The 144,179-nt window shown below is 37.1% G+C and overlaps 7 protein-coding genes across 12 annotated transcripts; 5 read left to right on the forward strand and 2 right to left on the reverse strand.

Annotated features, from left to right (window-relative positions):
* The first annotated feature begins 4,862 nt into the window (after nt 1-4,862).
* On the forward strand, nt 4,863-13,590 carry OLR1 (oxidized low density lipoprotein receptor 1). The gene is made up of 6 exons (XM_057703412.1): nt 4,863-4,972; nt 6,821-6,922; nt 8,410-8,655; nt 12,478-12,617; nt 12,923-13,038; nt 13,337-13,590. Exons 1-6 carry the CDS (start codon nt 4,897-4,899, stop codon nt 13,479-13,481), a joined length of 825 nt encoding a protein of 274 aa, XP_057559395.1. The 5' UTR covers nt 4,863-4,896; the 3' UTR covers nt 13,482-13,590.
* A 17,368-nt stretch (nt 13,591-30,958) lies between these two features.
* CLEC7A (C-type lectin domain containing 7A) lies at nt 30,959-43,113 on the forward strand. The gene is made up of 6 exons (XM_057702360.1): nt 30,959-31,061; nt 33,178-33,276; nt 34,330-34,467; nt 35,569-35,720; nt 37,086-37,204; nt 42,299-43,113. The coding sequence occupies exons 1-6, from the start codon at nt 30,959-30,961 to the stop codon at nt 42,429-42,431; spliced, it is 744 nt and encodes a 247-aa protein (XP_057558343.1). The 3' UTR covers nt 42,432-43,113.
* A 3,831-nt stretch (nt 43,114-46,944) lies between these two features.
* Nucleotides 46,945-69,117, forward strand: CLEC1A (C-type lectin domain family 1 member A). 4 transcript variants are annotated; one of them, XR_009048581.1, is made up of 7 exons: nt 46,945-47,164; nt 57,222-57,320; nt 58,681-58,857; nt 62,212-62,363; nt 64,850-64,968; nt 65,901-66,150; nt 69,065-69,117. XR_009048581.1 is itself a non-coding variant. In XM_057704284.1 (7 exons), the coding sequence occupies exons 2-7, from the start codon at nt 53,544-53,546 to the stop codon at nt 66,058-66,060; spliced, it is 726 nt and encodes a 241-aa protein (XP_057560267.1). In that variant the 5' UTR covers nt 47,131-47,164; nt 53,499-53,543; the 3' UTR covers nt 66,061-66,266. The 4 variants fall into 4 exon arrangements, 2 of the variants coding, with proteins under 2 accessions (XP_057560266.1, XP_057560267.1); XR_009048580.1 differs by having other exon boundaries at nt 65,901-66,160; nt 69,065-69,106; XM_057704284.1 differs by lacking the exon at nt 69,065-69,117 and adding an exon at nt 53,499-53,562 and having other exon boundaries at nt 47,131-47,164; nt 65,901-66,266.
* Nucleotides 69,118-70,254: 1,137 nt separating this feature from the next.
* Nucleotides 70,255-83,374, reverse strand: CLEC9A (C-type lectin domain containing 9A). Its single transcript, XM_057704285.1, has 6 exons — nt 83,228-83,374; nt 81,658-81,738; nt 77,007-77,153; nt 72,835-72,986; nt 71,556-71,677; nt 70,255-70,910 (listed from the first exon to the last, which is right to left on the reverse strand). Exons 1-6 carry the CDS (start codon nt 83,316-83,318, stop codon nt 70,778-70,780), a joined length of 726 nt encoding a protein of 241 aa, XP_057560268.1. The 5' UTR covers nt 83,319-83,374; the 3' UTR covers nt 70,255-70,777.
* Nucleotides 83,375-87,548: 4,174 nt separating this feature from the next.
* On the reverse strand, nt 87,549-94,421 carry CLEC1B (C-type lectin domain family 1 member B). 2 transcript variants are annotated; one of them, XM_057702674.1, is made up of 6 exons: nt 94,283-94,421; nt 93,591-93,689; nt 92,297-92,410; nt 91,986-92,137; nt 89,540-89,646; nt 87,549-87,765 (listed from the first exon to the last, which is right to left on the reverse strand). In XM_057702674.1, the coding sequence occupies exons 1-6, from the start codon at nt 94,344-94,346 to the stop codon at nt 87,621-87,623; spliced, it is 681 nt and encodes a 226-aa protein (XP_057558657.1). In that variant the 5' UTR covers nt 94,347-94,421; the 3' UTR covers nt 87,549-87,620. The 2 variants fall into 2 exon arrangements, with proteins under 2 accessions (XP_057558657.1, XP_057558658.1); XM_057702675.1 differs by lacking the exon at nt 93,591-93,689.
* Nucleotides 94,422-111,765: 17,344 nt separating this feature from the next.
* On the forward strand, nt 111,766-118,152 carry CLEC12B (C-type lectin domain family 12 member B). Its single transcript, XM_057703244.1, has 6 exons — nt 111,766-111,856; nt 113,558-113,656; nt 115,186-115,404; nt 115,929-116,083; nt 116,287-116,402; nt 118,002-118,152. Exons 1-6 carry the CDS (start codon nt 111,766-111,768, stop codon nt 118,150-118,152), a joined length of 831 nt encoding a protein of 276 aa, XP_057559227.1.
* A 7,619-nt stretch (nt 118,153-125,771) lies between these two features.
* Nucleotides 125,772-136,477, forward strand: CLEC12A (C-type lectin domain family 12 member A). Of its 2 annotated transcripts, XM_057703233.1 has the most exons (6): nt 125,772-125,917; nt 128,549-128,647; nt 131,335-131,523; nt 132,445-132,596; nt 133,901-134,007; nt 136,198-136,477. In XM_057703233.1, the coding sequence occupies exons 1-6, from the start codon at nt 125,827-125,829 to the stop codon at nt 136,364-136,366; spliced, it is 807 nt and encodes a 268-aa protein (XP_057559216.1). In that variant the 5' UTR covers nt 125,772-125,826; the 3' UTR covers nt 136,367-136,477. The 2 variants fall into 2 exon arrangements, with proteins under 2 accessions (XP_057559216.1, XP_057559217.1); XM_057703234.1 differs by lacking the exon at nt 128,549-128,647.
* Nucleotides 136,478-144,179: the final 7,702 nt, after the last annotated feature.

A 144,179-nucleotide genomic window follows, 5' to 3' on the forward strand; every position in this document is an offset into this window, starting at 1 on the left:
TAGTGTCTCTATGAACCATGATTGTAGCCTAAGATTTTTTGGCTGCATCATGTGGCATGTGGGATCTCAGTTCCCAGACCAGGGATAGAATCTGTATCCCCTGCAGTGGGAGCACAGAGTCTTACCCACTGGACCGCTAGGGAAGTCCCAGTTTTTTATTGTTTTTTTTTTTAAAGCAGCCTAACTATTGAGTGGCAACCTCAGAAGCACTGAAAGTCAGTGATAGGATTAGATTTAAGGAAATTCACAAAATAGGAGGATTAAGATTATTATAGAATTATTAGCTTTTTGTACCAGGTAACACATTACCACAAATTATGTAAGCAGCAATGTAAAATGACACACATTTATTATCTCACAGTATCTGTGGGTCAGAAGTGTGGGCACAGCTTAGTTGGGTCCTCTGCTTAGGGTCTCACAAGGCTGCCATAAAGGTGTCTGCTGAGTTGTATTTTCATCTAAAGGCTTAACTGGGGAAGGACTCATTTCTACGCTCCCCTAGGCAGAGTTCATTTCTCTGTGGCTATAGGATTTATGTAAGTTGATTCTTTAAATACAGGTTGAGGGGCGGGGGGGAGGGCAGAGAGAGAGAGAGGAAGTGCAGGGAGAGATCCGTACCTTACTGAGATAGGTACTATGCCTTACATAACCACATATAGGTGATCATGTGCATTACATCACCTTTGCTGCACTCCAAGCCACAGATCCCACCCATCCTCAAGAGAAGGAGATTTCACAAGCAGGGATAATGAGAACCACTTAAGGTCTGTCCAGCTATCTGTCACATAAAGATTGTAGAAATTATCCCCAAGAATCTTTCAAAAAAAATAATAAAAATAAACAGGAGAAATCCAAGTGTCCCTCAGCAGATGAATGAATAAAGAAAATGTGGTATACCTATGCAGTGGTATATTATTCAGCCTTAAAAGGGAAGGAAATTCTGACACATACTACAACATGGATGAACCTTAAAGGCATTATGCTAAGTGAAATAAGTTAGACACAAAAGGACAAATATGCTTCGCCTGGTATGAGGCACCTAGAGTAGTCAAATTCATAGAGGCAGAAAGAAGGATGGTGGTTTCTAGGAACTGGGAGGAGGAAGGAATGGGAAGTTGTATTAGTCAGGGTTTTCAATGGAAATGAAAACAGTAGAATTTGTATATATTCAAAGAGATTTATTTTATTCGTAAGGAATTGATTTCTTCAATTATGAAGGCTGGCAAATCCAAATCTGTAGTAAGGGCTGGCAGGCTCAAGACCTAGGAGAGCTAATGGTGCAGTTCCAGTCCAAAGGTCATCTTCTTTGGAGAATTTTTTCCTTTTCTGGAGGAAGGGCAGTCTTTGATTCTGTTCAGACTTTCAACTGGTTGGATGAAGCCCACTCACATGGGGAGAAATCTGCTTTACTCTACTGATTAAAATGAGGAGGGTTGGATGAATTGGGAGATTAAGATTGACATATATACACTACCATGTGTAACACAGAGAGCTAACACAGGGAGCTCATCTCAGGTGCTCTGTGATGACCTAGATAGGTGGGATGGGGGTGGGGTGAGAGGGAGGTCCAAGAGGGAGAGGATATACATATACATACATTTGATTCACTGCGCTGTACAGCAGAAACCAACACAACATTGTAAAGCAATTATACTCCAATAAAAAAATTAAAAGATGTGGAAGAATTGGAACTCTCATACATTACTAAGGGAAATAAAAAATGATTCAACCTCAAAAAAATAAAATAAAATAAAATAATAAAATAAAATGGCAATCTTTCCAAAAACACCCCTGCAGAAACACTCAGAAGAATGTTCCACCCAATATTTGGGCATGCTGTGAACCAGTCGAGTTGACACATAAAATCAACCATCATAGGAGTTATTGTTTAGTGGATACAAAGTTTCAATTGGAGAAGATGAAAAGCGTTCTGGAGATGGATAGTGGTGATGGTTGCACAACAATGTGAATGTGTTTAATGCCATGAAACTGCACACCTAAAAATGGCTAAAATGATTAAAAAATTTTATATTATCTAAGTTTTGTCACAATAAAAAAAAAAGAGAGAGAGGACACCACACATTTCTAACAGGCTTGAATAGCAAAAGTCAAAAAATGGCCGTCTTGAGGGGCTAGATCACCCAGAAGACGGTGACTGATCTAGTTTTCACACTGTCCATGTTGTGGCACCTCTGTGTGAGCTTCTGGTTGGAGGGACATCAAGAAAAGATTTGAGGGTGACCCCGGTATGGGTATCCTTTACCTCACACTGCGTTTAAAGTCTTCTGTGAAGGGGATGTTCTCTGCCTTAGTGATCTGAAGAGTTTCTCACTGAATCCTTTGAAAGAGAATCACACTGCATTTATAATATCACTTAGAAGAAGTCACCTATGTCTTTTATGATCTGGTATAACTGAAACAAACAGTGAACTGAGTTCTTGTCTAGCATCAGATAGAAAAGAGATACTCAGTAAACCACTTAAATTTGGGAGGCTTTAGTTCCACTTTCTCAAAATAAAAGAATTGAGATAGATTTTCCTTAAATTTCTTTGTAGTTTAAAGATCCAGTTTATGCTGATAATGTCTTCATAGTTAAGAAGCTCAAGTGTTAACTGTCAACTGTGGAATATTAGTACAATTTATATTGGATGCCAGGGTGGTAGAAAAGAATGAGATTTCCTTAATAGAAGGGGCTCTATCCTTACTTTTAAAGGGCTTACAATTTAGCTGGAGAAATGGAATAATATTAATGAAATTGACAATCAATACAGTGCATGTTAGAGTATACAAAATGAGGGGAGAAAAAGAAATTAATGATGGCAATCTGACCTGTAGGTGTTAAGCTGAGAAGATTTTTTAAAGAAAAAAAAAGAGTTGTTTTTGAAGGAAGTACTGGATTTGTAGAGCTCCCCACCAAGTCCTGGACTGCTTAGGGAGACTCCTGTGAGTGTTGACCGAAAGGACAACGGATGTTATGCTCTCCTGGGTCTCATGGGTGAAGTATGGAGGTGAATATCAGAAATCTGAGAGGTCTAGCTCAATCTGAAGCCTTCTATAAAGAATGTATTTCTTTCCTGTTCTGTGTGTTTATTTGGGTCTTTTAACTATATACTCACATGCATCCTTCTGAGATGCTTCTTCCCATAAAAAGCTATGAGGATGTGATGGGCTCACAAGAAATATGTGTCACATCCATTTCTCAACAAGGGTACCTATGTGTCTCATCTCAATCCACTAGAATATTGATGGCACCCGAAATAGCTTCAGCACTGCGGGAAATGATAAGGTGTCCACCTCACTGTGATGTCATTTCAGTATTTGTTAATCGTCATTAAAATAATTTCCTGAGATTCTATTGATGTGAAAGTCCCTTTGCAAATTCAGTAATGTATCTAATCTTACTTCCTGGCCCTCACAATCAAGGGAGGTGGGGTGGGGCTTGAGGGATGCAGGTAAGTAACAGTGATTTGTTACAAGCTGATTGGACTGGGATATATTTGCTACTTGCTGAGCTTTCCTTTGTGAACAGTCTCAAGAGTAGCACTTTAAATGATAGATAAACTATTTTCAATTTGGTCTCAGATACCCTGTACAGAAAAATGGAATAAAAAATTTAAGGAGGAGGAGAGAAGTAGAATCCTAATTAGGCTTTCATACTGGTGAAAAATTATTATTGGTGAAAACCATTCATTTTCCTAATAGTTTCCTAGATTTTGTTTATTTATATATATTATATATATATTTTTTCAATCTTCTTTTATGTCTTCTCTTCTTTTTATTTTTCTTCTGGTATAGCTTAAAGCAAATATTATCTATCATATCATATTTGCCCATAAATACCTCAAAAGATATCTATAATGGATAAGGATTTTTCTTTTAAAGCATGTATAATTTTAATGAGACATTTCTGGTTAGGAGGTTGTGAGGGAAAAATAGGTGAGAAGTCTATCAGTGAATACAGATAATATTTTTATTGGGATCCCATAAAAGACTTTATGACTCAAGGCAAACATATATAAAATGTATTTTTTGATGAGAAGTTCAACTGTGCTGTGTTACTACTGCTAATAATAACTACCATTTATTGAGTTGTTATGTTTGAAGTACAAAGCTTAGCATTTTCACTCACTATCTCATTTGAATTCCTATAGCAACATTATAAATATTATCAAGTGGACATTATAATGTCCTAATTTATAGCCAAACACATTCCCCAAGATTATAGATCAAGGGAATAGGAAAGGAAGGATTTGAAACTAGCTCCATCTGGCTGCAAAGTTCTCTCTGCTGCTATGTTATACTGCCACTGTATGAAATAGAACTCCTAAGTTCTAAAATTACCTAGGTTATCATGGCTAGAGAGATGAGCTCTATGTGATTAACCCCCAAATTCCTAAGTCTATAGCTGATGAAAAAAAGTCAAATTAAAAAGGAAATTGTGAGACTTATGAAAGACCCAGCACAGAGACAGTCTGCTACAGTGAAATAAACAAATGTGGGTATTGACATCAAGTAACCTGGTCTAATGCACACTCTTCCACAAATTTCCTGTGAATTAACCTTTTAAATTTCAGTTTCCATATCTGAAGCGTGGGTACAAATTCGTCTCCTCTAATGCTCATGGAAAATACAGTTTTCCTTTCATATATTTCTTAGTGAAATATCCTGAACCACTATCAGAATCACCACTTTCTCCTCCTGCAATAGACATAACCCAAGAATTTGCATCAGCCAACTTCCCAATATGAAGCAAATCCTCTCCTTCCTCCTACTAATGACTGAGTCATTCTACTAGATATCAGTAGCTACTTAAACACTCCAGCAGGAGCTCACACATTCTTACTTTGTAGAAGTCCTTGACTGCTTCACTCTCTCATTCTTGGAATACATTTGGAAATGACTTTTGATGACCTCAAGAGAAAGAGTATGAAGGACCAACTTGATCAGAAGCCAAATGGAGAGGAAGCTAAAGGTACTAAGGGTGATAAATATGTACAGGGATAGAATTACCTTAGGCATGTAAACTAACTGAATATAGGATTAGAAGACTACAACACCTGAGTATGGCAAAATACTAAAGAGTTAATAGCATTTACTTAAATGGAAAATAAGTCAGATATAACGATGATAAGAAAGAGGATGATGAGAAAGTAGCCTGGTGTGAATGATGATGTAGTAGAGGGTGATAACTAACTTTTATTGAACATCTGCTATAGGCTGTTTTCTATCATATGTATGTGCATTGTTTCTCTAAATCTTCACACCTTGAGATTAGGACTACTATTACCTCCTTTTTACAGAGGACTAACTGGGGACAGGAGGATTAACTAAATTACCCAGTTTTTTTTGTGGCAAGTGGTAGAGCTAGGATTGATTTGTAATATGGAATAAATATTGACCAGAGAGAAATGTTGATTGAAAGACTTGCTCAGATATTTGCCTCCAAGCCTCGGATTGGGCAATTATTTGCAAGACACATAACTAACTTCAGCTTCTATTCTGCTAACTTGACACACACATTTCTAGGAATTTAACAATTTTGGAATCAGAGAATGAACCATATTCCTTCCTGTCAAAATTTCTATTTTGTTTGGATCACGTGTAGAGTCTCATAGGAGTGCTTTTGACACATGAGGACTATGTGAATATATATGACCATTGGTTGGTTTGGATCATTGTATATTCACACTGGAACTTTAGTGATGTGATGTTCCAAGTCATGTAGTTACTGACAACTGGATTAAAGACCGATGTTTGGTTCTTTTTTTTTTTTTTTTTTTGGCACACGGGCTTAGTTGCTCCGAGGCATGTGGGATCTTCCTGGAGCAGGGATCGAACCCGTATCCCCCGCATTGGCAGGCGGATTCTCAACCACTGCGCCACCTAGGAAGCCCGCGATGTTCGGTTCTTAACATCTGTGTGATCTTAAGCAAGTCACTTGAATTGTCAGTTTCCTTATTTGCATATAGAGGATGACATTATCAGTGCCCTATTTGTTTATCTTACAAGGTGAGGAGTCCAAATCCATTTTATGATGTGTTTTCCTGCTGAATGAGTAATATCTGTGCTTTTTAAGAGGCAGATCTCATAATAATATATTCACACACCTGTGAGTTACATGATTTATTTGTTTTTATAATAATGGTGAACTTTTCTCTTGTAACAAGAGGACCACATCTGGTGTGAGTGTAGGGCATGATGTTAATATGAATCAAGTGAATATTGAGATTTCATTCCTAATTTTCTTTGGTCAATAACCCCAGTTCCAAATAAAAATTGAATAGCACAAAATTGTGTATTAGTTCTTTGAGGCTTTCTCAGTTGGTTAACTGACTAAAGGCTTATTTGCTTGATGTCTGATATTTGCTTATGGTGTGTTACTTATAACTCTGTGTGTGTGTGTGCGCATGCGCGCACATGCAGGATGTGATCATATACATGATCTATATTAAAAACGTCAGGTTCTCTGCCCTGTGCACAAAGTTGATCTAACCAGGCTGGACTGAGAGTTTCTTGACGACTCATTCTGGGGAGAGTAGACAAAGTATAAGCTTTAGAATCAGATACTTAGAGTCAAATATCTGGTATTGAATCCTGGGTCCTAAATTTTGTTAGTTGTGTGACTATGGGTAAATTACTTAAATTCTTTAACTGTACATATTTCTCATCTATAAATGTGAATAATGAATTATTTGCAAAGCCATTGGGAAGACTAGAGGTAAGTAATGCCAAGCACCAGGTACAGACAGTCACCAAAGAATTGTTTGATCACTTGCCTCCATCATTTTTGTCTCTCTGAGTCTATCCTCTGTCACTCTAGGTCTTCATTTTCATTCTTCTCGGAAGTGGTACCCAGCTGCTGTGACTCTAGGGATCCTTTGTCTGGGATTACTGGTGACTGTTGTATTGCTGGTAATACAATGTAAGTGCTGAAGCAGGGAAAGGAGGGAGAAAAAAATGAGAATTTAGAAACATGATTTATTAGTTGGTTTCATAATAACTATAAACAGCCTTGATTTAGATACATTTTAGGCAATCTGTTCTTAGAGTGAGTGGGAAGAGGAATGGGTATACTGTGCCCTCCCTTCAAACAGATTGAGGCATGGGATGAAGATTATGAATAGTAGGTTTTTGTTTAGTTTTGTTTTCATAACTTCACAGATAGAGTCTGTTTAAATCCCAGAATAATGAGGAAGAAAATAATTTGAAGTTACTAATCCACCAGATCACCCGAGGGACCCAAAAGTAAAAGAAACTTCATTTGGTTCATGTTGAGTTTTAATAGAAATGATTAGCTACCAATTTAAAGTTAAGAACCCAGAAACAGTCTTTGTAAATAAAACAAAACAAAACATTCTTCAAATTTATAATATGGCCATTTAGTAAAGAGGGGATGTCAAGAGGAAAAGAAATGAAAAGGAAGATAGAGGTGGCTACAAAAGAAAGAAAATGATGCCATCATCTGTCTAATCCATCTGTGTATTTAGGCCATAGATCTGAGTTATTTTGGCTTCTAGAATTCTAGAATCCAGATTATTAAGGTCTTTGAAGTGCTAATTTGTTTCTCTGTTGTTGTTTAGGTCACAAGTCACTTCTTTTTTCAATCTATGAATACTTTCAATCTATAAAGCCTTTCCTAATGATTTGGGAGAAGAGCCCTTGACTCAGTGGTGGTCATGGGAAGAGTCTTCCTCTGAGGCTCTGACCACTTTAGCAACAGGGTCAAATCTGGCTTTCAAGCCAAGAGGTCTACTTTGTGCTATACCATCACTCTTCTAGAACTGAGACATTGGACCCCTAACATTTGTTGCCTGCTTGATTTCACAACTTCCCTTACATCTCCACACTTCCTAAAAATAAATACATAAAAAAATAACAAACTAAAACTGAAAAATTCCTCTTGTGACAGCAGCTTAAAATAATTCCATGGGAGGGATTTCTCAAAAACAGGGCGTCATTGTTTTTAAGTAAAATCAGGAAGTGTGGAAGGGTAGAGAAAGGGCAGAGGAATTAAAACACAAATAGAGTAAATGATTAATGACAATTCCTACTAATAGTCACTGAGTCTGGTCTGTGTGTGATTATCTTGGGTTGTCTATATTTTATTTTTGCCACTCATATAAGACTTATCTTGTGATTCCTTTTAACTTGTGTGTAACTCTCAATAACAAGTAAAATCCTGTGTTTTTTTTAAATCACAAGTACTTGTGACAGTTCCTGACATTAAAAAAATATTGCATGAATATCAAATAATTTCCAAATCTGTAATTCCTGAGTAAATTTGGGTCATTTTGTGGCAGTTTGTTGTCAAAACAAATGGTTTGATTAAGTTCTTTGATTTCCTCAAAATCCAGTGGAAGAACTTTTACTGGGGATTGGAAATGGAGTCTTAATTCAGTTCTGCTTTAGTATCCCAGGTGTCTGATCTCCTAAAGCAACAGCAAGCAAACCTTACTCACCAGGAAGATATCTTGGAGGGACAGATTTTAGCCCAGCACCGGGCAGAAAATGCTTCCCAGGAGTCACAAAGAGAACTCAAAGAAATGATAGAAACCCTTGCCCAGAAGCTGGATGAAAAATCCAAGAAACTAATGGAACTTCATCGCCAGAACCTGAATCTCCAAGAAGATCTGAAAAAAGCAGCAAACTATTCAGGTATGAGGGAGGGAGGGGGGGAGGCAGGGGTGAAGAGAAACAGTGGAAGTTTCTCTGCAAATCTTAACCTTTTTTGGAAATATCTCTAGGCACAAAATTGGCATATTGATATATTTATCATTTTTCGTTCATAGTGTTCTACACCAGAAAGTTCTCTCTTTTTGTTATGCTCGCCCTATCCCATGCCAAGTTCTTGAGCTAATCTGATTCAATTAACCACACTTTTTTGGTGGATTTAAGTAGTCATTCCTCACAAGAGCCTTCTGTTTCTTTTTAAAATTCTAGTTTTGAGATTTTTCTGGAAGAGCCCTCCCACATTTACCCTATACATAGATTCTTACCTCTTTCCATTCTGATGTATCGTAATCATTGATTTCCTTTCCTAAGGGGTCTCCTTTGTCCTGGGGACCCTTTCCTCTTCATTAGCTTTATTCTATGGGACTGTTTTGTAAAGTGTACTACATCAGTGTAAATCAAATCAACAGAGGTGGGCTGGCTTGTAAGTTTTAGGTAGATACTTCAAATTAGACAAAATTGTGAGGGGCCAGAAAGTCAAAGTACATGAGAAGAATAAAGTTGATCTTAGCTACTAAGTGAACTCAGAATCTAGGAGGCAGGTTGAAATAGTAGCATCTGTAACAAGGAGATGATAATGTGAACTTTGATAATTACCAAAGAAGTGATCTGTACTTTTTACTATTCCAATTAGTATAGTTTTCCTTCAGGGTGTAATTAAATCAGGTATGTGCTTTTAGTCATGGGGAGAATTCCAAAGTGTGAAACAGAGTCACTTTCAGTGGTACATTGCTTTCTTGGAGGTGTGCGAGAGTACCCTATTGGCATTAGTAACTAACTGCCACTAGTAAACAGAGATTTCTCCAGCTTCTTGCTTGTACAGCTCACTTGTAATTTTGGTGAATAAAGATTATATAGTAACAGTTTATAGGTACCCATCCATTTATTTTATAGATGAAAAGATGGAGACCCATGTTAAGTCAAATGATGGTAATGATAAGTAGTTTTGTATAAAGTTTTGCAGTTTATAAATCCTTTCAGTATGTACAGGGTTATTTCAATTTCCAAAATTAGCAGGAATATTTTGACAAGATGATTTTTTAGCAAGTGTCAAACATACTGAATCTCTTTAAGGAAAGAGTTGCTGAGGAAATAAAACCTTCTCAAAGAAGGCTTAAAGGATGGAGGCTAATATATCAAGGAGGGATGTTTATATAAGTAGACTTAGCTACATACCAAAAATGGTTTATTTCACAGGTGGGGCTGCAAAATAATCTTGTTTTTATCAGTTGTACGGGATTAAAATTACGTCAGGACTGTTCAGAACCATCTCCCAGAGATGCCAAGGGTGGACAACTAATAAAAAATAATAGGTGGTATGTCTTTCGCTGGCAGATATACCAGGTAACGTGTTTCATTTCTTGGCAGTGTCAGATAAAGGCCAATTAGTGGAGATGTCAAATAAAGCACTGCTTTTCACCAAGCAGCTTTGAGAAGATTCTCAAAAACATTAGTAATAAAGTACTATGCAGAAAAAATATGCCAGTTTTCTCAAGCTTGAGACAACTTTTATCTTTCTTACTAACAAGTCTGTGGTCATCAGCGTATACATGAAGAGGGCAAGACGCTAAGAAATTAGCATTGCTTGAGATCGGCTAACTAGAAAGATGCAGGATTTCAAAGTAACAGAGTTACATTTTAGCAGCGGAATTAGTGGTGTTTCTCAACGTTGGTGTACAAAGTTATCACCTAAGGACCTTGTTAAAAGTGGCAAGTTCCAGATTTATCCCAAAACCCTGTATCAAAATGTCTTGAGGGGCACCAAGAAATATTTCCGCAGTTAATTCAAACTCAGGAGTTTGAGAGGTAGTGTGATACAGTGATTTAACACACAGATGCTAGCATTAGAGTACCCATGTTCAAATTCCCATTTTCTCTATCTTTCAAATGAAGAAAATGAGTGGAACCTATCTCATACACACTGTTGTTCTGAGGATTAAATGAGCCAATACATAAAAATTACTTCCAGCCCTTTTTGGCATGTTGGTTAGCACAGTGGTTATTGTGTTTGTTAAATAAAAAATAATAATTAAAGGAAATACAGGTGGTTTGAATACCACATTTTGTGATTCATCTTCTTCACTTTCTCATGGCTTGGAAAACCTACCTAGACTTCTCTTTTAGTTCAAGAAAACCAATATTCTCTTTCCTTGACATAGTAAGACAGGACCAGGCAAATTAAGAAGTAGGAAGGCTGCATTCTTTGCTCTCACCCTAGCCCTTCCTCATTCACTTTCTCCTCTCTCAGTGCCCTTCTACATTGTCCTCTCTAATAAAGCCTAAATTATCTGATGGATTTATACCACAATGAAAATTGAGATTAAAATGTTGCCTTTCTCAAGGATTTGAGATTTTTTAAATTTTGGTCACAGTGTAGAACAAAGGGCTTTGTTCCTCAGTAAACAGACTCCAAGTGTTAATAACACACAGAAGAGATGATGATGAAGAGGAGGAGAAGGAGGAGGAGGGGGAGCAGATGGGGAGGAGTTGGGGGAGGACTCGGGAATTGTTTAAAATAGCTGTAAAACACATATTTTGCCTATCGCCTAGCCCTAAGTTGAGTTTTTTGGACTCCCTGGGAACTTTCTGCTGGAAACTTTCCCTGCTTCCTGAAATCTTATTTAAATTGAGATGCTCTCTTTGTATCAATATACTGTTCTCCCTAGGACAGCTCTGTCCAAAAGAAATAAGGTGTGTGCCACATACACAACATTCAATTTTCTAGTAATCACAGTAAACATGAAAAATAAACAGATACAATTAATTTTAGTTATATATTTCATTTAACGCAATATACTTGAAATAGTATTTCGACACTAATCAGTATAAATATTATTAAACGGATATTTTATATTCTTTTCTTCATAGTAAGCTTTCAAAATCAGGTGTGTATTTCACACTCACAGCACATCATCTCAATGCAGACTAGCCATAATTCAAGTACTCAAGAGCCACCTAGGGCTACATGTCCAGAATCAGGAGGCACAGTATCTAAGCCCAAATCCATCATTCAAAGACATGAAGTTTTTAAATAAATATGCATATCTTTTTAGTAGCAGAGTAGCTATTACATATTCATCCCCAACTCTCACTTCCATAATTCCAAACATAATTAAGAAAAATAGATCAGACTCTAAAATTACACCCCAGCTCAAGCCTTGCTTTTTAACGGCCTTCCTTTTTAATTTAGTTGTTTAAAATCAGAATGCTTCATTTTTTTTTCTTCATAAAATGGAGCAATAGGGAGTCCCCTGGTGGCTCAGTGGTTAGGAATCCGCCTGCCAATACAAGGGACATGGGTTCAATTCCTGGTCCAGGAAAGTCCCACATGCGGCAGCACAACTAAGTCCATGTACCACAACTACTGAGCCTATGCTCTAGAGCCTGCAAGCCACAACTACTGAAGCCCATGTGTGTAGAGCCTGTGCTCCGCAGCAAGAGAAGCCACCACAATGAGAAGCCTGCACGCCGCAAAGAAGACTAGCCCCCACTTGCCACAACTAGAGAAGCCCGCATGCAGCAATGAAGACCCAACACAGCCAAAAATAAATAAAATGAATAAATTTATTTTTTTTTAATGGAGCAATAAAGAATCTAGGCTATTTAGATACTTGTAGAGTCTGGGTGTAATTCTAATTAAGAAGAGATGGTAGCATGTGAGGGTCCTGAGAAGTGAATTGCTTTAAGAATTGTGGAAATATTTTTACTCAGGCATAACTCACTGATTAGGTATATTATGCTTACTAGGTCCTTGTCCCCAAGACTGGCTCTGGCATGAAGAAAACTGTTACCGATTTTCCTCTGGCCCACTTAACTGGGAAAAAAGCCAGGAGAACTGCTTGTCTTTGGATGCCCACTTGCTGAAGATTAGTAGCACAGATGATCTGGTGAGTTTTTAATGGATGTGTGTTGGGCTGGAGTATTGGCTTACAGGGAAATAGATCAGGTTTAGGCCCTCGGTAGAGGCGCACTTGTTAGAGAATCAGAATATGTATCTGTTTCCTAGCCTCCTCTGGCCACTGGTTACATATGTGACCTTGGGAGGACAGGTTACAAAGTATTTCTAGGCTCCAGTAGACATTTCTGTAAAGCCATTCATCTAAGATCTCTTTGGGTTCTTTCATTTTGTGAATCTAATCTAAAAAGTGCATATCAACTTCTTTCATCAACTCAGAAATTTTACTCCCCGTAGGAATTCATCCAGCAAACTACAGCACATTCCAGTTTCCCATTCTGGATGGGGTTGTCTCTGAGGAAACCCAGCTACTCATGGCTCTGGGAGGATGGTTCGCCTTTGATGCCCCACTTGTAAGTTTCTTATTCTTCTTGATGCCCCACTTGTAAGTTTCCTATTTCCTTGCTGAGCCTACTAGTGAAGTCACTGCTGCATTCCACACCATGTCCTCTTCCTGCTGGGAAGAAGCTTAGGGAATTTCTGAATCTCTCTCCCCTGTTCTCTCTCACAGGGTCTTGCCCATTTACCCACTCAGACCTTCTCTTAAGTTTTCCTTCTCACATTTATTACTGACTTGAAGCTTTAAGACAAGGCTAAGTGCCTGACACAAGGTGGCAGTAAATCTAAATTTGTTTTTCTCCGTGCCTGCAGGTTTAGACTCCAGGGAGCTGTTTCCCAGAAGTATCCTTCAGGCACTTGTGCATATATACAAAGGGGAACTGTTTTTGCTGAAAACTGCATTTTAACTGCATTCAGTATATGCCAGAAGAAGGCGAATCTATTGAGGGTACAGTGAATGTGAAGGCTCTGGAAGAAAAGGAGAAGACCTTTGAATTTTCTTCTGAAAATTAAGCTATACTTTGTCACTTAGGTGCAAACCATAAAAGCCCTGAGAACTGCCTGTCACTAGCTGAAGTACAGAACTTCTTAGCAGTGACTGGGGCCCAGCTTCCTGACACCCTGATAATGAAAGTTTTAACTCTTTATGTATATATATATTTTTTCACCTAGCTTGTCCCAAACCTCCCGCCAGCCTTCAGTGAAGTCTGTTTTCCTGTTTCTATTGTTGTTTCTAAGAACTTGTTGCCTAATTCAAGGTCACAAAACTTTTCTGCTATGTTTTCTTCTAGACATTTTATAATTTCAGATTTTACATGGAAATCTATAACTTATTTTGGGTTACTTTGTAAGTCACGTATGCCTCTATGGAAGTTCTTTTTATTTTCCTTTTTGCATGTGGATATTCAATTGTTTTTGCAATATTTGCTGAAAAGACTATTCTTTCTTCACTACATTGCCTTTGCACTTTTGTCAACAATTATCCATACATGTCTGGGTCTATTTTTGAACTCTCTATTCTGTTCCGTTGATCTACTTGTATATTCCTTATTTATAACACCGTGATGATATTTGGAATTCTGTAGTTTTAGAATATATCTTGAAATCACATGGTGGTTGCTCTTCAATGGTGTTTGCATTTCCATCTTAATTTTTGAATCTGCTTGTCAATTTCTAAAAAGGAAACTTTTTGAAATTTTGAATATGATTGCACTGAATCTATAGATAAATTGGGGGAAATTGAATTCTTTAAACTTTGATGTGTTCAACTCATGAAAAAGGTATACCTCTCTATTCACTTAGGTATTCCTTATTTTCTTTATGCAATGTTTTGTCATTTTCTCTGTATAAATGTTTTGCATATTTTGTTAGATTATCATCATGTATTTCACATTTTTTATGCTACTGTAGACATATTGTTATCATTTGTAATTTTTAGTTCCAGTATCCTTTGCTAGTATGTAGAATTATAATAGTTTTTTTAACTTTATATCCTGAAACTGTGATAAGCTCACTTATTTGTTCTAGTAAGTTTGTATGTTTGTATATGTGTGGATTTCCTTGGATTTTCTACATACATAATGATGTGACCTACAAATAAAAATATTTTTATTTTTTCCTTTCTGGATGATTTTTATTTCTGTTCCTTGCCTGATTTCATAGACTAGAACCTCCAGTACAAAATTGAATAAAAATGGCTAGAGTGCATATTCTTATTTTGTTCTTGGTCTTGGGAATAAGTCAGGGTTATACCATTAAGTAAGGTGTTAAGTATATATTTTTCATAGATGAACTTTATCCGTTTGAGGAATTTTCCTTTCGTTCCTAGAATACTGAGAGGTTTTATCAGGAATGGGTATTGATTTGTCTAATACTTTTCCTATATCTGTTGAGATGATCATATAGTTTTTATTTGCTCTTTTTAGTTTTTTAAGCCAACTTTCAGTTCTTGTGATGTATTATCATTTTAATATATCACTGGGTTATATCTGCTAAAATTTGGCTTATGATTTTTGCCACTATGTTTATGAAGCGTACTTATATGTAATTTTCATTTTTTGTAAAAGCGTTGTCTGGTTTAGGTTTCATATAAGTACCCCTTTAAGCCAATTTTCTGGAAGATTCTGAGTAGAATTGGTACAATTCGTTTATTCAATATTTGATGCAATTTGCCATTGAAGTCATCTGGGCATGGAGTTTTCGTTTTATAAAATTTTTAATCACTTACTGTTAAAGGGTCAGTTTCTTTAATAGATGCAGTGCTATTCAAATGATTTATTCTCCCCCCCTCCTCAATTTCCCAATTCATCCCACACCCTCAAATGATTTATTCTTGAATGAGCTTTGGTGGTTGGTGTCTTTCAAGGAATTTGTCCATTTCATCTAAGTTGTTTAATTTTTTTTGACCTAACGTTTTTCTATTTTCTTATAATTTTAATATTTCTAGAGTCTGTGGTGATGTTACTTCTTTTATTCCTGACAGTGTTAATTTATAGAACCAAAAATCAGTTTGGCTCTATAATGTTTGCTCTGAAATCTATTTGAATGAAATTAACAGAGGCACTCCTTTTTCTCTGATTAATGCAAATATATCTTTTTCCATTCTTTTACTTTTAACCTATCTTTTGTCTTTTTACTTAGAGTGTGTTTCTTTTAGGTGGCAAATGGTTGTGTTGCTATTTTATATAATTTGACAATGTCTGTCTTTTATTTGTGTGTTTAAACCATTACATTTAATGTGATACTGATGTAATTAGATTTGTCTATCATCTTGATATTTCCTTTCTCTCTGTTTCAACTCATCTTTGTTGCCTTTTCTTCTTTCCTTGCCTTCTCTTGTCTTAATTAAATATTGCTTACTATCCCATGTTATCTTCCTGTTGGCTTATTAGCTATTACTGTTTGTTTTGTTATTTTTGTAGTTGTTTCAGGATTTATATACACATCACGACTTATTGCCGTCTACCTTGGAGTGATATACAACTTCATGTCTAGGAAGAGTCTAGGAACAGAACCTTAGAATAGCATACTTCCATTTCTTTTCTCCCAGCCTTCATGCTCATGTTGCCATGCATTTAATTTTTCTGTCTGTTATAAACACCAAAATGCATAGTTATCATTTTTGCTTAAATAGTAAGTCATCTTTTAAAGACATTTAGACAATAAGCAAAAAATTCACACATATTTACCCATGTTGTTACCATTTGGGGTGCGCTTCATCCTTTTTTCAGACCCACATTACCATCATGTGATGTTTTTATTTTTCTTAAAGGACTTTATTATTTTCTGTAGTGAAGATCTCCTTGTGAGGAAATCTTTCTTCTTTCCATCAAGTTTGAAAAATTTTAAGCTGCTAGGCTATTACCTCTTTAAATATTTTTTCTGCCCTGCCTCCCCTCCCCCTCCACCCCACCCTCTTCCTCTCCCCGGGGGCGCTCTCTCTCACACACACACACAGAAACACACACACACACACACACTGTTCAGGGACTCCAATATTGGGCTACCACAGTGCCCTAATGCTTCTTTCTTTCCTGCTCTCTTCCCTCCCTCCCCGGCCTTGTTCCTTCCTTTCCTTTTAAAATTATTATCTTTCTGTGTTTCACTTTTGATAGTTTCTATTGTTACATCATCAAGTCCATGAATCTCTTCTACTGACTGTCTGTCATTCATATCACACGGCGTATTTTTCTTCCACACTTTGTAGTTCTCATCTCTAGACGTATGCTTGAAAAACAAATCCTCCGTGTCTCTATGTAGCTTTTTAAATCTACGAATATATGAAGAACATATTAACAATTTTAATGTCTGTGCCTTCTCATTCTAAACTCTAAGTTGTTTTCTATAATTTTATTTTGTTATTGGAGCAAAGTTGACCCTTGAATGATGTGGGGGCTAGGGGCACCAGCCCCTCGTGCAAAGGGAGATCCTTGTATGCCTTTCTAGTCAGCCCTCTGCATCCTCTGTTCCAAATGTGGATTGTGCAGGACTGTAGTATGGATTTAGTTATAAAAATCCATGTATTTATGGTTCCACACATTTCAAACACGTGTTTTTCAAGGATCTACTGTATAATTGACTTATGATATTACATTAGGTCCATGCTAGGTATTTTTCGTTCCTATAAATATTCCTGAGTTTTATTGTGAGAGCAATTTAAGTTACATAGAAAGAGGGTGATGCTCCTGGGTATTGCTTTTATGATTACCAGGCAGTACCAAAGAAGTTCTCAGTCTGGGGTTAATTATTCTCCATTATGAAGGAAATATTTTCTGAGTATCCTACCCAATGCTCCATGAGCTATGATCTTATCCAGTCTTGCTATTGGGAAAGGGCACTGTTCTCAGCCCCGTGTGAACTTGGGCATTATTGCCTTTGTTTATTTATTTATTTATTTATTATAAATTTATTTATTTATTGGCTGCATTTGGTCTTTGTTGCTCCCAGCGAGCATTGTGTAGTTGCGGAGAGTGGGGGCTGCTCTTTGTTGCAGTGCCTGGGCTTCTCATTGTGGTGGCTTCTTTTGTTGCTGAGCATGGGCTCTAGGCACATGGGCTTCAGTAAACTGCGGAGCATGGGCCCAGTAGTTGTGGCTCACAGGCTTTAGAGAACAGGCTCAGTAGTTGTGGCACATGGGCTTAGTTGCTCTGCGGCATGCGGGATCTTCCCAGACCAGGGATTGAAACTGTGTCCCCTGCATTGGCAGGCAGATCCCTAACCACTGTGCTACCAGGGAAGCCCTTCCTTTGTTTATTTTTGCTGCTTCTTTCTCCAATCCCTCTGGTTACTCCCTCACACTCATGCTCGGATCTGCAGGAGATTCTCTGCAGGTCCCTGGGGTTCTCTCCCTGTGCAGCTCTCCTTTCTCTTGTACTTTCCCTTAAACTTTTGCTGCCCTTGTCTTTCTCAATTCAGGAGTTTCCCAATAATCTCCCCAGTTCTCCTTCACCGTGTGTGGCCTGCAAATTCCATAAACCCTGTAAACTGGGGCAATCCTGACACTCAGCTTGTTCGTTTCCGTCTCTCATAGATTATTGTCCTTCTTTGTTGTTTGATATCCAATGTTGTGAAAACTGCTAATTCATGCATTTTGTCTGTTTTTGTTTGTTTGTTTGTATCTATCAGGTTGGAAGGTAAATCTTGTTATGGACTGAAAAAGAAAAATTGCACAATATGAGCGCTGTGAGTTAAGTTTTATTGGGGCAAAATAAGGATTGTAGCCTGGGAGACAGCATTTCAGATAGCTCTGAGAAACTGCTCCAAAGAGGGAGGGGGGAAGGTCCGTGCTATATATGACTTTAGTGAAGGGGGACGTGCAGGCAGGCACACATTTTGGCAGAGTTTGCGGCTGGTCATGAGGAGCAGATGTCACTGTTAATGATTTTAGTGCTTTTCTAGATATCAGAAGATGCAAGAATTAGGCTTATAAAATCTTGTCCTGAAAATATCTAACCATCAAAAGACCTGTTCTGCCCATTTTTCCCAGAACACTGAGAGCCTCATTCCTGATCTCCGCCCTGGACTCCTTTCAAGGGGTGCAGAAGGTCAGCAGCTGCAGTGGCTCATAATTTAAGCCTCGTGGAGGTAGATGGCAAGTGCCCACTTGTCGTTGGCACAGTCCTTGTTACTCCATTTGGCTTTAAGCAAATCTCCAAGGGAAGAATTTTGTAATTAGAGACTTTAGTTTCTCTTTCTGTTGGAACTACTGATATCTCTGAACAGAAACATGTTGAACTGAAAGGATCCCTGGGGGGAAAAGACTCTAGTCAAGACTGGAAGATCAATTTCTTGCCTCTGTGTCTGGTATAGAAATTTCAAAGTTGATGACAGAGCTATGATCTTTAGCTGAACTGAGAGTGCCGATGAGTCATTGTTCAGTCACTTTTACTATGTCTGTCTCCAGTTCTTCCAGACGTTGGCACCTTGTCCTCCTAAACCTTAGATTTGGAGGGAATTGCCCGAATCTGATTTATCTTGGGGATATATCAGTTTATATACTGCTTCTTGATCCCAAACACATAAATGTTCTTATCCTTGTTATTATTTAAATAAGGGCAACAACTACAACCTTCGCCTGTAGCCTATTTATGTATGTCCCAAAAGCTAAGACATTTTTTACATTTTTAAAGCATTATTAAAACAAATATGCAGCAGAGACTGTAAGTGATCCAAAGAGTCTGAAATATTTATTCTCTCATTCTTTGCTGAAAAAGTTTGCTGACCCCTGATGTAAATAACCTACTGTTTAGGCTATGTTTATTTCTCATTAAAGGAATGCACTCTGAATTCAGACTGAGTTCAAATCCCAGGTTTTACATCTTGTTCTCTAAGGAAAGTTACTTAACATCTTTATTAGCTAGATTTCCTTAACTGAAAGGTAGGAATAACACTAGCAGCTCATAGATTCTAATGTCATATCTAGCAGTTCATAAATATGTGAGGATTTATGGGATAATGTTTATATAATAATTCATGTAGTGCCTAGGATTTGGTTAGAGTTCAAGAAATGTTAACTATTTATACTATTAGTTCATTTTTTCCCTGTCTTTATAGGGCCCTACAAGTCTTTCTGTTTTGGGTAGTAGGTTCTTAATCTCATACAGCAAATTGACCAAATAACTTCTTAGATTAGGTTTAGTGGTTTTTATAAACATTGCTTAGAATTCTTTTTGTTGTTGTTGTTGTTGAAATAGTGTCCTGTGAAATGTCTTCTGACTTGGCACTTGTTTCTTGAACCATAAAGAGTACTTCTCAGCATTTCTTCAGTTTCTTCTTTGTAGAGGTTTTCTGAGTTTATTAGGGCTTGCAGGGCATTTGGGTCAATGGGAATAGATGGTATATAAGTGAATATTTTTTCAAATGTTGAATTACCTTAGAGTATTTCACAGAGTTAGGCTGTGCTGGTTTGGAAAGATAAGCAGAATACACATGTTTTCCTGAATCTATTGTTCAAGTTTTTAATTCTTAGCAAGTAAAATGAGCAAATTTAATATATCTGATCTTTATACCCTAATGTCAACACAAACGTACCTTCTTTGCACCTATATTTACTTCCAAAATCCCCTCCATGATCATTTTCATCCTGGTGAAGTGCAAGGTATTAACCTGTGAAGGATGCCATGAACCAGAAAATTAAGGAACCACTCATTTCCTGAGAGCAAATTTTAAAAAAGAGAGAGAAGTACGTGGTCTTAAACATTTGCACAGTTGGGAAAACTCAGAATTTTAAGTAGGACTATTAGGCATTTGACTTGTACCTGGACCATAAGAAAATCTCGGTGGCTTTGAAAATTGTTAAATTGGCCATTTGTAGAACCCATTTAAATGTAATGGTCCACATTATACTCCAGTGAACAGTCACGTGCCTCAGCTCTTCCTTAGTTCTTTACTCCATTAAGAACACAGCTGACAGATGATTTATGCCTACTCTTAGAGAATATAAATAATTTTAGTAAAGCATCCTATAAGACTGACAGCAGAAATTTACCTGAATATATTCATAAACATCAGATCATCTGTATTTGCTAAACTCTTTTCTGGCATATGCTTCTATAGCACTAGGTCTTTTACTTATTTACAACAAACCTCAAATATTAAGAAAAATTAAACAACTTTTCTCAATATTATGCCCATCTTATTAAGCATGGGGGTTATATACTGGAAATGATATAGGATGCCTAATATATAATTTAAAAATACCTGCTTATATACCTCAGTGACCTAAATTTCAAAATAAATAGTACCAGAATATTTTGCCTTCTCCAAGTTATTCTAATTTGCTGTGACAAAGAGATGTGGATTAGAAATTTTTCTCACTTTTCTGGGGGTGCATTCACTCAGAAACTCTCACTCAAATGTCTTCTTTCTTTAGTGCTAATAAAGTAGGCAATAATGAATATATAGAGAGCCTATTCTCAGGGTGCTCACAGTCTACTGTGTAGGAAGAAAACAAATTAAAAATAGCTAACATATACAATTTTATCCATTCATATAACACGTGAAGTGCTACTCTAGATGCTGGGAATTTGTAGTGAACAAGACACTTTTCTTGCCCTGCAGGAACTTAAAATGCTTGGGCAGACATTGAAAAGTAAGTGTGCTTAGTATTTATTGCAGGAATTCAATGGCTACTCACAACAGAATAACTCCCAACAACCACAACTTCTTAGGAACAAATATAGATGCCTTTAAACAGAATGAAAGTCACATTTTTACTATGAGTCAGTTGCAGCCTTCAGAAATTCTTCAGTTTTACTCACAGGGGAATAAAAACATTAACTTCCTCTAACTTGCCTTGAAATTCCTAATACAAAACAGTAGATGGCGCCATCTCCTCATTCACGCCTGCCTGATTTTGCTAAATCTTTTTGAATTCATATTGACTCAGCTCTGATCACACACCACAGGGAATCTATTTTCATTTTTTTAGTTATCTTGTACCTTTCTTATTCACTATTCAAGGACACCAACCGAGATTAAAGACCCATCATCATTTTGCTGGTGAGGAAACAAGCAGAGAAAATTAAGCACCGCATCTAAAGTCACTCAGTTAATCCAGTGACAGAATCGGGAGCAAGGAGGCAACGTGATTCATTCATTAGCTAGAACATGGATTTTGAATTTAGAAGTTCTGCCAATAACTTGGAGATTTTTTGCCCCTCTGCAATTCAATTGCCTTATCTCAGGTTGTTTCCTCTTTAAAAAAAATGAAAGGAATATACGAGGTGAATAGCTTCCAGACATTTTATGGATTCAATTGCTTTTTTTTCTAAATAAAATTATGTGTTAAATTCCCAAATATAAAGCAAGTAAAATCAGGGATGCTCTGGTTGTATTGATACGGGAGCAGTCTAGACACTTTCCTGTTTGGACTGTATTGCATTACATTTTGCTATATTTTTCTACCTATTAAAGATGACACTTGGTAGTGCAGTGGTTAAGAATCCACCTGCTAATTCAGGGGACACAGGTTCGAGCCCTGGTCCGGGAGGATCCCACATGCCTCGGAGCAACTAAGCCCGTGTGTCACAACTACTGAGCCTGTGCTCTAAAGCCCGTGAGCCATAACTACTGAAGCCCGAGTGCCTAGAGCCTGTGATCCACAAGAGGAGCCACTGAAATGAGAAGCCCGTGCACCGCAACAAAGAGTGGCTCCCACTCGCCACAACTAGAGAAAGCCCGTGTGCAGCAACGAAGACCCAATGCAGCCAAAAAGTAAAAATAAATGAATAAAATAAATAAATTTATAAAAAAATAAAGATGATACTGAGTTTAAAGGTATAGGAAAATAAGAAAGTATAGTCAACATATTTGAAAACATGAATAGCCAATACAGTAACAAAAGCAAATGCAACGGATAAAGAAGAGACATTGTGGGTGGAAAAAAGCCACAGGTAACCTAAAACACAGACACAAACATACATACAAGAAACACATCCCACTTGAAAATAACACCCACCATTCTTTGTTTTCCCCTGCCCTCCAAAGGCAATTTAAAGACAACTTGGTTGTGACTTGGGACTAGAAATTGGAATTACAAATAGTTTAGCTCTTAGTTCATAAGAAGTATAATTATTTGTGTTCTTGCCTATTTCCCCCAATAGATAGGACTGTTAAGACACTGGTCAAGACACTGGACACAGAATACCTATAGAGAAAGAATGCTTGTCCTTTTGGGGTTTATAAGCTGAACCAGACAATAGCATTAGGTAATTTTAGGTTATAATATATGAAGGCACTTATATATATTTTGTATGTGTATAAGTATTTTTAAAGTATTTTTGTTTACTTCTCATAATCTTTTATACATATATTGACTGATAACCTACAATGAATCAGAAACTAGTCTAGGTTCTTGGGAGGTATGTGTGAATGAGACAAGCAAGATTCCTAACTCACGGGACTTACAAACATGTGGACATGGTGAGTCTAATCACAAACAGATGCAATATAGACCAATAGTGTGTACTTCGAAGAAAAAAAGAAGAGCTGTATGATGCGATTCAGTGTGATGGGTAGGTGCTCTAGTTGTATTCTGCTTCAGACTGAATGATCAGGGAAGACTTCCGAGAAAGAGTGATATTTGCACTGAGAACTGATTATCAAGAAAAAACCCACCATGCAAAGCTCAGAAGGCAAAGCATATTAGCCAAAGTTCCTGAGATGGGAACAAAATGATGTGTTTGTGTGATCCAAAAGAAGAATATTATATGATCTCACTTATAAGTGGAATCTAAAAAACAGTACAAATGAACTTATTTACAAAATGGAAACAGACTCACAGACATAGAAAAATAATTTATGGTTACCAAAGGGAAAGGGGTCAAGGAGGGACGAATTGGGAGTATGGGATTCACAGATGCACACTACCATATATAAAATTGATTGTAAATTGTTACAAGACTTTACTCTAAAGCACAGGGAGCTACGTTAAATATCTTGTAATAAACTGTGATACAAAAGAATTTTAAAAATGAATATAAACATATATATTTAGATAGATAGATATAGATATAGATATAGATAAAGATATAGATATCCGAACCAGTTTGCTCTATACCTGAAACTAACACAATATTGTAAATCAATTCTACTTAAATTAAAAAATAAAATAAAAGAAGGCCAGAGTGTCAAGACACTGGATAGTAATGGGGAGGTGGCTACAAAATGAAGTTAGAAAGCTAGTCAGATATCAGATTATTTAGATCCTTATAGGACAGATTAGATAAAACCAATGAGTGTTCAGTGGGCAATAAGGGGGTGGTGAATTGTCTGTAGAGAATTAAAATAATGATAACATTTACTAGAAGTCAGTTTGCTTCTTATAATCACCATGTACAAGCAATACTAACAATGTCAGTGATAAAATATTCCCTAAAAATATCTTTTACTGCCCAACAATTCTGGTGGTGACAGTTGAATTTTAAAAGTCTCTGTTTATCTATTTATCTACACAGTCAGTTCTTGTTATTCATGGTAGTTCCGTTCTTTGGAGACACAGAGAACGCTGAACAACCTTTGCTTCTAGAGGAAATGCAAAGTTAGTTTCCTCTGAGGGTCTGGTCACAACATTTTAATCAACAGATTGTTATATAACCTTGGTTTATACATGTTTCTATTTAGAGACATTTTTATGTATTTACGTATGTATGTATGTATTTTTGGCTGTGTTGGGTCCTCATTGCTGTGTGAGGCAGACTCTCTCTAGTTGCAATGAGCGGGGGCTACTCTTTGTTTATGTGCATGAGCTTCTCATTGCGGTGGTTGCGGTGGTTTCTCTTGTTGCAGAGCACACACTCTGGGTGCGAGGGCTACAGTAGTTGTGGCATGTGGGCTCAGCAGCTGTGGCACACAGACTTAGTTGCTCCGAGACATGTGGGATCTTCCCCGACCAGGGCTCAAATCTGCATTGGCAGGTGGATTCTTAACCACTGCGCCACCAGGGAAGCCCGACTCATTTGTTAACATATGTTGCTGATTCATGAACAAATGAAGTCATGGCCAGCAGCACTATAACTTGTGCCTGAATAGAGCTTCTCTAACACACATATTTTCTCTATAAGGTGCATCACAGCCTTCTTGAGGGTAGGAACACTAGACAGAACTTCAGCTTTATGCTTGAGGGTATTCAAAACAGGGAAATAACCAACAAAAAGTGAAAAAATGAGAACAATATAGCCCTAAACAGACCACGAAAAAGACACTCATTTATAGTAGGAGAGCAGGAACACGAAGGCAGAGTATTGCCTGTTCAGACTCATCTGGGGTCATACAGGTTGGGTGAATCAAGTTTTTTACTACTTAGCACATGCCTATGAATCGTCATGAGTATTGATTTAAGAATGACAAATAGATTTTAACAAGTAGGTAGATTTGCAATTCTAGAATCCATGAATACTAAAGATTGGCTGTATCTACATAAATACAAATAAATATACATTTATATTTCACGTAGCAGGTTTGTGTCACTTTTCCTTTAGTAAACATTGCATTTTAGTAAACATTCACCGAACTCCCAGTTATACTGACATATGTGGTTTGGGAACATGTTGGAAAGGTTTGCAATTGCTCAGTTTCACTCAAAGCACCACTTGGTTTGCATTATTTGTAATTACCCATTTTGGAACATTTCTGGACTTAAAGGGTAGATTGGAAATAAACATTCACAGGATTGCACAGTGATTATAAAGTCAAAGAAACAGAACTTGAGTTATTTCTGTTGTCATTCTGCATGACTGTTTGTAATTATTATTTGTACCTATAAAATTTTTCAACCTGCAGAGACATTCAAAAGCTTCTATATCTGATCCTGAAGAAACAAAGGCAAGGGCAATCTTGCAATTTCTGGAATAATTGTAAAGTAGTATATTTCTAAATCTTTGCCACACATATGCAATGTGTAAATCATTTCCCTATTTGCATATCTGTCACTTTGGTGAAAGAAACTTTTCAAAATTAAAATAAAAAGTGGTCTTAAATCAATTATGAGCAAAGACATATTGATGTGTCTGGGAACACAGTCTAGTCAACATGAACATGTGAAAAGCATTAATTTTGATAATACCATTGACAAATTTGGAAAAGGTAAAGGTTCAAAACAGAAGTTGTAATATTGTCATTACTGTGAAATACCTATATATAGGTATAAATTTCTTCTCCCTTTCCAAAAGCAGTGTTAATAAAATCGAAAAGGTTTTACCCATATAATTAAAAGTAGTTTGCATAATAATATTTATTTTAATTTTAATGTACATATTTATATGCACATTTTTATTTCTACTGACATGATTTTGTATACAAAGTTCAATAAAAAATATTCATTGCCTACATTTGTTTTCTGGCCATTATTATTATTATTATTCACTCCATTTCATGATTATTAAAAATTATTTTGTTATATAGAAGACAGGGAAGCAAAAAATAGTAACAATAAATGACCTGTTCAAAAACTATTGGGTATGCTACTGCTCAAGGAACTCAAGGATTAGTGAGGAAAACAGTTATAAGTATCTAACAGTAAGGAAATGACACATCAATATCACTTCCTCCTTGAGGAGACAGGGAAATTTCAAATATAAGTGCCTTATGAGAAAATGTTTGTATACCCTATACACACTTCCTCAGAGGTTATGTGTGGAATGTGAACAGTGTAACAAACTGAAACCATGAAACCGTAAACAGATTCAGAAAAGAGAAGGTAGACTGGGAAAAGATGGTGAAGGGCACACTTTCACTGTGAAGGATTTCTTGATTATAGAGCGAGCCTTTCGTTTAATTAAAAATTTTAGGGACTCCATGTCCTGGCTATTGTAAATAGTGCTGCAATGAACATTATGGTACATGTTTCTTTTGGGATTATGGTTTTCTCTGGGTATATGCCCAGCAGTGGGATTACTGGATCATATGGTAGTTCTATTTGTAGTTTTTTAAGGACCCTCCAAACTGTTTTCCATAGTGGCTGTACCAACTTATATTCCCACCAACAGTGCAGGAGAGTTCCCTTTTCTCCACACCCTCTCCAACATTTGTTGTTTCTAGATTTTTTGATGACGGCCATTCTGACCGGTGTGAGGTATGTCATTTGTAGAGAGCGTAGAGTTAACCCAGGAAAGAGTGCTGTGAATAAAGCTAAGTGATTTTTGTGATTTGCCCAAACTGGGGCGTACTTAAACAATTTAAGTAATTTTTTTGGTCTTTATCCTCCAGATAAAATGTGAAATCAGTTAGAATGGGGATTGGGCCTCATGCTTCTTTGTATCTAGCCTCCTGAGAATATAGTAAATGTTTGGTCCCTGTTTAATTGCTTAGTGGATGGATGGAGGAAGAAAGGGAAGAAAGACCCAAGTTAGCATTCAAACTAGAGGTGAAATTTGAGGATATTTTTTAAAAATTTATGAACATTAAATTTCATACTGAATTAAATTAGTTATTTAAAATGTTGCTATCTCCTGAAGACTTACATTTTCTTCTTCTACAATGGTTCGTAAGTGAATTCTGTTTGTTTTTAATAATCTTGTTTCTATTCTTTTTTCTACTTCACCCAAAACTCTGCCTCTGTGTTTCTGTTTGGCCCTGGTGAACAGAGGCTGAGTTTCAGCAATACCAAAATAGATACTTATTTGGTAAGGATATTCTTTTTGAGATTTAATTCTGGGAGCAAACGCTACCATTAACAGTTTACCATATGTAGAAATAAGAGCATGGTCAGGCTAATTCAGCTGTACTGATTAAATGCAGTTTTTTGGTTTTTTTAAATTTATTTTTATTTATTTGTTTGTTTGTTTTGGGCTGTGTTGGGTCTTCAGTGCTGCACTCGGGCTTTTTCTAGTTGCGGTGAGCAGGAGCTTCTCACTGCAGTGGCTTCTCTTGTTGCAGAGTATGGGTTCTTGGCACGCAGGCTTCAGTAGTTGTGGTGCACAGGCTTTGTTGCTCTGTGGCATGTGAGATCTTCCCGGACCAGGGCTCAAACGCGTGTGCCTTGAATTGGCAGGCGGATTCTTAATCACTGTGCCACCAGGGAAGTCCCTGAATGCAGGTTTTTAAGGTGTTTTATTGGTGCAATATTCAATCTGACTCGATTCAATTAATTGTATTTTTAGTTTATAAAATGTGTTTTCACATCTAAGAAATTTTCTCAGATTTTTCATTTTTCTTTGAAGAAAAAGCGTGCTGTACAAGTCCAATTTTTCATCAAATCTTACTGAGAGTGTGAATTAGATAATTGTTATCTGCTGGGTTTTGTTTGTTTGTTTATTGGTTAGGTTGGTTTGCTTTTCATCTGTTTCTTACATTAATGTTTAACCAGGAATATTTTTTTCAGAAACTGCACACTGTCTCTTCCCACCCCCTCCTGCCTTTTTTTTTTTTTAATGTGCTGCACCTTACAGCTTGCAGCATCTTACTTCCCCCATGACCAGGGATAGAATTCGTGCCCCCACCCCCACGTGGTGAAAGCGTTGAGTCATAGCCACTGGGCTGCCAGGGAATTCCCCTCCTGCCTTTTAAAATGCTGAGGGATTATTTTTTCCTAGTTTGTCAGTGATTTGTGTAATCACTGTTTAATTGTTTCAGTCCCAGACAGAAGAGAAGTCTAAAGTTTACATTTATGGAAAATCTTCTTTGACAACTTAGAGAGCCAATTGTTTTTGTAGGATTGTGATCAAATAGAGGATGGCAGTCATAGAAAATAATAGTTATTACATGAAGTTTCTCCCATTGTGTGTGTGTGTGTGAGGGGTCTGAATCAACAGTAAAAAGCTTTTTATTACTGCCTAGAAGGTTCTCCCCTCATTCCTGTTCTCTAGTTCTACTTAGTTGACTGACCTTTCTTCTTTGAGCCAATTTATTCACTCTGAGAAAAAATTCCTTGCTTTCCAGCTCTCCTCTGCTTTCCCAAGGGCTGCATTATGGAACTGGATGCCTGATGGAGGCTGAGATTAGATCCTCACCACTACTTTACAATGTGTCTATGAAAAGTTGGCAAAACTTTTGTGGCAGGCTAAGTAAGAGGGACATTTTTTTTCCCATTGACCTTCTTCCATTTTGATATGTATTGATGAGAACTGTAGAATTCTTGAAATAAACCAGCTCCATCCAAACTTTTGCCCTAGGAGATTTGACAAACTCTAACATGGCTTCTAGCAGTTTAAGGCTGTGACCTGGAATGATCCCAGGTCCCTTTAAAATGCCTGCCTGGGACTTCCCTGGTTGCACAGTGGTTAAGAATCCGCCTGTCAACGCAGGGGACATGGGCTCAATCCCTGGTCCGGGAAGATCTCACATGCCGCAGAGCAACTAAGCCCATGCGCCACAACTACTAAGCTTGCACTCTAAGCCCGCAAGCCACAACTATTAAGGCCATGTGCCACAACCACTGAAGCCCATGCGCCTAGAGCCTGTGCTCGGCAACAAGAGAAGCCACCACAATGAGAAGCCCGCACACCACAATGAGGAGCAGCCCTCGCTCACCAAAACTAGAGAAAGCCCATGTGCTGTGACAAAGACCCAATGCAGCCAATAAATAAAGAAATATTAAAAAATAAATAAAAAATAAAATGCCTGACTGAGAAAGCTCAATGTTTCCAGAAGAACATATTGTTTGTTCCCGTCAAAACTTGGTGATAAACAGACTCCTGAATCCCACCGTTGAGCAGTTACTTTAGAAAGCCTGCATTTAAAACCCTCTGTCTGCCCTTTGAGATGTAAAGCTATCACCTAAAACTTCCATCAAGGTCCTGATAGCCATCTCTGAAAGTGAACATTAAGGGAGTTAGGGAGATAACTCACCCTCCCTGAGGCCCCTTGGGAGGGTCAGGGCCTAACTTCACTGCCTTACTTCAACCTACACCACCATCTCCTGTCAAAAAAGATGGAGAAGTTTATTTCTCTTCTGGAGAAACACCAATTAACAAATCTGAACGATCTAGTCACATGAATTAACCCTCTTAATACCATTCAGTGCCTTTCCCTTAGCACACCCCAGCCTTTAAAAAGTCTCTAGTGTTTTGTTTTGGGGGAGTTGAGTTCAGTTTATGCTGGGCCTTCTCTGTTATAATCATATTTCTGAAGGACATCTGTCCTCACTGTTTTAATGAGTGCCTGTTTTTATCTCTGACAACAGCCAGATGTCACTTTCATTCTGCTTGCTTCGAAGTCTTGTGAACAGATGGGTACCTTGCTAGTTTCTAGCAATGATAAGGGTTTTCCATATCTCATTAACTTGGCCATTACTATGGAAATTAGAAAAGAAGAAATATTAAGCATTTACCATGATATTTATTTCAGTCCTAGAATTCTCTGTAAGCTGTTATTTGTGATATAAGCGTATGGAATGGGGAAGGAGGCAGTGCAGCATAACAGAAAAGATCATGAGTTTTGCAGTAAGAGTAGACTTTGGTTTGATTCCTTGCTTCAATGTTTTTATTAGCTTCTTAAAACTGAGCAAGAGAGTGACGTTTCTATGTCCCAATTTTGTCATTTGAAAAGAGGACTAAACAACGAGGTCCTACAGTCTAGCACAGGGAACTATATTCAATATCTTGTAATAAACCATAATGGAAAAGAATATGAAAAATATATATCGGAATCACTTTGCTGTATACCAGAAACTAACATAACATTGTAAATCAACTATACTTAAAAAAAACAAAAAAAAAAAAGGACAAATAGTGTCTACCTCATAGACTTGTTGGAAAACTGAGATTGTATAAGAAAACATGTGCAATGGAGAGTACTTAGTTCATAATCATTTTTGAATAAATAACTTTCTGCTTTGTATTATAAATCTTCAACAAGCCCCAAAGAGATTTGTTTCCTCTCTCTGCTGTTACAACAGTGTACTTCCTTACGGCATTCTTCATGTACCTATCTGTGGGTTTCCTCTATTACTCAATGAGCTTCTTCACAGGTATCATTTATCCTTTTATCCCCACCTCCTGTCAATTGAAAAGATGGGCATTTGATACATGTTTACTGAAAGAGCAAATATGTGAATAAATGAATGAATGAATAGTTGTAACTAGGTATTGGTGAACTCAAGGGACCAAAATTGTTTTAAATTTACATAGGCCAAGTCAATTAATGATGTCCAATTGGGTTGTGAGAATAGTGAAAGCAGCATAAGACATTGATGGTTTCATTGTTTTATGTTTGGTCTGAAACAGAGATCTACCTATTGGGCTACCTTATAATTTTCTTGAGTCATCAGTCTCAGAAACAGGATCTAAAGGTACCAATGGGAAATTACCACAGCGTATTTTTCATTTCCTGCTTTTGGGTATCTGGTTGGACTACTTCAGCTCAACTTGTTAAAGCCTAGTAAATGCCTCCCCCACATGACTTGACTCATAGATCCTCTTTTGTCCATGGGCAGTTGTCTTAGGAGAAGAGAAGAAAGAGCTCTCAGATGCTGCATCAATCCAGGAACTCAATAGAACAATGGAATACCGTTCTTCAGTAGAAAATTTGGATGAAGATGGATATACTCAATTAGACTTCAGCTCTCGCAACATCATCAGGAGATCGGTGGTCTCAGAGAAAGGTATATATTTTTTTTTCTTTCTGACTTCAGCTTTCACATTCTCATCAACTAAAACTGGAAGTGGAAAAAATTGGAGAGACTTGCGATTTGTCAGGCTTTTATTAATATATTTTTAAAGGTTTTCAGAAGTCACTGAAGATAATTTGAATGTGCACCAAGACTTTTCTCTTGCTAACCATTCAGTGACTAATCATTAGTACAGTTGGCTCTTGAACAACACGGGTTTGAACTGCACAGGTCCACTTATATATGTATGTTTTTCAAAAGTAAATACCACAGTACTACACACTCTGCAGTTGGTTGAATCCATGGATGGTGAACTGTGGATATGGAAAAACTGCAGACACAGAGGGCCAACTGTATGTTAAATGGGGATTTTTGATTTTGGCAAGTGTCGGTGCCCCTAACCCTTGTGTTGTTTCAAGGGTCTACTGTGTTTAATTTCATTATTATGATGATAGAAAAAAACTCACAATTTCTCTGTTCTGCAGAGACAGAGACTTCAAAAGTAAGGAGTTGGTAATAAGTATGATAGAATGAAAAGATGAGGGAATTTCAATAGGAGTGACTTGTTTGTTTGATAGAAAAGAGTAAATTATAGAACAAAAGTCAAGGAAACACGGAAGTGTGTATGAACAACATCAGGATATTGGAGATAAGAAAGAGAAGAATGAAAAGATGGAAAAAACAACTTATGATTTTGTGGAAAAGGCCAAAAGGAACAGAAGTCACAGTGTTTAGAATCACGAGTCTGATTTTGTGTGTGTGTGTGTAAATAAGATTGATGTGGAATTTTTTTAAAACAAAAGAGAGTTCTTTGTATACCAGTGAAGAAATATATATGTGTTAGATAAAAAGATCCCATTAGGCTTCCTAGGTGGTGCAGTGGTTAAGAATCCGCCTGCCAGTGCAGGGGACATGGGTTCTATCCCTGCTCCAGGAAGATCCCACATGCCGTGGAGCAACTAAGCCCGTGTGCCACAACTATTGAGCCTGCGCTTTAGAGCCCGTGAGCCACAACTATTGAGCCCATGTTCTGCAACTACTGATGCCCATGCACCTAGAGCCCGTGCTCCACAACAAGAGAAGCCACGGCAATGAGGCGCCTGCGCACCACAATGAAGAGTAGGCCCTGCTCACCGCAACCAGAAGAAAGCCCGCACACAGCAACAAAGACCCAACACAGCCAATAAAATTAATTAATTAAAAAAAAAAAAACTACTCAGATTAAAAAAAAAAAAAGAGATCCCATTATCAGAACATGAGTCTTAGACATAATGTAAAAGAGGTGAAATCTGGAGAAGGGCATTAAAAGATTTCTCTCTTCACTGAATGAGCAGTTTAATCTCGATGATTCCCCTATTGATGATTCTCTGAAGTGTTCTTATTGCTTTTCTCAGTATTGATGTGGTGATATTAATATAAAGTGAGTTTCCTGTTATCAAGAAAGAGATTATTCACAGGTTTTGACAGCAGAATTTGCTCTCTTCTGCTTTCTGGTCATTCCCATTGCACAATTATTTTCCTCATGTCACTTATGCAATTCTTTCTTGGGTAACCTGTTGGGGAAGAGTGGAAAAACTAGATGATGCAAGAGATAAGGAGGCATGTATGTGTTTATAGGTGTGTGTGGACGAACTGTGAATTACCTATAATGTGCTAGTAGTCCTGAAGCTAGGTGCTTTTACATGTGTTAACTTAATGCCCACAGTAATCCTTCGATGTATTATTACCCTAATTTTTCACAAAGAGAAATGGAAAAACAGAGGAAGTAATTTGCCCAAGGACATGCAAGAAGTAAGTGAAAGGGGAAGATTACCCTTAGTAACCAGTGTTATTTCTGCTACATTAAGCTGTCTCTTCTAAGAATGGGTAGGATTTCAGACATCCTGGTAATGTCACGACCTATAGACATCAATGTGGAGCTGAAATTAGGAGTGCATAGATATCAAGTTTCAGAACCTGAAGAGGTATGCTAAAGGAAGAGAAAAATTCAGATTAACCCTAGATGAGTAGATTATCTGGGTATGAGATTTTGATGAACTGTAGAATTGACGTGCTCTGCGATCTGCCATCCAATTTCTTTACTCAGTCTCTCTTCCCTTTGGTTCCTCAGGACTTTGTGCTACATTCCCTCGTTGGCGTACCATTGCTGTGACTTTGGGAATTTTATGCTTCATAGTGCTCGTGATAAGTGTGGTCCTGGGTACCATGGGTGAGTATTGGTGGGAAAGATTAACAGCAAACATTTAATAAGCATTTATAATGTCCCAGGCACTTTTTAAAGAGTGTAACATAATCTAACTGAATCTGCATACTGACCCTTTGAATTGGTGCTATTATTTTTCTCATTTTATTTCTAGGGTCATAAACTAGTTAATGGTAGGACCATGATTAGAAATTTAGGCGATCTGTCTTAAAAACTCATACTCTTAACTGCACATTCTTCTTGAATATCTGGTTTCAAAGCTATGGAATTAATTATGGATAAATTAATGAAAAGAAACCAGCAGAGGTGAAGAAGAACATACAATTGGAGCTTATCTTTCTAATGAAATAAATTCTCTAAAGAGACTATAAGCTATTTTTTATGTCTCATGATTTAAGGAAATTGTTTTATACCTGATCTTTAATCTAAACTCCTTTGGATAACATCAGGAAATACCAGAGGCACTTATCAAACACTAAGTAGTTATTTTGTGATGGATGAATAAATTTCCTTAGGTTTTTATCACTCATGCATTCAAAACTGAATAAAGTATTACTGTGCCTTCAAAGAGGCTATATGAAAGATTTCTTAACTAGTCAAGTGTTTATTGAGTATGTTCAGTGTTATAGGTACCAGGCAGGTTCTCAAGGAGCTCTCATTTTTAAATAATAAAAGAAAGATAGAAGATTTATTACTATTTCAAATCTATCATGGTACCAATTGACTGTATTCCATTTGCCTCTTACTTTCCCCCTCATGCTCCTTCTCTATCTGCTTCACTTTTCTCTTTTGTATTAAACATTCTTCATGGAAGTTATTTCTTTTTTCCACATATTTAATATATCATCTATTCTATCTATCTATCTATCTATCTATCTATCTATCTATCTATCTATCATCTAACCTTACCTCTCCATCAGCAATGTCTTACCTATTTATTGCTAATCAAGGATGTATCTCTTTATATTTCGACAGAAATATGGGTTTGAGGATTTTAATTCTCAAACATAGTAAAATGACTTTTTCTTCTGTCATTACTATTGTTCTTGCTATGTGAAGCTATTTGGAGATCCAGTTCAGGGAGCAACCAGCTGAAGAATAACAACTTTCCATCCAGAAATAAAGAGAACCACAGTCAACCCACACAATCATCTTTAGAAGATAATGTGGATCCTACCAAGGCTTTCACGACCACAGGCAAGGGCAGAGTTAAAGGATTAATAAAATCCGTGATTCAGAAGGGTTCATTATTGGTGCTAAGGCTTGGAGCAGGGGATGAAGAAAGTACTTTTACATGCAGTGATTGTGCATTCAAGGAAAGCCCACAGCAGTATTATCTCAATAAAACAAGTACCCTGTCATATGTAAAATAAAGTGGTATCATAAATACCTTATGAATTTAGTTGAATCTCCAGCTTAGTTGGATTTTTTTTTTTCAAATCAGTAACTAATTTATCATAGACTATGTATTTAGGCTTATAGGAGATTGTATAACTTGACGTGAAAGGACAAAATGTGTTCTCATCCTTTAGGGAATTGACATTTTAAAGTGATATAATTAAAATAGGAAAGAGGACATCAGAAAAGAAAAAGGGATAGGAAAAGGAAAGAAGGGAAAGTGTTGCTAAGAATTAAAAGGCTGTATTAAATACGTACAGAAGAAATAAACCTAATACATGTTTCTGAAAACCCTGGTTAAATTTGTTTTTCTTTAATCATGCAAGTTCATTGACTCAATTACAATTTTATAAACACTAAATTTCAATTTCTAATTGCATCATTATTGACTATGACAATATCTTGACTTCAATTTTCCATCTCTGGACACATACCTCCTCACTATTTGTATCACATTTACTCTGTCGTGTGAATGATTGCTCTTATACTTTTCTTATTTGGAAAACTGCATTCTGAAATGGATCTCACACCTGTAAAATAAGTTAACATGAAATTACTGTTGACCTCGATAATTGATTTTGAATTGATTTATAAGTTATCATAGAAAAAAGGAGTTCTGGGCTGACTTTAAAGGAATGAAGACAAGTCAAGAAGGAAAGGAGGGTTAACTGTGTAAAACACTATTCATGGTGACTCAATTCATTTTTTAACTGTAAATCAATAGAGGATTTAATGTGGTCTCTTCTGTAAAATCATACCCATATAGTTTGAGTAGAAAATGAAATATGTTAATGGCAATTCATTGATTATTTATTAAGTATCCATAGGATGAGAGGTACTTGCATTGAAAGGGGGAAGTGGTATCGTATGAACCTCATTGTATTCATCTTTTATTTCCAGGAACTCTTTCTAGCTCTTGTCCTCGTAATTGGATCACACATCAGAATAGCTGTTATCTATTTAGCACATCATTAGATTCCTGGGATACAAGTAAAAGACGATGCTTTCAACTGGGTTCTAATCTCCTGAAGATAGACAGCTCAGAAGAGTTGGTAAGTGTAGATTTAAGTTATAACTACCTGTGGTCTGTATTGAGCAGAAAAATAGAGGTAGCTTCCAGGTAATGATGATCTTTCCTAAGAGAGTCATTTTACACGTTCTCCATAATTACAATAATAACATGCTTTAAGTGAGTAAAGTGCAAAATGTATGCTTTTCTTTTTAATTAACTAATTAAAATATGAGCACATTTTACTTTAAAATAAATCCTTTAAACACAATTCCAAGTTGACTGTGATAATGAGGTCACTACTCATTTTTGTGGGTTTGGATTTCAGTTTGTAAATGTGGTGGAGTAAAATAGAAAATTCTTCCCCTTATCATTATATTATCAAGAAAAACAGCAGCTATGATAATATACATTTATAAATCATTTACTCCTTGTAAGATATTGGGAAAGGCAAAGAGGTTTGAAAAGTAAACTTGTTTCAGCAATGCTCAAAAAATTTGTAAGAAGATAGAAACAACTCAATAGCTGTTGAAAGTAAAATATCTCATGCTGGCGACAAATGCCATAGAAATTCAGAGAGAGGTCCCCACTGACATGAAAATTTCACAGAAAAAGTGCAACTTGCGATGCATATTGAACGAAGGCGAGAACTCGGATGGGCTATGAGAAGGGGTTAATAGTCAGGAAACGTTCTACACTACAAATCTAAACAATCTATAACTGCTATATTTACTTTTACTACTCTCAATATTTTTGTTTCTATCCTTTCTTAACCAACAATTGTAGTTCACATAAATATTAATGGAGGTAGATGTATGACCCAAAAAGAGCATGGGACAAGTCTGTCTGGCTTTTAGACATTCCAGGAATTGCCACTGTTGTGCTGTACTTGTCAACAATTCACATATGATCATTGACCCCCAGATTACTTATGTATAACGTATGCAGCGGGACTAAACCATTTTATAATTGTTTTCTAACTCTGAGAAGCATTTCTTGACAAAGGTCATATATCACTTTATATTTTCAATGAAAATTGTGGAGAAGATAGTGGCCTGTCATCCATGAACGTTGCCTGGGGACTCTGATGCCTTTGGGTTTTTTCAGGTAGGTTGAATGCAGGCAGAACAGTTTTGACATTAAGGATGTATTCTTTATTGGAAAATTAAACAATAATGACTCTGAAGAAATGAGATGTGCCTTTTGAGATACTCAATGGTATTCAAGAATTGGCACTTCTGTCTGGGTTGTGCCAGTATACGTGTGTATCCTCCACCAAGGTGACTCAATCTCTGTCTCTTAAAAATCTCTGAGTTTCTCTCTGCGTCTTCTCTTTGTCTGTCTCTATCCTCTCTGTCTATCGCTCTCTCTCTTCTTGACTCGTATTGGTATTTATGTTTCCTTACAGGAATTTATATCAAGGCAACTGTCTTCCCAACCTGACCATTCATTTTGGATAGGGCTTTCTCGCCGTCAGACTGAAGAACCATGGCTCTGGGACGACGTCTCGATGTTGTCACCTAACTTGTAAGTATCTGGAGAGAAAGCTTCATTTCCTTCCTCCGAGAGGTGAGAGCATGTCAGGCAGTTAAGAGTCTCATCTGTTGGCCATAATAAGAAAGAGAGAGAGAAAGATACATAGTGATGGGGAGAGAGACAGTGAGCCAGGACTAAAAGAAGACAAGAGACAAAAAGAGCTCAGTGGCCATCTCAAGCTATGAACACAAGTACTCCCTCAGCTTTTTTACCAGGAGGGCATGTGTCTGAAGCTGCCTAGGAAGAAGCAATCACTGTGACTCAGTGTAAAATTGTGGTTAAGAGCAGGGCTTTGAAGTCAGTTCTCAGCTTGAGTCAGTGATGGGCCCACTCACTGTATGAAACTGGATGAATTCCTCAATCTATCTGTGCCCTTCTTTCCACATCTGTAAATGAGACTAAAAATAGTACCTACCTCTTAGGATTTTGAGATAAAAATAAAATCACTTAGCACAGTGTCTCGCACATAGTAAATGTGGTATACATGCTATTATTATTAATTTTAAAAGCAACCACATTTCATATTTCATAAAGACATTTTAGACATATTTCTCATTTATGATTATAAAGTCTTCCTTATGGTATGTGTATGCACTAGTAGTACACACACAATGAAGAAGGATTTACATATGGAGATTTATTATGAGGAATAAGCTCACATGTGATTATAAAGACTGAGAAATCCCACAGTCTGCTGTCTGCAAGCTGGAAACCTGGGAAGGCCTGTAATATAATTCAGTCCAAGTATGAAGGGCTTAAAACCAGGGGAGCCATTGGCATAAAACCCGGTGCCAGGACAGGAGAAGGTGAGATGAGATGAGATGTCTCCACTCACACAGTCAGGCAGGAAGAAAGGAACAAATTTCTGCTTCTGCCTTTTTGTTCTCTTCAGGCCCTCAGTGACCTAGATGATGCCCATCCACATTGCGGGGGGGAGGGAGGAGGGAGGCAGTCTAGTTTATTGAATCTAGTTAACTGATTCAAATGACATATTCAAAGATAATGTTTGATCTGGCTGTGGCCAGCGAAGTTGACACATGAAATTAAGTATCACAAAGTGTTGAAGTCTTCCTCACTGCAGTTGTCCTTCATTTTCTTTTTCATATCGACAGAATATGAAATTATATTCCTCTTTTCAGTTTCTGTTATTGGTGTGTGTATGTGTAGTTGTGTGCATGTGTGTACACGCGGGTGCCCATGCTTGTTTCTTTCTTTTTTTTTTTTCATCAATCTTATTGGGTGTAGTTTTCAAAGAAAGAGCTTTTGGCTTTGTTGGTTCTTTCTCCCTCTGTGTCTTTTTTTCTCTCTTTTTTCATTAATTTTGGTTTTCACCTTTATTATTTCCTTCCATTCAGTTTCTTTGAGTTGAATTTGCTATTTTTTCTCTGACTTCTTGTATGGACTCATGAAATTCATCCTTTATTTTTCCTCAAGTATATACATTTAAAGCTATAATTTTAGTGTATTTTCATTTTCATTCAATTCAAAATACTTTCTAATTTTCATTGTGTGTTTTTCTTTGAGCTATGTGTTACTTAGAAATGTATTTCTTAATTTAGAAATATCTGTGTTTTTATAGTTATCCTTCTGTTTTAGGTTTTAGCTTAATTCCGTTGTGGTCAGAGAACATACTCAGTGTGATTGCAGTTCTCTAGTTTTTGGGTTTTTTGGTTTGTTTGTTTGTTTGTTTTGGCCACATCGTGCAGCACAGCTTTCAGGATCTTAGTTCCCCAACCAGGGATTGAACCCAGGCCCTCAGCAGTGAAAGCACAGAGTCCTAACCACTGGGCAACTAGGAAATTCACAGTTCTCTGGTTTTTATCTGCTTCGTTTTCCCATACTGAGAGAATTATAATAAAATCATCCACTGTAATTCTACTCATGATTCTGTAAACATTTTAGTTTGATGTGTTGAAGCCATATTATTAGGCACATATACACTTAGAATTGTTATATCTTACAGGCTCATTCAATGTACTTTTTCTTTTCTTTCTTTCTTCTTTTTTGAAACTTTTTTTTATTGTTCCACCTTTTCTTATATTAATTTACAATTTACTTTTTAACTAATTTTAGTAGTTACTCTAGAGATTTCAACATATATTCTTTTCTATCAAAGTCTAATATTAATTGGCCTTTTCATGTTTTTCCTGGGCAATATAAAATATAAGAATATTTCTTTACTCTGTGTACTCCCTCCTCAATTTACATGCTATTATTTTTGTGTACTTTCATGCTGGCCCATATTTTCCCACGTTTTAATATCTCTAAAATTGGCATATGTCTTACAACTGCTGGCCTTTTATAATCACTGTCATCCTGCACTAGAATTGAGCTCTGTCAAAGCATAGCATTTGTTTCTGCCAAAGAGGAGCACCACAAATCTGAGACTACTTAAATTAAACCCCCTACTTGGAGTTTTGTGTATATATAGAAAAACTCTATTAGTAGCAGTTTGTGGTTCAATATCATAGGGGGTATAATTTTTCCTCCCACCTTCCACCTGGTGGCAAGATTGAGAAATACACTTTTCATTGTTATTCTTTTCTGTTTGGCAGTTTTATTTTTCATTTACTCTTGCACCAAAATAGTCCTTTGTTTCCCAGCTTCTGCAGGGTTTTCTGTTAATTCCCATCCTGAATGCATTTATTTCAAAATATTAAAATTAAATAATGGTACACCAACAATGGATGACATCATGCATTAAAAAAAAATGTAACCCTAGAAAACGATATAGATTTATGCAGTCAGTTTAATTAGATTTTCCCACATATCTATAGTTTTCATTGCTTCTTATTCCTCTCTGCCTCTGCTACCTTTCATTTTGAATTTTCTTAAATCTGAAGAATCCTCTTTAATATTTCCTTTAGAGTTGAAGTTTTAAGGTTGAATTCTCTGTGCTTGTCTAAAACTGTCTTTATTTCAACTTTTCTAAAATATGTTTTGAGTATAAAATTAGAAATTTATAGGCTGTCTTCTCTTAGGCATTCAAAGGTATTATTATGTTTTCTATCTTTACTGTTTTTTTTTTGAAAGGTCAGATATTTGAAAGTAATGTGTTTTTTAAATCTGATGTCTTTTTTCAGCTTTGAAAAGTTTTCAGCCACACTTGCTTCAAATGTTGCTTCCTCCCAGACTTTCTTCCCTTCTTTTGGAAGTCTAGTTAAATGTATTATAGACTCTTTCACAACATCCTATGTGTCTCATTTGCTTTGTTCTATGTTTTTATCCTTTTTATTTATATATTTACTTCTCATACATCTTTCAGTTCATTATTTTTTTTCTCATCTGTGGCTAATCTGCTGTTAAAAGCTTCAATTAAGTTTCTAATTTTGCTTAGTGAATCTTTCAGTTTTATAATTTCAACCTGGATCTGTCTCAAATCTACCCAGTCACTATTTGTAATTCTTAGCTTTCTTCCAACATTCTCAATATTGTCTTTTAACTCCTAGAATACTGTATGGTTGTTTTAACATTTGTATTTGATAATACCAGTGTTTTATACTCATGCGTATCTATTACCTTTTTCTTCTATTTTTTTATTCACGTTGATTTGTTTTCTTATATGCCTGATTATTTTTGATAGTGTGGTTAACATTGTATCTTAAATGTTTGTAGAATTACTTTGAAGTTTACCGAGTGGCTTTTTGTTTGCTTCTAGCAGGCACCACTAGGTGTGAATATTACAAACTGCTGAATATGATCTCATTTTGTTATTTCACTTTCACTGGTCCAAGCACAGTGAATTTATTAACAAACAATCTTGACAAAAATATGTCCTACTTTTCTATAGCACTTGTTTGTCTTGACTTTTCTTTTGCTATTTAAAAAAACATGACTGGGACCTAGAGACTGTCATACACAGAGTGAAGTAAGACAGGAAGACAAAAACAAATATCATATATTAACATATATATGTGGAATCTAGAAAACTGGTACAGATGAACCGGTTTGCAAGGCAGAAATAGAGACACAGATGTAGAGAACAAACGTATGGACACCAAGGGGGGAAGGCTGGGGGAGATGGTGGAATGAATTGGGAGATTGAGGTTGACATATATATACTAATATGCATAAAATAGATAATAAAAAATTTATTTTTGGAAAAAAATTTTAAATAAAATTAAAAAATAAAAAAAATGACTATTGGACTCTCTGAAGTCATAAGAGTAGGTCCAAATTAACACTTTGATATGTAACTGCTCATTGGTGACAGTAATTTAATCTGGTTCTGTACATGCTCCAAAATCTCTTAGATGTCAAAAATTATTTTGGAGAAGAGCACTGGTCAGAATTCTCCCTGAGGCTGGATCAAAGTTGGTTTACGTCAATAGCCTAGTTATTTCAATAGAAAAATTCTCTCAATCCTCCAACTCCAGGGCCAAGAAGAGAAAGATGTACAGGATGAAGAGTACCAGACCATAGCTTTTACACTGAGGCTCAGTGATGCCCTTTGAGTTTGACTAAGCAACTAGCACTAATGCTTTAGTAGACTAAAGTGCCAATAGATCAGAGCCATGCTTCTATTTACCCATGGTAATTCTCATAATTGTCTATCATTATATTGCAATACAATGCAAACTTAAGGATGCATTAAAAATATAGGGTTATTTGAACTGCCTTTAAATGGCCTTGATATCAATGATTCTTCACTTAGTTCTAAATAACTTTTAGCAAGAACTCTTCAACTTGGTCTACTCACTAAATATACCTAATAATAATTTTGCTAAACTGTTGCTTTATTTGATAAATATATTTCTGGATAAAAAGTTGAAAGAGAAGTAAAGAACTGTCTATAAAACGTTAAATGGTTTTTCTTTTTTGTCAGAAGTTTTATTTAATTTTGTGCAACTAGTAGTATTTCTTAAAAATTTTTGAGTCATTTTTATGCCTTAGTAATGAAGATTATTTTGTTACCATTTGGAAACAAATAGAACCTAAATTCAAGTTTCCTTTTTCAATGATATGTACACTTCAGAAACTCTTTCAGCAACATCCTTACCAATTTATTTCAGCATTGTGGAGAGAGTAGACAGTATTCCTTACATTTGTTCTATATAATTATCTTATCGTGTTCTATTTTAACAGGTTTCAAATCAGAAGCACAGCTACCGAAAAAGGCTCATCTCACAATTGTGTATGGATTCATGCGTCAGTCATTTACGACCAGCTTTGCAGTGTGCCTTCATACAGTATTTGTGAGAAGAAGCTGTCAGTATAACGTTGGGGGCATCACTGTGGAGGAGCAGAGAGAAGCGTGTAAGATAGTAAGGAGGGTATAAAACCAAAGAGAAAAGAGAGCTATATGAGGTCAAAATAAATGCTGAAATATCAAGAGAGCTCAGCCAACTTTAATTTTAGCTGAGAAACAGGACGGAGAGGCTGTGATTTCTACTCACCAACTCTCTCAGGTGGTCAGTATTGTATTCCAGTTATTAAAGCCCTAGAAATGGAGTCAGGGCAGCCAACCTTAAATTTTCATTCGGCCATTGACTTGGTATTTACCTGGGATCAGCCACAAGTTCTTGTTGTTTCAAGATCTCAGTTCTGACTGTACCAGAGTTGTCTTTTTGTCCTTAAAAAGTGCCACTGGAGTTCATGTGGTGTGTTTCCATGATTTATTCCTCCACTTTTACAGTGTATCAGACATGGGTGGAAATATGTTTTGAATAGCTAAATGAAGAAAAGAAAAAAAAAACTTTACTAAAATCAGAGCCATTTTGTTATTTTATTCATAAACATGCTCATGATTATGATGAAGAGCATCATAAAAAATCGTCAGTTCCATCTTCTCTTTTCTCAAATAATGGAGAGAATGTGTCTGCCGTATCTCTGACTGACAGAATCTTGTGTAATGTGAAATTGCAGGGAATCCACTTTTATAAGAAAGCTTTCTCCTTTTTAAATACTATCAACCAAAAAAAGATCTGATAATGAATATGAAAAGTAACCTGTCCTATGACAGAGGTATTAACATTTTATAATGCAAAACATACTTTATTACTTTTTATGATTACTGTTTTGCCATTTTCACCAATTCCTCAGTAATTACTGTAAAACGGTATTATTGGAACATAACTCAGTTTCCTCCTATGATGATTTGTCCCTTTCTTATTTTCTTTTAAACGTTCCCATTGGTGCTATTTATATTTCCAGTGGAGATTCACATATTACTGGAGAGACATTTACAATCTTCTTGTGTTTATTAATATGTGAACAGGAACTGTGTCAAGTTCACTGGATTTTTCACTTTAAAAATGGTTAATGTTATGCGAATTTCATTTCAATAAAAAATACTAATTAAAGAAACTTTTGCTTTTAAATTATGTGCCATGTGTAATTAACACTATCACTATTTGCCAAAAATGATGGTAAATTTGGCAGTGGGCAGGAGGTAGGATAGTAGGTAGTTTCATGTTGAAGAATAAATTTTGGATCTTAAATATTTAAAAATCTGAGAGAAGATAGAAATTTTTGGTGAAGTTGACTATTGTCTTTGAATACACTAACTTGTGTTGTCACTATCTGAAAAGAAATGTGGCAGGACAAAGGTAATTCAGGTTGAGAGTTAAATTAAGGCATAAAGTGGGATTCTGAAGAGATGTCATGTGTTTTAATTTTGTTTTTGGTTTAATTGGTTCTCCTACATCCTCAGAATGGAGTGGATGAATTGAAGAAATCATGATAATCAAGGAAAATAATTCTGTATGCTGAATGTCCAGCTGCACTTGCCTACAACAGACAGGCTAGGCAACAATAGCCTATAACTTAAAGATAAAAGCATGACTTTAACAGAAGTGATGGTGTAAAGTCAGAATGCTCTAGTTCAAGGCACACCATACCTCAATGTTTTGTTTTGTTTTATCCCAAAGGAAATTCTTTATTGTAAACAAGATATAAAAGTACAACAAAAGAAATATGTGCAAATGGTAAATCACAAGGATTTTTTTTATTCAAAGAAAATTCTTTTTTGTTTTCCAAGGGTCCAAAGTTTTGATGGCAGAAATCTACACCCAATACAGAGAAAAATATTAAATGGAAAGACACAGTGACATTGTTCACTATACATACCTCACTTGTTAATACACGCGTATACCACAGCTATCGTGGAACCATGCATGGGAATGAACAGAAAACATTCACACTTTTCCAAGAGACAGAAAAGGGACAATAGCTACCAGTTGACCTTATGTCTAAAGGGTAAATTCAAGATGAGTCATGATCATGCTAGAGGAAACACTTACCAATTCAAGGGCCACCATCTCTTCTTGCCTGAGTTATTGCAATAATTTTCTGAGTTATTGCAATAATTTTCAAAGTAGTCTCCCAGTATCTACACTTGTCTTTCTATAACCCATTTTCAAACATAGCAGAGTGATTCCATTAAGTTTAAAACAAATCATGGGACTTCCCTGGTGGCACAGTAGTTAAGAATCTGCCTGCCATTGCAGGGGACACAGGTTCAACCTCTGGTCCAGGAAGATCCCACATGCCTCAGAGGAACTAAGCCCGCAAGCCACAACTACTGAGCCTGTACTCGAGAGCCTGCAAGCCACAACTACTGAGCCCATGTGCCACAACTACTGAAGCCTGAACGCCTAGAGCCTGTGCTCTGCAACAAGAGAAGCCACCACAACGAGAAGCACCACACTCGCCACTACCAGAGAAAGCCCAAGCGCAGCAACAAAGACCCAATGCAGCCAAAATAAATAAATAAATAAAATTTAAGAAAAAACGATAAAATAAATCATGCCAGCTCTCCACTAAAAGTCTCCTTGACTTCCCACATATTTGAGTAAAAAAAATAAATCGAAACAAAAACCAAAGATCTTTACAATTGTCTATTGACCAAGACAATTGCTGGCCAATTTACTTCTTCGAGCTAAGCTGCTTTTCTCCTCATCACTCATTCCATTTAGGAAGATGGTTTCTGTATTGTTTCTCAGGCACAGCTGGCATGCTTGTATCTTGGAGCCTTTGAGCTCTCCGGTCCCTTTACCTGAACTGTTCTTACCCTAGATACCTGTAGGACCTACTCTTTTACATTTTTCAAGTCTCTGCACAGGTATCACATGTTAATGAAGCTGACTCTCACTACCTTATTTAAAATTACCAGCCTATCTTCCCATACATCCTTACTCTCCCTCACCTTCTGTATATTTCCATAGCTATTATCATAGTATAATATATTCTGCTACTTATTATCTATTTGTATATCATCTACCTTCCTCCATACAATGTTGGCTCTAAAAGGACAGAGTTTTTTTTCCACTGATGTATCTCAGAATCTGAGAATAGTACCTATGATAAAGTAGGTATCTAAAGAATATTTTTGTTATGGTTGAAAAAATAAATATTTAAGGACAAGTAATAAAAATGTTAATGTAGGTTGTTTGGTAAAAATTACCAAGGATCTACCTGAATAACTAAAGTTTGAGGAATAATTCCAATTGCTATTTCATTAGAATCATAATCATCAGTACCTCTTAAACTGTAACACCTCAGCTGTGACAATTTCTCATATCCTATCTTCTTCCTTCATTTTCATATGTGCTTCACTTACCTCTCTCCCTTGCAATTTTTACTGCCTTCTCTACTGTAACATTTTCTAATACATCAGTCCAATGCAAATGAGCAAATAATTTTTGATTTCCTACTTTTTACAGGGTGTTATGCAAGAGAAGGGTCTCTTTAGATCTGTTTAATTTAAAATAACCTGATGAACAATACACAGCTTGAGACACATAGTGAATTCACAATATATGTTTCCTGATCCATCCTTCCTAGGGCCTGGCTGCCCAAGCATCTTCCACACTCCTTTGTGTTTATTATGCATGATTTAACCAAGTTCTCCTCCAAAATTCAGAGAAGCATTGGTAGAATAATATAATTCTATTGTACTTATTTGGGAAAAATTCTTCGAGTATTATCTAAAGCAATCTTCTGATTTCCCTCTCAGCTTAGGAAATTTAGGCAAAAAATTGCTAGCTGGCTTTCTAAAGTCATAGGTAGTAATAATCCTAAAATTCCTTACTTCCAGTAAAATATGTGATTGTTCATGATCATTGTGTACCAAATGTGTTATATACAAAATGTTAAATTGAGTCCACGTACTGTACGAAGAAAGATCATTGAAATGACTACAAGAGAGCATTTTTAAAGCTAATTCCTTCCCTAACCAGCTTTGTGTCTTTAGAGCATTCATTCCATCTAGCTGGGCTTCAATCTCCCTTTTTGTAAAACAAAAGAGTAGAATCAATTAGACATCCCCCAGAGGACTCTCAGGCTGACATACACACTATACATCACAGTGTATATGATGCTTTACGCTATGCCCTTGGAGAATGGAAGAAGCTGGTCCTATAGTCTCTTCTTTTTTCACAAATGCACAGAGAGGTTAAACTTAATCTGAGTGACACTGAGTGTATGATGGCTAAGAACCAGGTGAGGTCCTTCTAACTGGGATCATTGCTCTGCAGAGTCTAAAGGAACCTTCTGCAATTGTAAATTCTTGCCATTTTTTACACTGTAGTTACACAGGAAGTACTAACAAATAAACAAAAGAGAGCTGACAAGGGCAACCCCTTGGGTAATTGTTCAGAGATCGCCCAAATAGAAAACACATGCTATTTCCCCTCTGCCTGACCAATTTGGCAATCAGAATCCAAGTTCACAGGAGAGGGGTTGGGCCTCTGCAGGCAGGAACTGAAGTCAGAGGCTTCCCCTACTACTTGCTGAGAGAGAAGAACATTAGGAATGCCTTTCAGTGCCTCAGTTTCTGAGCTGCCTCACTTGGGGAAATCCAACCGCAGCTCACGGTCACCCCTGAAGGAATCCGGATGCAGGCCAAGTACAGCAGCACGCGGGACATGCTGGATGGTGATGGGGACACCACGATGAGCCTGCATTCTCGAGCCTCTACTACAACCCAGCGGCCAGAGCCTGGCCACACAGGTACCCTGTCTCCCGTAGTCCAAATTGGCCAGACCCTTGAGAAATGCATGAGATGAGCCACCTTTCCTAGGAATGTAGAAAGTGGAAGAAAGAGAGAAAATGATTTTGTGATTTACAACAATTTGTAATCATGCCCTTTCTACAACTTGCATGCCACATATATGAAAAATTAGACTTGGTATATGCACAGAGGTTTTTCTATGATTCTGTCTCTAGCAGTCCGGTTTGCAGTTGAGGGTGTGTTGCTTTTATCAAGTATGTGTAACACACAGATGGGAGACTGTATGTACAATGAGAGCAATGTCTCTTCCCCTTCCTGCTTCCCAGGAAGGCCAGATCTGATGCTGTTTTTCCAGCAGCTGAGATCTGATCTGGAAATTTAGATTTATAAAGGCTAGCTTTTGCTAGTTTTCAACTCCTGGCTTTAGAGGAGGGTTCCAAGGAGACACAACAACCCTGATGTTTTGTTACAATAATTCTGCATCTTGACGTTGTGAGGCCTTGGGAGAGTCATGACAACATTAAGAGTCTGTTTATCATCTGTGAAGTGAGAGAGGATTAAATCAAATGCCTTCTAAGGTCCCTTCACCTCTGAAATTCCATGACTTGGTGTTGTAAATAGTGGCCCCAGATATAACTGTATCTTATCCCATTCACTTTTGTTCTATTGACTCTGAGAATATTATTGAGATGATTGCATTAAATTATGAAAGTATTTAATTTTAGTTATATCTTATGTTTCTATTTCTAGTAATTCACCCTTTGACATATATATTACACACATATATTATACATGTGTAATATGTATATATATATTTTTTCCAGTCCATATAAGATACAATTCACATACATAAAGAAGGATTTTTATTTCCTAGGAAACTCAGACAATCCAAGGCAGATATGTGACTTAATTTCTAATAAAAAGACCTCAAAGTGTAATAGAGACAGGACTAGGTTCTAATACCAGAGGAGCCACTTACTGTGTGATATTGGACAAGTTACTTAAGTATCCTGGGGCCTCAGCTTCCTCATTTATAAAGTGTAAACGATGGTAAATGTATACAGAGCTTTTTATGCGCCTGATATTGTTCTAAGCATTTATACATATTAATTCATATCAACTTGAACTAATGTTAAATAGAAGCAGCAAAACCTCTCTTATCAGGTGGCTATAAGCACTAAGGTTGATAGCTAGGTAAAGTACTTGGTACCTTGCAGACACATCAAAAAATGTGAGTTTCTTCTCAATAGTTCATCCCTTGATAATTCTTAAAGTGGTCTGTTTAAAATTTTTGTGTATGTCTGCATCAGAGAGAGATTCATGTACTGCCTATATCTTCATATGTCCTAACTTTTTGACCATATCCAGATTTTCTCCACCTTTTAAATTCTGGACACACCCTTTTCCCCGTTCTCTTCCTTTTCTCCTTTATCAAATAACCTTTAGGTTTTCTTCCTTTTCCTGACTAAATTTTTCTATTCACTTTCTATTCGTTGAATAACCCTCGAGTTGAGACCCACGAATGTGGCAGCTTTTTAAAATTTTTATGTACTTATTTATTTTTACTAAATTATCTAGTAAGCTGTGAGGAGATCCTGGGGATTTTCAGCCTCCTTGGTGTGAAGCAAAGTGATAACTTTGGGATGTCAGTTTCTGTAGTTACCAGATATGTGTAATAGGATATGGTATGTTTTCCTCCAGCAAATCCTGTAAGGAGTCAGCTGTGGTTTCAAGTGGCTGTGTACAACTTCATTTTCACCTTTGACTAGAGAGGGCAACTCTCACAAGGTTTAGTGATCAGCCTAATAAGGAACATGCTGTACAAATCAGTTCTGCTGAGGTTGGAGGATGGAGAGGGGCTTGGAGCAGGATGAAACACTAGCTGCAACATCTCGCAAACTTTTTGTAAGAATGCAAATGGAAACAGTAGGAATAGAGGTTATAAAAAAGTGTCTTGGAGGCAAATGCCTGAAAATAGTTACCTTACCCTACATATCTGACATTTTGTTTCCGTCTTGTGATAATGCAAGTATTTAGAGGAGTGTCCCTATAGAAGTCTAATTATTTATTAGAAAAACAGATCTGATATCATTTTGCTGCTAAAAATAACAGCAGCAACCATTCTGGGAATTTTTTGGCAATGCAGAAAATTCAGACTCAACAGCTATGACTGGAAAATTTTAATATTTTCTTTAGCATTAATAAATGATAAAATTCACTTATTTTCTACTTTTCAATTTTTAATTTTTCAAACTAAAATTTATGTTTTTGTTTAAAAGAATGCCAAATAATTCAGAGAATAGAAAGTAAAATGAAAGATAACACCCTCAGATCTCCTTTCCCTACATTTATGCTTGAGGTTGTGATATGCCAGCCATGTTGCAAAGTGCTGAGGATACAATGTCAAATATGACATTATCCCTGCATTTGAGGAAACTTAGAGTCTAATACAGTTGTCAACTGAGCAGTAAGTGTGATAAAGTGCTGTGATGGGGCATGAGCTTGGTACAAGGGAGAGCTTGGTCTTTTCTGTCTGGTAGGGGTAGAGATCAGGAAAGTTTTGCGAGAGAGAGTGACCATTGAGTGGACTTGAGTTTAAGATGTTTCCCATGATATGGGAGCAGAAATGGGAGGATTTAAGTGGCCGTGGGCACTACAGGCAGGCAGTCATATAAGAGGAAAGCCATGGCGGTTTTATGTACCTGTTTTTCAGAGAACATTAACGAATATGTTATGGCTGAGGGGTAGAGTTGGAGGGGGAAGCTTGACCAGGGGTAAGTCTGGAATGTTATGGAAGACCTATTATGTCATACAGAGGTATTCTGATTCTATTCAGTAGGTGAAATGAGTGGGATTTAAACAGGGAATAACATGCTCAATTTTGTGTTTTTAGAGGATGGTCTAGGCTGCATGAGGAGGATAGATTGAAGGAGTGTGAAACTGGATGAGCTAATACCCAGACTGTGCATTCGTCTAAGGATGAGATGAGAAGAACCTGAACTGAAGTGGTGTGGGAATGAGGAAGAGGAATCAGACATGAAAGAGATCAAGGAGGGAGAGTTTAAAGAATTGATGAATAGTTACAGGGGGGGAAGGCAAGGAGAGGGAGAGCATAGGCTGATGAGTTTCCATCTGATGACATGTAGATGGTGCCACCATGAACTGAACTAAAAACTACAAGAGGAATAGGAAATATGATGGATTCAGTTTGAGTTTGAGATGTTTATAAGAGAAGGCACATGCAGTGAAGTTGCCCGAAAGCACTTGTATGTATAGTGTGTGGGTCAGAGGTAAGGATTCTGAGCTACATATGCATGTGAGAATTGTTGGCATTTAGGTAGGAATTAAACTTTCTGAGTGAGATCACTGAGGAATGTAAAATGAAAATGAAAACAAAACAAGACAAAACACAGGAGAAGAGTGCCAAGGAGAGAATCTTAGGGAATACAATTGAAGGGCAGGCTGAGAAACAGACTCCAAAGGGAGCTACTAAGGATGGGTGGTAGAGAGTGATGATGTGGAGCAGGAGAGAAAGGCTTCTAAGAAGCCAAGAGACGATAACTTCAAGAGAAATGGACAAGTCAATGGTAATGTATAGCGAATTTTAAAAATAATAAACAGTCAATATGGTAGAGAGTGCAAGTATGAGGAAGGAAAAAAAACAATTTATTGTTTTATAAATAAGAAGGAAAATAGATTGTTGGTCATTTTCCATAGCAGGGATTTGAAAGGAACTATTAGTTAAGTAGGAAAATAAATAAGTAATTTTCTTTCCTTTTCATTTTTTTTTTCTTTCTGTCTTCTTTTTTGAGGAACCTAGGGGTAAAGAGAAAAGATAAAGTGTGAGAGCTGAGGTGTCTTGTGGGGTTGCATGAGTGCTTTTTAAAAAGCACTGTATTTTTTTTTTTTTAAGGTATGGGAGATCCTAACTCAATTGTAGCTTGAAAAGAGGTGCAACTACGGCACTTCATAATAATAATATACTGAGGAGAGAGAGAATGAAATAACTGTTGGGCTAAATTTCCTGCTTAAATGTAATCCTATCAAAAAATATGAAAATCTATTTGTGTTTAAGGAAAACAAAACAAAACAAACCTTTAATGATAAATTCAAGTTCTACTTTCCCCCCTACTCATATTAATTATAACTGTCTCAAATTTTTCCTAGATTTTTAGCTTCATGTCCTCAACCACAGCACAAACCCTTCATATTGACACATGCAGACTACTATATATAAAACAGATAACTAATAAGGACCTACTGTATAGCACAGGGAACTCCACTCAATACTCTGTAATGCCCTATATGGGAAAAGAATCTTGAAAAAAAGTGGATATATGTATATGTATAACTGATTCACTTTGCTGTACACCTGAAACTAACACAACATTGTAAATCAACGCAGACTCCAATAAAAATTAAAAAAAAAAATGTCATGGCGTAAATCACATCTAATTGACTCAACAAATCTTTAATTCATCCCTACTAAATGCCACACATTCTGGTAGCGCTGGGGAGACTCTATTTTTAGGTGCTTGGAGAAGAGGAAGGAATAATCTGAATCACTAATGTATTGCTATTGAACATACGTAAGAGGCCGCAGAAGCAAAGAGGAATGAATAAGTTACTGACTGTGTTTACTCATGTGGGTATTTTTGAACGAGGTGACATTAGACTTAGTCTGCAAGTCTGAGTCCAGGTTTTCCAGGAAGAGCAACTCAGGCACTGGGTGACCTTTCCAGGGTGAGGACCACACATGCAAAGATAAAAGCACAGAGATAAGAACTAGCTTGGTGCAGTGTATTCATGGGTAGAAGAACAGAGGGAAGATGTGAGGTGTTGATTTTGGATTGGAATTTAGATCAGGATAAGATAATTTGGGGAATCATCAGCAGAATCAAACAGGAAGGCAAGGTAAACTGTTGGTCTGAAGAATGGGTAGTCCTCAAAGGGGGGGGATGATTGGTTTTGGGGCAGCTGAAGCTAAAAAGTAGAACGGGATTCTACCATGGAGGGCCTTTTATAGCATACTGAGGAACATTTTCTCCTTAAGGGAGAGAGTAAATTTAGTAAGTTCCCCTTGGTGGTAAAGTGGAGAATGTATGATTTAAGGTGGCTATTACTAGCCTATTCACAATATTGAAGTGAAAAGTTGCACGTGGTAAAATGCCAGTGTTTCTATAATTCCATACGGAACGGCCATATATAGGCAAATATTATGAGATTTGTTGGGAGGGTTGGAAAATGATGTAAAACAATCAGCTCTGGAATGAGAGTGCTTGGATAGCACATCTGGCTCCATCACTTACTAGCTGTGCAACCCTAAGCAAATTAAGCAGCTCCTGGGCACTGCAGTTTTCTTACCCAAATAAAGGTTAAAAATAGTGCCCTCTTGAATAATTATTGGGAGATTCAGATGAAATACTACAACCTATATAACACACTCAGGAAGCATTACTATCAGTAGCTGTGTGTCCTTGCGTAAGCAGCTAAGCTCTCTAGGACTCAGTTGCCTTCCTGTAATTGGAATTATAATAGTATCTACCTCATAAGGTATTTGTAAAAACCCCTGGGATAATTCATATACAGCAGTTATCTCAGTAACTCAAGGAATGTTAAAAATTATCATTAATAGTAATCTTACTTTGGAATTATGTTTTGGAAACAAAACTCCTTGAATGGATATACAATGCACTCGTAAATTTTGCTCAAAAAGAAAAAAAAAATGACTTTCTAATCGCTGTGAATTAGAAACAACATTCTAGAAATATGCTTATGTGTTTTTAGAAGTATAGTCTTTTGAAATGATAGGAGGAATAACACTCATTTACTTTTGCAGAGAATGAAAATAGCAAATATTTGAAATTGACAAAAATTGAAAGCTGTATTTTCAGGAACACTGAAAACGACTCTCAAGCCACAGAACCTCCAACCTTCTCCCATGAGGTTTACTATGTGCCACATACAAGGATTAAGGAAACAAAGTTGCTAAAAAGACAATATTTAAACGTAAAAAATATATCCAGAAGTCAGGTATATAATCAGCAATGTCTCATAATTGAAAAATATTCACTCAGTAATCTAAAGGATGTCACTTCTGAAATATCGTCACCTTGCCACCTGTTTAGCCCTATGTCTCTGTGAGGCTGGTTCACAGGGAAGGGTGCAAAGTGGGTGCTAAATTTGACAATTTAATCCTTGCTCTGCCACTAGTTTGCAATGTGGCTTTGCAAATTGTTTCAATTCTTTGTGTCTTTTCAAGCTTTTACGGTGCTTTGTATTTCAGAGGCATACTAATAGCCTACATTTGGTAATGTTTGTTTCATTTCTTAGAGGCCCTGGGAGTGGAGGTGTACAAAGTGTTCCCTCTGATGCCTGATGAAGGGCAGCTGGTCAAGTATGACAACTCTCTTTATCCACAAACTTTCGTATAACTACAAAGGGTAGTTTTGTATTCAAAATTGACCTTAGCACTGTAGTGTTTTATAGTATAGTTATAGTAAGAGGATATAGGAAAGGGTTTTCTTTTCTATATATATCTTATTATTCCTAAGGATGTTTGTATCATTCCTTGGCCTGTCCACACCTTTTTCTAAACATGCCTCAGGAGACAGCATAGGGGTTTTCTTCCAAAAATTAAAACCACAATAAAGCCAAGCCAAATTGAAGTACCTCCCAGGAAGCTTATTTTTCTTATTTTAGGGTGGGAGTGGTCCCTAGAGAGAGAGAACTCATTATGATCAGGGCACTTGGAATAAAACTCAGGAACAATAAACCCACAGTTAGGGAAAAAAACAACAACAACAACAAAACACCTAGAGGGAAAAATAGCTTCAAAGAAAAAGAAAAAGTAAAACTTTCAACACCATAGTCTTTCCACTGTGGAAGCCTGGTTTCCTAGGATATGGTCCTACCTGCTGTAGAAACTCCATAGGGTTGTGTTTCTCTGGGTCTTTAGTTAAAACAGGAAGAGACTGTGAATACTGAAGCATTGAAACAAGGAGGGAAGGAGATAGGGAGCAAGGAAGAGGGAGAGAGTGGAGAGTCAGAGTAAAAACATTTCCAAATGATCAGGTGAAGATAATTTCTTAGAAGGGAAATTTTAAAATTTTATTTCCTTTAGCAGAAGATACACCACACTTCTTTCTTATTCCGTTCTAGAGGCAGCCTTAGGAAGGACTCTGTATGTATTCTTCGCATGGATATAATTATTCTTAAATAATGTTCTAAACCTTAAATTCCATCCCCTCATTTCACAGCAAAGATTCACTCTTGTTGATCCTTTGGGCAGCAAATTAACATCTCCCTTGCCCCCCATATTATACAAGGAAAAGTGGGTTTCTGGAGGTATACATGATTTGGTTGATTTACATGGTTCTTCTCCTTTACTTTCTTCTTACTTCTAATTTTGACTGAGGAAATATTAATCATAAAAGAAGGGACAGGATCTTTTAAAATGTTGTGCCTTTGAGATGTGTATTAATACAATAGGTTTCAGCAGGAGTAGATGAGTATATAGCAGAGATAGTTATATACAATAAACACATTCATTCATTCAATTTTAATTGAGCTTAGTTCAACTGATGTGCTAGTGACTAAACAGACAATAATCTTTCCCAAGAAGGGCTTACTTTCTCCTGGGGTAATATGGACATACCCTCCCCCTGCCCTCCCCCCAGTAAGCAAGATATATAATATATTTGATGGTAGTAATAGATAATGGAGAAAAATAAAGCTACCATGGTGGGGGGTCTGCATATGTACTTGCCTCTGGAGTCTAGAAACATCCACCTGGTTAATTTTCTTGGGCTATATGTAACGTTAAAGAGACATAGGGTTTTGGAGAGGATGTTTAGCTTAAGCTATATTCTGCTCTGTGATCCTTATTCTTTTATGTTCTGCTGATTTGAGATACTCTTAAGGACAATGCCCTGAGAAGCTAGCAATTTCCAGAAAGATTTAGACCAAATCAGATAGGCCAGCTAATTGAAGGAAATAGGGGAGAAAGCAAATCTCTGTTATATCTGTTTATGATTCAGAATCTCACATAAGTCAACGTATAGAAACCAGTTTGACTAGGAGATAAATTTAGCTGAGTCTGCCCTCTGCTGACAGAAATATTACTGACAAGTCAATAGTTTTTTTAAAAAAAATCAATCTGTAAAGTTTAATTTTAGATAATGCTCTGTGTCTCTGTAAAAATTAGTTAGGTAATATTAATTTTTCATAATTTCATTTTCTATTCATTCACTCATTCAAATATGTATTCAGTCCTTATATGCCAGGCACTATTTTCAGTGCTGGAAATACACTGTGAACAAGATGGTCAAGATCAGTTTCCGTGGAATGTACATTCAAGGGGAGGTGATAGACAAAAACAAAGAAGAGCCATGGAAATATTACTTAATAATCTTATTTTTTAAAAACATGCATAATGGGGTGATGTGCTAGAGGTGGACTTCCAAGGACGTCTTACAACGACGCACCATTTAAGTGGAAAGCTGGGTAACGGGAAGTAGGCTACAAATAACCCATCTGAAGATTGATTAATGCGGGGGTATAGGCAGAGCTAATGCAAAGGCACTAAGACAGGGACACAGTTGTTTGGATGAAGGATAAACAGAAGGTCACTGTGACTAGAGCATCTGCATGAGAGAAGAATAGTTCAGGAATGGATGAGACACCTAGGTAGGGTCCAGATGAAAAAGATTCCTGTGGAATGTTATTCTAAGTGCAATAAAACTATTGGCAGTTTTTAAGTTGGAAAGTACCATAATAGGATGTCCACTTTTCAAAAAAAGCCATCTGGGTCCTTAGGAAACATGATGTGGATTTTATTCTAAAAATAATGCACACCATTGAAAGTTTTTATGAAGGATATTATTATAAAGAGCAAATAAGATTCACATTTTGAAATGTATCCAAGTCTGTGTCCTGATTTTTACTTATTTTCCCTGTTAGATTGTAAGTCTCAAAGGATAGTGATCATATTTTCTACTAGTTATCATTCCCCATTTGGAAATAATGTTTAGCACAAATCTCTACCTGAAATTTATCACGCAGAGGACTTTGCTAAAGAGGAAATGAATTTATGTGTCTTTAATCTTTCTGTTTTCGAACCTGACTTGAATACCCAATGAAGTGAAACTCACGGGTCACGAAGAGACCAGGGTTTGCTTGAGAGTTTTTTCCCTTTATTTTATTTTAATCACAATGCTAGAGGATACCTGCAGCTGATTATGGGTCTTCCTGGTCAGATATTGCTGGTTATTCAGATTGATAGCCGACCTCACTAGGTGATGGGCCTACTCTTGACTCAGCAGAGCCTCTGTAACTGCCACAAGGCAAACTTGTGGGGTGTGGGCAAAGGAAGGGTGATGGCTACAGCTTTTTTTTTTTTTTTAAACTTAATGGGTACAAAGTTGAGATCTCTCAGATCCATCCTTGAGAAACTGGTGATCACGTTGTTTTCATGATCTATTTTTGGAGCTATAAAATCAAATGAACGAGCAAGCAAAATCCTTACAAAAGAGGGACTTTTGACAAAAAAATCCCCCAAAGAAACAGTAAAATAATCCTTTCTCATTACTGAGAGGCAATTTGCTTTTCAAAAGAACCAGACGGAAGGGGGCCTTTTGCAAAAAGTAACAACAAATTAATTCCACATCTTCTCTGATGATGTGAAAAATTGTTCTTTGTGAAGGTATTTTCATGAGAGTCTTTCAGAACTCTAGTTTTGACAAAAAGAAGATTATACAAATAGCCGTATGGAGATGCTGGTAATGTGTAACTTCATTCAGTGCAAAGTAGGACTGGGTGGATGGGGAGGGTAGGAGTGGGTGGGGTATGTAAAAGAATCTAGCTGTGATAAGTGAGGCTTGGCTTGGAGCCTTGCGACAGTTTCCCAGGACTGAGGGGATGTTATCTAGCCCCGGAATACTATTGTCCTGCAAATTTTTCTTCTTCCCAGAACCACCTCCTCTCACTTGCTTTCTGCTGACATAGATCCAAGAGGAAGAAAAAGTGAATCCCTGTCTTTTCTTTTGTTCCTTGCAGAGCACCGCGGTCCCTCTTCTGCTTGGCGTCCAGTGGCCCTGGTCCTGCTGACTGTGTGTTTGGTGCTGCTGATTGGCCTGGCAGCTCTGGGGCTTGTGTGTAAGTCTGCGCTCTGACTTGGGGGGAGGATCCTGGTTCCAAGGTTTGTCTAGGATGAGAAATGCTTGTTGTGATTTTTTTTTTTAACTTTGATGCTGGAGTCTGTGAATAAGTCCTTATTCTAACGCAACTCTGTGAGTATAGTGAAAGAAACATTAAAATACAATAATCAGTTACCAGCCAGACTTTTACATTCTGTTCAATATAAGAAAACTTTTGTTGTTTGTTTACCTATCAATATTTAACATCAGCAATATTTAGTGAATGCATACTTCAGCCCTCTTCCATTCCACAAAAGACAGTGGTTTTTGCTTTTAGCATTCATGGCTCAGTGGGCTAATCAGAGGAAACGATTTCATTTATATCCCACCCCCTCAATATACAGAGAACATTGCAGGTCTTAATCACTATAATATTTTTCAAAAAGTCCAGGAAGTTATAGAATCAGTTTGCAATAGCTTGTGAAAATCTACTAAGGAAGAATTCAGGCATAAAAGTCTTTAAATTTCAAACTAGGAAGGACAGAGTAAACAACTTAAAAAGGAAGTGGGAAAATTGGTTTCAACAGATGGGACCCTACAGCAATACGTCCTGAACAGTTGAAGGTGGTTCAAGGTAAAATATCACATAGAAAAGCAGTTTTCAATGTCAAAAATTGTATTTTTATAGGAAATTTTAGAACTTGTTTGTAATCTTAAATTTTAAAATTAAAAAAAAATGTATCTTAGTGTTTCTACCCTGGCTCCCAAAGTTTTACTTCATTTTGATATAACTATTATTTTGCAAACAGCATTCTTTTTAGTGGTATAAAGCAACTCTCATGATTCATGAAGAATTTTTCTACTTAGATATAGAAATTTGGAGTTTAAAACCAAGTGTTGAAATTTTCTAGTCAAGTGATATTGAGAAAGTTACTTATTCTCACTGAGCCCAATTGCAAAGCTATAAAAATATAGAAATGATAATATGACTATTTCAATGACTGAATGGGATAACAATATATGGTACATTGTCAATACTCAATACAATGATCAATAGATAAATGGATTTATGATTTTAGGTTGAGTAATGGTTTGACAGTGTACACAAAAAGATGTATTAAGCAGTAAATATGGTTAAGGAGTTTATCCCTGAAGTCAAGAATTGTTATTTTGACTCCATATTTTCAGACAGGGAAACAGAAATTAATTTGCCCAAGGCAATGCAATTTATTGTATACCAGAGTCCAAACCTGAGTGTAGGCAATACGCTCAGAGCCTGGGATCTTAAACAACATACTGTTTTGTCTTCCCCAGATGTACAAAATACAAATAGAAGTGAAGAAATAAGCTGTCCAGTCTGACTTGGTAACTTGGGTTAGTTTTTCAGTTCTACCAGCTCTCCAACACTCAGCAAGACAACATTTCTCAAAAGGAGGAAAGATTGGGGAATCTCTCCCGACAGCTGCAATCTCTACAAACCCAGAACAGGAAGCTTGCAGAAACTCTGCATCACGTGGCTGAAAAACTCTGTCGTGAGCTCTATAACAAAACTGGAGGTGAGTCCTGCTCCCTGAGCTCCCCGCTGCTCTCGGGATATCTGTCCATATAGGGCTGATTCTCCCATCAGTGTACTTGGGAACAAGGTTCCCAGGTTGTTGGGAAACTTAATAAAGAGTTTGGACATCCAGGTCATCCCGCTATTGGGATCATGTAGTTCAGCTATGTTTGTGCTACAGAACATGAAGGGATTCAGCAAATTCAGACAGTATAAATAATATATACAATTAACTCTGAATAACCAAAATAACACTACAAGTAAATAAAATACGGGGTTATTTCTCAATTTACCTTGGTACATATATACCTGAAAGTAGTATATATTTCATAATCCTTCCTGATTAAGAAGTTAATAAACTCATAATAGGGATCAAGTTAAAAAGACAGATGAATGAATCAAATTCTAATTACTTTAATGTAGTATGACTTGTCTGTGTACCCAAAATCTGCATTTTAATAAGGACCACCTATGATGATAATGCCAGTGTTGGATGAACTGTACTTTGGTAGATGGTACTGGACAAGCCTAGAAGCATCACCTCAGTCCTGTACCTTCTTTTCCTTCTATCCTTTTGGGTTTCATAATACCCAACTCTATACAAGTCCATCTTCTTTTCTGTTCTCCTTATTATGCATGCATAGCAAGCAACATACATTTCCACTTCCCCACTTTTTATTTTTCTTTCAGAGATTCTAAGTAAGGTGGAGGCTCCTAGTCTTCCAAATATGCACTCTAAGCAGGCAGTTTGATTGCGTGGCTACCCAGTAAATAACATCAATATGCACACTTCCACTTCTCTGAGTGCTTCTTTCCTACTTGACTAATGATCTTGCTGGTCACAATTTTCTTTCTTTTCTTTATTCCTTTATCGAGGAATAATTGACAAATATAATTATATATATTTCAAGTGTACTGCATGATGAGTTGATATACACATACATTATGCAGTGATTATCAAGATCAAGATAATTAACACACCTACTGCATCACATAGGTTTTTTATTTGTTTGTTTTTTGCATCTTAAGTTTCTGATGACACAGTGTACATTCTTACATCCTTTTCTTTGTTGGGAGCCATATTCCCAAAAGATATCCAACTTTCTCTGAAACCAGTGGTCTCTGGAGTTTACATCTAGCTGTATAAAAGAAAGTTATACAAATAAACTATATTTAGTTTAAGTATAAAATCTATGTGCAGATGCATTAATGATGTTCCTTATTCTCATGAAAATATTTGTATGTTCTTGATTTGATGTTTGTTCTCAGTTTTATTTTGCTGCGCTCCATTTTTTATTCTTCTTTCCCATTATCCACCCATCCACCCTCCATCCATCCACCCATCCATCCATCCATCCATCTATCCATCCACTCAGCTAGTATTTATTAAGTGCCTGCTGATGCATACCATACAAAGCACACATGGATTTCTGTCCTCATGGACCTCTCATTCTATTGGGGGTGGTGGTAATAAATAGTTTTTAAAACATAAAATATGATGATCAGCTTCTCCTAGTTTGCTCAAAATTTTTCAGTTTCAGTACTGAAAATCCTGCATTCTGGGAAACCCTAGGTTCCAGGCATACAAGAAAGGTTGGCATATATGTGTTTGAGAGGGTAATCAATCCTGTGGGAAATAAGGGAGGTCAGAGATTCAGGGATGGTGTTGCTAATTTAAATCAGGATACCATAAATCCTTAATTAAGATGATGATGATGATGTACGAGCAAAGACTTGAAGAGTTGAGGGCGTTAGCCATGTAGACATATGGAGAAAGATTAAGCCAGGTAGGGGAAACAGGAAGTGCAACAGCTCTAAAATGTGAATGTATCTACATATTCAAGGAATTTTAAGGAAGCTGTGTGCCACAGAGTGAGGAAGTGGAAGACTAAGAGGAGGTGTGGTAGAGATTATTCATGACATTAAGGGATATTATAAGGAGTTTACTTTCTATTTTGCCCTAAAGGAAGATTCATTATAGAATTTTGAGCAGAAGAAGTACATGTCTGACATGAGTTTTTAAAGGCTTATTCTGCAAATATATTGAATATAGACTGAGAGAAGGAAGGATAGAAACAGAGAGATCACATAAGAGATAGCTGGTGCAATAATCCAGGAGAGAGATGATGGTGTCTCAAGCTAGGATATTATCAGTGGGGATGAAGGCATGGTGGAATAAAATGGAGCGTGAGGGAAATAAAGGGGACACAGATAACTCCAGAGCTCTGGGGCAAAGCAACTAGAAGCCTAAAGATGAAATCAAGTGAAATGCGGAAGAATTCTTTGGTTGTGAGGGGGGAGATTAGGAACCAGCAATGCTGTTTTGAGCATGTTGACTTTGAAATATCACTTAGATATCCATATGGAAATGTGAATAGGCAGTTTGATATATAAGAAATAAGGTCTGGGCCAGAGATATCACCTGACTCACAAAGAAAATCTCCCAAATTGTTTATTCATTTAAAACCTCATTTTACCTTATGAAATATTTCCAATAGAAAAATACAACAATAGTATAATATCCATTTGTGTACTGACCACTCAGATTTTAACATGTTAACATTTTGACTCTGGATTGCTTTTAAAATAAAGACATTTTTGTGGAATGACTGAGTTCCCAACTGACCGTACACCCACAAGGGACAGGTTCCCAACTCTCAAAGGCCCGAGGCCACGTACCCACATAGATTTTAAACCATGGCTCTCAGGGCCTAGTTCCTATATTTACAATCACGACCCACTCAGTCCATCTCACCCTTGACCTGTGCACTTATTTCTCTAACTTTGATGCCCGTGTTAATTTTTGACACATGGAGTTTTGCCTTTCTAATTCATGCTTGGCTTAGTATTTATGTGATTTTTTTTCTAAAATTTTATTTCCTTGGTTTTGAATGAGAAAATAATCCAGATCTTATTGCTATATTTTTCATGAAAAAAATCCTTTTACTAGTATATAAGTGGATTTTGAGGAAGAAAATTATAGAAACGTCAACGGATTCTCAAATCCAATGCATATTGAGTTTTTGAACAGATGAAAAGTTCTTTATGAAATTGAATATCCTCTCTGTATGCTGAATTACACAGGCAAGGAATGCTGAAGTTCCAATCATTCATTACTAGATTCCATTGTCCGTGAATCAGGTAGTGTATGTTTTAATTCCCATTGTATACAAAATTATAATTCCTGGCGTGTAGTGGGTGTTCAGTAAACATTTGTAATTATCATTGGGCAATTAAATATCTAAGAGAGAGGGCATCAATTCTTTCTTGGGTCATCAAATATTATGTGATTTCAAGAGATGAAAGACAGTGGTGCTGGGTAGAAAATAACATTAAGTTTTGGTTTCTTTTCAAGAACACAGATGCAGCCCTTGCCCAGAAAGATGGAAGTGGCATGGGGACAAATGCTATCAATTCTATAAAGAAAGCAAGAGTTGGCAGGGCTGTGAATATTTCTGCATTGCTGAGAACTCGACCATGTTGAAGATAAACACACAGAAAGTGCTGGTAAGATCCTAAGCCTTGGTCAGTGTTTGAAGTATTCTCAGAAAGAGGTCTTTAAAAGATTCTAAGGAGTCAAAGTCCATAGATTCTCCCATTTATTGCAATCAAGGCCTAAGTCTTATTCCTACTGCTTTGAATGTCCCCTGAGGTCATTATTTGTGGAATGACCTCCACAAATATCCACACCTTAGAAACATGAGAGAAGCCCCTTCAAATTCCCCATCAGCCAGCAATCAAATGAAGAGTGTCTTAATTTCTTAACATCTTTTGGTTTGAGTAGGAAGGGAACAATATTGATGCCACATCAGAGAGATGAAAATAGCACTTCCTATCTTTCCATGTGAAAGGAACAAAACTTTTGATTGAAAACTTTTAATTAAATCACTGCCATAATCTGCCAATAAATATCTTGTCTTCCAGAAGTTTTCACCCTAGCATAGACTGGTCAAGGCAAATCTGAAAATAAAATTGGCATATGTTAAGTACATGCAATTAAAATTCACTGTTAAAATGGCATGATTGTTCCCTTTTCTCTTACATTTATTATTGCTTTTGGAGTTAATTCCTCAAGCAGTATGACCATAATTTATTTATTATTGTTTTAGCAGAGACCTAGGCACAGAGTAGTTTATCAACAGTTATATAATTGAAATTAATACCCTGCTAACTATGCAAACTCTTAACATCTTTCTAGTTACCTCTTAATTCCTATCCACTTCCTGAACTCTGTGATGAATGAAACTCTGCAGTCTCTCTCAAACCTCTAAAAAGATATTTTCCACCCTTTGACTAAGCCAGTGTATTCTGGCATAAACCCTCCTAATTTTTCTTATTCTCTGTTTCCTCCACCTCCAGCACACACTGAGGATTCAGATATACGACTGAAATATACTACACACAGTGGTTGGAAATATTATTATGAAAGCTATATAGCAATTTTCTCTCATGCATCTCATATATTTGTATATATTTGTCACTTTCATAGGATTTATTTATAGAACTTTTAATGTGAAGGGGCCACCATTCAGCTGGAACCAATATTTTCAACACAGTTTCTTTGATATGCCTATTCTATGACTATTGCTTAGTGATAGTTTCATTTATATTTCCAATAATCTTTTATCGAACCAATACATGCCATTAATTATCTGAGGGATTGAGGATGTGAAAATGAATAATACAAAGTGTATGTCCTTAAGGAACTCATAGTATTGTGGAAAAAAGACAGATGTAACAATGGATAATTATAATAGATGTAGATAATTTCCGTGTTCAAGAGTGAGATTAGATAGAAGGAAATAAATAACTTTAAACATTTTTCAATGTGGATAGCAGAAAAGGAATTACATATATGTAAATACAGAAAAATGTATATGCATATATATGAAACATTTCTCTTTCTTCCCTTCTTAGTCCAAGATGTAAATCATCCTCATAAATTTTTCTTTTACCCCACTTTGCATTAAAGTATATTCATTATTCTTTTCTCCTTCCTAATCAGTCCTTTTCACATGTACTCTTTTTTTTAAGAACTTTTATTGAGATAGTTAACATATAATAAACTACATATATTTAAAGTGTACAATTTGGTATTTTTTTTCTTATTAGTAATGTATATATCACAATCCAAACTCCCAATTCATTCCCCCTCGCATGTACTCTTGAAGATTATTTCCCATTCTTGCACTTTTCCTTCCAGATTCTTCCATTTTCCAGAATCACTCCATATCTCTGTCTCCCATATTTTTTATATCAATCTTGTTTAATCCTGTGACCTGAAAATAATGGGTCATTTATAAATCTTGGTTGATGTGATTCTCGGTTTCAGAATGTCAGTATACATTCTATGCTTATGAAGACAAAATAATTTTTTAACTTGGACAAATTAACTGACCTCAGCATGGACGCTATTTTTCTCTTTTCTTTTTCTTCTTTTTTTAAAAGCATTTATTTATTTATTTAGCTACATTGGGTCTTTTTTTTTTACTTTTTATTTTTTTAATTAATTAACTAATTAATAAATTTTATTGGCTGTGTTGGGTCTTTTTTGCTGTGCGCGGGCTTTCTTTTAGTTGCAGTGAGTGGGGGCTACTCTTTGCTGTGGTGCACGGGCTACTCTTTGCCGTGGCTTCTCTTGTTGTGGAGCACGGGCTCTAGGCACGTGGGCTTCAGTAGTTGCAGCACATGGGCTCAATAGTTGTGGCTCATGGTCTCTAAAACTCAGGCTCAATAGTTGTGGCACACTGGCTTAGTTGCTCCGTGGCATGTGGGATCTTCCTGGAGCAGGGATCGAACCCGTGTCCCCTGCATTGGCAGGCACTGTGCCACCTAAGAAGCCCCCCACTATTTTTCTTAAATATACTATCATCTATGAGGGCAAGACTCATGTGTTGTTCTTGTATTAAAAATGCAGGCCAGCCCTACACATCTCTGTATGTATGTGTTATAACATCTCTCATGCTAAAGGTTTTCTTGTGTGCCTTTCACAGGAGTTTGCCATGCCTCAGAGCTACTCTGAGTTTTTCTACTCTTATTGGACAGGGCTATCCCGCAACGGCAGTGGCAAGGCCTGGCTGTGGATGGACGGAGCCCCTTACTCCTCTGAGCTGTAAGCCCTCAGAGTGTTTCATGGGAAAGGCATTTCATAGAGAGGTTTTGCTTGAGTGACAAGAATCCAATAATTTGGTTAAGCAAGCAAGAACATCTGCTTTGTGCTGGATGCTGTGTTTGTAGGAGGACATCCAAAGGTGTATAAAACATAGTGCTTACTCTCTGAATGGCTTATAAACCAGTGAGAGAGACAGACTGGGATTCTCTGACACACACAGAGAGAGAGGGAGGTCTCTGTTATGGATGAATAAACTGAAGCCCAGGTCGTAATGGTGACCTGCCTAAGGTCATACAACTCTACAGCTTATCAATACCCATAGATAGTGTAAGATCTCAGATTTCTTGGTTTTCTGTGCAGTGAAATTGAGAGCACATCTTTCAAAATACAGTCACTGCGAATAGATTTACTCATAATATAAACAGTAATATTATCAAAAATTAGTTTTACTCATATGAGCATTTAGATAGACATATGCATGGTATATTCTTTGAGATAGGTAAATGTAATATTTTTATCAAAATACAATTTAAATCCATGTTTGAGCAGACACCTTTCTATACACTTATATAGGATTTATTTTACCAGGAGATTGTACATGTTCAATGTGATTGTTTTTATTTTACAGTTAAACCAAGTCACAGGGAAGGTAGATAATTTTTCAGATGGCAGTAAAATTGTATAAGTTGGATTATAATGTGCATTTTAATTTTAGTTAGAAATAGTTTTTGTTGTCTTGGGTGACCTGATGCTTCTAAGAATGGGTTTGAAAATTGAGGGGCAGAGAGGAGAGAGGCTGGTGATCGCATCTTTCCAGTAAACTCATCCTGAGTGTTTATTCTATAATTTTATCAAGCTTAGGACACTCCCTATGTACTTTCTGTATTTTAGAAATAAATTATGATAACATGAACTTTTTTTTCTTTTTTGAGGTTTGAGATTATAGTAGATTTCACCAGCCTACGAAGCAGGGACTGTGTGACCATCCTCAACGGAAAGGCTTTCTCCAAGGACTGCAGGGAGCTGAGGAGATGTGCGTGTGAAAGAGCCGCAGCCACGGTGAAGCTGCAGAGGCTCCAAGAGCCTCTCTGAGCCAGACATGGAGGCGAATGGTTCTCCAGCTACAACTACAACTGCAGGCTCCCTTCAGAGAAATGGAAGATTCTGTTCTGCAGAGCAAAAGTCAGTCTCTGTACGTGAACCCGGCCTAGTGTGGTTTCCGTTCCTATTGCCTTCCATTTAATCCCTGTTTATACCTTCCAGGTACTGAAAAATTTAATAATAATAAATGTAAATAACAGAACGTGTTGGTGATTTTAGAGTGGACTTGTGATTTGGGGAAACATTCAGCGTAAAGGTGTTCTTCAAAACATGAGAGCCATCAGTGTTGTGGTGGTGTGTGCCTTATTGAGAGTTTGTGGGGACTCTACAAGAGTACTATTTCATTATTTGAGAAAAATAAGAAGTCTTGGAGAGGCATGCTGCCTTCAAGAGGATGGTTTTAACATTTTAAATTTTTGGAGGCAGGCTTATGTCCTCAACGCATGGCTAAAAAAGAGTCAACCGAATTGCGATAGGGTGAGTTATCCGCTCAGGTCATGGCAAGTGAAAGAAGCACTCTGACATCTGCATACACCGCTGGCTTCTTGTGCAGGTGTCCCTTGCTGAGGATGACAGTTTGCATACACATATCAGAAATCATTGTAAATAAGACCATCACAACCACTGACTTCATTGGCTTAGAGATAAATCAATTTTAGGGGTTTAACCCTGGAAAGGATAATCTATTATCATTCTTTGTTTTTCAACAGTGGAAACTGGGATGCTTCAGTATTATTTTCAGTAAACATTTATCTCATGGTGAAATGACATTAAATTAGCAAATGCATGATAAAGAGAAGACGTTTGTGTTTATTCCCCTAAGACCGTGTTGCTTATCAATTGTTGCTTGCAGATTTCTTCCTTCAGAATTTTCTCTTCGATTTTCTGTTGATTAGCTAGGAAATTTCTTCAGTGTTGAACAAATTTTACATTGATTTATTGTGTCGTGCAAAAAGAACTGCATTTGTGGCCATACAATGAGAGTTTTAGATCCGTTATTGTAATTTATTATCGGCAAATTCCTTTATTTCACGAACCTTATTACATTAGACATAAAGTGGACATATTTACAATATCCTCAGGGTGTTACTGTTAGCTGAAATGAGGTACATGTGGAATTAGTTTCATAATCTACATTGCAATGTAAAATGTAAGGGATATTAAAAGTATGTAAAAAGGCAGAGAAGGAATTCAGTTTTTAAAAATAGGAGAGTGAAAGGAAGCACAAACAACCTTCTTTGGAAACCTATATTTCTGAACAAATTGTACAGAGCTCTCTGCACTGGCAACCTGTGGCTATTACCAAATGTTTTATATGATGATTACAGATATTCAATGAACATGGTTAATATAATAAGCACATAATGAGAGACATGGAGTAAGCCTTTAGTTAAGCAGTTAAGTGCTATTTAAGCCTTGCTACTGCAGAAAGAAAATATGGTTAATATGAGAAAGTCAAAAGATTTTGTGAACTAAGTAAAACTGAGACGGCACACGTTGAGTTTTGACCCCTGGCACCTTACGTGACTGCAGACTAGTTCCAAACTGGATGAAAAGTGTCTCTTTAAATGTCATTGCTTTAACGCGTCTAGCTGCCTGGCTAGTGGGTGATGAATAGTGTTTTCTCTCCAAATCTGCAACCTAAGGGAAAGTGTCAATTTAGATGGTAAGGAAGGAAAAATAATAGAATGTATTCCACATTTGTTATTCTTGAGCTGATTCCTCTCCATCTTTGCCCTCAGTCTCCTCATCTGCCTAAAAAAATCCACAATGCTGATCACAACATGAGTGAATATTTCAGAACAGAAAGGAGTATGGTACTGCATTCACTCCACAAACTTATTTTTTTTTAATTTTAAGAACAGGAAATAATCATGACATGACTTTGAAAATATGACTTTCTGAGAACAATTTTCTGCTGAGAATCAGAGAGGGTAGCACCCGTGAATGGATTTTCCAGCACAAGAAGACTTTTTTTCTTCTAGGCTCTTGTGTGTTTAGGTAATTCTGAAGGAATTGCGGGGAAAAGTCAAATGAGGAACATGGCCTTTCCCGGTAGATCTGAATTCCCCAGGGTACACAGTGAGCTATTTCTTTTCCTGAGGATATTGAGCCAGCTCTTAAAACTTATCAACAGGAAGCAGGTCAGGAGCCCTGTAACAGCAGGAAATGTGAGAAGTGTGCTGGGAGCTTTTACTTTAGAGATAGTAGCAGATTATGAAACACTTAGAAAGGTCTAGAAGGTTGCCTTAGGGTAGGCCTCAATATTTGGAAGTCGAATACTTTCTAATGGAATTCTTGCAGTTTTCGAAGAATACAAAAAGCAGCATAATCTGATTTAAAGTGTACATAACTTATTTTACAAGTTTCATTCTAAGAACAGATTTTTAGAAACTGAGGATGCTTATTATTACTCTATCAATATCACTATTCTAAAGTTTTTCTTTTCATACATTTAATGTCCTTTGAATAGAGCATGTTTAAAAAGCCTCTTTATGTTTGTAGGACAGGGTTTTATTTTTCCTATCCTTTCCCTTTTTAAAAACTAATCTGGAACTCAATGAGATGGATCAGATATCCAATTCATTATCAGTGGGACTAGGGTATGAGATTGATTATCCTGGTGTTGAGGTCCAATCTCTTACCATGGGGTTGAAAAAAGCCTTGCTGTTCTGGGCCAAAAGCAAACTGCAAGGAAAAATCTTTCACCCATACCATCTGTGTGGAAGGCAATATTACCTCTGAGGAAATCTGTGGAGGTTTATACCAGCTGCTCTGTAGATAAAACTCGGACTTGTAAATACTGCATCGCACGCTGACGGATGACGTCAGCTGAAGGATGTTTGCCTCTGGCTTCATTGTATTTCTTCTAAAAAGAGTTATTAAATGCTTCCTATCTTTTCTCTAAACACAGCTCCATGACAATACTTTGAAGAATCTTGAAGACAAACAGTCTTTACCACTAAAATTTGCTATTGTTTCTCCTTTATTCCAGGTAATCACATCGAGCTGCCAGCTGCCAGCTGTAAAAACCAACCAGAGGAGACAACTTATGCTGTGTTTTCTCTGCTATTTTCCTTTTATAGGTTCAGCAGAAAACTAGAGAAAAATCCCTTTTATTGAAATTCCCACCATTTAAACTCCAAGCCAAGGATAAATAAACAAACACAAAACATGCTCTTCCCACCCCTAAAGGAATGTCTCCTTCATAGGTCATCTTTTACAATAGATTTCCAGGTTCATTTAAATGATTTCTACTGTTTCAGTGAATTAGGTTTTGTTTTACCTTGTTTATTTAAGTGGTGTCTTTTATGAGGAGAGAAAGATGAGAATTTAATGTATCTCAGCTACTCCTTGTGACAAATGAAAGAGTAGGTAAAATTATATTGAATTTAGCATGTATTTGATGAAAATCTGCTGAATGGTAAGGTGTTATTCTAGGTAAGTGGTAGAAAAGTAGGTGTAATAATAATTAGTGAAATTTTCCTTTCTATAAATCACAAGACACTTTCACATTCATTGTCTCTGGGGAGCAAGCTAGTGTAATCTATACTTCAAGGAGACTGAAGACCTAGGACCGAGAGTGTCTATAGATTTATTGGCTTTAAGACAGATATTGTCTAGATACTTGGTGACAATTTATCCATAAACTTTATCTTCCCAATATTCTTATAACATGAGCAGTAAAGGGGTCATTTTTATCCGGAATACACAAATGAGGTTGGTGCCTAGAGATGACTGGTGATTTGCTCCAGGTAGCAAGAACAAGAACAGATAGAGTATTAAACTCATGCAAGGTGCTGTTCTCAGCAAGTTTACATATATTAATAATTTAGTTCTCAAACAATTTTTTGAAGCAAGTTCTATTATTATCTTTCCAAGGAGGACACTGAGGCACAGGATGGTGTAGTTAAAAGTGCTGCAGTGTTAACCTTGAGGATCCAGGTCATGAGTCTTCAATTTGTGAGCAGTGGGGACGAGGCAGTGAGAGGCAGGAAGGAAGCACACAGCTCTTTACTGGAGACACTGTAAAGGCTGATATTGGCAGCCTGACTATTCCTGCCACTTATGTGTAGCTCTGCTTGTTCATCTCTCCAGGAGAATCCTGCAGTCCTAAAAATGGTATTGTCTTACAGGCAGCAGATAGCAGCCTGTCTTCCTTCCAATTTGAAAATCCATATTTCTGTCCTCCCACCCTGCTGGGTCTGACAACATAATGCCTGAAAAACCAGCCAATGCATAGAAAGATCTGGCAAACTGTGCATTTAAAAGATCACCTTTATTCATTTGTTAGAAAAGAATATCAGTCAGCTAAAACTACATCATCTCCCCAGTGACTTATAGATTTTTCTGTGGAGTTTACAGTCACCCTAAATTAAAAGAGAGAGAGAGAGAAAGAAAAATATGACAAATGGAAATTATTTTTCTTCACCTTGTTCTCAGCTCTTTAGGGTTTTGTTCTCTGTTGCTTTAAATCAATTTTATTCTTGGTAATTAATTTGAACAATGTCGAAGGAACATCTGGAAAGTGTTGAGGAACATTATCAAGGGTAAATGCAAGGTAGGTTTTGTTGTCCCAGGTAGCCAGTTTCACACCCCTCACACTGGGTTACTTCTGCACTGGCTTTTAAGCTCAATGTTACAGGTTTTCCAAAGATCTGTTGCAAATATTATGATAATGGAGCAATCACTTCAAGCAAAATTTCCTTCAAGTAGAAGATCGTAATGCGTACTTCTCGCAGATGAAATATTTCCAAGCACTGCAGTTAGCCGAGGAAAAGCTGTTGTTTCTGAGGTATCCGCAGACCTGGTTAGTTGACTGGGATCCCTGTATTGGCGGCCTGGAGAGGCAAGTCAGTGTATCTGAGGTTGAGTGTGGGCTTATGGGGATGTTCTTTGGGCAATAAAATGAGAGATGCATAGCTTTTCATTTTGTTTCAGTGTCGCCCTCTTGTGGTAGTTTTGTCCTCGTTCTTCAATAACAGAGGTATTTAATAAAATATGTAAATATTATTTCAACAAGCAGCATATTTTTTTAAAAGCTTGGATACACAAAGATAGGCTCTAATTTCGAGTTTCTTTTCTGACTCTTAATTCTCAAAATACCAAAGTACTGCTGACCAGTCTCCCCAGTTCTTTCTGAAAGCTTACTATGGAAATTACTTAATAATTTATCATCTCTTGCCGTTAGCACTCTAGTCATTTAATGATACAAAGCAAATGTAATTGATAATCACATAATATTGTTCGTTAAGGCTCTCAAATTTTGATGTGGGTGTGCTAGAGTGTCATGGCAGAGGGGCTAGGAAGGAGAAAGATTTAGAAACCATGTAGCTACTCTTAAATCATCTTGGCTTTGATTCCAATCAGAAGCCTGTGAAATGATCATGATGGCTGTGTCTTCTGGAGGAAATGTAAGGTACAAAACAAAATTGATTTCCCTCCTGTGTCTAATTCTTCTTGTAACATTTCCCTCAGAGACTTACAGATCAGGGGAAGGAGAGGAGCCGTCTTGCCAAAGCCAAGGCTGGCTGGACCCATCCTGAGACAGTCCCACCCAGTAATCGTGGTTTCTTTTGATGTTTCTCAGGCTGCCAGTGATAAAGGCCTATAAGAAATAAGACTTGAACAGTGAGCTGAGGATGGTGGGGTGGGTACTACCAAAAAGCTCCCAATAAACTACCATGAAATATAAAGTGTGGTATTTTGCTTCCACAGAAGTAATTGGAATTTGAGAGCTGGAGAGAGAAAGAGAGGATTTTTAAAAGAAAGCGTACTTTTTTCCCTATTGCGAAATGATCAATGTGGCGTTAAGAACTATAGAAAAAATAGGCATCTGGTATCAAAACAGTTTTAACAGATTCAGAATTTGGCATATAGTCTTATGTCTTTCTCAGGACACTTCAATGTGAGAAATAGTTTAGAAGATTCCAGAAGCAACTTAACTGTAGGCATATTTTGTGAGAAGAAATATTCCTAACTTTTGTCACTAAATTTGCACAGAAAACATAGTGAGAACCCGTAATCCTTAGAAGTTAGTCCAAGTTGCCTTGGTGTACTGCATATCCTCAATAAATTGTTCTCCTATTACTCTTGTAAAAATGAACTTTGTCTAATTACTGAATACAGCAGGCATACATGTGTGTAACTATATGTGTAACTATGTGTGTAACTGTATGTGTAACTATGCCTTCTACTTCACAGTTTATGGGTAGAATGATTTCAGGGACACATCTTACTGTTTGCTTGTTAAGATGTTAGTAAACTAGGTTTAATGTCAATTAAACATTTCATTCAGCAAATGCTTATTTTCCTTGATCTCTCCATTTCATGATGCCACCTCACTTTTTATATTCTAATTTTCTTGATAATTACAAAATTAGTATAGCTTATTATACTTCCCTACAGCATTGTAAAAAAGACATTTAAAACATATATACAATTATCATGTATGCATATCTTGGAGTGGATTACCATGCTACAAAATGGTTTTTCTCTTACCCTCTCCCCTTTTTGATTTTAACAAAGGACATAGAAACATAGAACTAACACATTCTCCCTGATTTCTGAATCCCTCTTTTGGTATCTCCAATTAAAAGGAAAACAAGCCATTCTAATTCCCACTTTGTGTGTTAAATCCTTTTTTCAACAAATATACCATTGTTGCAGAGTATCAAGGAATTCTGTCTTAGGAGAAGTAGTCTTTTCTTTTAATGGGTAATGTGGTATTTTCATAATAATATGAAACCATAAAACAATGTTTACCATTTCCTCTTTGTTGTCTATTTGTAGAAGCTTAGAGCCCTCCTTCAAACAATCTTCTGTACTGGTGTGCCAAATTTTCCAGTTTTCAAAGACATGGTAACAACTTTCTCCATTCTGAATCCAGTTGTCTGGACAAGGGCTGCAGCTACGGGCTTTAAATATAAACATTTTATTAAAGCTATTGTAAAAATATTAGTACCACATCTCCTCAGAATTGCGGCTTGTATCACTGCCAGTGAAGCTGAACTCTTTAACCCATTGGTTCATATGATGCAGTACTTACCAATTTCAGCTCCTTTGAGGATGAAGACAGTAAGATTTATACAATTATTTCCAAGTGCAATAGGTTTCTCAGAATTAGTTTAAGATAAAATTAGAGAATATCTTTTCCCAAATTGTTCCTCTTATATAATAATTGATCTGATTATTCTATTTTTAGAAATCTTTTCTCCTTTTGACTTTACATCATTTATAATCTTCATTTGTTTGCTTATTGTTTCATGTCTGTTAATCTTATTGGCCCAATTTAATTGGGAATGTACTGAGCCATCAGGTGAGTAGAATGGTAAGCCTCAAGCTGATGTTTAAATTCTGAGAGTTAAACATGAAAATGTTTCATATATAATGGAGAGAACAAACAATGCACCTTAAGGAGTGATTTGAAAATATGTGGGTGAGGAAAACTGAAGAAAGACACAAGTGACCAATATGTTTATTTTAGGGCTTTGATATAACTGAGAAGTAAGCCCTAATATTTAACCAGTTTTACAGAACCTATCTGAAGAAAGAATGTTTCAGACTTCCCTGGTGGCACAAGGGTTAAGAATCTGCCTGCCAATGCAGGGGACACAGGTTCAATCCCTGATCTGGGAAGATCTCACATGCCACAGAGCAACTAAGCCCATGTGCCACAACTACTGAAGCTCGCACACCTAGAGCCTGTGCTCTGCAACAAGAGAAGCCACCACAATGATAAGCCCGCACACTGCAAGAAAGAGTAGCCCCTCTAGCCGCAACTAGAGAAAGACCATGCACAGCAACGAAGACCCAACGCAGCCAATAAATAAATAAGTAAATAAATAAATAAATAAATCTAAAAAAAAAAGGAAGACTATATTCACAAGAGAAGGATGCTCAAATGTATAAAGGGGGAACCAAAGAGCAAGAACTTAACCAGGTGTTTCTGGCACAGCTTTATAGAGGGAAAGACACTGAAACTTCCAGAATACTAGTTTTTAGAGAAAAGGCTTCTACTTAGGGTCACACATAGTTCATTATCAGTTTCCATGGCACAGCTGTCAAGTTATTTAAGGCTCTTCAATATCCTTTGCTTGAAATATACTCTAATCAGTATCCTGAATATTGTTAAAGTCATAGCATAACTAGTGTTGGAATGGAAGTTGAAAGGTTGAGACCATGCTGGATTTGTAGGTCTCCAAAATAGGTATCGTCACTGATTTAAGGTTGATGGCTCAGAGGTGGGCCTAACTCATGCATTCAGTCATCTGTTATATTTAAAAACATTTCTGTTTTTTAAACATTTACTTGACTAAATTTCAATTGGAAGGAGCTATGGTAGGTTTTTGACCTCTCTTATTGGCAATTACTAAAATGGTATCCACTACAGGGAAGTTAATTCTCTAATTTTTATGCATAAGTATTATTAAATACTAGTTAAGCGTCCATAGAATACTTGACATGCTGTTAACAGGTAGAAATAGACAGGTTTAAAATGCTTGTAAGGGATGAAAAGATAAAACCAAAGTCACATAGATTTTTAAAAAACAGCTCAACATCACTAATTATTAGAGAAATGCAAATCAAAACTACAATGAGGTATCACCTCACACCAGTTAGAATGGGCATCATCAGAAAATCTACAAAGAGTAAATGCTGGAGAGGGTGTGGAGAAAAGGGAATCTTCTTCAACTTTTGGCGGGAATGTAAATTGATACAGCCACTAGGAAGAACAGTATGGAGGTTCCTTGCAAAATTAAAAAGAGAGTTACCATATGACCCAGCAATCCCACTACTGGGCACATACCCAGAGAACACCATAATTCAGAAAGACATATGCACCCCAATGTTCATTGCAGCACTATTTACGATAGCCAGGACATGGAAGCAACCTAAATGTCCACCAACAGATGAATGGATAAAGATGTGGCACATATATACAATGGTATATTACTCAGCCCTAAAAAGGAATGAAATTGGGACATTTATAGAGACATGGATGGACCTAGAGACTGTCATACAGAGTGAAGTGAGTCAGAAAGAGAAAAACAAATATCGTATATTAACACATACATGCAGAATATAGAAAAATGGTACAAATCAACCTGTTTGCAAGGCAGAAACAGAGATACAGATGTACAGAACAAACATATGGACACCAAGTGGGGAAGATTGGGGAGGGGCTGGGGTGGGATGAATTGGGAGATTGGGACTGCCATATATACATTACTAATAAGAGAAAAAAATATCAAATTGAACACTAAATATATGCAGTTTATTGTATGTCAAGTGTATCTCAGTAAAAGTTCTTAAAAAGAAAACTTCAATGATTCACCTCATCTAGATTTTTATCTCTCTTTATGTACTCTTTTCCTTAACATTAAAAAGAGAAAGTTCCTCACTTGAGCCACATTTAGAATTGGAAAAAGTCCCAGCCAAGGCCCCAACTGTATTCTTAAATCTTCTGGCATTTTAACCAATGAGGGGCCTTTCTTCTTTTTTGAAGACTATCTAAGAAATTGACTTATTAGGGCTTCCCTGGTAGCACAGTAGTTAAGAATCCACCTGCCAATGCAGGGTACATGGGTTCAGTCCTGGTCTGGGAAGATCCCACATGCCGAGGAGCAACTAGGTCTATGTGCCACAACTACTGAGCCTGCACTCGCAACTACTGAAGCCCTTGAGCTTAGAGCCTATACTCCACAACAAGAGAAGCCACCGCAATGAGAAGCCTGTGCACCACAATGAAGGGTGGCCCCTGCTCTCTGCAACTATAGAAAACCCTCATACAGCAACAAAGACCCAATGCATCCAATCAATAAAAATAAAAATTAAAAAAATTAATTAATTAAAAAAAAGAAATTGACTTATTAGATACTAATCTCTCCTAAGAACCTTGAACTAAATTACATTTTTCTGGGGCACACTTTAGAACATATTGCCCTAACAGAGACCATAGTAGAGTTTTAAGACATAATAAATAGCCGGTTATTGTGTTACGTACTCTGACCAATACATTTAAGGAAACCTAATATCATCTATTTTTAAAATAATCAAAATAAAGGGCATAATACAAACATCTAGAGTTATCTGAGAAAAAAATTTTAATCATTTTTATGATGTTGTAGAGGAACTGGAAAGGAATATACATTATACATGAAGAATTTAGAGGGTGAGTAATAATAGTTCAAAGGAGCTAAGATAAGTCAATGATGACTGCTAGGTACTGAACTAAGCAAAGAGCTATTTGTGCATTTAAACCGTAAAAATTAGATATTAGAAACAACCTAAATATCCAACAATAATGAAATATTTAAATAAATTTTGCAATATCCACATAATGGAATAGAACACAGCCATTACTATCTAGGTATTTAAAGAAGGTTGATTTATATAGTGAAAAGCTTACAACCTAATGTTAAGTGAAATAAAAGGTTATACAACTGTGTAAAAAAAAAAAAAAAGAAGCTGAACATTGCATTGTTATAATTTTAGTACATACCCTGATTTTCAAAATGAATTTTCTGCTCCAAGAGATATCTAAATTTGAATCTAAAACAAGATCTAAACAAAACAGAGGAATCTGGAGCTCTAATTAAAGATACACTTATAAATTTGAATGATTGGATAAAACAAAAATGTTGCTTTTTTTGTTTAATCTTACATCGTAATTTCACACATTGCATCTTGGCATTTGACTGTATATTTTCCTTATCTGTATTTCTTGGAACCTCAATATTTTCCACATACTATTGATGTATATATAAATGGGATTGAACTGAAGAGCAGATCAAAAGTATGTCTCTCCTATTATGAAATCCTGACTATAATTTTACAGAGATTAAAATGTCACCGTTTTTGTTGTTGTTGTTGTTTTGAGGAATTGGTGTATACATTTGTGTCTGCACAGTGGAAACTGATTTTATATCAATTACCTGAACCAAAAGACTCTTGCATCAAGGTTTGGCAATATTTCATCTGGAGGCCGTGGTTTCTCTTCCACTGTGTGAAGTTGCGCAGTGCTCTGTCCTGTTGGATGAGTTTTTCTTGCTGCTTCATTGCAGTAGAGGACACCTGAAACACTTCAAACAATGACAGTCATTCCTGATAAAATACTCACAACAAAGTAAACCTTCAACACAGACTAAAGACAACTACACGTTACTGATTCTATTCATGATTAAAAGCTACAAAAGACATAGAGCAAAAAGGCTCTTTGCCATCCCAGTTTCCTCATTCATCCAATTTTAGCCCTTCAAAGTAGTCAGGTTTGCCAATTTCTTTTTTATTCTTCCAGAGATATTTTGAACTTTACATGCAAATGAATATAAAACCCCCTCCCTCCCCTTTGCACAAATGATAACAATCTTTTTTACATTTTTTTTTGCTTTTTATTTTATCATTTAAAATATATTTTGGGCATTATACTGTGTTATACATAAAGAGCTTTCTCATTCTTTTGTTGTATAGGATTCTATTGTATGGATGTGTCATGATTTATTTTAATAATTCTCTATTGACTTTTAGACTATTTTTAATCTCTTGGTATTATAGAAATAAATACAGTAATAAAGAACTGTAATTATACATAATTTCACACATGTGTAAGTATATTTGTAAGGTACGTTGATAGGTCAAAGTTTTGTGCATTTTTAAAACATTTTTATTTTTATTTTTTTATTTTTTTAAATTGGAGTATAGTTGCTTTACAAAGTCATGTTAGTTTCTGCTGTGCAATGAAGTGAATGAGCTGTAGGTACACATATATGCCCTCTCTCTTGGACTTTCCTCCCACCGCCCCCCAACCCCATCCCACCCACCTAGGTCATAACAGAGTACCAAGCTGAGCTCCCTGTGCTATACAGCAGGTTCCCACTAGCTATCCATTTTACACATGGTAGTGTATATATGTCAATCCTATGTTTCCAATTCATCCCACTCTCCCCTTCCCCTCCGTGTCCACACATCCATTCTCTACATCTGTGTCTCTATTCCTGCCCTGCAAATAGATTCACAGATGAACCTATGTGCATTTAAATTGTATTAGATATCTCCAAATTACCTTCTATGTATGTTGATGCAAATCATATAGGAAAAACTCAGTTTTTCCTTCTATAAGCCTTTCTCCTGTGAATCTCCTTGACTTTTACACTACTACCACCCTCACACTTCTGACACTTCTGGCCACCAAATGTATGGTCTCCCCATCCCCACCCCCTTGTCCTTCTTCACGACACCAGCTCAGCGTCCTATAATTTAATTCTATTCTGACACTATCTTCCTGGAGATAGTATCAGATCCCACAGGTTAAGGGCTCAGTTCCAAAGACTGCTCCCCACTTCAGATGCCAAAGCAAGTAGTAAGTCCCCAGGTTACCACCACTTCTGTTTGATTTGGCTACAAATCGGAGGTTCCCATGACTCCCTCCTGGGTTCAGTTAATTTGCTACAGCAGTTCACATATAGGGAAATGAGTTCACCAGTTTATTAAAGGATATTATAAATGATATAGATGAACAACCAGATGAAGAGATGCATTTGGAGAGGGCACAGGATCTTCTGTCCCTGTGGAGCTGGGGTGCATTACCCTCCAGCGTGGATGTGTTCACCAGCCTGGAGGTTCTTTGACTCCATACTGTTGGGATCGTATGGAGGCTTTCTCACATAGGCATGATCCTTTATGACCTCATTTCTAGCCCCTCTCACCTCTCTGGAGGATGGGGTGTGGGGCTGAAAATTCCAAGCTTCTAATCATGACACCGTGTTACTAGTGACCATCCCTCATACAGGAGCCCACCCAGAGTCACCTCAAGAGATGTTCCTATTGCTCTTACGACTTAGGAATTTACAAGTGTCTCAGGAGCCCTGTGTCAAGGAGGGGGTCAAAGACCAAATATTAGAACAAGGGATGCTCCTAATGCTCTTGTCACAGCAGGGGAGAGGGGAGAGACACTAATGTATATCTTCTATTATCTCACACAAATGTTATCTCAATATCATTTGAATCTGCATTTCTTTTTTCATGTTTGATGTTGAAATTCTTTTAACACACACATAAATAAAAGTCAGTTATATTTCCTTTTCAGTGAAGTGTATAATTACATCCTTCGTAATTTTTTTCATTTTTTGGGTTTCTAGTCTTATATATGTGGTCCTTACTGTGCCGTAAGAATTAATTCAGGCTGACCTGGAATCAGCCTGAGCCGTGTTTCTAAAATTCCTGCATGACACTGACCTCCAGACAAGGCATGAAACATAATAATTAATAGTGTAGCTTTGTTATCATGGGTATGAGGATTTTTTTTTTTTTTGGTCAGATTATACTAGCCTGTCAGAATTGTTCATTGATGACATACGATTGACGATTTGACCCTGGTTACAAAGAGACCCTGAGAAGGCTCTGCTGTTAAGGCTAGTTACATATTCTCAGGAATATGTCAGGTGGTCAGCAAAACATATAAACTCCCAAGCAAGACTTCATTTTGGGCTCCCAAGTACCAAAGTGTCTTGTGTACACATCAGTGGTTCCTGATCCAAGAGAGAAATTGTGTTTTGAAAGGACACTTACATGGGGAGGAAGAGGTGTCTGCTGGAACCTGTTCTCTCCAGACCCCTTTTGTAATACACATCCTTACTTTAATGCCTTCCCCTGCCCCTCCTCCCCAGCCCTCTCCTCCACTTTCTTCTCCACTTCCTCCTTCCCCTCATTCCTCTTCCTTCTTGGTATCCCATAGTGTGGAGGTACCATTTTTTACTTAAGTGGTTTCTTACTGATAGGCAATTGCATTTTTTCCAATCTTTTTTTTCTTCTTCCTATTTCTACATGTGCAGGTTTATCAATAGGAAAACTTTCCAGAAGTGGGATTTCTTGATCAAAATTCATTCATTCAGTTTAAGATAACCAAGAGTTTGTTAGCAACGTGATTGTCATGGTTCATCTAAACAGATTTCCTAAACTAGACAGAGAAGAAAACAAAATTGTGTGCCCATCAGACAGCACGATTTTTGAAGACATAGAAAATGTACAGTATGATTTTATCAACATCCTTATTACGTATTATATGCTTTTTGGCTATATAATACTTGGTAATTGGAGACTATAGGTTTATTTTTATGTAAAAAACAAATTTTACATTCCATTCACTTGACAATAGTTTCAAGATGTTGCATAATCAGTTGTTTTGTTTTAAGCTGAAAACGTTCTTTGTACTTCAAGTTTATATTATTGTCTTATCCCAAGTAGTTAATATTTATAAAATATTGTTGAAATTTGTTACATAGAATTGATACCTGAACCATATGTTTTGATATTTGCAATGTCAGTTAAATATGGAGTCTTGCAGTTAGAATGGAACTTGGTACTATTTCATAGTCCCAAGTTTCTACAGAAGAAACTGGATTATTGTATGTTAATTGACTTATAGGGTAGTTCTCTTCCATCTCTGCAAATCTGCTTCCAGTATATCTGTTTGATAAACAGATATTTAATTGTGAATTTCTTTAAAAAATGGACTAGCATTATATATATATGTATAATATGTTATACATATATAGTTTAATAAAATACAGAGGGAGGAAATGGTGAGTTAAGGAAAGCTTTCTGGAAGTTCTAACATTTATTCTGGGCTGTGAAGTTTTATTTGAGGATATAGACAAGGTAACAATTACTTTTTGAGATGTTAGTAATTATTAAAACATTCCTCTCAAGAACCACCAGGAAAATAAGTTCATAGCTAACATGAACAAGGTCAAGTTTCCTGTACTTTGTGGAAGCAAACCTTGAACTCTTCTTTATTTCAGAACTCCTATTTCTCCCTCCTTAGTCAATTTCCTCCTAGATGGAAAAATGATTTGCTAAGGCATACAAGAAATAAGAATTATCCAGACAATAACCTTCATCTCTGTCTTTCAAAGCATACTTCTTAGGGCTGGCATGAGTGATAATAAAGGTTCTTAGTCCTGTTTCTGGAACGTGCAATTCTGTAATTGTTACATTTTATAAAAGATTCATTTGCTATATATAGAAACATGTCTCTAATTTGAACTAAAAGGAATCAAGAAATTGGCCCAAATGAAGTTCTCACATTTACCCTGAACATACTAAATTGTACCTCGTCTAATAGAAAATGAAAACTTCATATTAAAATAATCTGTATAAGTCAAATTTAGAATAAATGTATATTAGAAAAGGAAGAGCCTACACTGAAAACTTTCAAATTGCATGCTTTGGCATACTAACATGATTCATAAATTGAATCATAATATAAGCAATAATTTGCATCATTTTTCCCCAAGAGACCTATGGTATTAGATTTCTGTTAAACAGCATACAGTTGAACATTAAAAGTTACCAGTGGCATCCGAGTTCTTAGAGAGTTGTGTCAAATAAATGTCCCATAACAAATAGGAAGCCATTATTTTATATATTTGTATGCATTTAGATGTTTCTAATTGATTTGTTTATATGTTTGTAATTTATGAAGATCTAGTTGTAATGATATGTGCACATATAATTGTATATGATGCTACAGGTAATAGGTAACCTATCTCTCTATAGATTATTTTGAAGATATCCTTTTGTACTTACACTTGATGCCCAAGAAAATGGAGGTTGCTAATGAGCCCGTGCAGAAAATACATAAAATCACCGTCACCAGACACCATGCTCCTAAACAAGGGATAGAGACAATGAAATTGAGTTAGAAAAAGTAGAGGACAGAGGTGGGTCAGCATAGGACTAGACTGAGTAAAAATAAGGAGTTAACATTAGGCATTTCTCCTAGAGAATCACTGAGGCCCTGTAACTGTGTGTAACAGGAAAAGGTGAACTCAAACTCTCTGAAATTCAAGTTATAACGTGGAATACACTAGACTTGAAAAAATGCCAAATTGAACAGTTTTGATAATATACTGCTCTTATCCTTATAGGACACCACAAACTTAGGAACTAGTGAGATGTATCTCTTCCAACAATCTTTTAGAGATGATGGCAAACCAGGCAGCAGGCTTTAATTTCTGAGAGCAAAATGCTGTCTGAATCTCCTCATCCCTCGTTAGTGTCACTTGACCATGATTGGCTCAAAGGTATTTCCCTTTAAATGTACGATTTTGGATGAGGATCATTTTTTAAGGTCATTTTGCAACTACGCAGGAAGGGAAAATGAAGGATGAATGATTTGTTGTAATCTTAATGATCGTCAGAGAAAAATGAATAAAATTTATCTTTGGATAATGTCATAGGCTGAATAACGGCACTGCCCAAAATGCCTATGTCCTAATCTCTGGAACCTGTAAATGTTACCTGATGTGGAAAAGGAGACTTTAAAGGTATAACTAAGTGAAGGATCTTGGGATGGGGAGATTATCCTGTTTTATCTGGGCCCTTATAAATGAGATGTAGATCAGAGGGACAGACTGTCCTATGAGGGAGGAGGCAGAGAGACATTTGAAGATGTGCTTCCGTCTTTGAAGATGGAAAAGGAGCCGCAAGTGAGGAAAGCAAGAAATGCAGCTCTAGAAACTGGAGAAAACGGGGCATGGTTGTCTCCTAGAAACTCTCTAGGGAAGGAGGCCCCATGACACCTTGGTTTCAACCCAGCAGAACCCATTTTGGATTTCTGATCTCCAGAACTATAGGAAAATAAGTTTGTGTTGTGTTAAGGCGCTAAGTCTGTGGTAATTTATTACCTAAACAATAGGAAACAAATACAAATATTAAATAATAAAGAGAAAATTGATCCAGGCTGATGAGTGTGCGCCAGTTTTTTCAACCTCTGTTTGCTCCTTTATTTCTTAGTATTTACCAGATAATGTGCAGGGTGTTTTTATGCAGGAACTAAAATTATACAAAATATATGATTTCTTTCACTTATTTTCCAAATCTGGGAATTCTTTGCCTTTCCAGCAAGAGAGAGAAAGAGAGAAAAAAAAATGTACTACATATTTGTCAAGTCCATTTCTCTCTTCCTTTTTCACCTTTACTTACTCCTCCTCCACTTCATTTCATTTTTTAATATTAGTATATTATATACATTATAATACTTTCAAGTGGATTACCTCAGATTAGAAAAAATTACCTTGTGCTCATCGTAGAAAAGGAAAAGGAAAAAAAACCCATAGAGCACACGGTCTTGGTCTAAATAAGTAGAGCTGTTTACCTGAATTTTTGGTGGAAGACAGATGTTTCTGGTAAGGGCTTGGTGTTGGATTATCCCACTGAAGAGAGGCGTATGCTTCTTCCTCCTGCATACCTGAAATGTTCTGATAAGTAAGGCAGTCCACATGAGAGTCTGAGACAAATAACTCCTTTTGTAGTCAGGAGCAGATTAATGGAAGAACTGAAATTAGCTACTTTTTCACACCAGTGGGGAAGTAGGTTTGTGTTTAAGGAATAGAATAGATGCATCTTCATCCAGAAAGTAGAAGTTTATAAAGTTTAAGCCAAAGCATAACTTGGTAAAGAAGGAAATGAGAAGCAAACTGAACTCAAAATGGCCAGTAATAGAATACGTTATCGCTCTGGTTTCTACAGTGTGGCAGATGTTGAAGGTGATAGCACTGGATTACTATTAAGATGAAAAGGCCAGAAGTGCCAAGAATGAGCTTATATTCGGTATAGGATGTGAAGCATGGGGATGACCTTGATAGCAAAGATACACGGATAGCTCACATCGGGCCAACCAGCATGGAAGGAATTGTAGATCACCGTACGTCTTTAAACAAGAAAGCTGGGAAGGGATTTCATCCCTCAAATAAATTTACACGCTGTATTAGTTGGGGCGATGCAGTTGCTATGACAAGTAAACCTCAAAATAGAAGTCATTTAACACAAAATTTATTTCTCCCTTGCATAACATTTTAGCTCCAGAAATCCTGCTTAGTGGGTAGTTTTCCTCCAAATGCAACCCCACTCCTCCTGTTTTGTGAGTGGTTAGAACGTTGTATAGGAGAAGGTGGCAAGTCCGTACCCACTTCGTAAGAGCCGTAACTTTGAAGTACCATGTGTCACATTCACATCCACTAGTGATGCCCTGTTTGGATCCAAAGATTGGGCCTGATCAGCACAATTTTTGCCTGGCTAGCAAACTTTTACAATACTTTCACTCTAGAAGGGAAGCATGAATTATTTAGTGGATAGAGGGCCGTTTCTGCCACATCCTCTGACTACAGCTTTGGTATTGAGAAATTTGATACTTTAATCATCATTCCTATATTGACCATCTGTCCTTATGGCCAAAAGTCACTTCTCAGTAATTTACAGTCTGCAAATCCCAATAATCTGCAAAATTCTTTTTCGTTTCAGTGTGTCACTGGATCAATCATTGATCTCTGAGACAGAAGAAAACAAAAAAGGCACACTCAAGGGGCCATGGGAGGGCATTTAACAAAGACACTTTATAAAGTTTGGGAAGGGTTAAGGAAACCAAAGAGGGGTGGTGAAATATGCACTGGGGAGTTATCATCACACCCAGGCCTGAAGGGTTAAGGGGAGGGTGTTTGTTGGAACTTTGTGACCTATCTGAGAGGGCCATGGCCTAAGATATAGAACATGCAGACTTTGCCAAACCAGGGCGTGGTAGGAGAGAGAGCCAGCGGCATCGACACCTGGACCATTCTTCCTTTTCACCCCCTGATCCCTACTAGTACCTCCCAGTGACTGAATTAACTGGAAGCCAGAGGCCAAGTTTGCCCAGATATTGCTGTACATTCGAGTTCTGCCTCCCAAGGCATAGGATGTGGCCAAGAGGATCACCAGAGGCAAATGGAAAATATCCAGCTTATTCTCCAAATATTTCATATGATTTTTACGTGACCTGAGGTTCTGATGTAGAAAATAACGTGACTTAACTCCCTATAGCCTTTGCAATGGAGTGATTTCTAGCTTGAGGTGAAAAAGAGGAAGAAACAATAAGCATAACAAATATGCATTAAGAGTAATGTCAGGAATGCAGGAACGGAAGTTAAGTGGTTGTCCTTAATTTCCAGGGGCTCTCACATTTTATCAGCACTAAATATCAGGCTCAGAAAGATCTAGTTTTCCCCAATGCAGTATATTCTCTGATAAATTTCCTTGGGGGAAACACTGGGATCTCCCAACCAAAGATTAGTATGTTACTCGTATTACTTTTAATGTTTTTAATCATACTATCTTTTTTTAAAAATTTATTTTATTATTTATACATTTATTTTTGGCTGCATTGGGTCTTCACTGCTGTGCAGGGGCTTTCTCTAGTTGCGGCAAGCAGGGGCTATTCTTCATAAGGGTGTGCAGGCTTCTCATTATGGTGGCTTCTCTTACTGCAGAGCACAGGCCCCTGAGTGCATGGGCTTCAGTAGTTGTGGCACACCGGCTCAGTAGTTGTGGCTTGCAGGCTCTAGAGCGCAGGCTCAGTATTTGTGGCACATGGGCTTAGTTGCTCTGCAGCATGTGGGATCTTCCTGGACTAGGGGATTGAAACTATGTCCCTTGCATTGGCAGGTGGATTCTTAACCACTGTGCCACCAGGGAAGGCCCAGTCATACTACCTTATTTATTGTTTCAAGAACTGTTTCAAAAGCCTTTTACATGAATTATTTTGATTTTCACAACGGCTCTATGACATAGTTGCTATTATTAGTATCTTGTAACTAAATTGCAAATTGAGGCATGGAGAAGTCAAAGTATTTACCCAAGCTCACTTATGTATTAAGTGGAAGAGTTAGCATGTAAACTAGGTGGTCTGGTCACAGAATCCGTGCTACTAAAATTTATGCTTTTCTGATTGCATGTATAAGATGCTTTTGGTATGTGTCAGAAAAAAAGAATCTTTGTAGGTACAGATTGATTGGTTTACATTTTTTAATTGCATTTTTGTCATCCACTACAATATTATTCTTTAAAATTGTCATGAATAGTGATATCAAATATATATGCTTTTCCATTTGGGGGAGGTAAAACACTATATTTCAGAGATATTGCTGACTTTTGGACAGTTTTCTGAATTATTAGTTCCTATTTGATTTCTCTAAATAAACAGGTAAAAACAGGAAAATAATGGCATTATACCCCAAAAGCCAAGATCTCAAGACACTTGAAGTGGAAGCAGAATCTGAAATATTTCTGTTACTTTTTCCTCAGGGCCCCCTCTCCCCCTTTACCCCCTGCCAAATCTGCTTGTTTATTGATGGTCTAAAACAAAATGTGTCTTCGGGTATCAGTGCACAAAGCTCTAAAAGTTATACATATTGGTCGAGTATTAATTATATGCTTGGTACTCTGCTCAATGCCCTACATAATTATATTAAATGATAATCACCATGACTTTATGAGTAAGATAATAATATTAAAGTCACTTCATAGATGAAGAAACTGAGTTTTAAAGAGACTAACCAACTTACCAAAAGCCAGATAGGGAGTAAATTCTAAAGTAATGTTTCTCGAAATGTATTAAAGGCTACTTGTATCAGAATCAAGTAGGGGTGTTTATTAAAAACACAGGACTCTGTCTTTTCAGTCTCCCCACTAAAAACCATAAGTATTTGTGTTTGAACATCTGAATATTTTAACAAGCTCCTCAGTTGGGATATTTGAGAATCATGTTCATAAGTTTTATTACCACGAATATAAGAAGAAAGAGTACCTTCAGGGAATCTGTGAAAAGAAATGAAAATTTTGCCTATTATCTTGTTAAAGTGTGCCTCTCCACGTATCTATAAATATTGCATGAGTTACTCAGCAAAAACCAAACATAGAACTGTCAGGAAAAGCACTAGATAAAGCATTTTTGCTTGCTGTTCAACTAGCCTATGGGCCTTGTTAAGGAGCATTTACTCATTTTCAAACCCCATCAGTTTTCTTGCAAGCTTTATTTTCCTTCTCTTGGGCTTGATGGTATAGAATAGAAAATAGGAAAGTCACAGTGTTTGCTTCCATGGAGTTTCTCATGTAATTAAACTCTGAAGTTTTATTTTAGGCTGTGGAACTGTGAGGTGTATGACAGGTATTATCTTATTAGAAATATTAGAAAATAGAAGTTAAGAGGCAACATGACTAGTCCATGGTTGCACTTGAGTGATCACGCCATCTAAATTATTCTACTGACTCCAAATTTAGTATACTTTCCACTACCTTATGCTGTCTTTCAAACTGATGTTTTGCATAGTCTCAAACTTAGATATTTCATACAACTTAAGTCATTTAAGCTCTGACCTTTCTCATTTCAGTGTAAAATGTATGTGCTTATGTCTGAAGATGTGGTGAATCATAGCATGTTGAGATCATTAGGAATGGAAGACAAGAAGAATGAAAATTAATGGAAACAGAACCATTGGGGAACAAATGATCAGCTCAGACTGGTTTCTGGATGTACAAAGAAGGCACTAAGTTATTCCTCAGTATAAAGGGGTATATAAAGAAGGAACTAAATGGTGTTGTTAGGAAAGATAATGTAAAGATGACTCCAAGGGGAATAAAGGGGAAAACAAGCAATTCTGTGGCTACTGATTCCTTCATCTGGATCTTTTATTGTATCATCAAGCACTTGTCTCTGACATCCTGCCCATGTCTTTGCATTAAAGTAGTTGGTTCACATTTGCCACGCCTGCCTTCCTTTCACATATTAAATAATGTTGGTCCTCACAGAAAGTAGGGTAAATTTTCCCATTATGAAAATAAGCACAATTCATATATTCTGTTCCAGTTCCAGAAAGCTTAAACCTGTGAATGGAAAAGGGATAATGAGTTCCTTCGAAAGCTAAAGAGTATTCAACAATCAAACTCTGTGTATAGTATTTTGTTGCACAAAATGGAGGTAAGAAATATGGGAACAAAAAGTAAAAAGCAACTTTCAGATCACTGACAAACTTCCAGTCTGCTCGGGAGTGTAAAGTATGTACATTTGAATAGCTCAATAGCAATTTAATATAGCATAAGATTAAGCAGAAGTGAACAGTAGGTACAGCAGGAGTCCAGAGGAAAAGATAGATGGGGATCTTAAATGATGAGAAAGACTTTACTTTTCCATCTTCTTGTGGAAGATCATACTTTAGTTCTGTCTTGAAGGAAGGGTAGGATTCAGATAAATAGAGAGGAGCTCTGGAGGGCAAGTAGCTGCACAGAATGGAAATGAGCTCAAGGAAAGGTAAGTTGGTAAATATTTTGAAATGAGGATTTATGTTATAAGGTAGCAGATACAAGACTGTATTGTAATTGCTTGTTATACGTCCTGCTACACTGCTATGACCAGAGGACTAGGAATGTATATTTATTAATCCATTTGCCAATATCTATAGGATGCGTATCACGTGCCAAAGTTGTTTTATGTGCTGATGATGGAGTGGTAAACAAAGACAAGGTCCTTTCTACTGGGGAACTTACATTATAGTGAGAGAATGTTGGTAAGAAGCCAACAAATAAATAGAAAATTTCAGACAGTGGTAAAAGTTATGATGAAACAGATAGTGTGATATGATAGACGTGAGTGGGTGTGGTGGAGGGGGGTTAGCTTAGTTTGGGTAATTAAAGCTGGTCTCATTGAGGACGTGATGTTTAAACAGACTTGAGTGACAAGTGGGAGCCCGCCACAGAGTTCTGCAGGCAGAGCATTCTAGAAGGAAAGAGCAAGTGCAAAAGCCCAAAGACCACAAAGCATGTTTGATTTATTGTAAGAACAGAGGGATCACCTGTGTGCCTACATTATTGTGAATGAGACAGCAAATCATAACAATAAAGCCCAAAGTTTATGAAGAAGCTTGCTTGTCCTCATAGTATTCTTGGCTCCTACCCATAGTAAATACTTAATAAATATCTGTTGAATAAATTAATTCAAAACTTAAGTAATGATCAGATGGTACAAGTTTTTGGTTATCAGTTTAAATTTTAACTGGAGAGACATGGTGCAAGATGAACAAAAGGTGATTGGAGATTGGAAAACCATATTAAGTAACTCAATGTAATTGATCCCTTTGCCTGGATTGTCTGTAGAAGGTTGGAGTCTTTTGACATGAGCATTAGAATCACCTCGTGATTGATAATGTGTTTGATTCTTGGAGACCTCTAAGGTGAAAGATGAGGTAAAAGGATACTGAAAAGTCAAAAGAAGCCTCAACGTAATAACTTTCAACCATAAACTAATGGGGATGATAAAAACAAACAAATAGAAAACCAAAACAAACAAACAAAAACACATACATAACATGTTCCAAAGGTAAAGTTAAGGGTAGAAATGAATGGGAAAAAAGTTTCAGGAATAGAGGTGGATTGCAACTTTAGATAAAGAGCAGAGGAACAGGAGAGTAGGAATGCAGAATCTTATTACGTGTGCTTTCTTGTTAGGATTATGGTGTAGGTGGCTTAGCCACTGCTTATGTAACACACAGTAAAACACAGAGCCACCTCCTGACTTTTAAGTAACTTGTATTCAAGAAGGTAGAAGATCTCAGGAATAAAAATTCCTAGCTGTGCCTTGTATTCTGAGTGTCCAATGACTTACAAATTTTTGGAGGGAATTGAGCCATCTTCCCACTTCCAGACATCACTGGATTTCTGGCGGGATAATCCAACCCAACGAATTAATCCAGTCCTGCTATCGATGTATTGCTATTGCAAACACAAATAAATATAATGGTCAGAGTGCTTCTACAGTTCTTGTAATGGCATAAAGACAAAGCTTCATGATAAGACCCTGGACATAAAAAATAGATTATATGTCTATATTACTACCAAGTAATTATATTTGATACTTAGAATTGTACCAAGGTCACTCGTTTTAGCATAAAAATACTTGTAGGATACAGGGAAAAACTGTAAATAAGATAGATGATATTACAATATTCCTATGTGTCCCTCTTCCATTAATGGAAGGTTAGAATCTCAAAGTAAAGTCCCAAATAAATATGGCTTTTAAATGAAATAAGTGGTAAATAACTAGAGAAGGAAAATTAAAAGAAATACATTGATTTTTTTGTTTGTTTGTTTTGCTTTTTAAGAACTTTTGTTGAGATATAATTGACATACAATAAACTGCATATATTTAAAGTGTACAATTTGGTATGAAAAGAAATACATTGTTGATGAAACATTATATTCCCTAGAATCAAGCTCTACTTGTTTTGGTTTCATTGCTTAGCTTGCCTATAAAATCTTACATATAGGAATATTCATTTATTTTAGTTGGCTGGGTAAAAGAGAATTATACAATGTCTTTCTCAAAGGGATTTACAAATGGCATGCAACTACTTTTTTCTATTTTGAAATTATCACTATTTACTATACTATATACTATACTTGTTTATTTTGTTCATTGCCAATTGCAGCAACTGGAATAAATTTCCATGAAGTTAGGAATTTTTGTTAGGTTTTATTAATGCATAGGTTCAGGTCCTTGAATAGTTCCTACATGTATTTGCTGAATTAATGGATGAGTAAATCAGTCAATCAGTCAATCTATGGGTAACAGAATTAAAAAGAGGTCAAATGTTCATGTACTCACATACTTCCCAAGAAAAACAGGTGAGAACGTTTTCTTGACAAATAAAAAAGTAACTTGAGTATCTTGGCAGACATGTGAGACACAAAATGGCATTTCATAAGAGATATTTTGTAAGTCACTTATTACTTAAAGCTTGATCTACCTGTCTCCTTTCTATTAATTATCTTTTTTTCTTTAAAATACTTCCGTTTTGTATATTTCACTATAAGACCTGACAGATAAATTCTACCTGAAATTTAACTATTCTTTATTTCTCAAAAATTACATTACTTCCTCTTTTAGTTGTTCATCTCCAACCTGATATCAGCCTAGAGTAGTAAGATTCAAGACTTGTTCAGTCTCCAGTTAATCTCTTTGTAATAGAGATTTTAAGGCAGGCACCCTCTTATTTTGTCTGATCTGAAAGAAGTTAATTTATTTGAATATCTTCTCTATGAGTCTGAGCCACAAATAGAGTGAGTATATGGTACAGCAAGTTAGAATAACAGGACACCCAAAACCATGACTATCACTGTGTTGATTTCCTCATGTCTGGTCCACCACTGGTTACTTCAGCTCTCAGTAAGATGTAAGTTAATTTTGCTGATTACCTGTAGCAGTTCTGTAGAAAATGACTTGCCTGAATATTTGAATTTTATTGAATCTCTGCATAGAGCCCAAATCCTGATCTTCTATTCCAATTTACATTTGCATCCATTTTAATATTCAAAAATGTGCAAAATTACTATATTAGAAATTGCAAGGTAAATACAATAAATAATTTTTGCCTTTTAAACAATATATGTTTTGACAAACTATTATTAGGTATAAAGGAGACTCTAAGCCTTGATTTCCTGGCTTGCTCCCAGGATTTATGAAAATCTACATTCAGTAGTAAAGGGAGAATGCAGTAGTGGATGTGAATGTATTTTGCTTGAAAAGAGAGCTTTTGTTAGAAGCTGTCAAAGAAGGAAATATGGGAGAGGAGACATGTTTAGTAAAAAATTTCCAGCTGAAATTCCATGTGTTGTAGAAATGAGATTGTGCCCCAAACTATGTCTGGGAGAGCCTATGAAAAAATGGAGTTTGCATCACGGTTCATTCAAAGTGCCAATAATTTAGCAAAAATTGAGAAGACGTGTAATGTTGGGATAACACTGATATTTATATTTTACAATCATGTTGAGTTTCTTTATGCTTTCAGATTCTTTTTTGAATTAATGAATAAAGTTAAAGAAGCCAAGAAAGTATCTTAACTCTTGTTGCAGAGATAAGACCAGAAATCAAAATTTCATTAGTTTTATTTTAGCACTTTCTACTCTCAAATGTAATTTTTACTGAGCTTGCTAAGGTTCTGAGATTAGCACAAACCGGAAGACATAAAAATGTAAAAAAAAAAAAAAAAAAGTCGTGTTTAAAGATTTCTTTCCTTAAGAGTCCAAAATATTTGCCATAGAATCATCCTTACCAGAACGTCCTTGCTGGTGATCTTCAGAAGAGTAGAATTTATGTCAGCACAGTACTTCTTACTCTCTTTCCATGTCAAGTTTTGCCTGAAGAATCCATAGCAACTGTCTCCATAATATCTCCAGTTTATGCCACATGGGCTGCATTTGTGGCCTTAAGGAGAATCCAAGCATAGGATCCCTTTCATTCTGAATTGGGCTTACTTTGACCTCATTTTCAACTTTTCCTGAAGATCTCAAGATTCCCTACAGATAGCATCACAAAAATATTCCAGAGTTAGGGGAGATGAAGAGGTTACCAAACCATACTTACTTTTCTTTTGTCCTGATTGCCGTAGTAAATCTTGGCAGAACTTCTTTGCTAATTGTTTCAGAGTTCCTGAGAGATTTTCATTCTCAGCTTGTAGGTAGTTTTGCTGCGTGACAGCTGGATGTAAAAATTAGATAATAATTTGTAATTAGGACAATAAGGGTGATGCAAAAAAAGTCCTTTCAATGAACTTTAAATTCAGTAGAGTTGCCAATCTATGAAGTGTTTACTAGATACATATAAGTAAAAGAGTGCTGAAAGAGGATCGGGTAAAGGGGGCATAAAGAAAACATTAAGTACTACACAGGATGACAACCGAAGGGTTCTCCAAAAGAATAAGTGAAGTATTTGAATGAGACAATCACAAATAAGAACATGCCATAATCAAATCTCATGCCCCAAACAGCTATTTTGACCTTTCCTTGAGCATAGATTTATAAGCACATTTCACAGAGGTGAATGACCTTTGCTAGTATGTATTCCATATAATGCCAGAATATCCATTCACTTAAAAAATACATATTGAGGACTTCCCTGGTGGTCCAGTGGTTAAGACTCCATGCTACCAATGCAGGGGGCACAGTTTCGATCCCTAGTCAGGGAACTAAGATCCCACATGCCCCATGGCATGGCCAAAAAAAAAAAAAAAAAAGGCATATTGATTTCTTGTTGTGCTCAAAGTACTGTGATATTCAGGTAAATCAAAGTAGTGAATGAAAGGTTCTAAAATATCTTATGAAAAAATAAGCAAGTATATGAACAAGCAACAGTTATACAGATGATAATGTGACATTGGAGGGCTTTTAGATTTATAGGAAGAAAAAATATTTATAAACTAGGTGGGATATGAATTGTCTCAGAGGAAGTAAATACATTCATTTTAAAAAAATAAGGAGGACATTTTAGGAAGAGGGGATAGAATGAGCAAAATCTCAGGCAGGGGGACATAGAATTTATTTGTGAAACTGAGGAAACTCCATGTTGGCTGGATCTTAAGGTGCACAGAATAGGGAGGAAAAAAAAGTTTCAAAAGACGGCGTGGATCTATACTGAGGAAGATCTTAAAGATCAGTTTAAAATTCTTGGAAACAATTTGTAACCAATTTAAAAGAAAAGTTAATTTTAAAGAAAAGGTAAAGTTCAGAGTTCTCCTTTATTGAGAATATCCTGGCAGCTATGTGTAGGACAATTGGAGCAGTGACAGATAAATAGTGATGATTAAGCTTCATGGTATAAACCGAGACACCTAGATATTGCCTTCCTCAGATCAAATCATTCGCAACAAGTCAATACTTACACATTGTCCCCAGAGCCACCAGCCCAACAACCATCCCCATGCACAAGACCAGCAGAATCAAAGCCATCACGCGCCACACAGAGGAGGAAGCAGGGTCAACTGTGGGCATACAATAAAGATGTCAGGGAGCAGGCAGTGCTGCACGGCTCTGGGACAGCATCACCCCCTTCCCCTGCCCTCCCAGGAGTGTCCGAGTGATATAAAGAGCTTCACTGGCCCATCTTGCCTTTGTTCCTGTGGTGATCACCAACAGTAAACACAACCCCACTCCCACCCCACTCCCCCTGGACTCCTCTCTGAGTCACAATGTAACTAGCAGCTAAGGTCATGTATGTTTGTTTTATCTTGTGCTCACCCCTATAAATAATTGTGTTTATAACCAACAACTGTGGAATCACACACACTTGTTGACATCTTAGAAAGTGGAGTTTTCAAACATTCTCTCCTCTTATCCCCTAGATTTCTATTTCCTCCGGCATTTAAATCTATAAGCCTTAATGCTTGTATCCTTTGTTGTTTATATTCTAAATAAATCTGAGCCTATGTGGATACTGCTCAAATGCTGTAGGGAAAGAAGGTCATTCAGGAAAATAAAACAAAACTATACACGCTATCACTAGTAGGAAAAAAGAAACTAGGGTGGGCCTATTTCAACAGTTAATTTCCAAATTGCTGGCTCTGGGAATTCTTACCTGAAGTGAGAGCTTTCTTTTGAGTTTTAATATTTAAGGTGACATATCCATCTTCATCCTGCATGGCTTCCCTTGGAATGAAAGTGAGCTTAGCATTCAATGACTTTGCAAAATGTAGTGTCCACTCTTATGATTTCAGTGTTTACCAGTCTGTGATCCTCTTCTCTCTGGTAAGGTGGAGCCATATGAGTTAGGACACATAATTTTTGTTTTTTTGTTTCTTTCCAGGAAGCCCTTTAATAGCTGCTCAGATATACATGGACCTTGAACACAAAAACACAAAAATAATAACTTGTGGTAAACGAGTAGATATGGCATTTGTTTCCTGTTTCCTTAGCTTCCATTCTGAATGTTCCACCGTGTATATCCTTGCAAAGATTAAAAGCTCATGCTTCATCTTAACCTTGGCAGAGTCCAAATCATGTTATTTAAATGGACTGATTTCTGATGAAAATACATAGATACAACATGAACAGATATAGAATCTATCTCTTTGTGATGAACGAGTCTAACAAGTTTGATCTAAGGAGCTATATTAGATGTTTCATAGTCTTGTGTTAGAAGGTCTAATTATGACCTAGAATTCATCCAAATTCTCTCATCTTTTGCAAATTAAAGTTTTTTTAGAGTAATTCATCCATTTATTTATTTGATTGCTTTAAAATGAAAAACTGAACAATTTGACATTTTAAATAATGAGTCAGATATTCAAATTATACTATACTCTTTAGCCCCTGCAAATCAAATTTTTAAAAAATTAGAGAACTCCACATGAGGCAGATTTATATGGCTTAGGTTTAGGCATCAAGGAAAAACAATCTAATAAAATGAAATAATACAAAGTGTCTTAATTTATTGCCTTTCAGTAATGTTTTCACTTTAAAGTAAATTTCCAGGAATGGCTTTTGGATCTTTAATAACTTTAACCACAGGCTAAGCATCTTAGGCTTGGCTCTATGTTCCATAAAAATATGTTTGCCTTTATTTGTATCCATCGAGTGTGGCTTTGTGGTGTTAAAAATATTCTGGGTGAGTACAGAGACTGTGAGGGTCAAAGGAGGCCCTGATAACGTTAGTCTTAATTCTGCTTCCTCTCACCGCATAACCCATAAATACAAGCTGAGTCACTCAGCAGAAATTAAGCAGAGAACTGCAGGAAAAAGCAGTAGATATAACAAATTATTTCCCCTTTTCCAGAATCCAGAGGCTTTGCCAGCTCTCTCTCAATCATCCTGCAAGGCCTATCATTGACATTTATTTCTACATGCATATTTTCTCACTCCCTCTTTTCTTGGCTTCAGAAAGTATAGTTGATGAAGTCTTTATTCCAAACATCCTGATGAGTTTGAATTTGGAATAAAAACCTTTGTTTAATATTTTAGATGTTGAGTGTTACATAAATTATCTCTTATTTTAAAGCAAATGTTTAATTTAATTATGTGTCAGACACTGAAATTAACAGTGAGTATTTATGGAAAAAGTCATGCTACTAGTCCTTATGGAGCATGAAGTCTTAGACTTTAGCTACCTCGCCTTTATCTCTCAATATTCAGAACAACTTTCTACTCCACCCTGTACCATACCATGCTACATTCTTGTCCCTCTTTCTCGCTTCACTCTTTTCCATTGCATATATATATGTATATATACATATATATATACTTGATATATATTTGTCAAGTATCCTTACAGGAATGTATTCCATGGCTCTAAAGTGGCAACTGACATACAGATACAGCCAAGTAAAAATTTGGTGAATGAATGAATGAATATATGTAAAATGGGCATTTATCTTAATATTATATATACAGAAAGAGCAGTTTAGGGAATCTGGGGACTTTTCTATGATCAAGCTTTTTGTAAGAAGCATCACCATCTACCTAGTTTCCATGTTCCTTCCACGGCACTATGATGTCTTTCAAATTTAGGTATTACCCAGACACTATTATCTATGTATATAGCTGAAGAACAAGTAAAAGACACTAGAAACAAAATGACAAGGTAGAGATGTGAAAACAAAGGAAATCAGTGGAATGCATAGCACTGTGGATAAATATGTAGTGATGGCTAGAGGATGTGTGAAAAAAAAAAAGACAAAAAGAAAGTGATGTTGACTAGTATGAGTGTTACAATAATGTCTCCAAATTGAAAAAAAATATAAAGTCATGAATAGTTTGCAGTTAGTGATATCTTTTTATAGACCTTTTACTGAACTTCACCTTTAAGCTAACTCTTAGATGCATTTATCAGTGATATCCTGTTCCCTCTCTCAGACCTCTGAATTTAAATTCACTTCTGACTTTCTAGCCTTCTACACGCATATCAAATACTGTTTATCTTTGGGAAAGCCCAGGAGTTCCTGTCAAGAAAAATGCCTAATTAATATTTTCTCTTTCATTTTCAGAAAGCTTAAACCTGTGGACTGAAAAGTGGAATGAGCTTTATTAAAAATGAATAAACTAAATGATGCATAACTATTAGACAACAACTACGGCAGAGATTTTGGTTACATGCAGTAGAGAAAATGAAGGGAAAAAATGTGTTACACCACCTTCACAACACTGACTGAGATGTTTGTCATGCACGTACAAAATGTACGTACAAAATCCCTGTAAATAAAAAGTTAAGTAATATTCAAATGGAATACACAAGACGAGTTATGATTTGAAGGAAAGGCGAAGATTGCATAAGAAGAGAGAGGAAAGGAGAATATTTATCAGGGAGGGCATACATCTGAAACAAAGCTAGGGAAGTTGGAATGAGTGTAGTGTGATCTTTGATGGAGGAACATGAGCTGATCAAGCATATCTGAACTGAGGATTCACGTTACTGTATGTTGGGATACAAAGTGTCCTCTTAAAATCACTATGGCGGCTTCCTAGGTGGTGCAGTGGTTAAGAATCCGTCTGCCAATTCAGGGGACATGGGTTCGATCCCTGCTCCAGGAAGATCCCACATGCCACAGAGCAGCTAAGCCTGTGCACCACAAATACTGAGCCTGCACTTTAGAGCCTGTGAGTCACAACTATTGAGCCTGTGTGCCACAACTACTGAAGCCCACGCGCCTAGAGCCCGTGCTCTGCAACAAGAGAAGCCGGGGCAGTGAGGAGGCTGAGCACCACAACGAAGAGTAGCCCCAGCTCACTGCACCTAGAGAAAGCCCCTGCGCAGCAATGAAGACCCAACACAGCCAATAAGTTAATTAATTAATTAATTAAGGAATTAAACTAAAAACATAAAATCACTTTAAAACTTACATTTTGGGGAGAGTTAATTAATTATTTGGACATATATCTATTGATCACTGTGTATGTCCTGAGCACTGTCCTATTTTCTGGGGATCAGGTAGTGAAAGAAAACGCACAAAAGTTGTGCTCTTATTGAGCCTATGTTCTAGTGGAGGGTGGTGAACACAGACAGCAAAGAAGCAAAGAAAGGAAAGAGCAAGACAATTTCAGATCATCATAAATGCTATGAAAAAAATCATGTAATAAAGCTTTACTGGCGAGGCTTGGGGCTAGCCCTGGCTGTGCTCATTTGAACTGATTTGTTTAAATTTTACTAGAAGAGTTTGGAGAATTATACAGCTTTCTTCCATTTTTTTAAATTGAAGTTCCAGTGATATTATATTATTTTTCAGGTGTACAAAATAGTGATTCAATGTTTTTATAGATTACACTCCATTTAATCTATATAATTACAAAATAATGGCTATATTTTCCTATGCTATATAATATATACTTGTTGCCTATTTATTTTATACACAGCAGTTTGTATTTCTTAATCCCATATCCCTATCTTGCCCCTCCCCTCCCCCCATAGGTAACCACTGGTTTGTAATTTATATCTGTAAGTGTATTTCTGTTTTGTTATACACATTCATTTTAACTTTTAGATTCTACATACAAGTGATATCATATGATATTTGTCTGGTATATTTCACTAAATATAATACTCTCCAGGTCCATCTACGTTGTTGCAAATGGCAGAATTTCATTCTTTTTTACAGCTGAGTAGTATTCCACTACATATATATATCACATCTTCTTTATCCATTGATCTGTTGATGGACACTTAAGTTGCTTCTATATCTTAGCTATTGTAAATAGTACTGCTATGAACATTGGGGTTCTGTATCTTTTCAAATCAGTTTTTTGTTTCCTTCAGATATATACCTGAGTGGAATTGTTGGATCATATGATAGTTCTATTTTTTAGTTTTTTGAGAGAGCTCTGTATTGTTTTCCATAGTGGTTGCACCAATTTACATTTCCACCAACAGTGTAAGAGAGTTCCCTTTTCTCCACATCCTTGCCAACATTTGTTATTTATGTCTCTTTGATGATAGTCATTCTGACACAGGTGTGAGCTGATATCTCATCATTGTTTTGATTTGCATTTCTCTGATGACTAGCGATGTTGAGCATCTTTTCATGTGCCTGTTGGCCATTAGTGTATCTTCTTTGGAAAAATGTCTATTCAGGTCTTCTGCCAATTTTTTAATCAGGTTGTTTGTCTTTTTGACATTGAGTTGTATCAACTGTTTATATATTTTGGATATTAACTCCTTATCCATCATAATGTTTTACAAATACTTTTTTCCCATTCAGTAGGCTGTCTTTTCGTTTTGTCAATGGTTTGCTTTGCTGTGCAAAAGCTTCCACTTCTAAGAGCATCCAGAATAATTTAAGCTTAATTCCAATATATTAATAGTGATAAAATTTATTATTGCTTCTATATGCTTGTATTAATTACCTTTATGGTTGGTGTTATACTTATGCCAATTTTACTAATAAGAAAAATAAAACACAGGGGTTAAGTGACTTGCCAAAAGTCACTGGGCAATTAAATGTTGATTCAGGATTTAACTCAATCAATCTGTCTTCATAGCCCTTTATTTTAAACAGGATATTTTATTATCCTGATTGGATGAATATGTTAATACATTTCAAAACTAAATTCTTTCCTATATTCATACTCTGGCTCCTCCTTGTGGTCATTTGTTATTGTGTTTCTGCTTTTATCTTTTCTTTAGGTCTTTGGTACCTCTGGATTTAATATTCACTTTTTTCCATTCCTTTTTGTAAATAATTTTGAATTCATTCCTATTTTGCCCATTCTCTGGGTACTATTCAATATAGGTCTCTCTTTAAAAGTGTTCTCTTGGGACTTCCCTGGTGGCATAGTGGTTAAGAATCCACCTGCCAATGCAGGGGACAGGGGTTCAATTCCAGGTCTGGGAAGATCCCACATGCCGCAGAGCAACTGAGCCCGTGAGCCACAACTACTGAGGCTGCAAAACACAATTACTGAAGGCCTCACGCTTAGAGCCCGTGCTCCACAACAAGAAAGGCCACCGCAATGAGAAGTCAGCACACTGCAATGCAGAGCAGCCCCTGCTCGCCTCAACTAGAGAAAGCCCATGCAGCAACAAAGATACAATCCAGCCAATAAATAAATAAATGCATTTTAAAAAAAAGTGTTCTCTGAAATAAGCATAATATGTGGGAATAGAATGATCATTAAAGAACAAAAAGTGAGAATACAACTTCCCATAGGGTAAACTCATTATTTCTTTTAATGTATCCCAGGTGAACAATACTTCTCTATTTAATACCTGAGTTCCCTTATTTTCTGCAAGGAACAGTATTTTTTAATGGATTTAATACATGTGAGAGCAGCAAGGGAAGTCAAAGGTGATTTTCAGCTTTTCCCTGAGAAACTGTAAGTGTGAAATTTTCATTTACTGAAATGGAGAAGTGTACAGTGAAATGACTGAAAGGTCTGTTCATTTTTTTTTTTTTTTATGCGTTGTCTGAAAATTCTCTAATATATTAAATGAATATACCAAGTCTCCATTCAGGTACCTGGGCCTGGAGATCAAGCCCTGGCATGAAGATGCACATTTGGAGATCATCTATATAAGGCTGTTACTTGAAGCCCTGAATCTGGAAGAGCTCATCCAGGGATGAAAATAAACAGAAGACAGAGGGTCAAGGACTGAATTCTGGGGCTCAAAAGAATTTCTAAGTCAGATAAGGAAGAATCAGCAAACCTGATGGAAGATTACCTAGCGAAGTAAAAGAAAAACAAGATAGTGTCCTGGAGAGCAAAGTATTTTGGAGACAAGGTGAGAAAGTAGCATGGACATATATATGCTACCAAATGTAAAATAGATAGCTAGTGGGAAGCTGCTGCATAATACAGGGAGATCAACTGGAAGATTGGTGATGACCTAGAGGGGTGGGATATGGAGGGAGGGAGGATCAAGAGGGAGGGGATATGGGGATATATGTATAAATACAGCTGATTCACTTTGTTGTACAGCAGAAACTTGCACAGCAATGTAAAGCAATTCTACTGCAATAAAGATCTGAAAAAATTTTTTTAAAAATTAAATAAGTAATGGAATAGATTTCAATGTGTAGGTGGAGATTGACCATAGAAAACAGTGTATAGAATTTAACCACAGAAAATGGCTGAGAATGATATTGCTTTACATACAGGTGTAAAATGTTTTTTGTATATTTGGTCATTGGGGCAGAGGAAATGCTCTTCTGATGTTTTTTTTTTTCTCAAAATAAGAGGCCAGGATTTTAATTGAGTTTGAGGAAGGAGAGAAGAAATTTGAGAACTGAAAAAGAAAGAGAAAAAAATGGCAGCAATCTAGCAGTTTTCACAGAATAGATTGATTAGTAAGAGTGCTGGCAAGTTACCATTCAAAAATGTAAAATAAGACCAGAGAATATGGTCACATTTAGCTGCTTATATGCAAGTATAGAGTAGGTAGAGTTGGATTCACCAGGATGCGTTTTCCAGATGTGTACAATGAAGGAAGGGACAAGCATGGAACTTGTAGTTGTATGTAAGTAAGTGATTATTATAATTGACCCTGATAAATAGTCTAAGCCAGGTAAAACAGGGAATGAGACATGAGGGCTTTGAGACAGTGAAAAGGTGGCATGGTCACTGAATTTGATATCCCATTGGGTATCAAAGTACTGTAGGCCATAGACTCACTCTAGGGAATGAGCTGGAGAGAAAAGACATAAAGTTTAGAGAGTTGAAATCTAAAACTGAATTAATAGAGGAGATGCTCACATTGGAAATGAAATGGTCTGGACCTAGTGCAGTACTGCCCATTAGAATTTTCTGCAGTAAGGGAAATGTTATACATTTGTGCTGTCCAGGTCCACAGCCAAGAACCGTACCCGTGGCTATTGAGCACTTGAAGTCTGACTAGCATGACGGAGGAAATGAATTTTTAATTTTAATTCATTGAAGTTTAAATTGTCACATGTGGCTAGCAGCTGCAATAATGGAAAGCTGATTTGTGGGTGTGGTCAAGGTGATTGGCAGTAAACCTAGGACCTGAGAGTACAAGCTATTGGGATTTTCACCTACAAGAACACTGAAATTACTGATCATCATGGCTAGGATAGAGGTGAACAAGGAGATTTAAGACAGCTGAAAAAATGGTAAAAAAATGAGAAATGTTCTAGAATTTGTAGATGCTTGCAACAAGTTATGTGATAGTATAATCAGATACAGTGAGCTACAGAGAGGCTGGAAAAGTATAGACAGTGATTTCTAAAATCAACTACTAACAGATCACATAGCATGTTAGGATCATGATAGTAGAAAGTGTGTGGGAAGTATGATCAATCCTCTTTGTTATAGAAATAATTAGGAACCAGATGAGATTCTTCATCATTGTTTTACCAAAGCATTATTTCATATAATATAGTAAGAAATTAAATACTTTTTAAGGGAACTTTAAGGTATCTGAAAGAATTAGGGAAATGAAAATGAAAACACAGTCCTCACAAAATTTAGTGAAAGTGAAAGACCAGAACAAAGAAAACACCCTTGAGTTCTCTCTTTTTTTTAATTGGGCAGCTAATTTTTATTTTAAAATATTTTTATTACTTTTATATTTATTTATTTTTTGACCTCATGGCTTGTGGAATTTTAGTTCCCCAATCAAGGACCAAACCCTGGCCCTAGGCAGTGAAAACAGCAAGTCCTAACCACTGGACCTCCACGGAATTCCCAAATTCTGATTTTTGTAATCACCTATCTGATTTAACTTTTGCTATGTCAATGGTCTGTGCCTTTACCTAAGCTACCTAGAATAGAAATGTAGATTTATTATTCATTTCCACATTTTTGGCCGTGGGGTTTAATTGATTATGACCCAGACCTTCCTCACACATTTGTTTGTTTGTTTTTTGTTTGTTTGTTTGCTTGGACTGAGCACTCCACTAGTTTGAAAAAAAAATATATGTACGTTTCTGTATTTAGAGATACAGATGCAAAAGTGTAACTGAAGAATTATTATTGTTACATTGCATGTCTACAGTCCATTGGATATTCATTCACACCCCTAAAGCAGTTACAATTCATTCTGGAGACCTGTGACTAAGATAATCTTCACACAGACGTAAACCTTGAGAGGTTTTGGATCACTCCCCAGCCATCTGAAAACAAAAACCCAAGCCACATTCTCTTGCTGAGTTCCGTTACCTAATCTCCGCCTTACTCCAAAGGAAACCTTTAGAAACGATTCCTTAGTTTCCTTCCTCATATATTGCCTTCAAATGTTTTTTGAGTTCTGTATTTGCCGCTTTACCAAACCAGACAAAAACAGAAGCTTAAACAACACAAATGTATCATCTCACAGCTCTGTAGGTTAGAAGTCTGACCCGGATCTCACTGGATTAAAATCAAGGCTAAGCTGTGCTCCTTTCTGAGTGCTCTGTGGGAGAATCCATTTCCTCAACTTTTCATCCTTTAGCCTGTTTGTATTCCTTGGCTCCTGGTCCCCTTTCTCTGTCTTCACCCAGCAACACTGTATCTCTCTGAACCGTCTTTGTGGTCACATGTCTTTCTGACCACCTCTAGGAATAGTTCTCCACTTTCCTATGATTAAATTGTGCACACCCAGATGATGCAGGGTAATTTCCTCATCTCAGAATCCTTAATCTTAATCACATCTGCAATGTCCCTTCTGCCATGGGAACTACCATATTCATAGGTTCTGGGGATTAGGACACAGACATCTTTGGGGGGCTATTATTCTGCCTAACACAGGTTCTTAACAACAATTTACTTTCTTGAATAAATTAGTATGTTTTATGAAAAGTATGGTGGGATTAGAAGTAGATGCAGTCCTCGAAGAGCTTGGTAAATCCGATGCTTGTTGTGACTAAATGACCAGCCACACGCACAGCGTGCTGTCTTTTCTCATGTGCTTCCAAAAAACAGCCAGAACGGTTTCTATATAAATTGTTAACTCTTCATTGCTCATGTGATATTGTTGAAACCTATATATCGCAGTATAAATCCTTGTGCAGTGAGTTTGCTTCCGTTTTATTGGAAACATCTTTTCAGGGCATTTTTAGGCCTAAGAGAAGAGAGAAGTTGGTTATTTCATAGAGTTATTTTTTTAATGAAATGTAAATAAATTGTAGCCGAAAGAGACTTCAGGCATAAAGGCACTCTGGAGATCTCCAGTGCTCCCTGTGACTATCGAGCACTCTCCGTGCCTGTGGTTGCCCCAAACTCTATCTTCCAATTTTTCAGACCTGGAAGACAGTAAATGTTCTATAGGAATTCCAGCTGCCCCATAACCGTGACTGTGGGCTTCCCTCAGGCTAACAGCCAAACAAGCAAACGAATTAAAAACAGAAACAAAAGCACCTTCCCAGGTGCCAGCGTCATTCTCTTCAGAATCTGCTTTTTCCACTCTCCTAAAACAGCAGGTGGTCATTTTTAAAATCTTGTCCTGAGTATTAGTTGTTACCTAAAGGAACGTTATTCTGTTAGGAACATAGCCATGTGAGAAGGAAACTCCCATTCATGCCCAGTTTTTTTTGTTTGTTTGTTTGTTTTATTATTTTTTTTATTATTTTTTTGGGGGTACACCAGGTTCAATCATCTGTTTTTATACACATATCCCTGTATCCCCTCCCTTCCTTGACTCCCCCCCACCTCGAGTCCCCCCCCCACCCCGCCCCAGTCCTCTAAGGCATCTTCCATCCTCGAGTTGGACTCCCTTTGTTATACAACAACTTCCCACTGACTCTTTTACAGTTGGTAGTATATATATGTCTGTGCTACTCTCTCGCTTCGTCTCAGTTTCCCCTTCACCCACCGCCCCCTCCCATACCTCGAGTTCTCCAGTCCATTCTCTGTATCTGCTTCCTTGTTCTTGTCACTGAGTTCATCAGTACCATTTTTAGATTCCATATATGTGAGTTAGCATACAATATTTGTCCTTCTCTTTCTGACTTACTTCACTCTGTATGACCGATTGTAGATCTATCCACCTCATTACATATAGCTCCATCTCATCCCTTTTTATAGGTGAGTAATATTCCATTGTATATATATGCCACATCTTCTGTATCCATTCATTTGTTGCTGGGTGTTTAGGTTGCTTCCATGTCCTGGCTATTGTAAATAGTGCTGCAATAAACATTATGGTACAAGTTTCTTTTGGGATTATGGTTTTCTTTGGGTATATGCCCAGGAGTGGGATTACTGGATCATATGGTAGTTCTATTTGTAGTTTTTTAAGGAACCTCCAAATTGTTTTCCACAGTGGCTGTACCAACTTACAGTCCCAGCAACAGTGCAGGAGAGTTCCCTTTTCTCCACACCCTCTCCAACATTTGTGGTTTCCAGATTTTGTGATGATGGCCATTCTGATTGGTGTGAGGTGATACCTCATTGTGGCTTTGACTTGCATTTCTCTGATGATGAGTGATGTTGAGCATCTTTTCATGTGTTTGTTGGCCATCTGTATGTCTTCTTTGGAGAAATGTCTATTTAGGTCTTCTGCCCATTTGTGGATTGGGTTATTTGCTTTTTTGGTATGAAGCTTCATGAGCTGCTTGTATATTTTGGAGGTTAATCCTTCGTCCCTTGTTTCATAGGCAATTATTTTTTCCCATTCTGAGGGTTGCCTTTTAGTCTTGTTTATGGTTTCTTTCACTGTGCAAAAGCTTTTAAGTTTCATGAGGTCCCATTTGTTTATTCTTGATTTTATTTCCATGATTCTAGGAGGTGGGTCAAAAAGGATGTTGCTTTGATGGATGTCATAGAGTGTTCTGCTTAAGTTTTCCTCTAGGAGTTTGATAGTGTCTGGCCTTACATGTAGGTCTTTAATCCATTTTGAGCTTATTTTTGTGTATGGTGTTAGGAAGTGTTCTAATTTCATTCTTTTACATGTTGCTGTCCAATTTTCCCAGCACCACTTATTGAAGAGGCTGTTTTTTTTCCATTGTATACTCGTGCCTCCTTTGTCAAAGATAAGGTGCCCATATGTGTTTGGGCTTACTTCTGAGTTCTCTATTCTATTCCATTGATCGTCCTTTCTATTTTTGTGCCAGTACCATACTGTCTTGATCACTATGGCCTTGTAGTATAGTTAGAAGTCAGGAAGCCTGATTCCACCAACTCCATTTTTCCTTCTCAAGATTGCTTTGGCTATTCGGGGTCTTTTGCATTTCCATACAAATAGTAAGATTTCTTGCTCTAGTTCTGTGAAAAATGCCATTGGTAATTTGATTGGGATTGCATTGAATCTGTAAATTGCTTTGGGTAGTACAGACATTTTCACGATGTTGATTCTTCCAATCCAGGAACATGGTATGTCCCTCCATCTGTTTGTGTCATCTTTGATTTCTTTCATCAATGTCTTAAAGTTTTCTGCATACAGACCTTTTGGCTCCTTAGGCAGGTTTATTCCTAGGTGTTTTATTCTTTTGGTTGCAATGGTGAATGGGAGAGTTTCCTTAATTTCTCTTTCTACTCTTCCGTTGTTAGTGTATAGGAATGCAAGAGATTTCTGTGCATTAATTTTGTATCCTGCTACTTTACTAAACTCATCAATTAGTGCTAGCAGTTTTCCAGTAGAGTCTTTAGGGTTTTCTATATATAATATCATGTCATCTGCAAAGAGTGACAATCTTACTTCTTCTTTTCCAATTTGGATTCCTTTTATTTCTTTTTCTTCTCTGATTGCTGTGGCTAAAACTTCCAAAACTATGTTGAATAATAGTGGTGAGAGTGGACACCCTTGTCTTGTTCCTGTTCTTAGAGGGAATTCTTCCAGTTTTTCCCCATTGAGAATGATGTTGGCTTTTGGTTTTTCATATATGGCTTTTATTATGTTGTGGTAATTTCCTTCTATGCCCATTTTCTGGAGAGGTTTTATCATAAATGGATGTTGAACTTTGTCAAAAGCTTTTTCTGCATCTATTGAAATGATCATATGGTTTTTATCCTTCAATTTGTTGATATGATGTATCATGTTGATTGATTTGCATATATTGAAGAATCCTTGCATCCCAGGGATAAACCCCACTTGATCATGGTGTATGATTTTTTTTAATGTGCTGTTGGATTCTGTTAGCTAGTATTTTGTTGAGGATTTTTGCATCTACATTCATCAGTGATATTGGTCTGTAGTTTTCTTTTTTTGTGACATCTTTGCCTGGTTTTGGTATCAGGGTGATGGTAGCCTCGTAGAATGAGTTTGGGAGTGTTCCGCCTTCTGCTATATTTTGGAAGAGTTTGAGAAGGATAGGTGTTAACTCTTCTCGAAATGTTTAATAGAATTCGCCCGTGAACCCATCTGGTCCTGGGCTTTTGTGTGTTGGGAGATTTTTAATCACTGCCTCAATTTCCGTACTTGTGATTGGTCTGTTCATGGTTTCTATTTCTTCCTGGTTCAGTCTTGGAAGATTGTATTTTTCTAAGAATGTATCCATTTCTTCCAGGTTATCCAATTAATTGGCATATAGTTGCTTGTAGTAGTCTCTCATGATGTTTTGTATGTCTGAGGTGTCTGTTGTTACTTCTCCTTTTTCATTTCTAATTCTGTTGATTTGCATCTTCTCCCTTTTTTTCTTGATGAGTCTGGCTAATGGTTTATCAATTTTGTTAATCTTCTCAAAGAACCAGCTTTTAGTTTCATTTATTTTTCTTATGGTTTCTTTCCTTTCTTTTTCATTTATTTCTGCTCTGTTCTTTATTATTTCTTTCCTTCTGCTCACTTTGGGGCTTCTTCGTTCTTCTTTCTCTAGTTGTTTTAGGTGTAAGGTTAGGTTGTTTATTCGATAATTTTCTTGTTTCTTAAGGTAGGACTGTATTGCTATAAACTTCCCTCTTACAACTGCTTTTGCTGCGTCCCATAGGTTTTGGGTTGTTGTGTTCTCGTTGTCATTTGTTTCTAGATATTTTTTGATTTCCTCTTTGATTTCTTTAGTGATTCCTTGGTTGTTTAGGAGTGAATTGTTTAGCCTCCATATGTTTGTATTTTTTGCAGTTTTTTTCCTGTAATTGATATCTAGTCTCGTGGTGTTGTGGTCTGAGAAGATGCTTGATATGATTTCAATTTTCTTGAATTTGCCGAGGTTTGATTTGTGACCCAAGATGTGATCTAACCTGGAAAATGTTCCGTGTGCACTTGAGAAGTGTAGTCTGTCGTTTCTGGATGGAATGTCCTATAAATATCAATTAAGTTGAGATGGTCTAATGTGTCATTTAAAGCTTGTGTGTCTTTATTGATTTTTTGTTTGGATGATCTGTCCATTGATGTAAGTGGGGTGTTCAAGTCTCCCACTATTATTGTGTTACTGTCGATGTCCCCTTTTATGGCTGTTAGCATTTGCCTTATGTATTGAGGTGCTCCTATATTGGGGGCATAGATATTTACCGTTGTGATATGTTCTTCTTGAATGGATCCCTTGATCATTAGGTAGTGTCCTTCCTTGTCTCTTGTCATAGTCTTTACTTTCAAGTCTAATGTGTCTGATATGAGTATTGCTACTCCAGCTTTCTTTTGACTTCCATTTGCATGGAATATCTTTTTCCATCCCTTTACTTTCAGTCTATATATATCCCTTGCTTTGAAGTGGGTTTCTTGTAGGCAGCATATAGAAGGGTCTTGTTTCTGTATCCATTCAGCCAGTCTGTGTCTTTTGGTTGGAGCATTTAATCCATTTACATTTAAAGTGATTATTGACATGTGTGTTCCAATTACCATTTTCTTAATTGTTTTGGGTTTGTATTTGTAGGTGTTTTCCTTTTCTTGTGTTTCCTACTTAGAGAAGTTCCTTTAGCACTTGTTGTAAGGCTGGTTTGCTGGTGCTGAATTCTCTTAACTTTTGCTTGTCTGGAAAGCTTTTGATTTCTCTCTCAAATCTGAATGAGATTCTTGCTGGGTAGAGTATTCTTGGATGTAGGTTTCTCTCTTTCAGGACTTTCAGTATATCCTGCCATTCCCTTCTGGCCTGCAGAGTTTCTGTAGAAAGGTCAGCTGTTATCCTGATGGGTTTTCCCTTATATGTTGTCTGTTGCTTTTCTCTTGCTGCTTTTAATATTTTTTCTTTGTGTTTAATTGTTGTTAGTTTGATTAATATGTGTCTTGGTGTATTTCTCCTTGGGTTTATTCTGTATGGGACTCTCTGTACTTCTTGGACTTGGTTAATTATTTCCTTTCCCATGTTGGGGAAGTTTTCCACTAGAACCTCTTGAAATATTTTCTCAGACCCTTTCTTGTTTTCTTCTTCTTCTGGGATGCCTATAATTCGAATGTTGGTACGCTTAATGTTATCACTGAGGTCTCTGAGACTGTCTTCTAATCTTTTTATTCTTTTTTCTTTTTCCTGCTCTGTGGCGTTTATTTCCCCCATTCTATCTTCCAACTCACTTATTCGTTCTTCTGCCTCAGTCATTCTGCTGGTTATACCATCTAGAGTATTTTTAATTTCAGTTATTTTGTTATCCATTGCTGTTTGTTTTTCTGAGTTCTTATGAACTGTTTCTTGTACTTTCTCTATTTTGTTATCGAGATTTTGTATCATTTTTACTATCATTACTCTGAATTCTTTTTCAGGCATTTTTCCTATTTCCTCCTCATTTATTTGGTCTTGTGAGTTTTTTTCCTGCTCCTTTGCCTGCATGGTGTTTCTCTGTTTCCTCATGGTTGTCCAAACTTTTGGGGTTGCTTGTCCTGGCGATAGAGGTGTTTATAGAAGACTGTTCAAGCCTCAGACTAATGTCCAAGTATTGGATTAAACGAATATTAAGTCTAGGAAACGCATACATGTATAAGACACACAATAACTGAATCCGTTAGGACATAAGGCTCTAGGAAGACCTGACGGAACCCCAGTGTGCTATCAGATATTCAAAGAGAAACCCAACAGAAATTGACAACTGAAAGAGAAGAAATCAGAGACAAAAGCAAAAGCAAACTAACAAACAAATAACACCTTACACATACAAACATTAATCCAGGGAGATTTTGTAAGCTAGGATCAAATATAGAAAAGAGCCAGAGTACCACCAGAGAGAATGCAGATTCTCAGAATGTAATTAGACAACTGTACTAAGAACTAAGATAAAGACAAAAGCCTAATATTAAATACCAAGGCAGTGCGTCATCTGGAGACTAGAGCAAGGAGTCTGAGCAGACCAATAGTGTTGCTTATAAGTATGTTAAGATAAAATAAACTTAAAATGGCTGAAAGAAGGGAAACAGAAGAGTGTAATGTGGTTGGAAATAAGCAAATAAAAAGAAAGGAATAGAAATGTATAAAAGATAGGGATGAAAGGAAAGTATGAGAGATATATTGTCCATACTACCAAAAACTTAGCTAGATATAGAAGTATATAAAAAGGCAAAAAAGAAAAAAGAAAAAAAAAAGAATAAAAAATATCATTAAAAATTATGTTATAAAACTTGTAGATCCCTTAGGGCTAAGATCGTATTTAATAAAGAAAAAAAAAATAAAAAAGAGAGAGAGAGAAAAAGAAAAAGAAAAAAAAAAAATCCAGAACTGATCCCAGAATGGACCAGTTCAATAGGTATTGATACTACTATTTCTGTTTCCTTAGCGTCTCAGCTGTAAGTGTCCTTCTCCTTGCCTTGGGTTTTTTTGCATTATTCTGTGACCAGCAGAGGTTCCCTTATTGTTCGTCTGTAAGCGTCGGTGTGTGGGGAGGGAGAGGGTACAATAGTGGCTCCTTCTCCTGGGAGTGAGTGAGCAGTGGCGCACTGTTGTTTCAGTCGGGCTTGGAGGTGCCTGTTGCAGAGGGACGCCGGTGGCTCAGGCGTAAACAGAAAGTCTTAAGAGTTGGGCCTCTCTCGGGTTTTTTTTTGTTGTTGCTGTTGTTGTTGTTGTTTTTTTTCTCTCGGCAGCCTCCCTGCTGCTGGTGTTGCAAGGGGTTTTAATCTAGCCCCGCCTGAGTGCCTGAGGGTACTTGTTATCCCTGAGCACCTTGGGTGGCCCACAGGGCGTCTCTCCACTGCCTGTTGCAGAGGCGCCGAAAGAGAGAGAGAGGCTACGCATGCGGCTCCTCCCCACTGCCCGTGAGCCTGCAGCCTCCAGCCGCCATCATGGCCGGGCAGCTCTCAGGGGCAGGCACTCCTCTCTGCGGACCTCCTCCCTCCTGTCTTCTCCGTCCGTCACCCTACTGGCAACAATGTTTCTCCCCCTGAACCAGCTCTCCGGTTCCCACGCTCCCACTCCTGGACCCTCCGTTCAGCCGCGGATCGATGTCTCGGTCCGGGAACGCTGAGCTGCGCTGCGGACCCTCCGCATGTTTCTCACTCCCTCCCGTCTGCCACAGCTCCGCCGCTTCACCCTCTTTGAGCCGTGGTAGATGCCTCCCTACCGGCTATGTCAGGCTCCCCACAGTCCTTTCTGGTGTCCGAGGCCGTCTGCTGGTGTTCAGCTGGTTCTCTGTGGGAATGACTGAGTCCTTCCGTGCATTCCCAATGCATCTGTGGAGAGGGATGCACTCCATGTCCCTCTACTTCGCCGCCATCTTTTCTCTCCCCAGTTTTAATAGTTATTAATTTCTTCTCTGGGACCATTGCCAACACCTTCTGTCTGTCTGTCTTTCACACACATTTGGTTTTTTAAATCAGCAGCCACGTGTGTGTGGTTTTTAACTATGCAGCTCTTCCTGTCTTGGTATGTGTAACTATAGGGCTCTTCCTGTCTTAGAATGTGTATCTCCTTGATATCTGATATGGCTGAGTGTAAACCAGATCTAAAGGCTCCATATAGGATTAGCTGACTTTTGACACACGTGAAGAGGACAACCTAAGCCTTTATTGAAACACTCAGAGCAACCTCTGTGCTGATGATCATGGGAACCTCCCCATGAAACAATTATCTCTCTTTCATTTTCAAGTACCCCTTCTTTGCTTTGCAGCAAGAAACAATGTCAAAGGAGCAGGCAGACAGTTGAGATCTATAGCATTCTGATTTCTAAGGGCAGTAGTTGACTTTTTCTCACTTTCTCTGCAGAAAAACTGATCATTCTGTAAGGGAATGTGGGATGTGTCTCAGATTGGTTGGGTGTGGATACAAGAACTCCCAGCCTTGAAAAGAACAGCCTGTTCCTGGGTCTGAGGATATTGAAACATTAATTACCCTTAGAGTAGAACTTTCTTCTACAATGTCTGAAGAAGTGACCTACGCGACACTCACGTTTCAGGATTCTGCTGCAGCAGGAAATAATCGGGATAGAAATAATCTAAGGAAAAGAGGTAGGAGTTTGGAGCAAGCAAGATGTGACCTTAGGGGATGGACAGGTGTTAAATGCCTTGAGGTGCTGGCTTTGATACTGATGCTAAAGAGAGTTGTGCTGTGGACTCTCCAAAATGGAGACAAAGTTGGGGAGGAGGGAATATGTGGCTTCCAGGACCTTTTAAGATTGTGTGATATCACTATGTGTCTTGAGGCTCTATGTTATAGTGAATCATTTTGACTGAATATGCCAGAGATTGAGTTTGGGAACTCAGAGATTTCTTTTTATAACTGTAGTCCTTGATACTTATACCTTGTGAGCGATGCCAAGGGGATTATTCTTTTAGAAGCCAGTCTGGAGGCTTCTGAAATAGAGAAGGTGGAGGAAATTTTTCTTTTTGAAGGTATAAATAACTGAGGAGAAAAATTGGAGGATGAGTGAGTCAGAAATAGATAAGAGCTAGTTTCTGTCTTATAAGTATTTAAAAACTTTTTAAAGGAAAGTTGAAATTCCCAGTATAATGAATCATGTTGAATCAACATTAATATCTGTATTGTATTTTATTAGGAAGGAAATGGAATAATAGTAGTACTTTCTCCAATGTAGTAATGAGAAAACTGAGCTGAAAGACATTATTTAAGCAAGTTAAAAATCATTTAACCAAGTTCGTGCAACTGTTACGTGGTAGAGTTAAGACTCAATTCTTATCTTCCACTCATTCCCTTGTACCAAATTGGAAGAAATAGCTGTCTCTGTGGTCAGGAATCCATTTAATGTATCAGACTACATCCCTTACCTTCAGGAATCTGTTGACAGTTTAGGACAGTTTGTTGTCCTGAATCATCTAAAACATTCTCCTGCTCTTTAGATTTATTTTTATTTTAGGCACGTGTGTACATGTGTATATGTGTATGTGCGTGGTTTGGGGGGATGATATACAAAAAGAGGATGGGAATAGACTTTGCATGTGTCTAATAAAGGTGGTTATACATTTTATTTTGTTTTAAAAAATCTAATCCTTAAGAAAAAGGGAGTTGTGGATGTGGTGCTTTGGGAGGGAGACTGTATTAATTTAGATGCCACTAGATCCAGAATTAAGGAATAGGAAGGTGAGGCAAGTATGAAAATCATATATATATGTATACACACCCACACAAACATATATGTAAAATGTTAAATTTTGAAGAGTTATCCTCTGGCTTTCTGGTCTGTTCTGCTGTTGGTAGGTTAGATTGCACATTCATTCATTCATTCATTCTTTTATTCAGTATTAATTTATTATCTACTAGGTGAAAAATAGAATACATGATAGATGAAAACAGAATTTACAAAACACCTGTCTTAGGGAGGTTTGCAATCTCAAAAACTTGGGGTCTCTTCCATTGTCAGGATCATCCAGAGAGCAAGTTACCACAGCATCTCCTTCATGAATTCAGTAATCTTGGAGAAGAAAGGTGTGTGGTGATGTAAAACAAAAACCTAAAAATTAGGAGACTCTTACTCTTAAAGGAACAGAGGATGGTGGAGAAAAAATATGGAGAAGAAGGACAGTGGGGCCCTTATTGTGCATCCTTTTAGGTATTTTCTAAATAGGGGAATTGAAGAAGCAAGAGAGAAATTTTAATATCTGGAAGCTTGCTAAGTAGGAGCAGTAATCAACTTAAAGTGTAAGAGCCACAAGGTAGTTCTGTTTGCTAATCCTTCTGCTGGCTTTTTCCAGGGTATCCAGCTCCATCCCCTGTATGGCGTCAGGCTGCCCTGGGTCTGCTAACTCTTTGTCTGATGCTGCTGGTTGGGCTGGTGACCTTGGGGATTATGTGTAAGTGTGTTTGCATCAAACCCAAGAAAAATGGTTATGAAGCATAGCTGTAAACTGTGTAAATTCAGGTTAGATTATATGATAGGTGCTAGCATCCTGAATCCTCTAATACTTTCTGCACCTCATATCCCTCTCATTCACCATGTCCCCAAGATAAACCTGCAAGGGACCTACTTCATTATTATGAGGATTTTGCCTTAAATACATGGTTTTCTCTTGAGAAACTAGACTGGGCTATGCAGACAGCTTTTATTTTTCCAGTTATTGATTGGTATAGGGAGCCTCTTGTCTGCCTAGACACACATCCACTTATTATTCCAGTGCTGAGAAACAGGGAATTGAGGGAGGTGGATTCAAAGAAGGGCATGACATTTCATTTACCTCTAAGACTTAGTACAAGACTGCCTTAATCTGCTCACCCAAGACCTTTCTAGTGTAGAGGAAACTTCAAAGCAGTAGCTACAGCTTGACTGCTATGAAAGGAAAAAAAGATACAAACAAGGATGAAGAATTGCCTGATAATATCTTACTCAGTAAATGGAAAGTTGGTAGAGAAACATCCTGAGAACACACTTTGTAGGATGCTGTTACGTATATAAGGTACAGAATAATGAGTTGGCACAGTATTCACTTTCAGGGAATTTGTACCAAGAAAGTTTGTTTGCTGAGTAATAACACCTCCTTTGCTACTTTCATTTCTTTTTATATATTTAAGATGTCGTGGATAATTAGAATTTAGTTATATTTATTTGGATCTATAAATAGAGGCTAATGATGTAGCTTTCTCTTGTGGAGAGAAACATGTTGTTCTAGCAGCGATAACAGATATTCAGTAGCCAATCATTATGAGGATTAGCAGTTGATCTTCTACAATGATGTATATTCAGAAGAATGAATGAAGATGCAATAATATATATTCATTGGTTCACCATAGAAGAGTGAACACTTTTTTCCTAAAGTGTAGTACTTTCAATACAATGGTTATTAAATTTATTGTGCTGGTGAATCACTTGAAGTGCTTATTAAAAATGCATATTTTATGAATTCAGGACCAGCAACGGTCTAATGAGGCATTAAAACCTGCCTTTTTAAAAAAAAAACAAATACCCTAGGTGATTCTAATGCAGATAATCTCAGACCATACTTTGAGATACCCATGACCCCAAAGGATTCTCTTCCTATTAAAACAACACTTACATTAATCAGCTCCAAAAAGAAAAAAAATCCACCAATATGCATGGCAAAATTACTGGTACTGCCTTCGATAAACTTTCAGAGATAAATAATTACTAATTTATTATTTTAATACAAATACAATCATTTAAAAATATAAATAAAATTATAAGGATGAGATCTGCACAATTTGGAATAGAAAGGCATCAGATGTGTTTCTACCATGATACCTGAATTGTTAGGAGCTACTAATAAATATTAAATAATCTAAACAATATTTCTGTGTTGAGAGAGTTATCTATGGCTATCATGAGAATGGAAGGATATATGAGTTTGTTTCCTATTCTCTCTTGGAGTTTTGCAGACATCTAATGAATTTAACTCAGATTCAGAGAAACTGAGTCAACTTCAGAAAATCATCCACCAACAGCAGGATAACTTATCGCAGCAGCTGAGCAACTACAGGAACTTTCCCATGGAGAAGGAATTTCTCAAATCACAGATCTCCAGTCTATTGAAGAGGCAGGGAAAAATGGCCATCAAGCTCTGCCAAGAGCTAATCATTCACACTTCAGGTAATCAGGACCTGCTGACCAATCAGATCAAATCTGCTGCTCTGGTTTAGGCTGATTATGTGCACCATGTCAAAATATGAGAGTGTGTTACCAATGACTTCTAGTGATGCTGCACTAAATTTATAGAAGACAAGGGAAGATGCAAGATCCTCTATTTTATTTTATTTTATTTTATTTTTTTTGAAAGCACAGAGGTCAATTTGGGAAACATCTTGGAATGATACCAATCTGGGTACTTTAGCCCCTCATTTTGTGAACTGTTTTTAGGTGATCCTGTTGTTATAAGAAGTTAAAAGCGTAGCTGGTAATTTTGAGGCCAGAAGGCTAGCCCTGAAAAGAGTATTTCAATAACCGTTGTCCCAATGCATTGTCAGGGGTGACTTCATTTTCAGAGGCCCCTAAAGCAGCATGTTTTCAGGGTGCTGGCTCTGAGGCTGTATTATCAAATTAAATGATTTATTTTCCAGTCCCTAGTTGCTCCAGAGAGGTTTAGTTTGTGCTGTTGGGTGTAATTTCTTTTTCAGACCATAAGTGTAATCCTTGTCCAAAGATGTGGCAATGGTACCAAAGCAGCTGCTATTATTTTGTGACGAATGAGGAGAAAACCTGGCTTAACAGTAGGAAAAGCTGCATGGACAAGAACTCCACACTGGTGAAGATAGATAGCCTGGAGGAAAAGGTCTGGTTGAATCTCCTTCTCTAGTTACAGAAATTATCCATATACTGTAAAGTAAATAAATGGAATTTCAGATTCACATGGTAGGCATTCGGTACATTCTGAATGAGAATTAACACACAAATTTGATGAATGCGCCCATCTTTCTTACTCCTGCACACTGGAAGATGCCTCTTACATAACATTTTTCCTGTTTTCTCTCTCAGGATTTTCTGAAGTCACAGCCATTACCGAAGTTTCCTTTCTTCTGGTTGGGATTATCATGGGACCTAACGGGCAGAAGATGGCTATGGGAGGATGGCTCCAGCCCGTCTGCATCCTTGTAAGTTTCCAACTATTGGGGAAAGAAAAAAGCTAAGGATACTAAAATATGGAATATTAAGAAAATAAATGTTAATGGTAAGAATTATACATATAGATACAAAAGAAGAGTACAACCTTCAAAGAAAAGAGAGCTTCATTAATAGATACGGAAAGAAGGAGTAACTCGTTCCATGTGTGAGATACATTCATGGCAGGACACTGAACTCCATTTATTAGTTTAAATTTATTTCTTGGGGCTTCCCTGGTGGTCCAGTGGTTAAGACTCCACATTTCCACTGCAGGGGGCGCGAGTATGATCCCTGGTCTGAGAACTAAGATCCTGCATGCCGCAAGGCCAAAAAATAGAATAAAATAAACAAGTCACTGATTTTAAAAAATATAAATTTATTTATTTAACAAACACAAGTAACACTTATGTTCAAAATATTTTTAAATATTATCCCTATGATAAAAGCACTGCTATATTCTCATTTTATAAATTAAAAAAAAAATTGTCATAGAGAGATTAAATAAAAGTGCATACACTACAAGTAAGATCTAGTAAGCCCAGCCCTGAAGCAAGAAAAGAGCCATGCAATGTAATGCAGACCATTTGAATCATTTGAATAAAAGTAGTCCGGGACACACAGATTTAGACGTGATAAGCATAATTTTCTTTTTTCTTTTCTTGTCTTTTCTTTTCTCTTTTTTAAAAGAAGATAGTTTTATTTTTATTTTTTTGGAATTTATTTATTTATTTTACTTTTTATTTATTGGCTGCATTGGGCCTTTGTTGCTGTGCGGGCTTCCTCTAGTTGCAGCAAGCGGAGGCTACACTTCCTTGCAGCGCACGGGCTTCTAATTGTGGTGGCTTCTCTTGTTGCAGAGCATGGGCTCTAGGCACGCAGTCTTCAGTAGTTGTGGCTCATGAGCTCTAGAGCTCAGGCTCAGTAGTTGTGGCAGACTGGGTGTACTTGCTCTGCGACATGTGGGATCTTCCCGGACCAGGGCTCAAACCTGTGCCCCCTGCATTGGCAGGTGCATTCTTAACCACTGCACCAGGGAAGCCCTGAGCATAATTTTCTGATGACATTACTTAAGAATTATCATCCATTCTTTAGCAGAAGTAGCGCCCAATATCAGAACCACATTTAGGTAGTCATTCATTTTCTCTCTTAACCTCTGTCTTTTCTCTTTTCACGCCCCATGTATGTATAAATATATACAAATTATATCTGTCCATAGTAAAATGTAATAAATTTTTACACAGAATGTGATTTTATTTTTCTGTTTTTCTTCAGAAAGTTCCAGAGTAAAGAAATGCTAGTACTTGTAATATAATCTGCACTGGGTAATTTCTACCATGTTTATGGAGGGAATAGAAATTCTCAACCCCAAATTTAAGTTTGCTTCTTAAATGATTCTATCTGAGATCATGATTAATTTGAAATGAAAAACTCGGATGTGCCAGCTGTAGGGATTTTGGCGGGTGATGGCAGCAGAAGTCTCTCCACATTCAGACATGTGATATTTGGTTGTCAGGGGAGCTGAGAACGCTGAATTGTGATCCGTTTCAAATATGACATTTGTAATTAATTTAAAATTGATTATTTTTCAGATTTAGTATAAACGAATATGCCCAGATCAATGGATCCAAAGGCTGTGCTTATTTTCAAAGGGGGAATATTTATATTTCCCGTTGCAGTGCTGAAATTTCTTGGATGTGTGAGAAGTCAGCTGCATTAGTGAAGATTGAAGACGTGGATTAATATGCTTCCTTCCAATTTACCAAGAAGTAAGGGACTTGTGATTAAGCTGATGTGAGGAAGGAAAAATCTGCATAATTAGAGCCCAAAACAGATTAAATAGTGACTGTGTATTTAAACCATCAGGCAACAGGCAAATAAACTTGCTCCACAGAACAGTCTCCACATCATCGCCTGATGCCTTCTGATCTGATGTTCTTGTTATTCACTCTTAAACTCATTGGGAACCTACAGGAAGAGCAGTTTTATGGTCCTCTGATTCAATCTCAGACTCATTTCACTGACTTTCCCCTCTCTCTCTCAAATAAAAGACTTTTCTGGCTTTGCTGTTACATATGTATGATGCGCAGGGGTGATGTATAAATATTTAACAGCCAGAACTGACACGGGCCACAGCACTGGAACAAGGTCCAGGAAACCTCTTGTGACAGTTGCTGGATCATGTCGCGATTTGGGGGACCATGGGCAAGGGGTCCTGGTGGCCAGGGTGCCAGTGATGGTACCAAATACTGGGAAGTATCTAAGTATCTTAGCGGATGTTCGTCTGTATCACTGTGTACCAGCTAAGTACCAGCCTGCATGAGCAAAATGTCTTCTTCCTCAACCTCCCTATGAAAGTACCTTTTTTACTAATCTTTAAAATTTAGAAAATTTGTTATCTAGGTGAAATAACATATTATTTAGTATGATTATTCTCATTTATTTACATTAGTTATGTTGGGTTAGGGTTATAGATTTGGTAATCTGAATATTATTATCATTCTATTATAATTGAAATTTTATTTCCTTCAGAAAGTCCTAATAAATTGCTCTAAGATATTAAGATATTAGAACCATTATTTTTTAGTTTTCAGAACTTTTCTTTAACATGTTTGTCAGTGTCCCTGCAACATGAGATGCTAAACTTGGTAAATTTAGACTTCAAGAGTTTTTCTGAAACAAAATTGCTAATTTGAGAATACCAGTAAAGGATACAGTTTTCATATTCTCATCATATAATTGCACAGTTATGTATAAAGTAAAGAGAATGGTAAACTAACCTGTGATACTAATTTGGCTACACAAATCTAGATTTTACTGGAAAAACTGATATGATCTGAGTTCAAAGCTAGTTACCTTTCAGAATTCTTTGACAGTTTTATGAAAGCACATTATACTACCATCTAGCAGCCTGTTATTCTCTAAAGATTTAAAGATCACATTTTTCTACTCTCTCTCCACCACATTTTGTGATTTTGATGTCCTATTTTACATCTTCATGCTTATCCTTTTACTGTTTATTGTAGTTATAATCGCTTTTACAATTTTTTGATTGTTTTTTAATTTACGTTCTGGCTTAAGTGATCTTCAATCCTTTTATATATTTGCCTTTCCTATTATGATTTTTCCTTTCGTATAGATTCTTGCTTCTTTTCTATTTAGAGAAGACCCTTCAATATTTCTTTTAGGGCAGGTTTAGTATTGCTGAATTCTTTTAGTTTTTGCTTGTCTGAGAAGTTCTTTATCTCTCCTTCTGTTCTAAATTATCATTTAGATCTTTCTGGGTCAAGTATCCTAGGTTGCAGGGTTTTCCCATTCAGGATTTTGAATACATCATACCACTCCCTTCTGGCCTGCAGAGTTTCTGCTGATAGCCTTATGGGGGTTCCCTTGTAACTGTCTCTTTTTTTCTCTTGCTGCCTCTAGAATTCTCTATCTTTCACTTTTGCCATTTTAATTATGATGTCTTGGTGTGATTCTGTCTGGATTTATCTTATTTGGGACACTCTGTGCTTCCTGAACCTCGATATCTGTTTCTTTCTTTAGATTTGTGAAGTTTTCAGCCATGCTAATCTTTTCTGTATTGTGCCAACTTTAGTATATGTGCTGCCAAATCAAGCTCTTCTCTAAAGATTTAAAATTGTGAGCTAATCAACGTTTTATTTATTCAAAAACAGTCTAGAACAAAGGGATTAAAATTTAATGTGAAAATTTAGTAAAATTTACAAACAAAATCTATTTAAGCACAAGTTTTAAATACAGATATGTGTTTTATCATAGTTCAAGTGAACAGGCTTTATCACTTCTCATGCAGGACTGAAATACAAATTACATATGCATGGGTTTAAAAAGCAACTTTATTCTTTCATTTCTCTTTAGTAGTTTACTGTCACTGTCATTCTCAGCAAGATAAAATTATTCATTAAAGGTTAAGAACTCTGCACCTCACTCTCACACACTGGGTTTTTCTTTATACCCATGGGAAAGATAATTTCTTCAATTATTTCTCTATTTCTAACCATAGAAATATCTGCTATTAATAATTAAAATAATTTTTTGGCTACTTTGTTTCCAAAAAGAGGTTACAGGTTTTTTCCCTCCCTAGTATCTTGTATCTTTTAATTCTTATCTCATGGACACTCTGACTTTCACACTCACTAAAAAAGACTATTTCAGTTTCTGACCTTGGAGTGGCTCTGGAATTTGATCAGATCCTGTTGCTCATAGACTTCTCCCTGCTGTCCTGCCATCATCTTGTTATCCCTGGCAGCCTCTGCAGTGGATGAGTAAATCCCAGGGTCTTCTTGAGGATACATTAACTTCTTAAGTCAGATAATTTATCCCTCATAGTTTTATGATAACTTCTTTTATGAGATATGATGTATCCCAAGAATTTCAATCTCTCTCTCTCTCTTTCTCTTTCTCTCTCTCCCCCTGGTCAAAAATCCTGCAAGATATTACACACATACACATACACACACATCCTGTCAAAATTCCTGGGGAAAGGCCAAATTTTGTATTTATTTCAAATAACTTTTCTTTCCTCATTGAATAATGATGTGATTTCCAGACCTGACTTCACATCAGATTTACATGGATAGTCCCCTTAAAACTTTACATTTATTGATTTATTTGTTTCTCATAACAACCCTACAAATCACGACCTATCGTTATCTCAGTTTTACAAGGATGGAAATGAGGCACAGAGAAATTAATTAACTTGTCTATACTAATAATGTGTCACAGTTGGAAGTTGAATTTGAGAAGACATTTAAAAACATATGCTTTTTATAATTCATTTTATAACCATTTGAGAGGATTTTACCACATAACCCTCCAATGAATATCACAAAACTTTCCATGACTGATTTTGTAAAGATTTTCTCCAAACTTGTACTACTTTTAAGGATGTCCAGAAGCCTCTGAAATGGGTCATGTTCGTACTTTTCTGGTTTGTTTCAAGGCAACACTGTGCGTTAGACTGCACTCACAGTGTTAGCAAAGCTGCACAAGGTAATTTTAGAGCCCAAATAGGATACCATTAGAAGTCTAAAGTTCCAAAATATGATGATACACTATGTAATTTAGTATAAACTTCTCTTCTCTGTCAAAACAAACCCTCAGACGTATGAAAAGACCAAAGTGTCCAAAAAACTACAAAAAAAGTCTTCATTTACTTTTCTTATTCTCTTCTGATCCAGCCAAAGGAAAGGGTTAGCCTTTGGAACATATGACCAATCTTCAACAGCTGAAATTGGGCCTCCTTCCCCGAAGAAAGGAACAGAGTACTGGGAAAACGTATCCTTCCCCAGAGAACATCAGTGAATTTTTTATAGAATATCACTGTGACAGCTTATGATTCAATTGCTAATTTCATTATGCAATCATATTTTTTTTAAAAAAGATGTTCTCAGAACTCATGAGTACTTCATTTTAAGGCCATTTGGCACTTGGCAGACACAAAGCATAACAGAGACCTATTGTTATTTGAGATAAGTAACAACAGGAAGAGAAACTATACAGAAAGCAATTTTGAGTTCCAGCTTCAAGCCAGTACTGGTCAATCTATGACAGGTGCCAAGTATAAGACCTGTGAGCTTGAACTATTTGAGGAAAAATCTTTCCTTAAGGGATTAATTGAGGAAGAGATGTCAGTAAGATGGTAAAATAGGAGGGTCCTTTGTCCCTCACAGAAAAACTGATTTGACACCCATTCACATATGAAAACACCTTTACAAGAGCCGTGGAATCCAGGTGAAAGATTACAGCAACAGGTGGAGCACAGAAACGAGAGGACACACAGATGAGAGTAAGGACAGTTTCATTCTCCTTGCATGATGTCTCCCCAAGTCCATGAAATGCAGCACCGGAAGAGACTCCTTCCATCTGGTAAAGAGAGTGAAGCGAGCATCTGTGTTTGTGGTTGAACCCTGGCAGCAGGCCTACCCCAGTGAACTCTGGCGCCGGGCCAGCCCCGTTCCAATCCAAACCCCATGGACCAAGGCTCTAGGCCTTCTGTCACAGGCTCAGGCTCTAGATTAGTCCCTGCAGACCCAGGCTCCTTGTCAACCGCTGTGGACCCATCCTTCAGAACCACCCCAATAGACTCAGACTCTGGACCCGCCTCCACAGAACCAGGCTCCATGTCTGCCTATAATGAGGCTGCTGCCTATGGACCCAGGCACTAGCCAACCTGCCCCTGGACCCAGGTTCCAGGCCTGCCTGTCTGTGGATCCTGGCACCAGGCCCTCCCAGAATCTCTGGCAGGACTAATGGGTAAAGGGCTTTCCTTGCCAGAGCCAGTGTACAAACTCTGGAAGAGACGACTAACTCATCATATGTGTAGACCCCAACTCAAGGCTATGAGGATCCACGAGTCAGGGAAACATGACATCACCAAAGGAACAAAATAAAGCATCAGTAACCAACTCTAAAGAAGTGGAGCTATCCAAACTGCCTGACAAAGAATTCAGAAGGGAGAGGGAATATTTTTAACTGTATTGTATTCAGTGAAGAAAATATCCCATGCAGAAATCGTTTTTTAAAAAATGTTTGATTGACAGAACTTAGTCTATTCATTGATCTTGTTTGGGTGAGCTGTCATTATCTCTGCAGAACCTTTCTTTAATCTTTTTCCGGTAAATTTGTCAATTACCTGTTAGGTTTTCCTGCTCTCGTACCAGCTCTTGTGGATTTTTCTACTCCTGGGCCTCTGCTCCAAGAAGCTGTGATTCTCTGTTTCTATTTGTCCATCCCTTCAATTTATGGTGCAGCGGTTAGCCCTGTGATCTCAGTTCTCTGATGGATCTAAGAAAGGTGGTTTATTTTTAGGTTTTTTACTTGTCATGTGGGTGGGAGTGATAATTTCCAGCCTCCTTACATGCCAGACTAAAAACTACAAGTACATTATTTATTCTATAGTCTTAGGCATAGTCGTTTCTGCAATTAGAGCACACCCATTTATTGAATAGATGCATGATGAATAAGTGAGAACAGTAAGAGTTAAGTAGAAAGGAAGCAACTAGAGTCATAATGTGACAAAATGTTTTTATTTCCTTAAAATTATAAAGCAGATCAAGAAAATAATCACTTTAGGTTTCTTTTCTTTTTTTTTTTTTTTAATATGTAGGATTCCCTAGGAAATAGACTCTGAAACTCTTGAGATTTCTGTGTAGAAGCTTTAATGGTAAATGCTCTTGAGAGCAAGAGCTTAGAGGGTGGGGGAGGCAACACTGGATAAAGGGAAAAGTTCATACACACAAGGCAGTTGCCACAGAGGCCTCAGCGAATCCTGTGGGGAACTCTGCAGTTAGGCTGGCCCTTCAAAGCTGTATCTCTTGAAAACAGAAGGCTGGACCTTTATACATACCCCCACCTATCACCTTGTCTAGTCATTTGCCGTGGGCTGTCCCTGAGAGGGGTGACGCCCTTTGGCAGAGAGCAATTCCAAGAAAAAAGACTCCGTGGAGAGAATTCAGTTGCCAACATTCCCAGCAGCTTGGGAAGTGAGTACATCAGTCCTGATGGAAGTATCTGGGAAGCAAACCAGAGTATCTGTTGCAATCTACTCTCACACTGCTTGATCTGCTTCGTTAGTATATAAATGTTCCATGACCAGCCCTTCCAGCATTCTATTCAGTCTCTTTTCTTGATGAAATGCACAAAAGATCAGTGGGACAAACTGCATTCCCCGTCATTGAAGGTTGTCATGAAGTTGCAACTAATATCCATCACCTTCCTATTCCACTATCATTCCAGTTCCATGCACCCTTGACAACACTCTCACCTATACTATGTGTTTTACCTGGTAGAGTGACCAAGGTACTCATCACTAAGGGTCCTAAGCCCCTGGCTACAACACCCCATTTCTACTGAACTTACCTATTAGCGGTCAAAATTTCACAGGGGACTATCAGCAGATATCCTAGTGGATCAGCTTGGGGCCAAACACATGCTTTACCTTCCCTCTTATGCAACAGCCCTACATTTTCTTGATAATCAGGTTTAATTAGCCCTGTCAGGATTGTGACTTATTTTTTTTTCCCTGCTGGGTTCCTAGCGTAACAGGTCCAGGGTAGCAGCCATAGCTTAAAATTTAGTGAGATTCTCACTGTGTTGCCCGAGGAAATTGTTTCCACTCGGGAAGCCAGGGCTTCTAGCTTGGTGGATCCTAACATTGTGAGGACACAAGCACAAATTCCCCTTTTACTAGGGTAACTGTGCATTTCAGAAAAGGAAATAATCAGACCTTTCAGAAAATACTAGACCCTGGCTCTGAACCTATACTAATTCCAGGAGACCCGAAACATCACTGTGGCCCACCAGTCAGAGTTAAGACCTTATGGAGGTCAGGTGACCAATGGAGTTTAGTTCAGGTCCATCTCACAGTGGGCCCAGTGTGTCCCCAAACCCTTTCTGTGGTTATTTTCCATTTCCAGAATGCACAATCAGAATAGATATACTCAACAGCTGGCAGAATTCCCCCTTACAGGACATCTGGTCCTGTCCAAAACGTCCATAAGACGTTCAGTCCATAAGACATTTGATCCACACCAAAAGGTCCTTGATACTTGGTCGTATTTGGTCCTGTCCAAAACCATTTGGCATGGACCAAATATGTTCATGGATGTTTTGGATAGGACCAAATTTCAAATCTTTTGGCATGGACCAAATGTCTGCTAACCTTCTGACATGCAAAGTTACTTCTGGGGTTTTTGGTAGACTGACCATAGCCATCAGTGTGCATACTCCTTGGCACAGTTCCTATTCCAGGTCCCTTAGTATAGTTCTTGTTACTAGAAAAACTAGGTGTTACCCTGGTCCTTTTAGTCTATCCTGTACCTGAGTAACAGGGTGATGGGATGGGGCTTATGCTCTCCCTCTCTCTGTGCAAGTGTGATTTCCTGGTGAATGCAAATCCCTCTATCAGGACCTTTGCCACGACACATACAGAATATCTACGCCAGGCCATTGCTGTCGCCTAGTGAATGTTTGAGGGCTGTGTTCTTTCTGTTATTTCTCTCCTTGAGAGTTTTTCTCCAAGAAACTCTGTTATTTCTGCACCATGTGGCGCTGGTGATTTGTGCCCCTATGCACAACACTAATAATATCCAAACACAATTTTAAAAACTACTTTCTGAGGTTGGTAGATACAGAGAAATGAGAAAAGGAAGAGGTAGGAGGAAGAAAGATGCTCTCTGTTCTTTTCTGAGGCCACATCTGGCAATTCATTTCCGGAAATGTGGGTGATTGGTACTGTTCATTTAAAAACAGAAGTTTAAGATTATAAGTTTAAGCTTTAGCTTATAAACAGAAGTTGAAATTACAACTCCTGTTTGCCATCCAACTCTACTAGTTCACTCTCTTTTTTTTGTTTTTTTTTCTTTTTGCAGTTTGTCAGACTTTGCATAGCCATCAATGTCTGAAGAAGTCACTTACGCAGATCTAAAATTCCAGGACTCCAGTAAGACAGAAAATATCCAGGAGTTTAACAAATTTGGGAGAAAAGGTAAGATTTTGAGCTATGGATGTGTTGTAAGGTGGTCGGAGTGTAGAAAGTGGCAGAAGTGTAAGAGTAGAGTAGATGCCCTGTGCATTGGGTGTTAGTGAATTGGCAATGAACTCTCCATTTGAATTTTTAATTAAGCTTCTCGTTTTCACCAAAACTACCAAAAATGTCCATACAAAATGACTATAAAGGTTTTTTTTTTAAGAGACATTGATCAGTGCTTTGAACACAATCTTTTACAAATTTTCTGGGTTTTTTTTTTCATATCACAATCAAGATAATTAGAATAGGATAGTATTTTCATATGACTGGATTGTGAAACAATTTTCCCCCATGAAAGCAAGCCATGAAACAATGAACATGTGTTATCCAGAAAAGTCGTGGCTTTCTGTATTCTTCTTTTAATAAGAAAATGCCTCTGTATGTGTCTTTGTGTGTGTGTGTGTGCGCGCGCGCGCACATATATATGTCTAAAAAAAGAGAGACAGAGACACAAAGCGAGTGACAGACAGACAAAGAGGGACTTTAGAGGATTTTATTTAATTTTTTACCACATTGAGCCTATATTACTCTAAAAATTTTCCTCCTTCTCTTGGAGATCTTTTCTGAACTTACTGAAATACAGAAGAGGTTAAGTTAAATGAAAAGACATATCAAGGACTAAAGGGAGAAAAGAGACAAAGAAATATGAGAAAAAATACATTCAAATCCCCCTTGTGCTTGGAAGTTTTGTATTTTTTAATTCAAATTTATTTATGATATAAATAGACTACTACTTGTGTTTGCTTTCAGTTTTTACTTCAGTAAAGCATACTGAAGTAAATTTCCAACCTACTCGTAATCCCATATTTCTCTTACTGTATGTAGCTTCTACCTTTTGGCTTCTGGCCTTTAGGATGAAATCTGCCCCAGAATATCCATACTTAAAATCAGTGTGCATAAATTAGACAGTAGATATGGAAAACACAAAAAGTTGGTGAAAACAGTGAAATTAGGAGAGGGGACTAATAGAAAAATTCTCATGTATCTTTAAGTGTTTTTTCCTTCCCCCTACAAAATGTGACATTCTTTCAAGTTCTAACTTTACTGTGAACAGAATTTTCATTGTTAAATCTTGGATGCATTTATCATCAGCATTATAAATCCTGGGAAAGGATAACAGCTTAATTCTGTGGCCTTTCCTTTAATACAGATTTTTTTTTTTTAAAAGGTGGGAAGTTAAGGATTTTACAATACTTCCTGTCTTAATTTCCTTGTTTGTATTTCTCCTTTTTTAGCATGACAAAGGAACATAACATGAATTTAATATACCAAAATACCAGCTTAGCTCATCATATCCTTCCTCATTTCCTGTCCTGCTGATCATTCTAAATTTCCCCTTCAGAAATTCCTTGTCTCTGAAAAAATCTCAACTCCATGTCTTATATGTCTTGACTTTCTCAATTTTTCTCTAATTTTCTCATTATTCAGCTTAAAGTCTATATTATGTAATATAAGCTTTGTATTATTTAACATCTACCCTTACTCTCTTATACACCCCCTCCTTGTGTTTTTTTCCTTGAAAAATTCCAATTCTTACTAAATATCCACCCACTCTGTGCCTCACCTGAGCAGCTGAACGTTGCCGGTAAAAAATACACAAACTTTCAAACCCAGTTTACTCTCACTTGATGAGATTTGCTCCTACTTCATTCTACCCCTTTTCTACTACCAAAATTTCCATCCTGCCGTATCCTCACTCATACTCTCTGCCTTACTTCCAGATAATACTTACAATGCACTTCTTTACTCTTATCAGAAGGCAGACCTCCTCGTTTGGCTCTAAATTTCAATCCAAGTGTCCTTCTCAAAGACATTTCTTCCATAATTTTCTCCTTTCTCTCCTGCTCCATATATACAAATTATGATAATTTAGATCATGTGGTATTATAATTTAATAAAAATTAATTTATAATATAAAGTTTATAATTTCTGAAGTTTTTTTTAGCAGGGAAATGATCTATGTAGAGCTTCACTGTTCAGACAAAAAGAATCATTCGACAAAAGTTTGTTGCTAAAAGCATGAAAAAATTCTGAGGAAATTATGTAGGTCTAGCCTAAGATCTGACCAATGGGAGGACACCCAGAGATATTACAGAGACCGCTGATTGTTCATGTTCCACAGCGAAACTCTCAGGATTTGCTGGGGAAAACATAAATAAATGAAATTCTTTTCCCTGACACCCCACCATTGTCCTCTCAAGGAAGGAATACTCAAATGGAGCTCTCTGTTAGCTGCCTGCTACTCAGTTTCCCCAAGTCTGTATAGAAAAGACACATCGTTTCCAGACTGATTGGTCTTCTCACTTCTTTTCCAATCCCATCTTTGCCTCTGTTTCTTGAATCAGTCTATCAATGAATAGCCTCTCCTTTGAGAACCAGTTTGCATGCAAAACAATTAACAAAATGTTTTTTGACTTCTTCTTGACTTATTCTTTAAAAAGTTATTTTAAAATGTCCTTGAGTTTCTAGCAAAACACATTCCTTCACCAGGGACATGTGAGGAAAGAAATAAAGTCAAAATAAATGAATGCATGAATCAAATTAAGATGTATACCATTCCAGGTGTCTTTGTTAATTTGCATCCCACAGCACCACCTGCTCCTTCCCACGTATGGCATCAAAGAGCCTGGGCTCTTGTTCTTCTATGCCTTTTGCTGCTCATTGGACTGGGAGTCTTAGGAAGCATATGTATGTATTACCTGTATTTTTATTGACACAGAAAACACCTAGAATTGCATAAGTTTTACTCTTTGAATTGAGGCTTTGGAATGATTATAGGTGATATGCCCACGAAGGGACTTATAACTAGGTACTTACAACATGGTACTTAGTCTTTTTCTCTCACTCCCATAAAATAATTGCTTCCCTAGATCTTTAATATTCTTTTTTTTTTTAAGAACTTTTATTGAGATACAGTTAACAGACAATAAACAGCATATATTTAGAGTGTACAATTTGGTGTCCCAATCTCCCAATTCATTCCCCCCCAAACCTCCCCGCTTTCCCCACTTGGTGTCCATGTGTTTGTTCTCTACACCTGTGTCTCTATTTCTGCCTTGCACTTCCTCTTTCATAGTTGCTAGCATTTACCTTATGTACTGAGGTGCTCCTATATTGGGTGCATATATATTTAAAATTGTTATCTCCTCTTCTTGGATGGATCCCTTGATCTTTATGTAATGTCCTTTCTTGTCTCCTGTAACAATTTTTATTTTAAAGTCTATTTTATCTGATATGAGTATTGCTACTCCAGCTTTCTTTTGATTTCCATTTGCATGCAATCTTTTCCCATCCCCTCATGTTCAGTCTGTACGTGTCCCTAGGTCTGAAGTGGGTCTCTTGTAGACAGCATATATATGGGTCTTGTTTTTGTATCCATTCAGCCAGTCTGTGTCTTCTGGTTGGTGCATTTAGTCCATTTACATTCAAGGTGATTGTCAATATATATGTTCGTATTACCATTTTCTTCATTGTTTTGTTGTTGTTTTTGTAGGTCCTTTCCTTCTCTTATGTTTCCTGCTTAGAGAAGTTCCTTTAGCATTTGTTGTAGGGCTGGTTTGGTGGTGCTGAATTCTCTTCGCTGTTGCTTGTCTGTAAAGCTTTTGATTTCTCCATCAAATCTGAATGAGATCCTTGCTGGGTAGAGTATTCTTGGTTGTAGGTTCTTCCCTTTTATCACTTGAGATATATCATGCCACTCCCTTCTGGCGTGCAGAGTTTCTGCTGAGAAATCAGCTGTTACCCTTATGGGAGTTCCCTTGGATGTTATTTGTTGTTTTTCCCTTGTTGCTTTTAATAACATTTCTCTGTCTTTAATTTTTGTCAGCTTGACCAATACATGTCTTGGCGTGTTTCTCCTTGGATTTATCCTGCCTGGGGCTCTCTGCGCTTCCTGAACTTGGGTAGCTATTTCCTTTCCCATGTTAGGGAAGTTTTCAGCTATAATCTCTTCCAATATTTTCTCAGGTGATTTCTCTCTCTCGTCTCCTTCTAGGACCCCTATAATGCGAATGTTGGTGCATTTAACATTGTCCCAGAGGTCTCTTAGGCTGTCTTCAGTTCTTTTCATTCTTTTTTCTTTATTCTTTTCTGCATCAGTGATTCTCACCATTCTGTCTTCCAGGTCATTTATTCGCCCTTCTGCCTCAGTTAATCTGCTATTGGTTCCTTCTAGTGTATTTTTCATTTCAGTTATTGTGTTGCATATCTCTGTTTGTTTGCTCTTTAATTCTTCTAGGTCTTTGGTAAACTTCAATCTTTGCATCCAGTGTTTTTTCAAAGTCCTGTATCATCTTCACTATCATTATTCTGAATTCTTTTTCTGGAAGGGTGCCTATCTCCTCTTCATTTAGTTGTTTTTCTGGGGTTTTATCCTGTCCCTTCATCTGGTATGAAGTCCTCTGCTTTTTCATTTTCTTTATCTTTCTGTAGCTGTGGTTTTCAGTTCCACAAGACGAAATACTGCTGATCCTGCTTGATACTGCTGTCTGCCCTCTTGTGGAGGAAGCTATCTAGGAGCCTCCTGTGTGCTTCCTGATGGGAGGGATGGATGGTGGGTAGGGCTGGGTGGGTGGAGCTCAGTAAAACTTTAATCTGCTTGTCTGCTAATGGGTGGGTCTGTGTTCACACCTTGTTGGTTGTTTGGCTGGAGACCACAGGCTCTTTGGTGGGGCTAATGGAGGACTCTGGGAGAGCTCACACCAATAAGCACTTCCCAAAACCCCTGCTGACAGTGCCCCTGCCTCCTCAGTGAGCCACAGCTGCCCCCCACCTCTGCAGGCAACCCTCCAACACCAGCAGGTAGGTCTGGTTCAGTCTCCTATGGGGTCACTGCTCCTTCCCCCTGGGTCTTGGTGAGCACATTTTTTTGTGTGCCCTCCAAGAGTGGAGTCTCTGTTTCCACAAGTCCTGTGGAGGTCCTGCAATCAAATCCCGCTGGCTTTCAGAGTCTGATTCTCTGGGGATTCCTCCTCCTGTTGCTGGACTCCCAGGCTGGGAAGCCTGATGTGGGGCTCAGAGTCCTCACTTTAGTGGGTGGACTTCTGCAGTATAACTGTTCTCCAGTTTGTGAGTCACCCACCCAGCATTTATGGGATTTGATTTTAATGCGATTGTGCCCCTCCTACCATCTCATTGTGGCTTCTCCTTTGTCTCTGGATGTGGGGTGTCTTTTTTGGTGAGTTCCAGTGTTGTTCAGCAGTTAGTTGTAATTCTGGTACTCTTGCAAGAGGGTGTGAGAGCACGTCCTCCTACTCCGCCATCTTAATCCTATCTCTCCTAGACCTTTAATATTCTTAATATAATTCAGCAAAAAGGAGGTGATGATTGTACTGGGGGATTACAATTTTTATTGTCTCTCTTTTTTTCATCTGGAGTTTACATAACTTCGAAGACAGACATGGAAAAATTGAAGAAACTGCAAAATTTCAAAGAAGAACTTCAGAGAAATGTTTCTCTACAACTAATGCATAACATGAATAGTTCCGAGAAGATCAGGAACCTCTCTATCACGCTTCAAGAAATAGCCACCAAATTGTGTCATGAGTTATACATAAAAAAATCAGGTAATCCTGTATTTCTCTCTGAGGTTTTTACTAGACAATGAACTAAACCTAGGAGTCACTTGAGAACCATTGCATCAATAGCTAGCAGCCTTTCCCTGGGAAACCATTATTTGGAGGGAAGAATTAAATGTGGTTGACATTAGACTCTATATTTCTGTGCAGTTAGAAGAAAAAACAGAATAATAACTATAGGCCCCCATATTATCAGGAGATGATAGTTACTCAACAAAAACATTAGAGAGTGTATAGTTTCTCTAATCTGACATTTACCACTGCTGTTTTGGGCACTGAGGTCAATAGAATATAGAGAGGAAAGGATAGATCACCTCTTTGTATCTTTTAACAAGGACAGTGAGGGAAGATAGGTCACCTTTTTATAGATGACCTCGTTCCTAAATTTCAGTCAGTGTTCTATAAAAGTTAATAAAAAAGAAGTCAAGTTAAGTCTTACCTTTGGAATTGGGAGGAATTGGTCTTTTAATATCTCTAACAGTTTCTATAGTTATTGTAACTAAAATGTGTTCTTTGTCCTCTTGAGAAGTCTTCCGAATATTCAACAAGTCCGAGAGGTGGAAATGCTCCAGTTGGAAAAGGCGATGTTTCTTGTTACTACCCTTTATTGCCATGTAGAAATACACAAAATGACAAAGGGAAAGAAGGAGATTAATTGATTGCTATTCAGGGCTCCTGAGGCAGGAAAATACACTGGAATCTGAGTGTTTAACTTCAAATATGCTCAGATTACATTTTGGACATATTGTGGTGGTATATGGGAGCCTGGAACAGAGGATTTATTTTCTTCACCTTTGGCATAAGAAGAAAGACAAGTAAATGTGGTTAATTTAACATAGAAAACATAGGAATAATAAGAATTATGAAGATTATCCACACAAAACAAATGAAAGTATGCTCTTCTTCCAGAGCACAAATGTAAACCTTGTCCAAAAAGATGGATGTGGCACGAGGACAGCTGTTATTTACAGCTTACACAATGGGAAACGTGGCAAAAGAGTGACGAGATATGTTCTAACTACAATGCCAGCCTGTTGAAGATTAAAAACAAAAGTGTGTTGGTAAGATCCCACGGATCTCTGCCTGTGAGGAAGGAAGTCACTTTCGCCATCATAGAATACAGAGAAGTGAGGCATGTTGGGGAAGATTTGTATTAGTCCAGACGTGAGTCTGCCTTATTTTAGTTGGGGTATGAGGTGAATGAAACTTAGTATACTTAGGGTATCAAGCCAAAGTTAGTCATATGAAACCTTAGCTTAGGACCTTAGCATCAGGCTGATGGGCAAATGGATAGATATGGGTCACCCAGAATCTTTAGGTCTGTGAACATTTCCAAACCTGAACTTTACGATCAACTCTCAGAGCACGATTTCTGAGCCTTTATCTAAAAACAGGAGATCTGTAATTATTCCTGAGTGTTACCAATTCCATAAAATCTACACAGGAGGAGGTTCTTTGTTTCTACCATTTTGTATGTTTTTTAGCTAAGAGAAGAAGCCGACATAAACTAGAAGAAAGAGACAGCTTGGATAAAATGTGCATAAAAATGTAGAATTGAGATAGGGTGGCAAAGGCAAGTGCCAGGCAGATATATTGCACTGAGATCCTCCCGGGTCCCAGGAAAAGTGAGTTCTCTGGGAGATTCATTTCTATATTTATTTATTTTACTTTTTCTAATACTTAAATAGTATCTCTATATTTTACTCACCAATTAGCATTTCTAGTCTTTCTGATAGTAATCCCATAATTATTTTCAAGCAAAAACATATTTCCCCAAAAGTCTTAGCTTCCCTACTGTCAGAATTCTTGTCCTCTTTTATGGAACAGAGGACATCAGTCCGTAGTCCCCTCCTTACCTGATTATTCTCAAAGGATCCATTCATAGTTATTTGTTCAACAAATTACTGGAATATGAGAAAAAACTATTACTTTGGCTACAAATTCCTGGACTGGTTTTGAATTCTATCCTGTAACCGCTCTCACCTGGCCTTGCGACATTTTTCTCCTGCTCCTCGTGTTTCTCTTAACCTGTGTTTTGGTGATTAACCATCTCTTTTGCCCCCACACTGAATATTTACTGCTCCATATTTGAATCCTGAAGTTTGTGAACCTCATGGACCCTAAGTTAAGCTTATACATGGATTAGTACACCCTTCTCCATGTGAGGTGGTAACTGAGGTGTAAATGTTGAGGGAAATCTTATAGTAAGAGAAACTTTGTCTCCATTTGTTTTAATGGCAGAGAAAGTAGTAGCAGAATGTCAAAGATGGCACCTCAGCACAGTGAATTGTAAGAAATTACATTGTGAGGTAATTTACAGAAATGGTAGAAAGTCATTTTAACAAACCACCTCTCCTTCCTATAGAATTTTATAAAATTGCGGAACTTATACCACTATTGGCTGGGATTATCTCCCAGCAAAGATCACACAAGCTACAAGAAATTGGATGAGACAATTATCTCCTCTGACTGGTAAGTGTTTATTCCTGTTGAATTTTTATAGCTGGTTTCAGTAAAGTTAAATTTCCTACACCACAGAATCTGTGTAGATTACAGTGAAAACTCGCTTCTATTGAAACTACATTCTTAAAGAACTTTTCTCCATCAGGGTTCTGTAATGTGTTTAATAACCAAAAAGTTGTTGGAAATGCCTTCCCATTATCTTGACAAGTGACTAACAAACATAAACCAAAAAGGGAGAATTTCTGTGAGTAATGCTTTTATCTAAGAAAATTACAGAAGCCAACAAAATTCACAGGGCTCGAATATGTACTTAAAATTGTGCTAAATGCTGGGATTTAAAAAGGAATAGAAGACTGATTCCTCCCTTAGTTACTTAAAACCATTAATTGTATGCACAGACTAATTAAACAATTCTACAAATGAAAAGAATAAAATGTGATAAATGTGTCAGTAAGAATACACAGAATAACAAAAATAAATAAATTTTAGCTTTGCAATTTGTGTTATATCTGACATTGAAATGGACATTCTTGAATAAAAAAAATTAGAGATTGACTAGAAGAACATTTCTGGTAAAGAGAATAAAATGAACATGGGCATGATATATTGTACATATGGGGTATATAAAATATTTTGTTGCGCTATATGTTAAGAAATGTGGTTATAAATATACCATTATAAATAGATTCATATGTTGTATTTGTTCTGCTTATAATAGGGGGGTGGAGTGGGCAAGGCTTATATTAAAGGAATACCAAAATCCACTTGTGTTTTATAGTTCCTTAAACTTGGGAAGCAGACAGGATTAGACTAAAGAAAGAAAGCAGAGCCTCAAGCTGCTGGATGCTGTTACAATCTCACAAATTTATACATATTTGTTGGTTAAGGACACATTAAGCAGGGGTGAGCTCAGGACAACTGTGTTGAGGTGCTGCCACCCTGACTCTAAACCCTGAGATTCCTCCACGTTCACCATGTTGAGCAAGGCAGCAGATAGAAGCTATCAATCTTTGTTGTTGTTGTTTGTTTTGTGTTGGCTTGTTTGCCTTTTCCATCAGATAGAAATAGTACATGTAGGAATACGGGTCAGAAAGACAAAGCAGCTCTATCTATCTTTGACAGTCTACAATGACAGCACACAATGGAGGATAAGATATGCACAAATAGAGGGGACAGGGATATATATTCTAAAGATCCCATTTGGAATGAAGTACTAGAGGTAAAGGTAGTGTGAGCATCAGGGGACAGTATAGATGGACTCTTGTTTCAAAAAGTAGAATCTCCACGTGTTTATTTGTTTTGCTAATGGGAAGGTAATCTATAATGGGATGGAAAACACAGTAGATATTTCAAATTTTCAAGAAATAATGCAGAAATAAAAATTATATCCTAGTATATGTACATAATACATTATTATATATATATTACATATAATATATGTAATTCCCTTTTCTTTTTTATCCTCAATGTTATTTCTAGGTTTGTTTCTGGAAATGGGCTGTGATCAATAACATCTGTATAATGCCACTTAAAATAGGAAATTTCACTTTTGAAACTTTAATTGAGGGACACATTTATTTATTAATGATCGTTATTTATTGACCCAAGTATGGATGCCACATTTTTTCCCAAAGATAATACATTCAGTTTACAAGTTTGTCTTTAATGCATAGTCCCTCATTAGTAATCTTGTATTAGGGGCTGGTAATTATTCAGAACTTCATAGTAAAATCTCTGAAAAATGACTGGAGGAAAATGTCACTTGGAGATGATATTGAGCTTAAGATATCACAGATAAGGTTAATTCCTGGTTTTGGTGATTATGAAGAACATTTGAGGAGGACAGTCTTAAAGATTTACTACAGGTCCAATTTTCCTAGAGAATCTAATGGAATTGCATTACTCTAAACCATGTTAGGTATTGGGGAAGGGAGGTGCTATATCTGGAAGTGAAGAACAAAAAATATTCCAGAGGTTAGAAAGCAGAAAAGGCAGAGAGAAATCATGCAGTGTGTCTCAGTGCATATTTATCAATAAAAATGAGTAACTTGGACACTTGACATTCTAAATAATAATTAAACTTTATTTTAGACAATGCAGATCCTAGGAGCAATGATACATTGGGAAAGTAATTTTTTTTCTGGGAATGTGTTTTAAATGTTTGACTTGCCAAGTGTAATTCTTTATTTTCTCTTTTAGGTTTACAAGAAATACAAATGACTTAAATGATTGGATATATTGTGGATATATACATGACCAATATGTTTCTTATACTGAGTGTACTGATAGGAAAAATATTATATGTGAGAAGCTGGCCAATTCAGTGAAGATTGAGAGTATACTAATGAGTGAAGTACCAGAAGAATGAATGTAGGAGTAGTTAGTGCAACTATTGTGCTCCAGCTATTATCCTGCAATTAAAGGCAACTTTAGGGAGCACACATCTGTGGCCCACACAAATGGAATAAAGATGCAGTGACAATACATTTCTGCCTCTCTCCTAATAATTTACATTTTCAAACTGTCTTCTTTCTCCTCATCATACCTAAAGTTATACTTTATCCTCCAGATACAGTCTGGATACTGTTGAGCATAAACATAGTGTTTTGGGTGAGAATGCAGGCAACTGAAGCTAATTTTTCCTGCTTCTCCAGAAATAAGGTAAATACCAACCTTACAGAAAATCAAAGATAATTAAATCTTGGAATATGCAGAAAGAATCAATTGGGACAGTATAGGTTGATTTACTTTTTGGAAAAAAAATAAAACAGAATACTGTATAGTACTATTTCAATAGATGTAGAAAAAAATTAGATGATAAAATTAAACACCCAATCATAACAAAATCACTTAGATAACTAGAAGCAGAAGATATCTCTAATCTGATAAAGAATGTTGACATTAAAAAGAGAAAAGAAAGAAAATACAAATAACAACGGCAACAAAAAACCCTAAGCCTGACATCATATTTCTAGTAAAAGAGTGAAAGTTTTTCTTTTGGACCTTGGAAGAATATAAAAATGGTCTTTATCAATTATTTTATTCAACAACGTCTACTCTTTATTGGAGGTCCTAGAAGTGAAATAAAGCAAGAAAAAAATTAAATATATAAAAAATGAGAAAGAAATAAATAAGATTTTTATTTGTAGATAATTTAATATGTACGTAAAAACCAATATAACTTATGAATTCTTAAAGTAAATAATTTATCAAGGTCACTGATAAATTATAATATATACTCAATATATATACATCAATCATATTTCCTTATGTTAGCAATAAGTAATTCAAAATAAAATTTAAAAAGCAATACCATTGGGGACTGAAAAAAGATGATGGAGGAGTAAGATGTGGAGATCACCTTTCCTCCCCACAAATATATCAAGAATACATCTACTTGTGGAAAAGCTCCTAGGGGACACTTTTCGAATGCTGACCTCGGACCTCCAGAAAGGCAAGACAATTCCCATGTAACTGGGTAGTGCAAAAAAAAAAAAGAGGGGTGGAGGGGGAAGAAAAGAGATAAAGGAATCCAGAAGAGGCATGCCCCTCTGGGAGGGAGCTGTGAAGGGGGGAAAGCTTCCACACACTGGGAAGCCCCCTCGCTGATGGGGATAGACAAAGGGAGCTTCGGGGCCCCCAGAGGAGAGAGGAACAACAGGTATGTGGAGGACAGAGAGGAAAGATTCCTGCACCAAAGACTCAGGCAGCACTCCCCAGCCAGAGACGCTGGTCTGCTCAACCGCAGTGGTGGGTGGGGGCTGGGCACCAAGGCTTGGGCTTCTGAGAACAGACACCAGGGAGAGAACTGGGGCTGGCTGTGAGAAAACAGCCTGGGGCGAAGTGCACCACAGCTAGCTGGGAGGGAGCTTGGGGGAAAACCTGGGTCTGACAGAGAGGCAGGATACCTTTGTTTCAGGGTGCTCAAGAGGAGCTTGCTGCTCTGAGACCTCACAGGCTGCAGAGCAGCGCCTATGCCCACACCACCCGCGGCCCGTGGCTGCTAAGTCAAAACACAGAGCCTGTCGCCCACCACTGTCACTGCCAAGGGTTCTGTGTGCAAGGCAGGTCATTGGCCACCACCTCCCAGCAGCAAGTGTAGCTCACCAGCTCCGGGGGTCCTGTGTTTGGGACCAGCTTCCCTGAGAGAGCACACGGCACACCTCAGACTCATGCTGACCTCTACTGCTGCAAGCACTGCCACAAATTTCAATTAGACTGCCATACCCCGCTCTCCCCCTGATCTGAATTTGCAAGTGAGCCCCAATAACCCTCTTTCTCCCCCTCTTGCCTGGGCAGGGAACTGATTCCTGAGAGCAGCCCACACACAAAGAAGGGACCAAAACCAAAATTGATCCCCAAGGACTGTAGGACAAAAGAAGAGAAAGGGAAACAGCTGCAGGAGGAGCAGATTTAATACCACAATAGGCTTGATAGACTCTGCATCTTTGGATCACCTGAATAGATGAGTGTTTCTACAATAGAGGCTGTAGACTTAGGGGGCAACTGTGGACTGTGGGGGTAAATACATGCAGGACTAAAACCAGATTACAGTCTGAGCTCTCTACAGTCCTCCCCATGGCAGGTGCAGAGACCTAGCTGGAAGTATGCAAGGACTTCCTTGTATGTTTGACTTGTTCCTGGTTTTATGTATTTGTTAGTTTAAACTTTACTGTAGACATTTGTATGTGGATTTGTAAATAGGTGTGATTACTTCCTTCTTTGTATTCTCTCTTTCCCTTTTCTTTTTTTCTTTTCTCCTTCTCTTTTCTTCTCTTTCTGCAAGTGCAAGTGTGCACATCTCCTTGTGTGATTTTGACTGTTTAGACTTGCTTTTACCTTTTGTCTTGGAGAATTGTCTGTCCTTTCCCTTTCTTCCTTTTTTCTTTTTCTTTTTTTTCTTTTCTCTCTTTCTACCACCTTTTTCTCTGTGCTGTGCAGCTCCAAGAGGCTTGATGCCCCTGCTGGGGGTCATACCTGGACCTCTGAGGCAGCAGAGCTGAGTCCAGGGTGTTGGACCACCAGAGAACTCCTGACCCCATGGACTATTAATCAGCAAGTGCCCTCCCAGAGGTCTCATTCTTATTCATATTGAATAATATGAGGCACATATTATTCAAACTAATGAATATTAAATACAAAGAAAAGATATTAAAAGCAGCAAGAGAAAAGCAACAAATAGCATATAAGGGAAAACCCATAAGGATAACAGTTGATCTTTCTGCAGAAACTCTGCAGGCCAGAAGGGAGTGGCAGGATATACTGAAAGTCTTGAAAGAGAAAAATCTACAGCCAAGAATACTCTACCAGGCAAGCATCTTATTCAGATTTGACAGAGAAATCAAAAGCTTTACAGACAAGCAAAAGTTAAGAGAATTCAGCACCACCAAACCAACTTTTCAACAATTGCTAAAGGAACTTCTCTAGGCAAGAAACACAAGAGAAGGAAAAGACTTACAAAAACAAGCCCAAAACAATTCAGAAAATGGTAATAGGAACATACATGTCAATAATTACCTTAAATGTAAATGAATTAAATGCTCCAACCAAAATACACAGACTGGCAGAATGGATACAAAAACAAGACCTTTATATATACTGTCTACAAGAAACCCACTTCAGACCTATGGACACATATAGACTGAAAGTAAGGGGATGGAAAAAGGTATTCCATACAAATGGAAGTCGAAAGAAAGCTGGAGTAGCAATACTCATATCAGACAAATTAGACTTTAAAGTAAAGGCTATTCCAAGAGACAAGGAAGGACGCTACATAATGATCAAGGGAACAATCCAAGAAGAAGATGTAACAATTGTAAATATCTATGCACCAATATAGGAGCTCCTCAATGCATAAGGCAAATGCTAACAGCCTTAAAAGGGGAAATTGACAGTAACACCATAACAGTAGGAGACTTTAACACCCCACTTACACCAATGGACAGATCATCCAAACAGAAAATAAATAAGGACACACAAGCTTTAAATGACACATTAGACCATCTCGACTTAATTGATATTTATAAGACATTCCATCCAAAAACGACAGAATACATTTTCTTCTCAAGTGCACATGGAACATTCTCCAGGATAGATCACATCTTGGGTCACAAATCAAGTCTTAGTAAATTCAAAAAAATTGAAATCTCAACAAGCATTTTCTCTGACCACAATGCCATGAGACTAGATATCAATTACAGGAAAAAGACTGTAAAAAATACAACCACATGGAGGCTAAACAATATGCTATTAAACAACCAAGAAATCACTGAAGAAATCAAAGAGGAAATCAAAAACTACCTAGAAACAAATGACAATGAAAACACAATGACCCAAAACTTATGGAATGCAGCAAAAGCAGTTCTAAGAGGGAAGTTTATAGCAATACAGTCCTACCTCAAGAAACAAGAAAAATCTTGAATAAACAACCAGACCTTACACTTAAAACAATTAGAGAAAGAAGAACAAAAAAACCCCAAAGTGAGCAAAAGGAAGGAAATCATAAAGATCAGATCAGAAATAAATGAAAAAGAAATAAAGGAAACAATAGCAAAGATAAATAAAACTAAAAGCTGGTTCTTAGAGAAGATGAACAAAATTGATAAACCATTCACCAGACTCATCAGGAAGAAAAGGGAGAAGATGCAAATCAACAGAATTAGAAATGAAAAAGAAGTAACTGACACCACAGAAATACAAAAGATCATGAGAGACTACTACAAGCAACTATGTGCCAATAAATTGGATAACCTGGAAGAAATGGATAAATTCTTAGAAAGGTACAATCTTCCAAGTCTGAATCAGGAAGAAATAGAAAATATGAGCAGACCAATCACAAGCACTGAAATTGAGACTGTTATTAAAAATCTCCCAGCAAACAAAAGCCCAGGGCCAGATGGATTCATAGGCGAATTCTATCAAACATTTAGAGAAGAGCTAACACCTATCCTTCTCAAACTCTTCCAAAATATAACAGAAGGAGGAACACTCCCAAACTCATTCTATGAGGCCACAATTGCCCTGATACCAAAACCAGGCAAAGGTGTCACAAAAAAAGAAAATTATAGGCCAATATCACTGATGAATATGATGCGAAAATCCTCAACAAAACACTAGTAAACAGAATCCAATAGCACATTAAAAAGACCATACACCATGATCAAGTGGGGTTTATCCCTGGAATGCAAGGATTCTTCAGTATATGCAAATCAATCAATGTGATACACCATATTAACAAACTGAAGGATAAAAACTATATGATAATCTCATTAGATGTAGAAAAAGCTTTTGACAAAATTCAACATCCATTTACGATAAAAACTCTCCAGAAAGTGGGAAATAGAAGGAAATTACCTCAACATAATAAAAGCCATATATGAGAAACAACAGCCAACATCATTCTCAATGGTGAAAAACTGAAAGCATTCCCTCTAAGAACAGGAACAAGACAGGGGTGCCCACTCTCACCACTATTATTCAACATAGTTTTGGAAGTTTTAGCCATAACAATCAGAGAAGAAAATGAAATAAAAGGAATCCAAATTGGAAAAGAAGAAGTAAGATTGTCACTCTTTGCAGATGACATGACATTATACATAGAAAACCCTAAAGAAGCTACCAGAAAACTGCTAACACTAATTGATGAATTTAGTAAAGTAGCAGGGTACAAAATTAATGCACAGCAATCTCTTGCATTCCTATACACTAACAACGGAAGATCAGAAAGAGAAATTAAGGAAACAATCCCATTTACCACTGCAACAAAAAGAATAAAATACCTAGGAATAAACCTGCCTAAAGAGGCAAACGACCTGTATGCAGAAAACTTTAAGACACTGATGAAAGAAATCAAAGACACCACAAACAGATGGAGGGACATACCATGTTCTTGGATTGGAAGAATCAACATAATGAAAATGACTATCCTACCCAAAGCAATTTACAGATTCAACGCACTCCCTGTCAATCTACCAATGGCATTTTTCACAGAACTAGAACAAGAAATCTTACGATTTGTATGGAAATGCAAAGACCCTGAACAGCCAAAGCAATCTTGAGAAGGAAAGACGGAGTTGGTGGAATCAGGCTCCCTGACTTCAAACTATACTACAAGGCTGCAGTGATCCAGAAAGTATGGTACTGGCACAAAAACAGAAATATAGATCAATGGAACAGAATAGAGAGCCCAGAGATAAATCCACGCACATATGGGCACCTTATCTTTGACAACGGAGGCAAGCATATGCAGTGGAAGAAAGAGAGCCTCTTCAATAAGTGGTGCTGGGAAAACTGGACAGCTGCATATAAAAGAATGACATTACAATATTTCCTAACACCATACACAAAAATATTCAAAATGGATTAAAGACCTAAATGTAAGGCCAGACACTATAACACTCAGAGGAAAACATAGGCAGAACACTCTATGACATACATCAAAGCAAGATCCTTTATGACCCACCTCCTAGAATAATGGAAATAAAATCAAGAATAAACAAATGGGACCTAAGGAAACTTAAAAGCTTTTGCACAGTGAAAGAAACCATAAACAAGACAAGAAGACAGCCCTCAGAATGGGAGAAAATATTTGCAATGGACAAAGGATTAATCTCCAAAATATACAAGCAGCTCATGCAGCTTAATACCAAAAAGGCAAATAACCCAATCCACAAATGGGCAGAAGACCTAAATAGACATTGCTCCAAAGAAGACATGCAGATAGCCAACAAACACATGAAAAGAGGCTCAACATCATTAAGCATTAGAGAAATGCAAGTCAAAGCCACAATGAGGTATCACCTCACACCAGTCAGAATGGCCATCATCAAAACATCTAGAAACAATAAATGTTGGAGAGGGTGTGGAGAAAAGGGAACTCTCCTGCACTGTTGGTGGGAATGTTAATTGATACAGCCACTATGGAAAACAGTATGGAGGTTCCTTAAAAAACTAAAAATAAAGTTAACATATGACCCAGTAATCCCACTACTGGGCATATACCCAGAGAAAACTACAATCCAAAAAGAAACATATACCACAGTGTTCATTGCAGCACTATTTACAATAGCCAGGACATGGAAGCAACCTAAATGCCCATCAACAGATGAATGGATAAAGAAGATGTAGCACATATATACAATGGAATATTACTCAGCTATAAAAAGGAATGAAATTGAGTTATTTGTACATTTATACAATGGAAACAAGACAGCCTCTTCAATAAGTGATGTTGACAGACTCCACTAGAGTCTGTCATACAGAGTGAAGTAAGTCAGAAAGAGAAAAACAAATACTGTATGCTAAATTCCATAATATACATGAAATCTAAAAAAATGGTACTGATGAACCCAGTGACAGGGCAAGAATAAAGATGCTGATGTAGAGAACGGACTTGAGGACATGGGGTAGGGGGTAAAGGGGAAGCTGGGACAAAGTGAGAGAATAGCATTGACATATATGCACTGCCAAATGTAAAATAGCAAGTAAGAAACTGCTGCATAACACAGGGAGATCAACTTGATGATAGAGGGGTGGGATAGGGAGGGTGGGAGGGAGTTGAGGAAGGGAGGGGATATGGGGCTATATGTATAAATATAAATACAGCTAATTCACTTTGTTGTACAGCAAAAAGTGGCACAACAGTGTAAAGCAATTATATTCCAATAAAGAGCCTTTAAAAAAAAAGCAATACCATTGATAATAGCGTCCAAAAACAAAATAGTAATAAATATAATAATAAAAATGTGAAAAATCTCTACATGTTAACATTATATGTGGTGTGATCCTACTGTCTCACCCAAAGTTACACCTCCTTCTGAGAGATCTCTATATCCAGTGACTGATAAACGCAGCGTAGCAAGGACCAGGAATCCACTGTAAGATGCCTTAAAGAAAACAATAAGCTGTTTGCTGTCAAATTAACGAATGTGTACCCATTCCACAATGGAAGGAGCCATGACTCACTTTGACAGGAATAGATTCATATTTTGGACATGGAGTTGCTTGTCCTGTCCATAGGGTTCAAGCAGAACAAATATTCACACACACAGAGAATATGCGATCAACTGGAATAGGACCTTACATAACACCATGTCTGATGCTCTATAGCGTAGAGGTAAGGGCGTGGACATTTGACCATGGGATCCACTAGTTATATCACAAACTGAAGCAGCATGTAGCTG

Source organism: Hippopotamus amphibius, chromosome 12, assembly GCF_030028045.1.
Source record: "Hippopotamus amphibius kiboko isolate mHipAmp2 chromosome 12, mHipAmp2.hap2, whole genome shotgun sequence".
NCBI classification, from domain to species: domain Eukaryota; kingdom Metazoa; phylum Chordata; class Mammalia; order Artiodactyla; family Hippopotamidae; genus Hippopotamus; species Hippopotamus amphibius.

Coding starts and splice junctions, on each gene's coding strand:
- CLEC12A (XM_057703233.1), top strand. CDS start 125,827: ATGTCTGAAGAAGTCACTTACGCAGATCTAAAATTCCAGGACTCCAGT. Junction 132,597..133,900: donor TTAAAAACAAAAGTGTGTTG/GTAAGATCCCAC, acceptor TCCTTCCTATAG/AATTTTATAAAATTGCGGAA. Junction 134,008..136,197: donor ACAATTATCTCCTCTGACTG/GTAAGTGTTTAT, acceptor TTTCTCTTTTAG/GTTTACAAGAAATACAAATG.
- CLEC1A (XM_057704283.1), top strand. CDS start 47,050: ATGCAGGCCAAGTACAGCAGCACGCGGGACATGCTGGATGGTGATGGG. Junction 58,858..62,211: donor GCTCTATAACAAAACTGGAG/GTGAGTCCTGCT, acceptor TTTCTTTTCAAG/AACACAGATGCAGCCCTTGC. Junction 62,364..64,849: donor TAAACACACAGAAAGTGCTG/GTAAGATCCTAA, acceptor TGCCTTTCACAG/GAGTTTGCCATGCCTCAGAG.
- CLEC9A (XM_057704285.1), bottom strand. CDS start 83,318: ATGCAGGAGGAAGAAGCATACGCCTCTCTTCAGTGGGATAATCCAACA. Junction 72,987..77,006: donor GCAAGAGTCTTTTGGTTCAG/GTAATTGATATA, acceptor TTATATTTAAAG/CCCGTAGCTGCAGCCCTTGT. Junction 70,911..71,555: donor TCCTCTCCTTCCCCTGATCT/GTAAGTCTCTGA, acceptor TTGCCTCTCCAG/GCCGCCAATACAGGGATCCC.
- CLEC12B (XM_057703244.1), top strand. CDS start 111,766: ATGTCTGAAGAAGTGACCTACGCGACACTCACGTTTCAGGATTCTGCT. Junction 111,857..113,557: donor AAATAATCTAAGGAAAAGAG/GTAGGAGTTTGG, acceptor GGCTTTTTCCAG/GGTATCCAGCTCCATCCCCT. Junction 116,084..116,286: donor TAGATAGCCTGGAGGAAAAG/GTCTGGTTGAAT, acceptor TTTCTCTCTCAG/GATTTTCTGAAGTCACAGCC.
- CLEC1B (XM_057702674.1), bottom strand. CDS start 94,346: ATGCAGGATGAAGATGGATATGTCACCTTAAATATTAAAACTCAAAAG. Junction 92,411..93,590: donor GGTGGCTCTGGGGACAATGT/GTAAGTATTGAC, acceptor TTTTACATCCAG/CTGTCACGCAGCAAAACTAC. Junction 89,647..91,985: donor TCACCAGCAAGGACGTTCTG/GTAAGGATGATT, acceptor TGTTTGCAATAG/CAATACATCGATAGCAGGAC.
- OLR1 (XM_057703412.1), top strand. CDS start 4,897: ATGACTTTTGATGACCTCAAGAGAAAGAGTATGAAGGACCAACTTGAT. Junction 4,973..6,820: donor AAATGGAGAGGAAGCTAAAG/GTACTAAGGGTG, acceptor CTGTCACTCTAG/GTCTTCATTTTCATTCTTCT. Junction 12,618..12,922: donor TTAGTAGCACAGATGATCTG/GTGAGTTTTTAA, acceptor TACTCCCCGTAG/GAATTCATCCAGCAAACTAC.
- CLEC7A (XM_057702360.1), top strand. CDS start 30,959: ATGGAATACCGTTCTTCAGTAGAAAATTTGGATGAAGATGGATATACT. Junction 34,468..35,568: donor CAAGGCTTTCACGACCACAG/GCAAGGGCAGAG, acceptor TTTTATTTCCAG/GAACTCTTTCTAGCTCTTGT. Junction 37,205..42,298: donor TCGATGTTGTCACCTAACTT/GTAAGTATCTGG, acceptor CTATTTTAACAG/GTTTCAAATCAGAAGCACAG.